General features: G+C 43.4%; 2 protein-coding genes across 4 annotated transcripts; both read right to left on the reverse strand.

The window, feature by feature from the left end:
* Positions 1-1624: 1624 nt before the first annotated feature.
* Positions 1625-115105, reverse strand: CENPI (centromere protein I). 3 transcript variants are annotated; one of them, XM_033945337.1, is made up of 22 exons: positions 114963-115027; positions 112494-112628; positions 111088-111724; positions 91993-92130; positions 80873-80991; positions 77641-77748; positions 69563-69611; positions 66826-66872; positions 61003-61092; positions 58269-58403; positions 55906-56064; positions 54062-54182; positions 33918-34006; positions 33294-33408; positions 32598-32662; positions 30617-30711; positions 28026-28158; positions 18438-18562; positions 18213-18261; positions 17327-17560; positions 6111-6152; positions 1626-5414 (listed from the first exon to the last, which is right to left on the reverse strand). In XM_033945337.1, exons 3-22 carry the CDS (start codon positions 111320-111322, stop codon positions 5262-5264), a joined length of 2301 nt encoding a protein of 766 aa, XP_033801228.1. In that variant the 5' UTR covers positions 111323-111724; positions 112494-112628; positions 114963-115027; the 3' UTR covers positions 1626-5261. The 3 variants fall into 3 exon arrangements, with proteins under 3 accessions (XP_033801229.1, XP_033801228.1, XP_033801227.1); XM_033945336.1 differs by lacking the exon at positions 112494-112628 and having other exon boundaries at positions 114963-115105; XM_033945338.1 differs by lacking the exons at positions 91993-92130; positions 112494-112628 and having other exon boundaries at positions 1625-5414; positions 114963-115105.
* Positions 115106-128802: 13697 nt separating this feature from the next.
* On the reverse strand, positions 128803-137041 carry TMEM35A (transmembrane protein 35A). The gene is made up of 2 exons (XM_033946599.1): positions 136812-137041; positions 128803-130489 (listed from the first exon to the last, which is right to left on the reverse strand). The coding sequence occupies exons 1-2, from the start codon at positions 136929-136931 to the stop codon at positions 130109-130111; spliced, it is 501 nt and encodes a 166-aa protein (XP_033802490.1). The 5' UTR covers positions 136932-137041; the 3' UTR covers positions 128803-130108.
* Between the last annotated feature and the right edge of the window lie 2874 nt (positions 137042-139915).

Raw genomic sequence — 139915 nt, forward strand, 5'->3', positions numbered from 1 at the left:
CCTGTTGTATTGCAATAAGTCTCTCCATTTTATAAATATGACATAAAGAGTTCCACCAAAAATTATAATTTAATCTATTCCAATTTTTCCAATTATATGTAATTTGTTACAAAAAGAATATGTCTCAGTTCTCCTGTAACATTAGAGAAGGCATACACAAGTGTGACTTACATGTAATGACTGCCTGTGTGGTAGTAGTGATGCTGTGTAGCGATGTGGCAATAGACAATAGCTGTTGATGTCTCCCATACTGGGGTTGTGAAGTGACCATATATGTGAAATATGTTGTATGCGTGGGTTTTTTTTTTTTTTTGGTTCTATTTAGAACCCTCTAATCCACCCATTTATTTGAAACATTAGCTGTTTGCATGTGCCCTTCTAGGAACTACTTTTACTGCAGTGACCTCTGTACATCCATTGTATTTTGGTTCAAATTAAACCTTTGGCTGCAAACTTTACCTGTTGGAATACCCTTTATACTACAGTATAGTACATACCCTTTTTCCCAAAAAATAAGATCTATCCCCAAAATAAACCCTAGCATGATTTTTAAAGATGCTCCTAATATAAGCCCTACCCCCAAAATAAGCCCTAGTTAAGATCGACCCCCAAAGTCCCCGACTCCATCCTTGACACTAGTGCTGCCTGATTTGCTGGGAAAAAAAAAAATCAGACTCGTCAATTCAGCAACCCCCACCCCTATTGCTTTAGGAGGCCTCGGAGCGGAGGTATGTCAGTCTCACGCTGGGAGGGTTGGTGGGGTTCTGTTGCACAAGGGGATGGGTGAGAGGGGAGGAATGATGCTGCACATGGGGTGGGGTGGGGGAGAAAGTAAAGAGGAAGAATTAGGGTAGAGGAGAGGAAGGGAGAGATGATTGTTGTACATGAAAAAAATAAGACATTCACAAAAATAAGCCCTAGTACATTTTTTGGACCCAAAATTAATATAAGATACTGCCTTATTTTTGGGGAAAAACGGTAGTAGATGAAGGCAGGATCAAATCCTTCTGCCCAGAAGGGAAAGACTCATAAAGATATGATGTGCTAGAACATATTCATTTCGGAACTTGAATTGTTTTTTGGAAGTCTTCTCAGGACTGGCGTTTCTTACCAGATATAAGCAGGGCACAAACCGTAGAAGGTTGTTAGGTTCTATCTTTGTTTCTAAATTGTGTTACTAGCTAAACACCCTTAAGGTGGGTTGGTTCATGTGGTTCCCCTACAGCAGAGGTGTCAAAGTCCCTCCTCGAGGGCCGCAATCCAGTTGGGTTTTCAGGATTTCCCCAATGAATATGTATGAGGTCTATTTGCATGCACTGCTTTTCATTGTATGCTAATAGATCTCATGCATATTCATTGGGGAAATCCTGAAAACTCGACTGGATTGCGGCCCTCGAAGAGGGACTTTGACATCCCTGAGCCTGTTGGTATGATGCTATCTCAGTAGCCCTTATTAGGCTGTGTCAGTAGTAGAGAATGACGCGGGGAAAAATTTGCCCCTGTCCCCACAAGCTTGGCCCATTCCCATCAGCTCAGTCCCCATCCCCACCCCATCCCCACAAACCACCTGATCCCATCCGCACAAGTCTCGAATAGTTATGATTTTATACTGAACTTATTTTATTGAAGAATAAAAAGAAACCATATTCTATACAATTGTCATTTTATAAACACAAGTAATACAGAGCAAGGATCAACAAAACACCCCACAAAACCAGAAGTTACATCGGAAAGAGGGACTCAGCAAGAAGAAGGTTCAGTGAACTTCAGCGCTGCGTGCGATAACGTTACCTCTTCGTCCTAAGAACGCTTCTCAGAAGCTGGTAGGCTCGCCCTGGAAGGAACAAAGGGGCCAACGGGGGAGTCTCAGGTTTGATTGTTTTTTTGCTGGTAGCCGAGATCACAACAGGGGGGGAGGGTATTGGACCCACATCAGGGAGGGAGAGGGGATGCTGACTGGGAGGGGTGAGAAGGGAGGTGACTCGCGGCAGATCCTTTATTGCGGGGACAAGGCCATTCACTGCTCGATGGGGCAGTGAAAAGCCTTGTCCCCATACCCGCAGCAACCAGTTCATTTTTTTCCCCCCATTCCTGCAGGTTACCCATGGGAAACGGTCACTGTTGTCTTTCTCTAGTCAGTAGGTACTGGTGCATGGTTCTAGCAGTGTCATCTAAATGATTTTTCTTTTACTTCATTTTGATGAATGGAGAAAACATCTCATGCAATGGTTTGCTGGTTGGTTTGTTTTTTGGGGAGGGGGGTAAGAGAATAACAGGTTAGGAGGATGGGAGGTTTTATGGCATTTATATAAAGCCAGAGGCTGGCCAGTGGAGGGAGAGAATTGTGACTCGTAAGAGCCTTCCCAGATATCTGTTGATGGCTTAATTCTTCTGCCCTCAGAGATAATATCCTGGTTAATACTCTAGGTTTGTGTTTCACCTTGTGCACATACTTGAGATGAAAAAAGGGGTTTTCCTGTAGGATAGGAAAAGCTATATTGTGTTTAGAATAACACTTAACTGCAGAATTGAACTAATTCAGTATCAGCCTCTTCATAATTTGCCCTTGTTTAAAAATGTACTTGAGAGGGCTTTGAACTCCCTGCTGAACAAAACTAATTTGTAACAGTCATAGCAGTGAAATTTCTAAAAACATGGGAAAAAATGAAACACAGAAAAACGGAGGTATATAAAGACCATATGGTCCATTCAGTCTGTACTATCAGCAAATATATACCTATAGATAAAAACTATAATCTTATATACACACAAATTATATTTCTGGCCATCTAAAAGACAGTATGATGCTATGTTTGAACTAAGATTCATAAACATTGAACAAATATGCAGATTAAAAATTGTAGAATGCACAGGTTTAGAGGATTCTTATCCCACTAGTTCTGTTCCCCTCTTGAGGGCTGAGCAGAATGAAATAATTATGCACATGATATTGAGATGTATCACAGGTAGTAATTAAGTTTATTATGTCCCCTCTGGTACACTGAACCACACTGGAGGAATGACAGCCCGTCTGTATGCTGATAATATAAATTTGGCGGCATATACCCATGCTGACATTTTAGTTCCTATGGTTGAAACCCGTGAATGGTTTGCATATATCCTGACGTGACGAACTGTGAAATGAAGTTCTCTTACAGGAACTCTGCTGGCCACCCTATGGAAGATCACAAACATTACAATTTCCTTTCATATTTACTATACCAGGGAATGCGCTTTCTCCATACCAAAGTAATTTATTCCTTGGTCATCCCTAGCATACATACCTTTCATCTCATCTTCCTTATTACTTTTTTATAGCTTTAGTTCCAGCCCTTTTATGTTCTCAGCTACTAATTCTTTGATTTCACCCCTCTTCCTCTTCCCTTTCCACCCTCAAACTTACTGTAACATTTCACCTCCCCAAGTCTCCTCTTCATGGTTCCTCATAGCCCTCCTTACCTTGAAAATGGTGCTCCTCTCTCCTAATAACTTATCTGGCTCCATCCCCCCATCATCTCCACAATGTCTCACATACATAACCAACCATCATACCAGCACTGTATGATGCTCTCTTAACCAACATCCCCACCTCCTCCCCGCCGCCCTTCCAGTTTCTTGATAGGTACCCTGGAAACCTGACCTATTGGCACCATTAGGAAACTGAGCATGAAGACCAAGGCTGTAGTGTGCAGGACAGTGATTTTTAGTATAGTAAATTGTATCATTTTTGCCATGATCTGAAGTTTCTCTTAAAAAATCCAGACAATGAGATACTTGGGGAAGACAGGAAAATTTTTAACAATACATACTTCACTTGACTGAAGTTTTATTAGGATGGTAAAAGATGGATACTATCTCACCTCGATATAGATGTTGAGCTATTAATGTCAAACACTTTTTGGCATTTTCAGAGAACACAACTTTTGTCCTCTCTTCCACACATCAGCTACTGGAAAGTGGAGAAAGAATTAACTTTCCCCAGCATATCAATCCTCCTTCCTTTTCAACAAGGAATCTGAGAAACCTGAGCTGAACAGCAGACATGTCTTAATGTCTTATAATTTTCAGTCAATGACTTAGAAATTTAAGGTCACGAGTTCAACATTTCTAAGAACTGACCGAAATCATTAAATTAGAGTGCTCCAAGTGAAGCAGATTTTTTTTTTTTTTTTTACATAAAGTACATATATACAAAGTATACAGATCTGTACATACAAGTAAAATATAAAAATAATTCAGAAGCCAAGGAGAGAGAGAGCAAGCTGCTAACATTGCCTCTAAAACATTTAAACCCGATGGTGCTCATGAATAAAGTCAAAAGCTTGTACTCAGTTCAACATTTCTAAGAACTGACTGAACATTAATAGAGTGATCTGAAGTTACTTACAAAACAATCTGTACTGCTATAAGAAATGACAGTGGAACAGTTAAATTTCAATGTGGTTTAACGTACTCTGAATGCTACCTCAGTTTATACAACATCAGAGTAGTCAGTTAAGTTGAGCACAGCCCATGCACTTTGTGTTCTTCTCAGGACCCTTTCGACCAATATATATTACATCATGGGGCTGCTCATTGCCCTGTCACATTTATACAGCAGCCTGCTGCTTACTCCTCCAACGCATTGCCCTTGCAGCTCACTGCCCCCCTAACCAATCTTTACAGCACCGACCACTCACTTTTGCACTCTCCATCTTCTCCACCAGTCTACCCTATATCATTGTGAGGCTCTGGTTGACCTTTATTTTGGTCATACAACATCCAATTGTGTTTTTTAGTACCTTTTGCACCACTCTATCCAGCATTAGTGCTGGACAATGCATATTCTATAAGCATTAGTCTACCATATTACTCCATGCTATCCCACTTTGCCTCTCATCATTAATTGGCTCTGTAATGTATTATATCATATACACATCACAGTATAACCTATCAAAGTCAGTCTTCTCATAGCAACAGACGTGTAGTAATAAAATCAAGAAAAAAGTCTCAACTGGCAGTGCTCATGTGCTAACATGAAGGGATATGCAATATATTTCTAGTTTACTGCAGCGAATTGAAGAGAAATGATCTTGGCATTATTGGGAATCACATATTCTGCATATCATTAATGTGTTGAATAGCTGGTACTGTCTCTCCATGGTAGGGTGCAGAAGTGTAATTTATACTTGAGATGATTCACCTTACTTTGATCAAACTTTTTAAATCACATCCTGGAGGTTCACCTTCTACAGAGTTCCTTGGAATAATCCATTTGTGTTTTATTTCTGAGCAACTGAGGGACAAGATTCTGATAGGCTACTGTGGCTCTGGGCAGAAGAAGAAATCCGACGGATGCTGCTTTCAATGAAGACCTTCAAGCCATGCATCCCTCTCTTGTAGAGGTATTCTACATACCAGTTCCACAACTTGCCCTGGAAAGCAAAGAAAATATTAATTAACAGAAAAGACCAAAAACACTGCGTATTACTCACAAATTGCATAGATTAGAGACATTCAGGACACAGTTCAGAGTAAAGTAAAGTTTGTTCAGTTAGAAAGGATTCTGATTTATGGATTGGATTTATTGCATTTGATATATAATTTGTACACGAGTACGTGAGTCCCGCGAGAATTGAAGGCAGCCATTCAGGGAGCAGCATGGGGCCAGGCTGGAGCGCGAAAAGCTCACTCCTGCCTTGTGCGCTGCTAGCCACAAGATATGAGGCAGCCATCCAGCGAGGGAAGGGCAGGAACGTGGAAAGCTCGCTCCTGCCAATACACCACTGGACCACCAGAATTTAAAAAGGTACCGGGGGTGGGTGTGTTTAAAAAATTGTTATATTCGCTCTAACACACACACAGACATTTCCACCCACTTGGGGGGGTGAGTGCATCTTATGGAGCAAAAAATATGGTAAATGTCAAAATAAGACCAAATGTAATACAACTGAGCAGAGCAGGATGTTTTGCATGTCTCATGGGTACTCCTGGATTATTCTATGACTTTTCCCTCAGAGCACCATAAACCTAACTTAGCCACCTGTGTCTTCCCAAAGACTACTGACAAACTGGGCTCTTTCCAAACATCCATTCCCATAATTTAAATTGAGATAAAGAAAACATATTACCTTAATTAAGCCAAGGTTCAGGGTCTTTTCTTCCCCAAATCCCTTCAAAGACAAAGGAAATAAAGTGAGATGAGTTCTAAACCCTAGACTTCAGACAGCAAACTTCTCTTTGAAGCACTGAGCTAGGAAAAGGGTCAAAAACATGAAATACCAGCAAACTAAAACAAAGTCAAACTCTAAAATGGACTGATGTGCTGAAATCACTAGAGCAGGCCTCCTCCAGGTCACCACGATGCCTCAAAATTGCACCCTGGTGCCCAAGATTTTATGTCTCTAAATGTGTCTGTTGTGGTATTGCCAAAAAAACTGTGCACTTCCTACCTCCCCATCACAAATTGACTCTCTATAAGCTTCCTTGAACTAGATCATCGGCTTTCATTTTCAATATAATTACCAATGCGTCAATTAAATTTCATAGACTTCTGGTGAAAGGGGACATAAATCTGCATCTTTAAAATACCAATAATAAGGAGGTTTCTGACTTCCTTTCTTTCCTTCAATCACTGGGTTTTTCTTTACCATCTATTTCCCCTCCCATGAAAAAGGTCATACATTATATCTTGTTGCTTTTTTAGAACATACTATTCAACAAACCTCTAATGATACTGTTCGCTGGCAACAAGTCCCCTGGCTGATCATTTTCTTGGTGAATTTTCACTTCCCATTTATATATGTCTCATATTCCGATACAATCTTCGCAGAAAAAAAACCTGTCACATTTAGGAAGAAAATCTGTCCTGAACATTTTTGGTCTTATGTTTTAGATTCTTTCCCTAGCTCTCCCAGGGAGCATACCATTGATGATAGCTGGCATAACTGGAGCTCCATTACAGAATATGCCTATCAATCTTTGGCACCAGTTATCACCAAAACAATCTCCTATGCCCGGAATGCACCGTAGTTTCTACCCATTCATAGAGCCCTAAAACAGAATTGTAGGAAGCTAGAAAAGAAATGGAAAAAATCTCAGATATAGATAAAATAAATTGAAGATCTGCAATTAGAAAATATAATTTTGAACTTAGGAAAGCGAGTAAAACCTATTATGGAGGCAAAATAGCTAAGTCTAATAATCAGAGCAGTACTCTTTTTAAACTCTGGCGTACTCTGACTAATTCTGACTCAAAGTCTGAGCAATCTTTATCGCCTTCTGTGGATAATAATAATAACAGTTTATATACCGCAGGACCTTGAAGTTCTTTGCGGTTTACAATGATTAAAAATGTTACAGATTGAGTAGTACTAACAGAGTTGAAGTTTAGCAATCAGTTGTGGGGAAGGATTGTGCAGTGCAGCTGCCTACATACTTGTGTCTTGGCGGAACCGCTAACCGCACTCTTCAATCTCTCCCTTAGTAAGGGTAACGTCCCGTTGGACTGGAAGACGGCTAACGTCATTCCACTCCATAAGAAAGGCTCCAAGATGGAGACAGCAAACTACAGACCGGTGAGTCTCACATCAATAGTGTGCAAACTAATGGAAACTCTAATCAAACGCCAATTGGATACGATCCTGAACGAGGAGAATCTACAGGATCCCCGTCAACATGGATTTACTAAGGGGAGATCCTGCCAATCCAACCTGATCAGCTTCTTTGACTGGGTGACGAGGAAGCTGGATGTTGGGGAGTCCCTGGACATCGTGTACCTGGACTTCAGTAAAACATTCGATAGCGTACCACACCGAAGGTTGCTGAGCAAGATGAGTTCTATAGGATTGGGAGACACATTAGAAACATAGAAAGATGACGGCAGAAAAGGGCTATAGCCCATCAAGTCTGCCCACTCTACTGTCCCACCCGATAAGTCTAGATGCTAGTGATTCGTCCTACGTAGGGATCCCACGTACATGTCCCATTTACTTTTAAAGTCAAGCACGCCGGTGGCCTCGACCACCTGCACCGGAAGCTTATTCCAGTGATCTACCACCCTTTCTGTGAAAAAATACTTCCTGGTATCACTACTAAATTTCCCTCCTCTGAGCTTAAGCAGATGCCCTCTTGTGGTCGAGGGTCCTTTGGGGAAGAGGATGTCATCTTCCACCTCGACACGTCCTGTGATGTATTTAAATGTCTCAATCATGTCCCCTCTCTCCCTGCGTTCCTCTAGAGTGTAGAGCCGCAGTCTGCTCAGTCTCTCTTCGTATGAGAGACCCTTGAACCCCAAGATCATCCTAGTGGCCATCCGCTGAACCGACTCGATTCTAATCACATCTTTACGGTAATGTGGCCTCCAGAACTGCAAATGGGTTGGGAACTGGCTTGGAGGTAAGCTTCAGAGGGTAGTGGTGAACGGCACCCCCTCCGAAATGATGGAGGTAATCAGTGGAGTGCCGCAGGGCTCGGTCCTGGGCCCTTATCCTATTCAACATCTTTATAAGAGACTTGGCAGAAGGGCTGCGAGGTAAAATAACATTATTCGCCGATGACGCCAAACTAAGCAATGTAGTGGGCAAAAGCACAACAGACATAAATTCAATGTCCGACAACATGATGCACGACCTACTCCTACTGGAGCGCTGGTCTAGGTCCTGGCAACTCAGTTTCAATGCCAAAAAATGCAAAGTCTTGCACCTGGGCAGCCAAAATCCATGCAAGACTTACATCCTTAATGGCGAGATCCTAACAAGAACTGAAGCAGAACGAGACTTAGGGGTGATCGTCAGTGAGAACATGAAGACTGCCAATCAAGTGGAGCAAGCTTCATCCAAGGCAAGGCAAATCATAGGTTGCATACGCAGGAGTTTCGTCAGCTGTAAGCCTGAAGTCATTATGTCATTGTATAGATCCATGGTGAGGCCCCACCTGGAATACTGTGTGCAATTCGGGAGGCCACATTACCTTAAGGATGTGCTGAGACTGGAGTCGGTCCAGAGAATGGCCACCCGGAGTCCACCTTGGGACTCAAGGATCTCCCGTACGAGGAATGGCTGGATAAGTTGCAGCTGTACTCACTCAAGGAACGCAGAGAGAGGGGCGACATGATCGAGAAATTCAAGTATCTCACGGGCCGAATCGAGGTGGAAGAAGATATCTTCTTTTTCAAGGGTCCCACGGCAACAAGGGGGCATCCATGAAAAATCAGGGGCGGGAAACTGCACGGGGACACCAGGAAATTCTTTTTCACTGAAAGGGTGGTTGATCGCTGGAATAGTCTTCCACTTCAGGTTATTGAGGCCAGCAGCGTGTCTGATTTTAAGGCCAAATGGGATAGACACGTGGGATCTATTCACAGAGAAAGGTAGGGGAGGGTCATTGGGGTGGGCAGACTAGATGGGCCGTGTCCCTTATCTGCTGTCTATTTCTATGTTTCTATGTACTTTAGGAACAGAGATGTTTTTAGGTGTTTCCTAAATTCCCCATAGGTATTCGCAAGCATGAGTAATTGTTTCAGATCTTTACCCCATAATGCTGCCTGATATGAGAAGAGATGTTAATTATGTCTTTTAAATTTACATCCTCTTAGATGTCTTAGCTTGTTTTTTTCAAGACAAAATTTCTCTCATTAGGCAATCTTTTCCTGCAGGAAATATTGGACATCTCTTCTCTCATTCAAATAATTCTATACTGGAGATACCAGTTGATCGTTACTGGTGTTCTATTGACCCAGTTTCTGAACACCAAGTATCCAAATTATGTGAAAAGTTGAGAAAGAGTAAATGTTCATTAGATCCTTTTCCGTCATATCTTTTTTTCAATATTCCTTCTCAGGTCATAACTTGGTTGACCATTTTATTAAATTATTCACTGGAAAATGGATACTTTACGCAATCTATGGGGCAAATAACTCTCCTTCCCCCTTCTGGAAAAAAAAAAATCAGATCTAGACCCCATTATCCCCTCACATTATCGACTAATTGCTAATATACCATTGTTGACAAAGTTGTTAGAATCAATTGTAGCGGGTCAACTTAATTATCTGGAGAAATTTTCATTACTTCAACCTTTTCAATATGGGTTTCGTTCTAATTTTAGTACCAAAACTTTATTGATATCTCTTCTTTCTAAAATCCAACAACTACGATTTCAAAATAAATGTTCAATTTTGCTTCAGTTTGATTTGTCCACGGCGTTTGATGTAGTACATCATGACATTTTGCTCCAATTACTTTCAGATATCGTTCTTAATCAGGTTGTTCTTGTTTGGTTTTCTAAATTTTTATTGTCCCGATCTTATTCAGTTAATATTGATGGTAATATTTCTAATTCCTGGCAACCTCCTTGCAGAGTTCCCCAGGGCTCTCCGTTTTCCCAAATTTTGTTCAATCTTTATATGACAACTGTCAGCTTGGGAAACGCTTTTTACTTATGCAGATGACATTTTTATACCGATTGAGATTGACCCAAATATTACCAATTTACCTTTTAAAATAAATCACTGTATCTCAAAACTTCAAACTTGGCCTATGTCTGTCTAGATGAAGCTAAATGCAGCTAAAACTAAACTTCTGTGGTTAGGCCCAAAATTGGATCATCTTCCTTCCACTGAGAAACAGGCTGAGAAACAAGCAAGCCATTGACGTTCCTGAAGGTTTTGGGCAAGTTACTTAATCTTTCATTATTATGGTGCAAACAAACTGGAGCCTCCCTACAAATTGAGTTCTCCTCTAAGATTTTGGGAATACTTTTTGATTCTTCTCTTACTTTTAAGGATCAAATAAACTCTGGTTAAGAAATGTTTTTTCAGCTTACGAATGTTGAGGAAGGTCAGATCTCTTTTCCATCAATGTCATTTTTCTGTTTTCGTCTAATCTATTATATTATCCTGGTTAGATTATTGTAACGCCATTTATCTTGGCATCACTAAGAACTGCCTTCAAAGACTACAATTGATTCAGAATACCACCGCGAAGTTGAGCTATGGAAAGAGCAAATCGACCATGTGACTCTTTTGCTTTTCTCTCTCCATTGGCTCCCAGTTTATTTTAGAATTCAGTTTAAGTGTTTATGTATCGTTTTTAAGATTTTACATGATATCTTTGCTCCTCTTGTTCCTCTGCTATGGAATGTTTATAGATTTTCATATGCGAGAGGCATTCATCGATTTAAACTTTCTCTTCCTTCTAGGAAAGGAATTTAAGGACTTAAGAATTTTAGCAGCTTTCTGGCATTTAAATTTCCCCATCTAAGGAATGAACTTCCCCTAATTTTGAAGTGTCCCAGTTCCTTCCAACTCTTCCATAAACTTCTAAAAAACTTTTTTATTCACTAAACATTTTGAAAACTAACTCTTGTATTTTTATTTTTTTTTAAATTTATTGTTAACCGTGTCGAGCTTCCTTTGGTTGAAGACCCAGTATATAAGGTTAAGTTTTAGTTTAGTGTAATCAGAGTTTTAAATAAGAGTTCCTGAAAGCAAAATCACAGTGAGGAGCAAAGAAAACGGCTCCTTCAACAGCTGCAGACAGCACAGGCAGCAAAATAGGGTGGCCCATAGGGACTATGGCTTTGCCAAATTTTTGCATCATGCAACACACATTAGCAGCAAATGGAGAGTGGGAATGAACAGTGACAGAGGCTGATTTGGCCCTCCCCACAATCCAAACAATGTTCTGCCGCAGACAGTAAGGTGAGGGAATTAGATGGCAGGCTCCCAAGTTCATTAGTTGCCTGAAGTGAGAGATAGAGAGCTTACGCTGAAGAGGAACTGGGGGAGGAATCATAAGAGAGACTGAGTGAATGTTTGGGAGGGGGAAATATAAGAGAAAGTGACCAATAGGAACTTAGGTCATGGTGATATGTGAAGCAAGGAAAAATTGATAATTTTCTTTCTTTTAATCACAGCAGACGAATCCAGAGATGAATGGGTCATGTCCACCCACCAGCAGACAGAGACAAACACCACCAAACTGAGCTCCGTTATATGCAGGATGGTACACTTCTGGTTTGCCAGTATTATTCTTAACAAAGCAGAAAGACAATATAAACTCCCTCCTCACATCTCCTCATAAGAAACTGACAAGGAATTCAAATTAAGGTAGCCAGGGGACTGACACCCTACAGTAAAAAGGAGAACAAAGCAAGCAATCAAATAAGCAAGAAAGCAAATGAAGAGCAGGACGCTAGAGTCATCTGCTGTGACTAAAGGAAAGAAAATTATCAGGCAGGGCATAATTTTCCCTTCCTTATCAACAGCAGATGAATCCAGAGATGCGTGGGATGTAACAAAGCTGTCCTAAAAAGGGTGGGATAGAGAACTGAATGCGGAGAAGATGTAAGCACCAAGCAAAGTGGTCTGCAACTCCTTCAATAACTGAATGATCGGCTACGGTGCATCTGTCCACCACAAGAAATAAAGGTCTGCCCAAGGGTCACCTTGGGTGGAAACATCTGTCTTACCAAAGGAAAAGTGCAGGAGTCTCACGGCAGACAACCAAAGATCAAGATCCGGACCACCCAACACCAGGAACAAAAGTAACAGGAAAATGCTCACTCAGGAGCAAAACTAGGAACCGAACCTGAACCGCCAGAAGACCTGGAGAACGAAGAACGCTCCATGAACCAAGGTACTTACAGCAGTCATGTCTTGGCTGACAAGGCATTGCGCCTTACATGTAGAAATGAGCCGGTGTCTCAATGGAAAATGATGCAGCGCTGGACAACTAAGGATGGAGGAGCACTTGCTGCTCAACCACTCTGGCAGATGCTGCGCTTGGCAGCCAGCACCGAACAGCTAGACAAAAGCAGCACCGAGATACGAGATGCGCTGCCTATACATAGGAGGAGCCAGGCCATACAGAGCAAAAGACCAGCTGCCCAAAGAGAAAGAAGGCTCTAGGTGAGATGAGAGACCCTACAAGCAACAAGGTGGGAGAGCATCAGCCAACTTGACATGGCCCATAGAAAAAATAAGGACGGAGGAGCCCCTCCAAAAGAGGGGGGAGATGGCTGTAGAGTATCAGAAGTATGCTCTTTAAAGGAGGAGAAGTGCCCTATAGCATAACTGTGAGCTAAGACTCTCCACAAAATCATGGAGCCTCACCAGAGGAAGTTGTCAACCACAGAGATGGAGCTTCATACCCCACACAAGGGAACAGAGCTTCACCACCTGGAACAATCAAACCAGAACTGAGTCACCTGAAAAAAAAAAAAATCAGGTGTTAAATCAGGATCTGAGACCAGAGAATGGGGGTCATGAAACCTCTGAAAACATGCCTCCAAGACCCAGGAACACCGCCTGAGCAATCCCTGAGACAGGAGAGTGCCATCAGATCAGTAGCTGAGACTGAGGCAACACTGGCAGAGACCCCTAAGATTTGAGAGGTCTGAGAGAAAGATCTGAGAGAACCACCTGAGCAGCCACAAAGAAGAAAGGGCCATGAGAGAGACAGAAAAGCGCTGCCGGAGCAGCCTCTGAGACCGCACAACGCCACTGAGGCAGTCTCAGAGATTGAGAAAGGACACACACACCAGAGCAACTGTGGGTCACTAGAGGACAACATGTAAGACTAGAGCAGTCCGATACAAAAGGTGGGTAAGCCAGGGGTGGTTGTAGCACTGCACGGAACACACGCAGCAGCCAAGAGCATAAACAAGGCCCAAGAGTAGAGCCCTAAAAGAAGCTGATCCCTAAGAGCAGCACAGAAGTAGATCCTGAATCAGAACAGTGCACTCAAGCAGTTCAAGTACAGAAGAAAGCTGTCTGATCAGCACCAGAGCAGTCTCATCAGCACTAGCGCAGCAGTATAGGCAGCATAAGGCTGCCTAACCTAAAGGAGATACTGGGAGGACTGCCGGAGCAGTACTGAACGGCATGGAAGAATGAAGTGAACTGTTTGAGCTGTCTTTGTAGTCTGTAAGATCTTAATAAGCAGCTGAGCATCCCAGTTGGCTTGAGATCATCTCAACAGCCTGTGAAACCCTAAGGTTAACAGACTGAGAAAAAGATGTATAACCTAGAGGGCCTTGAAGCCCCCTATGCCTGGTTTTTAGGGTTTTTTAAAAATTATTTTTTAAAATTCCCCTTATATAGGTAAGCAGCACCCTGCAGTGCCACAAGCAACTGAGCACCACCACGGAAATTGAGATCTGCAGTGACTGTTGGTCAGTCACAGCAGCCCGCACCCTTGCATCTGTCTTGAAACTGGAGCCTTCCCGACCAAATAGATTGATGAGGGAAGAGCCCTGAAGGAGGGCAGAGAAAATGGATCTGTGGTCTGCTGTGATCCAGAAGGACAATTACATGTGGACTACTAACTTGGTTTTATTCTTTGTATTTTTATGATTTTATTGTGAAGAGTGAAAAAGAAATCATCTTTCAGAACATCCACATCCAGTTTCTTGTTCTCATTGTTTGGATTGCTTTCACTGTGGAATATTGGGTCTTCTTTTTATTTTTGACCTGCTGTGGTCAGCAGCCCCTCCTGATTGCTGACAATTAGAAACAAGGTCCAGCTAGACCTATCTGCAAGAATGGTAGAGTGCTCTACCTGACAACTGCCCCAATTCCAGCCTGAGGAGCTGGAGAGAGTAGGTGGTAACAGACCCTCTCTAGCAACGTACTTCCCTTTTAATCTTTTGTAAACCGTGTCGAGCTCTGTATTCATAGAGAAGATGCAATATATAAGCTTAAAGTTGGGTTAAGTTAGTTTAGAGACCAGGGAGAAGGAGCCAACAGAGTAAAATCAACAGTTTTGAATCTGTCACTTCCCAGAAAATGGAACTACACAATCCTATGTCATCCATGCATATGGCCTTGAAGCTTAAATTGGCCACGACCCAACATCTGCCTGTCACAATGCAGCCCACTGATGCAGGGAGAGGAGCTGGCCAGTAAAGTGGGCCTGCTGACTCCAATCCAGGGAACTCTCCAAAATATGGGCAGTGCTGCCCAGTGGAATACTGGCTCCAGAGCTGAACTCACAGCCCCAACCTTTAAAGTGGCAAGATGACCACTGGAGCCAGAAAGGTAGGTGTGTGCAGGAACTCCAGAGACTCCATCACGTCAAACCAAGCACACCAAGGGTACATCCAAGCACATCAAGGCAAACTAAGCTAATCAGGGCACATCCAAGCACATCCACCATCTCCTGCACTGCCCCCACAGCCAGAAACCTTGATACAGCCGTCATGCCCAAGCACAAAGCAAGGACTCCGGAGCACTTTTTTTTTTTTTTTTTTTTAAAGGTATTCACGGCTTACAGAGAAGAAATGCAGCACCGCAAATCCAGCCCCAATGCCTGAGCAGGAAGGACCCTTCCCCTGCTAGAGCCAGCTCACTCTGAATTTTTTTTGTGTGTGAGGAGGGAGCGCAGAGGAGGCAGACCCAGAGGGAGTAAGGGGGCAATTACAGGAGAGGGGGTAGTAACCTGGCCCTACCAGTTATATCCCCCACTAGGGACCTAGCTAGTCTAATCCCCCTCGTTCAACTGAGTTGGAGAACCAAAAAAGAGCTTAGCAGAGAAATCCAGGAGTGAGGAAAGATCCATCTATTCACCTGCTGGAGACAGAGAATACTGGCCTACCAGGAGCATACCATCCTATATATGACAAGAGCTCAGTTTGGTGTCTCTGTCTGTGCGTTGATGGACATAACCCACTCGTCTTTGGATTCATCTATTGATGATGACAAGGAAAAAGGAAATTACTTATTTGTGTCACCTATCAAGGGGAAGCTATCACACAGTTGACAGCATGCTTTAGGAACGGAGGCAGCTAATTTCTGTCAGAGATCTGTAGTAGCAACTTAAGGGACAAATGTCTCATTTTGTGTCAACGGGCAAAGATAGATCAGCAAAAAATAGCTTTAGTAAATCAGTTTCTAAAAGAGATGTTGATAGAGGGGATTCCCTCTTCCCCTAAACTTCACTAGTGATGGTGAGTGAGTAGGGGAGAAGAGAGATTTCAGTTGCCTAGTCCGAAACTACTGCCAATAGAACCAACTCAGACTCCCAATCATTTAGTGTTTGCAAGACTTTGGTGCAATAGAAATAGAAAAGGTTTATTGAATAGTAAACAAGTTCTGGGAAGAATGACATACTTGCTGCCAGGCATTCCTTAGAATGTCTAGAGCAAGGGTGGGCAACTCCGGTCCTCAAGGGCAGGAATCCAGTTGGGTTTTCAGGATTTTCCCATTGAATATGCATTGAAAGCAGTGCATGCAAATAGATTTCATGCATATTCATTAGGGAAATCCTGAAAACCCAAAATGGATTCCAGCCCTCGAGGACCAGAGTTGCCCACCCCTGGTCTAGAGGATCCTAAATAATTTGAGGAGACCTCCTTAGCCTGCTGGGGCCTATATTGTTACCCCAAATCCTTATTTTGAGGGCCAACTGCCTCAATTAGAGACTCTATGCCTAAGGCTGTTTCAGAGGAGTGAAGCAACAAGGCTGCTTTTCCTACAGCTTCTACTGGGAACTGCAAGGCTGCAAGGCATTTGGGCTCTTTGCAGGTCTACCCCCATGATCTAGAAGAGGGCCTGCCATTACAGGAAGCACACACACTTGCAGCAATGAACTGGCTACTACAAAAAGAGCAACACTTGGCTCATTCTGTTGTGGATTCTCTTACTCATGGAAGTCCCGTGTTTCTTCAGATGTGCCTACTGCAATCAAAATCTAATCCTGTGTTGCGGCCTACTGCTGTCCTTCAATTAGAAAGATGGCTGTCTTTTACCTTTCTTTTAAGCTTAGCTTGCTCCAGTAAATTTGTATTATAGTTCAATTAAATTTCACATACTGCCATCAAGTCCATCTGAGCAGTTTATACAATAACCAAAAATCAGAGTGACAAATTACATTATCCAAATAGTATGAGAAAAGAGACGATCAAAAAGCATTCTCTGCAAATTGCCCCATAGCCAGCCACCTGTCTGCCCCAATCCTCACTGTACACAAAAGGTTGCTGAAATAGAAACGGCTTCAGCCCAATTTTGTGTTCCATAAAGGATGGTTCTAATCTTAAGTAACCCGTTAAGAATTGCAGACGTTGGTGCCATTACATTAAAAATAGTATCTCTTATATAGTGTAATACCAAATCATTTGAAAAGGAAATCATCATTACATCGCAACCATATTAAATGTTAGGGCTGTAATGAAGTTGAAGTTTCCCTGACAGGACAGTTGCTGTGGAAGAAGAATGAATATCAAGTGAAGCTGCTGATGACATTTACTGAGAAAATTCATTATTAGTCTCATCCAATGTAAACAAACTGTCCAGACTGGTGAGGGAAATGAAAACCTCAGGCTAGCACAATGCTGCTTCCCCCTATCTTACCTGTTGCAAGAAGAGAACTGCATGGCCCATCAGTGCTGGATGATGGACAATATTGAAGCTGTTCCTGTAGTTTTCTACTCCAGTTCTCATCAGCACCTTGGCATCCATAAAGATGCCTTGAGGATGACTATCCTTTTGGAAAGCCTGAGAGGTCCAAAGGCATCCAACCATGGCCAAGACATATTGGTTATACTCTTGGAATGTCTTGCTGCTGATGTTTAACCGCAACTTGCACTGAAAGACATTCAAATAATTCAGTGTTTCACATTTCCAGATTTTCTTCTGTTTCATGCCATCACTTAATTTCACTGTATAGAGATCAGTGCACAGACTTGCAAAAGTCCAAGTTCAAATCCTATTTTCATCATTTACTCAATTGAGTAAGTCGGCACACATTTCAGTGTTTATCTGTGTATTCCTGATCTTTAATACTTGTTCCTCACTGTACATATTTGAGAAAGGCTGCATTTAGTCCCCTTCTAAATTTGTTTCCTCCTCTCTCAAATCCTAAATGCAGCTATTGCAGTTTATTTTTCCCTTTCTAGCACTGTCATAGCAAGCCTCTCTTCCCTCCCTAATCCTAACACAACCAGGGATATCCCTAGTTCTGTCCTCATCCAGTGTGAAGAAAATAGCTTCCCTCCTCCCCACGGGTCCCTGGTACAACCTGGGTACCTCCCACTTTTTCTTCCCAGGACCAGTATGGCAAGATGTTATTTTGTGTTTCTTTCTTACATTCTCTGTGTAGAACTATAAATACAACCTTTGGTTACTACTAGACAGAAAAAGCCCAAACATTGTCTAAGTAACCATTGCGACTTAGAAATGTTATATCTAAAAAGCTAAAATTAAAAATGGTATGCAATATAGTTTAAGTGTCCAGTACCTTTTTAGTCCATTCATTTTCTTTTGCTGCCACAAGATTTTTCCTATACCTGAAATGAATGATTAAAATGAAAAATAATGTAATGCAAAAGCACATAAGGACCACTAAATGCATTAACAAAGGACCTGTACCTTCCTCTAGACAGAAGTGGTACAGACCAGAATAGTATTCTCAGTGATTTACAATATACAATTTATTGTATATACTACCAGGTTTCATATATACCTGTACATGATATAACAGAGATGATTGAGATTGACCGATTCCATACTAAGCAAAGCTGGATAGAAAACTCCTGCAGGAGGGAGAACCACCAGGGGCATAGCATACTTAACATACATATCGCATACCTGGTAAGGAAGAAAAGGGCATATCAGTCAAATGACATGAAATTGGCAGGATACAAATATATATTAAATATGAAGAACACAATTGTAAAAGAGATGTTGCCTAAGTGTAGGATACAAGAGAAAGGGCATACATCATGTTATTGGGGGAAAAAAGGCAGGCAAGCAACATATCATACACTAAATATAAAAATCTCTCTTTCACTAAGAGTACAGGATGGAAGAAATGCCTTAGTAATCGGACGGATCACTGGTACCAGAAAAAACAAACATACCATACACAATGAACAAAAACAAACAAACAAAAAAACAAACAAACCCCACACCAAAATGTTTTTGTCATATCTTCCACAGAACTTGGCTATTTCTTATGAAATATAGTGCATCATGTCCTGAATGAAGTTGATGTAAAGTGTTATAAATATTTCCCACCACACCACAACACTATCTTGTGAAAATGAATTGTGAACTGAATAAAAACACATCAAAAATTTTATTGTGCATCTTGCAGAACAATGTAAAGTCAAAAAGTAATTTTTCAATTAAGCAGATGTCCGAAGTGTACTATCTTTGCATGAAGGCACACACTCGGCCTTGGCCACCACTGATCTATGGACTTTCCAACGACACACTGCTTCAGCTCAGTCCAAACGGAGCTGAAGCACTGTTAACGGTCATCGATGTCTGATAGCACTGTCTGGTAGATGTGATACTGTATTAGCCCCCAGATCCCGTAATCAACTGGGTTTAGGTCTGGTAAATTTGCAGAACAACAAAGAAAAATGGGGAGACCCAATGATCCACAGTGAAAACAATCCACCGATGAAAACAAAAACAAAAAACTGTGGCTACAGATGTTCTGGAGATAATTTATTATACACTGACATATAAAAACATGAAAATTCAATGAAAAAAGTACAAAGATAAAAAATACAGTGGTAAAAATCCAACCGGACCCTGGTAAATTTGCAGGCCAGAAGCCCAGACCAATGAAGTCTGGGATCTCTTGATGTAGCAGTTCTACAGTGTCATTTGCCCGATGAGCTGTGGCATTGTCCCATTGGAAGATAAAATATCTCCTGACGTGATGGATCACTGGCAGCAGCTTCTGTGTCAAGAAGATGTCCTAGTAGTATGCGCCATTGATCTAAACCCCAGGATTGATGAACAGATCTGCAAAACTGAGTTTCAAGATTGCAATCGAGACCATGACTGATTGGCTGAAGGTTGAGCAGGTCCATAGTAGACGTTTGGCATTAACCTCATGTTTCAGTGTTGTTGACGACATGTACAGACGATCATTCTGTGTGTTAATCGGTGGAGTTACTGTAAATATCTTTCCATCCATAAACCAGATAAAGCCAACGCTGTGCTTTGGATACTTGGTCAAAAGCTGCTTGCACCATTTCAGGTGTGTAGCTTTGTTATGTAAAGTTAACTCTTGGGCACAATGCTTTTTAAGACACAAAATTTCAGATTGCCATGAATTATCTTAACTACAGTTGTCTGGCTTATTCCCGATTCTCTTACTATTTGGTGAGTTGCTTGGTGTGTTTGCAGTGCTTCTTCCTGGCTCAGAACAAGATCGCATACAACGTCAATGTGCTGTTTTGTGCGAATCGAGTGCAGTTGTCCACTGCTTGGCTTAAGATCCACAGTGCTCGTTGCTTGGATCTTGCATAGCAGCACATCAAGGCCATTTTTGTTCCAACCTTTCTGAGGGAACTCTCAACAACTGTCGACTGGTGTAACCTTTTTAGCAAGTTCTTTACCAGAATTTGGTCTTCTGCAGTGAAAACCATTTTGATACAAATACTGTTTACAAATTATTGTCTGCTTCTGCGCATATCCCATAGCAACAATTCATTTTCACAAGGTAATGTTGAAGGGAAATATTTACAAAACATGGGTGGGATGGAAGTGCGCCAGTGGCCTCGGAGGTGGGGTGGGGGTCAGTGTTCCCTCTAAGCTGCGCTGGCGTGCGCTGGCGCACAAAATATTGCATCGCAGCGCACAAGTTTACGTCACAGCGCACGGAGATGGCAGGGCGGCGAGAGGAGAATCGGGCGAGTTGGCGCTGGCGCCCGATATTTGTAGCGCACAGCGAAAAAAATTTTGCCCACAACACCCGCCCGCTTAGAGGGAGCACTGGTGGGGGTTCTTTTTGGGATGTGGAACGAATCATGCGAGTTTCCCTTACTTCCTATGGGGAAACTCACTTTGATATATGAGCACGCTTCTGGAACAAATTATGCTCGAAAACCAAGGTTCCACTGTATGTACATACATACATACATACATATATCTCCCTCCATATTTGCAACTTTAGCACTCGCGATTTAGGTTATTCGAGGTTTTTGTCTTGATGGCTCTGCCCCCCAAATGACATCATCTTGGAGTGCTGAGAAACTCCAGCATGTTTTTTTTCCAGCATGGTTGGGTAAATGGCAGTATCAGAGAAAAAAGTGTGCAGAGAAAATTTTAGCACTTGCTTCAGCGTGGTGTGGCAAACGGCAGTGTTGGAGAAAAGTGTGCAGAGAGAAAATTTTAGCCCTTGCTTCGCAATAACGATAAGTTTTATTCGTGATTTCACATTATTCACGGAAGCTATACCAAAAACCCATGAATATGATAGGAAAAAGTTATTTATGTTTTTTGGTATTCGCGGGCTGTCTTTGAACATATCCCCCACGAATATGGAGCGAGAAGAGTGTGAGTGAGTGTGTGTGTGTTGGTGGCTTAATCCTTGGGCTCCTGCCTATAACCCGTTTAAAAAAAAAAAGTGGCAAAGTTTATTAAAACAAAATTGTTGCATACAAAATAGACCACTTTTTACAAAATATGGGACCCAACATGGTCCGTGTTTCGATCAACACATCTGGTATCAAAGGACACACAATAAATATGCCTGATCTGCATGCTGTGTTCTCTGGCAAACAACATATGTTGCTGAGAAAACCTTTGTTCTTAACTTAATGATCGGGATGGTGCACATTCATGAGAGAAAGGGGGACGGTTCTTGATACAGCCTACCTGTGAAACATATCCAGGACCCTTCCCGATATGAACAACGAAGAAGAAGATAAGTTTGTAGCTTATTGAGCTTAAAAAATTGCTCAACATTTTGACTACAGCACTTTAATTAAATAAGCACTTTGTGGCATAAAGCACTTTACAGAAAAGCACTTTAAAAATTACCAAAAGTTTACAACAGGTATAATGAGGAGGCCAGTGCCGAAAGTACCATAGCCATTGAAAACACTTCCGAGATCCTTGCTATACTTAAAGAATATGATACTATGTTGATTTGAACTGCTGAGAAAACCTAAGCAGCATACAGATTAGGCATATTTGTTGTGTGGCCTTTGACAACTACTTTATGGGATCCCTGAAGATGTATTGAGCAAAACATGGACCATTTTGGGTCCCATATTCTGTAAAAAGTAGTCTATTTTGTGCACAACAATTGTTTGTTTTAATAAACTTTGCCTGCATCTTGTACATCTGTCTACAGTCTTTTTTTTTTTGTCTTTGTTCCACTGTATCATCACTGCAGATTTGTTGGATTTGTTTTTCTGTCTGACAAAAAAGTGAGCATCTCACTTCATCCACGTTTTATCAGCTACCTGCAACTTTTAATCCAGTGTTACTAACCTGAATCATGTCTCAAAAGCTAAAGTCAGGAGCTATTAAGTAATCTCTCCACTAATCTTGACAGACTTCGAGGAGGGAGGTGGGGTTTCATAATTTGGTTAGAATAGATTCTTTGGTTTTTCTTGCTATAGTACAGTGGTTCCCAAACCTGTCCTGGAGGACCCCTAGGCCAGTCGGGTTTTCAAGATAGCCCTAATGAATATGCATGACAGAGATTTGCATATAATGGAGATGCCAGGAATGCAGATCTGCTCCATGCATATTCATTAGGGCTATCTTGAAAACCCGACTGGCCTGCGGGTCCTCCAGGACAGGTTTGGGAACCACTGCTATAGTACAAATTTACTTTCTTAGAGGAAGAGCTATTGAATATTATATTTATTTGTTGGACATTGCCTCAAGTCACTTGAATCTTTATACCTTTTTCCTGTGTAGTGACTTTAGATGTTGAAGTTATTACATTAAATGTTAATGAGCTTAACTCACTAGGTAAATATTGTTTATTACTTCAGGAACTGATTTGCCAGAATGTACAAATTGTCTGTGTGCAGGAAATCCATCTTTGTAAAACTTGTGAATATAATGTTAAGCCATAGAGTATATCCTCATATTTTGCTTGCTTCAGAACAGCAGAATATTAGAATGGGGTGTGGTACTCCTGTTTCACAAGGGTATTTGTTTGCAAATACAGAAAGTGAATTGTGACTGATGGGAGATACATATTTGCAAAGATTATCCTTGACCAAGTAGAATTACCCATTGCTAGCCTATATGCCCCAGATGCAGGTCAGGAATAATTTTTTTTAACAAGGTTAAATTGCAAATAAGGGAATTTCTTAAGAATGTTTTAACCCTTTCAGGACCATAAGGATCGTAGGCCAATTTTTGTGGTTTTGACGACATTTTTATGGTAAAAAGGGCTTGCAGATGGCAAAAAAGTGATTTTTTTTTGTGAAATATCATTATTTTTATTTAAAAAATCACACTTCTGGCTTATGGACAGTGTGGCAAGTGAATCTTCTCGTCAATCTGGCAACGACGCTAATGAATGAATGTCGGAACCAGTTTGTTTACATAAAGGCAGTATCATATGGAATCCGTACATATCAAATTTAGAACTGTAGACTATCCCAATCAAAATTTATAGGATTTTAAAGTTATGGGACAAATATGTCCCTTGGTCCTGAAAGGGTTAATTGTTGAGAGGAGACCAATACATACTTAAGCCTAAAATTAGATACCACAAGTGCTCATGCTAGAAGAGACATAAAAGCAAGTGCAGCACTGAAATCCTCATTGAGTGATCTTAGTTTATTTGATGTATGGACAGAAAGTGTAACGGACAACAAAGGGGAATACTTTTTTTTTCTTCCATTCAACTTATACATGTGTATTGATTATTTTCTTAGATGTTTCTCTTAGAGGCTATACCGTAAAGGCTACTATTGGGAATCAAATTCTCTCGGTTCATGCTGATTGCTAAGTGGATTTGAACATTATATTAGATGATTCTCCTGAGAGATTTTGGATACTCAATACAAGCTTGCTTAAAGATGAAAAGAATACAGACAAACCCTCAAAGAATATTTAGGGGTTAGTTTAAATTTTGGCCTACCTCCCCATACAGTTTGGGATTCTTTAAAGGCAGTCACAAAAAGTTCTTTATAAAATACGGTACCAGGGAAGAGAAAGAGAATAATACGTGTCCCAAATAGCTCAACTTAAAACAGCATAAACTGACTGGATCTAAACAATGAGTACCGTATATTTTGCTCCATAAGACGCACTTTTTCATCCCAATAAAGAGGGTGGAAATAAGGGTGCGTATTATGGAGCGAATACCACCACCCCGTACCTTTTAAAAAAATACGGCTGTCCGGCGCAGTATGGCAGGAGCTTTCAGCGCTCCTGCCCTTCCCTCAACAGATTCCAAAATTCTCACGGCAGCGTCAGAGCGGAGTACGAGGCAGGCACGAGCTTTTCGTGTTCCTGCCTGGTCCCGCTCCGCTCCATGAATGGCTGCCGCCAGTTCTCGCGGGACTGACGGCAGCCATTTACAGAGTGGAGCGGGACCAGGCAGGAACGCGAAAAGCTCACGCCTGCCTCGTGCTCCGCTCTGATGCTGCCGCGAGAGTTTTGGAATCAGCTGAGGGAAGGGCAGGAGCACGGAAAGCTCCTGCCGTACTGTACTAGATGAAAGGATTTTTAAAAAGTGCTCCCCTCTGATGCTGCCACGAGAGTTCGGGAATCAGCTTGGAGGGAAGGGCAGGAGCGCTGAAAGCTCCTGCCATACAGCGCTGGATGGCAGAATTTTTAAAAAGGTACTGTGGCCTGTCTGCTTGCCTGCTTTGGGGTGGGGGGCTTTGTCTGCCAGCTACTAACCCTGCTTGCCTGCCAGCCACCCTCAGGGTGGGGGGCCCTATCTGCCAGCCACTAGCCCTGCTTGCCGCTGCCTGAAGCCACTGGGCCCTTTCCTGGCCTACCACTAGACCATCAGAGGGAGGGACAGGGTTCAGAGCTTGGCAAAGAGTGTGGGGTTGGGTACACACCCTAGCAGGGAGAATTTGGTTCAAAATGGGTTTTTTTTCCTCCTCTAAATTTAGGGTGTGTATTATGGTCAGATACGTCTTATGGAGCGAAAAATACGGTACCTCGAGGGCAACATGTTTTTGCTGGAGGACCTATACCAAGATGACTTGCAGCTTTCCTTATATAAACTCATACAAAAGTGCTAGGAATACAGTAGGAAAGCAAGCTTCATAAAGCTTGTATTGAGCATTTAGTGGAAAAGATCAAAGACCATATTGGTCGGCTATTTATAAATCAGCTAAGATTAAAGTGTATTTTTAGATGAATTGTATTCTAAAGATGCCACCATTCAGACCTCCAAAATCCAAATTTATATACAATAGAGTTACCTGCTCTCTCCCCTGCTCAAATGGATAGTTATAATGAAATGGTGACACCTAAGGAGACTCAGGAGTCCATTAGAGCCCCAGTGACGGGCTTGTCTCTGGGTTTGATGGTTTCCCAGATAAATTTTATTTAAAATAAAAAATGCACCTGAATTGTGCTCCCTAATTGCACAGTTTATGAATGAAGTGAGAAATGGAGGCTTTGTACCATCTACAATGTTAGATGCCTGGACTTCTATCATATTAAATGAAAGGAAAAAGAACTGATTGCAAATTTTATCGTCCAATCTCAGTTCTTAATGCAGATGTAAAGATCTTTGCAAAAGTTCTGGCTGGAAAGGTTTTGTCCACTCTTGTTCATCTTGATCAGGTGAGCTTTGTTCCAAAGAGACAAGCATCAGGTAACATCACAAAAATAATCAATTTCAGTTATATCCTCTAAAAGTGTCAAACAGGCCTTTTGATTAAGGGTTGATGCAGAAAAGGCCTTCAATAGGGTCCACTGGAAATTCTTAGATCATACAATATTTAAAATTTGCCTTGAAGATATCTTTCATGTTTGGGTAAAAGGACTATACTCAACACCCTGTGCTAGAGCTAATGGGGATAATTCTTCTATGTTTTTTCTTACTTGGTGTACTAGACAAAGTTGTCCATTATCCCCCTTACTTTTTGCATTAGTAATGGATCTCTTAGCCTCAGCCATATGCAAGAATCCTTCTATTAAAAGGTGTAAAAGTGGGTGAGGAGGAATACAAGATCAATTTATTTGCAGATGACATTTTCTTGTCTTATCACTTTCTTCCTAATGTATTAAAAGAACTGCAGGCTTATTCCCACGTTTCTGGCTTCAAAGTTAATAAAGGAAAACCGAGGCACTTAATCTTACATTAGACAGTTGTACCCTACAATCTTCAGAGGCTTCCTTCTCTTTTCAATGCATTAAAAAGGGTTTGAGATCAGTTATTTGGGAGTTTGACTGTAACTGAGATATGGACAACTTTACAAGACCAACTATCCCAAACTGTTTTCAACTCTTAGAGCAGACTTTGAATGTTGGAAAAGGTCTCTCACTTACGTGGTGTAGTAGGATTTCTACAATCAAAATGGAAAAGATATAACAGTCTGGGAAAATGTTCAAATCTTACCAGTAGCTGTATCTAAAAAAGAGATATCAGATCTAGATAAGCCTACATTATCTGGTTTATTTGGGGATGTCAGGTTTACTAGGGCAGTACTGTACTGAGATACTAAAAAAAAAAAAAAAAAAGGGGGAGGGTCTGGGAGTTCCTAATCTCTGGCTCTGTTACTGGGCTGCCCAGATGAGATCAGCAGTGGAATGTACAAAAATCACTTTTACAAGCTCTGGGTATACATTAATACCACTGAGTGGGAAAGGTTCACTTGAGTTGTCTTTTAAGGCTAGCTAAATGTATCAACACATGCACCAAGAAGTCTTACTAATGATTTTCATACCTTTAAAATGATTTCAACCTCCTCATTATACCCCTATCTGCTGTAATCCTTTGCTTCCCCCAGGGATGCTTCAGTCTGTTTACAGAACCCAGTAGTTTAACTTGATGGGAGCAACTATATAATGAAGACACCATTGTGCCCTTTAGGGGGCTGATTTTATTTATTCTTCCCAATGTGCATCACTTTGCATTTGTCCACATTAAATTTAATCTGCCATTTGGATGCCCAGTTTTTCAATTCCCTAAGACCTGCCTGCAATTTCTCACACCCTTCTGCAAGTGGTTCATGAGCATGGATTGGTCACCTAATGTACAGACTCATGTGTATATTAACACAAACAAGATTATCCAGGTAAGAACCTAATATTTCAGTGCACACCAAATGCTTAGTGCCAAAATGAAAATCATCTCATACCACCCTAGATGTCAATGATCCCTGCAAGATAATTAACTGGTTCTTCAGATCAACTTTCAAAGCCCCCTCCAAAACTCTCTAACTGCATGGCTATAGCTCTCTTCCATAACTGGAGCTTTGTTGCCACTCTGTCAGAAGCTGTTCCAGCAGCTGCTGCAGCAGAAAGCACACACCACTTACTGTGAGCATGCTCCCTCCCCTCAAGCAACTGCTGCTCCTGGCGTTGTTCTCCACCTGCTCTTCAGTGCATGGATACTTTTTCCTGCAATCACTGCTCTGACATTTCCAGTGGCACTTTAGCCCCAAGCTTCTTGCTGATGTCTCCTAGGCAAGTCCTGGTTCCACAGCTGCATTACATACTAGCAGCAGTAACTCAGAACAGTGCTCCCAAATGAGCTAGCAACTTCCTTCCTTCCCCTCTTCTCTTCCTCTACTCTATTACTATCTTTTTTGTTTAAATTAACCTTGGGGAAGCAAAAGGGGAGCTGGGAGAGGAATCTGAATGCCTCCTGATTTTTCCCCTGGGTGTGGAGACAGACCCAAGAGCCAGGCTCCTCTGTTTCCCCCCCCCCCAGTCTGAACTCAACTGGTTACATAGTTCTCCAATCAGGACCAGAAGTATACTCTATATTGGTCAAGCACTGCATGAAATGCCAGTCTATAACCTGCAGGAGACAGAGAAAAACAAGGAGAATCTGGTTGTAAAGTGCACTATATGGTACAGTATTTAAATGTATTTATTCTGATAGAGGAGTATAATCAATTTGTCTGGTTTGGTGGATAAGGAAAATGAGATGTTAAATCTTGAGAAAGATCTGAGTCCCAAATGTTTGCATCTTTTAAGTATTTAAGGATGTCATTTACACCAAACTACTATTTTTTTCATTCAAATAATCTGAAATCTCTTATCCTAATACAATTTACTGTAGCTTCTTTCAGGCTACAGATCTAATTCTGTCTTCCTCAATTTATATTCTCCAATGGAAGTAAAGAAGAAAGATACTTACAATTTCATAAAAGTCTAGAATAAAATGTAGCAGTAAACTACTACTTGTGATATGTAAAGCAATTGTAGAAATCCGTCCAACAAAATTAATTAGATCCGATACAGTGTTCACCAATCCAGACAAGGTAGTGTTCCTTTAACAGCACAGATACAGAAAAAAAAAATCATCAATAGCAGAGATCAGAGGCAGCATCTATATAAGCTATGGAAAGATAAACTGGAGTATTAGATTACATGACACATATCCCACACGCAAGTATCAAGTTCAGTGTGGCTCACAATTTAAGAAGTCTGGGCATCCTCAGAATAAAATACAATGCAAGTATAATACTCCCAAGAAATAAAATCTAATCGATAAAAAACTAATTAGAAAACATAGAGCTACTATATATACTATACAAAATAACATTCCCCAAAGAAAAAACAGATTAAGATTACAACTGGCTAGTCAAATTTTTTTAAACAAGTCTTCAATAATTTTCATTATTCAGCTGAACTTCGAACACTACATGGTTAACTCATTCCAATATGTAGCAGCTTAATATGCAATGTGCTGCAAACTATTTTTTCTTATACAAAACTTTTCTAGAGTTAGGATGGTGAAGCAGGCTTCTACTCTTAGTGTCTGTGTCCTTCCGCAGCCAGAGGTGTACCGAAACTGGGAGCCTCCGTAGCACTAAAAAGCCTCGAAATCAAATAAAACCTGAAATTAAAGAAAAATAAACAAGAGCAGAAGAGACAGGGGCCTACCATCTTGCCCAGAGTGAAAAGAGGCAGAGCAGAAAAATGTAAATGAGGCTCTCTACAGGATCTCATGACCAGGGATTGACTACTCAAGTGTTCAAGAATAATATGCCTATTGTACTAGAAGTTAACCTTCTTGGGGGCACTTTGAGCATAGGGGGCCTGGGCCCACCTTTTTGTGGAAAGTGAAAATATTCAAATTGCTCTAACTTTTGAGTTGGTGGTCCAATTTGAACATATTTGGTGTCATTAGCTGCAAGTCGTTTAGACCAAAACCTTTAAAATGCCAATTAACATTGCACCAACTTGAAATGAATACTTGTGTAGGCTCTAGGTTAAGCTATGCTTTTTTTAGGCTGCAATGGCTCCGAAGCATCTGTATTATGCCAAAAATAAGTATATGCTGCTTTTCACAACCATTAAGACCTCTTCGACATCTGTTAACATAATTTACTATACAATGAGAAGGATGTTTAGGCTCTAGGCCAAGGGTGTCCAACCTTTTGGCTTCCCTTGGCCGCATTGGCTGAAAAAAATGTTTCTGGGGCTGCACAAATGCTGCAGCAAGACAGAGGAGGGAGCCGGCAAGACGGTAAACACCCTGGGGCAGCAGAGGAAAACACTGCATCACCCTCGACCGGGGCCACACAAAATACTTCATGGGGCCGCATACAGCCCTTGAACCGCAGGTTGGATACTCCTGCTCTAAGCATTGTAGGCACCAATTATGAATACCTGTGATGGATAGGTTCTGTTACATTGAGTACACTTCTTAAAGCTGCTAGGGGTATTTTTCTGGGACATATGCATCCAGAAAGATAGTTGCAGCAAAATCAAATGATACAGTCTTAGACTAAGATGTCCCTAACAGGAACCTGATATCCTCAACTAAAGCCTTCAACCAGGTTAAACGCAAAGGAAAAACCATTTTGAAAACCTGGAAAAATGCATCCTTGTTATCTTTCCAATTTTGGTGGAATTCAGTGTGTTTAGTTGGGAAATATGAGACAGTCATAATGGAGAAGAGAGGTAAAGGGGCCAAATTTAGATTATTATGGGTGTCCATACAAGAGTTTACAGATAATAGTTGAATTATAGTGAAAGAATGGAGATGTATGCATGTAGATATGGATGTATGTTGGTTTTTCACCCTCTGCAAATGGGATGGGTGGGGGGGGAGGGAGTTTCATTTCAAGGATTTCATCTTGTAAGATCCTAAGCTTTGTATTAATAGTGTTATGAGCAATTTGTTTAATATGTTTCTCCTGCTTTATTGTATGTTACTATATAAAATTTCAATAAAATTTTGGAACTGAAAAAAACTCAAAGGAAAAACAGTCAAAAAACCTAATTGGAAAATAATTTGGCAGCAGCAGGACGAGAGAAAAAAAATAATAAAATAAACTTACAAAGCAAGAGAAAAAAAAATTACAAAACAAAATTCTTAAAATGAAAACATTGCCTTGAGGCAAGCTTTGGTGACCCACATTTGATTAGCCCTGCAAAAATATAAAGGTTGAGATGGCCCTTGAGACAGAGGCAGGTGAAGTGGTGGGCAAGGATGGTAAAGTGACTCAAAAGCTTCTAGTACTTTTTTTTATTATTATTAATCTTTATTCATTTTTAAAACTTAGAATAAGTGTTTCAGCAAATAAAATTTTTTTAACTTAGATACAACATTTAATATTCTAGTACTTTATTAAGATGAAGCAGCTTTCCTGTGTGGACACAGTCAATGGCATCATCCTTGTCGTAAAGGCTTGCTATCCTGCTTTTCCTTTGAGAAAATATTGCATAATACTTTTAATTCGCTGTGCAGCCATGTTTAGATTCCAGAAATGAACTTACATAGGGCTATCCTGTATGCTGACTTGGTCAGCATAAAAAGCATGCCATGATAACCAATTCTGTAGCATCTTTTTCAGGCTTTCTATAACACTGCACTGTGAAAACAAAAAAAGCACAACACAAGTTGCTCACATTCATTCTTATGACACAGGAAACGGAACACACTATAAAACAAATTTATGTACGTGTAGCAGGTGTTCTCCAAGGACAAGAGAACTTAAATCATCACATATGAGTAATATCATTGAGAGCCAAGCACAGGAACTTTTTCTAGACATCTTTTGGCAGCATACATGTACACCTTTTCTTATCTACTGCTGTTGCGTTAGACCTTATCTACTGCTGTTGTGTTGGACCTTATCTACTGCTGTTGTGTTGGACCTTCTCAGTCTATTACAAACTAGAGATTACAAACTAGAGGAATACAATTCCTTGGGGAGGTAAAAGGGTTGTGAGGATTTAAGTCCTGCTGCCCGGGGCCCTAGGATCCACAATGGCCACTCCACTTGACACACTGCAGGGCTCTTACATTTTTTCCTAAATTTTTCTCTATTATGGAGAAGTGCCATGTGAAAACATTTGCTCGACACTTTCAGCGTAAAGTTCCACCAGTGCAGTGCCTATTTTCCTGCTCAAGCAGAGTTTCTGCTTTGGGATCCATAGGTCCACTGGAGTACTGATAATGCTTTTCTATACAAATCTACTAATTTGATAGGCAACAATATTGCATAAATAAAAAATGTAGAATCCTGTTGCCCTCAGAGAAAATGTACTACCAGTAATCATTTTCTCTGAGAAAAAGAATAGAAACATAGAAAAGTAAAGGCAGATAAAGACCATAAGGCCCATCTCTGACATCTTGAGTTGTGACATGACCCTCTAGATTCAGCACAGCCTAAGCATACGTGAAGGAAATGCACTCTGTTACCTACTGGAAGTGTGCATTTGCTAATGGTGGTCCCCTTCCTTTTGTATCAAAAAAAATTTAAAAAGCTGGTTGGGCTTGGACTAGTCTGCTCCAGATAGAGGGCCAAAGCTCTCTAGGAAAAAGGTTGGAAGGACTACTGACTGATTAAGTACAAGGTGGATCAGTCATTAGGGCCTGGAGCTTGCTCATTCTGTCACCAAAAATAAGACCTTCTAAGTTAGGTTGTTCAAACATCAGATTTCTAGTAGCTCAAGAAAAGTTTATCAGTTGTATAACCAAACTGTTGAGGTCCTAATGACACTATAGGAGGCTTGATAGGAGGCCTCATAAGACGCAAACCTTGCATAAAGTGAACTAAAAGCTGTACAGAGATGGGTTTACCTTCTACCCAATGATAAACATAACATAAATTTTTATTTTTATACCGCAATACACCATGTGGTTTGATGCAGTTAACAAAATCAACTAAAGATAATTCATGAGCGGTGAGGGTACAAATACAAACAGCCTAGAAGCAAGACAAGATCAGCGTTAAATTAGGAATTAGATGTAACTGTGTATGGAGCATTTACAGTCATTTGGAGGAAAGAGCGTGAGTGACACTTGGAGAGAGCATAGGGTTTAATGCTTAGCTTAGAAACTTATTCAATTGTTATGTTATTATGGCCACCCTTCTGCCTGTAGAGTCTACATGAGATTCCTTGCCATATGCTCACACTGAGCTCTGGAAACCCAGCAATGATCATAGTTTGAAACCTCAGAGATTACATGTCAAGTAGGAAAACACATTCCAGCAGCCCAGGGTATAGATGTATGCACTCATATTAAGCCACTATGTTTGGGCTGCCTACATGGTAATGCTTACTCATCCAACCACCTTACATTTCCTCAGCATACATCATGATCCTTTTCCTCTCCCCCTCCCTTTCTTTTTTTTCCCCCAACTGTCTTTAAGCTGCATCTTTAAACTTGCAGTATATTGAGAATATATAAAAAATAAATGAGAATAATCCAATATAAAACTGCATTACTTCTCACCAAACCAAATCTCACCTTGAAATATAAGGAAGATGTGAAGAATATCTGCCCCAGGGGCTCATAAAGAAGTTGCTCCATTTCTGAAAAAAAATAAAGAGTTGATTACGTTATTTTTAATACAGAAGACAAGCAGGAGAAACTGCCTTCACAACAGTGAGGGGCACGAAAACAGCAATGAAGGAGACCAGATGGTGCTCAATCCTTTTATTTTAAATCAGACTTGACACGATCGTGTTTCGGCTCAAGAAGGCCTGCCTCAGGAGTCTTGTTAAATGATAAAACCCCTAGATGTATTAATCTATATGACCAAGTATTGCAATAAATTCTCTTTAAAAACACCAAAGTAATGGCTGACAACAGGTGCAGCAAAACCGCATAGGACTGAAAATGAAATTATGCGGTTTCTCTGCACACGTTGCCAGCCATTACTTAGGTTCTTTTAAAGAGAATTTATTGCAATACTTGGACATATGGATTAATACATCTAGGGTTTTATCATTTAACAAGCCTCCTGAGGCAGGCCTTCTTGGGCCAAAACACGATCGTGTCGAGTCTGTTTTAAAATAAAAGGATTGAGCACCATCTGGTCTCCTTCGTTGTTGTTTTCTTGCCTGTTATTTTTAATACATCATTAAGCTGCTGATAGTTTGAAGCTGTCAGCCAGCAGAATACTGGGCTACTCAGATTCAATGGAATAAACAAGCCAAATACCTGAGAAGGCAGTGAGAGGAATCCAACTTAAAAGCTGCAATATCTGTGAACGATAGCAGCCATTCCAGTGAGGAATAGACTTGTAAAGGAACTCTTCACAGTTTGAGAATCCTTCCTATGAGACAGTGACGAAGAATGGTAAAACAATAGGAAACACACAATATGGACCACACAACAGATCTTTCAAAGGTTTGTCCTATTCAGTAAGCTGTGTGGTATTTTTGTTTGTTTTTTAATTATTCAAAGTTTTTACAGGAATTACAAAGAAAATTACAAAGAAATAAGAAATACAGTTATAATTTGTAATGAAATGTTATACTTAAAGTGTTATATGAGAGTTAATCAAGTGTGTATTTATAAGTTCATATGAGTTTATCTACTACACTTGTTGTAATATGCAAAAATGAATAAAGAATTTAAAAACAAAAAAAAAGTTTATTTCTTATGTGTCTGCATGCATGTACAAATGCATGCATGCACAAATTAAGGCTCATGTCCATTTACCCTAATATAGATTGGCTCCAATTAAGTAGGAAGCCCAAAGAAGCAGGAAAAAAATGCCAAGCCAAAACAAATTAAAACAAAGTTTTTAAAAAAAGCTCACCATGCTCAAATGAGCCTCACCTGTAGAAACTGCTGCGCATTGGCGATGGTGTCTAAGAAGGCCCTGACTTCCATTTCATTATGTTGGTTTCCAGTGTACCAGGCACACTCTGAAGAATGTAAATCATGAAAATGTCATAAAACCAAGTCTGCCAAATGACTCGGATCTAGTGAAAAAACTTGACATTTATGCATCAATCAGAATGAAAGTGTTATTGTAAATTAAAAAATAAAACCAAGTTTGGACATCTACATTACTCACAAAATGAAGAAATAGCAACTGCTTCACAAAGATACACATGGCCTATGCCAAATTCAGAAAAGTATTTTAAGAAGAATTATAATGAATTATTATAATTTGAAACTATGGTGAATGTGTTCTTATATATTAATTTCCTTGAGTCCTGCTGGACCACTCCATAGGGTTATGGCTTCTTACTAGAAGATGGAGGCAGAAATATTCCATTGACTAGGAGGACACTCGAAGTTACAGGGAAATACTTTTAAAACCAATAGGAGAATTTTTTTTTTTCACTCAGAGAATAGTTAAGCTCTTGAATGCATTGCCAGAGGTTGTGGTAAGAGCAGATTGCAGAGCTGCTTTTAAGAAAGGTTTGAACAATTTCCTGGAAGAAAGTCCATAGTTTGTTATTGAGAAAGACATGGGGGAAGCCACTGCTTGCCCTGTATTGGTGAAAACCTCCCAAACCCCAAGAGAGGAAAATGACTCGGGGAAAGAGACAAAGACCAACTGAACGCTCAATCAACTGATGTTAGAAATTAATGACTGCTTAAGCGGTATACAGTTTAACCATGCTTTTCAAGATCTTCGCTGGTTCATTATGGAACAAGTGTTTGAAGATCACCAGGGGGACAAACTAACTTGGCTGCAACGTAGAGAACAATACTGGATCTTTGAACTGCAAACTTTGTCTCCATGTGGACTCAATGATTACATTGAATGGCAATATACTTACTAGCACCAGTTCATAAAGGCCTTAATTTTGGTCCGCACATTCTGTCAGATGCCAGTTAGTATGATTACCATTTTTTAGCTCAGTGTATTTTCTTACTCATTCAACAGTCACGGATTCGATATGTCAGCTGTTTAGTCAGCTGACTTCTCTAATCAATTACATTTGTGTCTGCAGTTTAAATTGGAGGCGTCCTCTCCAGTTGAGTGCCATTTTCTACCTCGCTTTCCAAGCTGTGTCGGAGAAACCGAGAGACCCAGTGCAGTCGAGTTCCTGAAGAAGGGGGTGTGCACCCCCGAAACGGAGTCCCGTAGGACAAAGCCATCCTTGCTGACTGCCTACACACGGAGAAGCTAAGTTCTTCTAGTTTGTGTTCAGCTTGGTTAGATTTGGACACTCATTTCCTTTTTGGCCCCATGATTGGGGGACAGAGACAAATTTCAACTTAACTTAACGGTGTGTTTTTTATTTAATTACTTTTTCACACATATCGCACTTTATTGTTGCACTTTGTTTATTCACTTATTATGCGGAGAGAGCCCGGGGATGTTTCGCAGTTAACACTCCTCTGGGTGTAATTCGCGTCAGCTTTTCCCTGGGGTTTCCCAGTGGTGGCTGTGTGACTGAGGGCTCTCCCGCTTAAGCAGTCATTAATTTCTAACATCAGTTGATTGAGCGTTCAGTTGGTCTTTGTCTCTTTCCCCGAGTCATTTTCTTCTCTTGGGGTTTGGGAGGTTTTTTCTAGTTCAGTGATTTTTCCACCTCCACTTCAACAGGGTTCATTTTTCGTTGCCCTGTATTGGTAGCATAGAATATTGCTACTCCTTGGGTTTTGGCTAGGTACTAGTGACCTGGATTGGCCACCGTGAGAACAGGCTACTGGGCTTGATGGACCATTGGTCTGACCCAATAAGGCTATTTTTATGTTCTTATAACATTATCAATATAAACTGCAGCTTGGTTGATCGGAGCAGTGAGAGCAGCTTTGACAGAAGGGAGGAGCTATGCTTGGAAATTGCTCTGCTGAGCGAGCACCAAGCACAGTTTCTCCTGCTCTTTGCCATACATAATACAAGTGAATGCAGGACTACTACTACATCTAGTGTTATTTTACACACCTAGTTGCTCATTGAGATCTTTAAGGGCTCCTTTTACGAAGGTGTGCTAGGGTTTTTAGCGCACGCACAAAATTACCGAAAATCTACCGCCTCCTAAAAAGGAGGCGGTAGTGGCTAGCGCGCTCGGGAATTTAACGCACACTATTGCACGCGTTAAGGCCCTAGCACACCTTTGTAAAAGGAGCCCTAAATGACAATAGAGTAGCTATATAGCAATGTTACTTACCGTAACAGTTGTTATCCAGGGACAGCAGGCAGCTATTCTCACTAGTGGGTGATGTCATCCGACAGAGCCCCGATACGGACGTCTCACAAGCAGATTTTGCTTGAAGAAACTCAGAAGTTTTGAGATGCCCGCACCGCGCATGCGCCAGTGCCTTCCCGCCCGATGGTCCGGGCGTGTCTCCTCAGTTCAGGTAGCTAGCAGAGAAGCCAACCCAGGGGAGGTGGGTGGGACGTGAGAATAGCTGCCTGCTGTCCCTGGATAACAACTGTTACGGTAAGTAACATTGCTTTATCCCAGGGCAAGCAGGCAGGTATTCTCACTAGTGGGTGACCTCCAAGCTAACCTCAATGGGATGGTGGGAGAGTTGGCAACTTAGGAGAATAAATTTTGTAACACAGTTTGGCCAAACTGTCCATCCCTTCTGGAGAAAGTATCCAGATAATAATGAGAGGTGAATGTATGAACCGAGGACCAAGTGGCAGCCTTACAAATCTCCTCAATCGGTGCCGATCTGAGGAAGGCTACAGAGGCCGCCATTGCTCTGACCTTATGGGCTGACCTTACAGGGAAGGGGGTAATCCAGCCTGGGCATAGCAGAAAGCGATACAAGCCGCCATCCAGTTGGAGATGGTGCGCTTCGATACAGGTCGTCCCAACTTGTTCGGATCAAAGGAGACGAAAAGTTGAGGAGCAGTTCTGTGTGGCTTGGTGCGATCCAGGTAGAAAGCCAAAGCACGTTTACAGTCCAGAGTATGAAGAGCTGATTCTCCAGGATGAGAATGAGGCTTTGGAAAAAACACTGGAAGAACAATGGATTGGTTGAGATGAAATTCAGAGACCACTTTAGGCAGGAATTTCGGATGAGTGCGGAGGACAACCTTGTCATGATGGAATACTGTGAAAGGTGGATCCGCCACCAAGGCCTGAAGCTCACTGACCCTGCGAGCAGACGTGAGGGCCACTAGAAAAACCACTTTCCAAGTGAGAAACTTTAGTGGAGCCTTGTTGAGAGGCTCAAAAGGAGGTTTCATAAGCTGAGAAAGGACAACATTGAGATCCCAAACCACTGGAGGAGGTTTGAGAGGAGGATTGACATGGAAAAGTCCTTTCATAAATCTGGAAACCACAGGATGAGCAGAGAGAGGTTTCCCTTGCAGAGGCTGATGGAAAGCCGCAATAGCACTCAGGTGGACTCGTATAGATGTCGACTTGAGCCCAGACTGAGCCAGGAGTAGAAGATAGTCCAATACAGAGGATAGGGAGGCTCGCTGAGGCTCCTTAGAATTGGAAACACACCAGGAAGAAAATCTAGTCCATTTTTGGGAGTAGCATTGACGAGTAGCAGGCTTCCTGGAAGCCTCCAAGACATCCCTTACCGCCTGGGAAAACTGGTGAGGAGTTACGTTGAGAGGAACCAAGCTGTCAGGTGGAGAGACTGGAGGTTGGGATAAAGAAGAGATCCCTGATGCTGAGTAAGCAGTGAAGGAAACACTGGTAGAGGGAATGGCTCCCTGCTGCTGAGTTGTAGTAGAAGGGAGTACCAAGGTTGTCTGGGCCACTGAGGAGCTATTAGAATTATGGTGGCATGGTCGGACTTCAGCTTGACCAGAGTCTTTTGAATGAGAGGAAATGGAGGAAACGCATACAGAAAACAATTCCCCCAATCCAGCAGAAAGGCATCTGCCTCGAAGCGATGAGGAGTGTAAATCCTGGAGCAAAACTGAGGCAGTTTGAAGTTGTGGGGAGCAGCAAAGAGGTCTATCTGAGGCGTCCCCCACTGTGCAAAGATCTGATGAAGGGGTGTGGAATGGAGTGTCCATTCGTGAGGCTGGAGTAGACGACTTAAGTTGTCTGCCAAGACATTGTCCTTCCCCTGAATGTAGACAGCTTTGAGGAAGGCGTTGTGGCGAACCGCCCAATCCCAGACTCTGAGAGCTTCCTGGCAGAGGGAGGCCAAGCCCGTGCCCCCCTGCTTGTTGACATAATACATGGCGACCTGATTGTCTGTGCGAATGAGGACCACCATATCGTGAAGCAGATGTTGAAAAGCTTGAAGAGCATAGAAGATGGCTCTGAGCTCCAGAAGATTGATTTGATGGAGCCGGTCCGCACTGGTCCAGAATCCCTGAGTGCGAAGACCATCCAGATGAGCTCCCCAGGCATAGGTCGAGGAATCGGTTGCGAGAACCTTCTGGTGGGGAGGAGTGTGAAAAAGCAAACCTCTGGATAGATTCGAAGAGGTCATCCACCAAAGTAGAGACTGCTGAAGAGCAGGAGTGACTATGACGTGTCGCGTCAACGGGTCTGACACCTGAGTCCATTGAGAAGCCAGGGTCCACTGAGGAATTCTGAGATGGAGTCTGGCAAAAGGCGTCACATGAACTGTAGAGGCCATGTGGCCCAGGAGGACCATCATGTGTCTCGCTGAGATGGACTGGCGAGAAGACACAGACTGGCAGAGATGAAGAAGAGCATCCAGGCGCTGAGGAGGAAGGAATGCTCTGAGTCGAATGGTATCCAGGACTGCCCCGATGAAGGGGAGAGACTGGGTAGGCTGTAGATGAGATTTGGGAAAGTTGATCTCGAAGCCCAAACTCTGCAGGAAGCAAATCATCGCCAGGGTCGCCACAACGACCTCTGGAGCTGAGGGGGCCTTGATGAGCCAGTCGTCGAGGTAGGGAAATACCTGAAGACCCCTGTTTCGGAGTGCCGCGGCCACTACCACCAGACACTTCGTGAAGACTCTGGGAGACGAGGATAGGCCGAATGGAAGCACTCTATACTGCAGATGTAGATGTCCCACCCGAAATCTGAGGAATTTGCGAGAGGCCGGATGAATGGGAATGTGAGTGTAGGCTTCCTTGAGATCCAGAGAGCATAACCAGTCGTTCTGCTCGAGGAGGGGGTAGAGAGAAGCAAGTCAGCATGCAAAATCTCTCCTTGACCAAGAACTTGTTGAGGACCCTGAGGTCCAGAATAGGTCGCAGGTCGCCCGTCTTCTTCGGAACGAGGAAGTACCGGGAGTAAAATCCCCGGCTGTGCTTGTCCACAGGGACCGGCTCGACGGCCCGAAGCTGAAGCAAAGCCTGAGCTTCCTGAAGAAGAAGGGCAGTCTGTGTCAAGTTGGAAGGATACTCTCTTAGAGGGTGGTCCGGAGGGACCCGATGGAATTGAAGAGAGTATCCCTCCTTGACGATGGAAAGGACCCAGAGGTCGGTGGTAATAGCCTCCCAGCGATGAAAGAAATGATGAAGGCGACCCCCGATGGGAAAAACAGGAGGATGCAGAACGATGTTGGTTATGCTCCCTGGGAGAGAGTCAAAAAGGCTGAGGAGCCTTGGGGACAGTAGAAGGCTGAGGCTTCTGCTGAGCCTTCTGAGGAGGCCGCCTCTTCGCTGGTTGCCTCTCAGCCGGAGCCTGCCTTGGAGTGTAACGCCTCTGATAGATCAAGGGCGGTCTAGCAGGTCGAGACTGTTGAGGCTTAGGCTTGGGCCGGAGGATGGACTGAAAAGACTTCTCATGGTCAGATAACTTCTTCGTTACAGTCTCGATGGACTCGTCAAATAAATCCGCTCCCGCACAAGGAACATTGGCCAGTCTGTCCTGGAGGTTCGGGTCCATGTCAATGGTCTGAAGCCATGCCAATCGACGCATAGCCACGGAACAGGCGGCTGCCCGTGCCGAAAGCTCAAAGGCATCGTAAGAGGATTGCATCTACTGGAGACGTAGCTGGGATAGCGAGGCCACTACTTCCTCGAACTCGAACCGAGCCTGAGACTCAATGTAAGGTGTGAACTTCCGAAGCACCGGCAGGAAGAACTCCAAATAAGAAGCAAAGTGAAAAGTATAATTGAGAACTCGGGAAGCCATCATCGAGTTCTGGTATATCCTCCTCCCAAATTTATCCATGGTCCTGCCCTCGCGACCCGGGGGTACGGAGGCGTACACCTGGGATGGATGAGAATGCTTGAGGGAGGATTCAACCAGCAGGGACTGGTGAGAGAGTTGAGAGCCCTCGAACCCCTTATGATGAACTGTGCGGTATCGTGCATCCAACTTGCCCGGGACCGCAGGGATGGAGTACGGTGTCTCAAAACATCTCATAAACGTCTGATCGAGCAGTTTATGCAGAGGCAGTCGAAGAGACTCCGCAGGAGGATTAGGTAAATGCATGGTATCGAGGTACTCCTTGGAGTACCGAGAGCCGGTGTCCAAGGTAATGTCCAAGTCATCCGCCATCTGTCTGAGGAAAGAAGAAAAGGACAATTGATCCGCCAGCACAGGTCTCCTAGAAGGGCTGGACGAAGTCGAGGCCTCGGGGTCCAGAGAGACCTGGGATCGACAGGGAGAATAAGAAGTCGACAGTTCCTCGTACTCCGGCTCCTGCGAAGGGGACATGTCTGATGAAGAGTACCCCAGGCGTGGCAGCTTCTTCTGCGGGGAAACCTCAGAGTGGCGCGAGGAGTGCCGTGAAGAATGCCTGGACCGATGCCCCTCTCGGTGTCGGGAGGGGGATCTAGAATGACAATGCTGAGCATGGTCACCCGACGCCTCTAGTGAGCAGATGGGACTTGATGCCGTGGAGCGAAAAGGCGGAAGATTCGACGCCTCACGCGATGCAGTCCAGGCCTGGTAGGGAGTGCGGAAGAACTCCTCCTGCTTGCGATGCCCAGGGTTACAATTACCCGAAGAGGGATTCCAGCCCTCTTCGTGTGGAGGCGTGATGGGCTCCAAAGGTGGCATATCACTAAAGGAGGCCCGCCTCGAGGGACCGGCCGCCACATGCCGCTCCTCCTCGCCAAGCAGCGAGACCGACCGGCGAGAAGGAGGGGGCGGTCCACCTCCCGGAATCGGAACTGGGAGGTCACCCTGGATGGAGGCAATTAACTTGGGTCCCATGGTGTGCATGAGCTCGACAAACTGAGCTTCCAAAAGGGACCGCAACTAAGCCGATATGGAGGGATCCGCACCGAAAGGGGGTCCTCCAGCACGGTCTTCGCGCTCCTTCGTGGCCGAGTGCTTTTGCTTGGAAGCTTTCGGCACTTTAATGACCACGGGTGGAATGGTAGAAGGCGGTACCTGAGCCGAGGAGATGGAGGAAGGCACCGGCGCCGAAGTCGAAACTGGGACAAACGAAGCCGGCTTCAGAAGACCCGGAGCAGTAGGAGTGGTGGCGGGCTTCGCATGGGCAGGCGAAGCGGCAGCCGAAGTCGAAGCTGAAGGTTCTTGAGCAGCTTCCATCTTGAACATCGACTCCCACAAAAACCAGCGACGCTTGAACGCACGCGCTGTGAGAGTGGAACAAGGCCGGCACGATTTCGGGAAATGTTCTGGACCAAGACACTGTAGGCAGCGTCGATGTGGGTCCATCAGCGAAATCGCGCGCTGGCACTTGCTACACTTTTTAAAACCGGTAATTGGCCGGGACATAGGCCGAAAAAGCTCCACCACGAGATCGAAGGAGTGGGGACTGAGCCACGCGGCCGACCCGGCCGAATCGCCGGAAGAAATTTTTTTTTTTTTTTTTTTTAAAGAATAAAACAAATAAAACACACAATAAGAATAAAAAACTCAAAACCGCGGCAAGTAGAAGGCAAAAAAACGGGATTTCAGTCAGCGCAGAATCGAAGTAAAACTTCTCAGCTCCGCGGAAAGAAAAGAACTGAGGAGACACGCCCGGACCATCGGGCGGGAAGGCACTGGCGCATGCGCGGTGCGGGCATCTCGAAACTTCTGAGTTTCTTCAAGCAAAATATGCTTGTGAGACGTCCGTATCGGGGCTCTGTCGGATGACATCACCCACTAGTGAGAATACCTGCCTGCTTGTCCTGGAATAACCGATATTTCAAAGTCTCACCTTGCCTCAACCAGAAATGGTGCATTTTTCTACTTGGTTCCAATATTGTGGAACAATTTACCAGTAGAGTTAAGGAAGGAAGAATTATTTCAAAATTTTAAGAGACATCTAAAAGCACATTTTTTTCAAATGGCTCTCTCGAATTGAATAATGGAATGGGGGCTGCAATCTGCCTTAATTTGTATTGATTTGTGTTGATCATCCATTTTATCCGTTCTGGATTATTGTAATATAATATGTGGGATCTCATAAAAAGCTTCATAAGAGACTGAGACTTACACAGAACACGGCGGTTCACCTGATTTTTGGGCTGAAAAAAATATGACCATGTTACTCCATTTTATCGACAGTTGCATTGGCCATTCGAGGCAAGGATACTGTTCAAGTTCGGTTGTATCTGTTTTAAAGTGTTTTTTGTATGGAGCCTTTTTATTTGTCTTCATGCTTTGAATGATATAAACCTAATAGGATTACCCCAGGGCAATATTTATTTGTCCTTCCGACTATTAAGCTGTGTCGTTACAAGAGATTTTTCAATACATTGCTCGGGTTTCAGGCAGGTAAAATGAATATATGGTTAAGTACTATTATTTTTCAGGCACACTCATATATGTCTTTTAGGAAACTACTAAAAACTGATTTATTTGACAAATTTATAAACTGTTTCAGAATTGATAGGTAAATGTACATTGATTTTATAGCCAGTACATTTTATTGGATCTTAATGTATTTTAGCAAATTGTATTTTATTCACTGATTATATAATTTTTAATGTATGTGAACCGCCTAGAACTATGTGGTAGGGAGGTATATAAAAATAAAATTTATTATTATTATTATTAATTTGGATTTATTTATTTCATATAACAGTTTTTCTGGATATGTTTTAGAAATGTTAATTTCTTTGATGCTCTCAAGCTCTGCCAGTTACGGATCTGTGAAGTGTGCTGTGCTGGAAGTTGTATTAAGACCTGCACTAAAATATGACTGTTTGCTATGACTTTTCTCTCTCTTAAATTTGTTTTATTTTTAATTTTTTATCTTCATTATTTCTATTTCTTTGATTTTTGATCTTGGAAATATATATGTTGTTATTACTTATTTTTAATTTATCAGATACTTTAGCCAGATTGTGAGCCTTCGGGACAGATAGGGTAGTTTTTTCTCAAGTACCTAATTTCATTTTAGTTTGATACAATGTAAACTGCTTAGGTCAGTAAAATGCAGGAGCGGTATATCAAATCTTAAATAAACATAGGGCTCCTTTTACGAAGGTGCGCTAGCGTTTTTAGCGCACGCACCGGATTAAACCAAAAATCTACCGCCTGCTCAAAAGGAGGCGCTAGCACGTGCTATTCCGCGCATTAAGGTCCTAGCGCACCTTCGTAAAAGGAGCCCATAAACATACATAATTCATTTCTACAGTGACACATAGGCAGTGCTGCTCACATTATATGCAGGTACTTTTCCCCACTCTAGTGAAAAGCTTGAGTATTCTGTCCAAAAATACTAGGATTAGGGGGCATGCAATGAAGCTGCTTAGTAGATTTAAAACAAACCGAAGGAAATATTTCTTTACTAAATGTATAAATAAATGCCGGAAACTGTTGCCAGAGAATGTGGTGAAAGCAGGTAGCTTAGAAAAGTGTAAAAAAAGGATAATTTCTTAAAAGAGAAGTCCATAAACCACTAAGATGGACTTGGGAAAATTCACTGCTTATTTCTAGGATAAACAGCATAAAATCTGTTTTACTCTTTGGGATCCAAAGGTCAGCTCCACCATCACTGAGAGAATCACAAGAATTGCCAACAGATGGTCTACTATGAGGAAAAGTAAGTTCTCTCAACAAAACAAGTGCACTCCCAGGGATAGACTCCTCATCAAGAGACACTTCTTCAGGCTCCAAAAAGGAATATTCATCCACTCCCCAAACATCCTTCCTGGAGGATGGGAGAACCTAAGACAGGGCAGAAACTCCTTCCATGGCTGCTTTGTCTAGAGACACGAAGACTGATCGACTCCCAGGACAGCTACCCATGCAATGCCCTTGAAGCTCTGGAGTGCTGACCTAAGACACTGAGAAGGGCCAAAGCCTGGGGTCCTAATGCCCCCTCCCCGTCCAACAGAAAAGAGTTTCCTCAAACTCCCTCCACATAATCTCTCATGCCAGGGAAACCTATTCTTCACTTCAGGCTGTATATACTCGTATGCAAAATGTAGTCCAGGAACAAAATGAACAGTCTCTGCCCAAATGAAATTCAGATGTGTATGCTCCTGCACCCAGGGAGAATTCTACGAACCCCTCATAACAGTAATTTTTAATCAAGTATTCAGGGACCATCTGGCCAAGTCGGGTTTACATTGTGGATATCCCAAAGAAACTGGGTTGAAAACAATTGCCTTACAACATCCTTGTCACATACGCTACAAAACAAAAGGGCCAATATGGTTGTGCATTTCCAGGCCTTTGCACAGGCCACTAGCTAATACCAGCTTGCTGGCATTACAACAGCTCCAGTGTGTGCCACACCTGCCCAACTGCAGAAGCAAAGCCCTTCCCCAGCCTCTGAAAAAAACAGAATCAACTGCCCTGGGTCTCTGCCACCTGCCTGAGCAAGGCTGGATAAGACTGCTGTACCTCAGCATGCTAGTCTGCTCCTGTTGTCAATGCTCCACTGGGAACCTGGGCTTACAGATTTCCAGGGAGCAATCTACTCAAATTGCTGCATCAAGCCACATGTCCACACCATCTGCTGGAGTCAGAGAAATAGTAAGGAGCTAAAGGCAGCATCATAAGGAGAGTAAAGTCAGCTCTGAGATGTTTTTCTTCATCATATGGCAAATATACTCAAATATAGGATGAGATTTTTGGGCCCAAAAATGGGGGTCATGTCTTATATTCAGGTAAATCACCCAGTGACCACCCGACACCCTCCGGATTTTCTGCAGGCATGCCATTAATAATAATAATAATAACGGTTTATATACCGCAGGACCGTGAAGTTCTATGCGGTTTACAATGATTATAGAGAATGTTACAAATTGAATAGAATTGACATAGTTAGTGTCTATTGTTTAGCAGATCTGGAGGTCTGGTATTGAGAGAGATATTCTGCGAATCAGTTATCTATGTACTTTAAGAACAAGTATGTTTTCATTTGTCTCCTAAAATCCCTATATGTATTGGCAAGCGTAAGTAGTTGTTTCAGATCGTTGCCCCATAATGCTGCTTGATAAGAGAGAAGGTATTGGTGATGAATTTTGAATTTGCATCCTCTAACTGGGGGGGAAACGAAGTGCAGGTTGGAGCTTCTTTTATGTCTTATGTTAGGCTAAGACAGGATGGATTCCTCCCGTCTCTCGTACGATACTAACAATTACACACACACACCCCCGGCGTTTACCTTTTCCCTGGTGGTTCAGCGGTGTATCCCGTCTAGAGAGCTGCACGGGAATGGGGATGACGGGAATCCCGCGGGACCCGCGGGGATCCCGCGGGTTCCCCCTTTGGGTCACGGGGATCCCGTGGGGACGCCCCCTAGGGTCGCGGGGATCCCGTGGGGACGCCCCCTAGGGTCGCGGGGATCCCGTGGGGACGCCTCCGAGGGTAGCGGGGTTCCTGCGGGGTTGGATCGCAGCGGGGTTGGTCGAGCCGCGAGGGTAGTCTCCTTCTCCTTACCTGCCCTGTCGCAGCACACATCCGAACGGAAATCTTCCCGATGTCAGCGCTGACGTCGGAGGGAGGGCTTAAGCAAAGCCCTCCCTTCCTCCGACGTCAGCGCTGACATCAGGAAGACTTCCGGTCGGCTGTGTGCGGCTGCGGCAGGGCAGGTAGGAAGAAGGCAATGGCGAACGAAAGAGGGGGGAGGGGGCGGTCCGCCCCGAAGAATGTGCACAGCCGGTCAGGTCCCCCGATCGACCGACAACAGGCCCGGCCGACAAACCTCCCTGCCCTGTAGCCGCGAATCTAAATTACCTCTTACAGCAGCTTCACTACTCCAGCTGCTGTAAGAAGGTAATTTAGATCGCGGCTACAGGACAGGGAGATTTGTCCGACCGGGCCTGTTCTGTTGTCAGTCGGGTGCAAAAGCGCCACAAAGGTGGAGGCAGGGAGGGAGGAAAGGTGGAGTGGAAAAGAAAAGACGCTTAAGGGGGGAGAAGGCCGCTGAAAGTACTGGGGAAGACAAAGGGGTGGAAAAGAACGCTGAAAGGACATGGGGTAAACGGGAGAAAGGGGGGGGGAAGGACCCTGAAAGCACTGGGGAAGACAAAGGGGTGGAGAATGCCACTGAAAGGACATGGGGAAGACAGAGGGGGGAGAAGGCCGCTGAAAGGACATGGGGAAGGCAGAGAGGGGAGAAGGATGCTGCCTGACAGGACATGGGAAAGATGGTGGGGGAGAAGGACACTGAAAGGAAATGGGGAAGAGGGAATGGGAAGAAGACGCTGGCAGGGAAGAAGACAGAGGTGCCAGACTATGGGGGGAGTGGAGGGAAAAAGATGGGTGCCAGACCAATTTGGGAGGGGGGAGAAAGGGAGAGGCACAGTAACAGAGCAAATGGAAGACGCAGAAGGAAGAGAGACAGTGGATGGAAGGAACTGAATGAGAACATGAGGAAAGCAGAAACCAGGCAATAAAGGTAGGAAAAAATTTTTTTATTTTTTTTTTTTTTGCTTAAGGATAAAGTAGTATATTAGTTGTGTTGATAAAAATTTATAAACATTAGAGGCTCTGGTAGAAACCCGTTTACAAAGTATGTATTCTTCCCAATTAATATTTCCAAATTAATAAAGTCTTTTTGCTTATTTTTAAATGGGTTTCTACCAGAGCCTTTAATTCAGTAGCATAATTAAATGAAATAACTATTTCTGTAGTTTATAGGGACAGGCGGGGACGTAGGGGATTCCTCGCGGGGACGGGCGGGGACGGAGGGGATTCCTCGCGGGGACGGGTGGGGACGGAGGGGATTCCTCGCGGGGACGGGTGGGGACGGAGGGATTCCTCGCGGGGACGGGTGGGGACGGAGGGATTCCTCACGGGGACGGGTGGGGACGGGTGGGACTTTGGCGGGGACGGGTGGGGACGGGTGGGATTTCTGTCCCCGCGCAACTCTCTAATCCCGTCCTGAACTCCTCCTGCTGATCTCACAGCCAGTGGGGCATCCGGGCCAGCATGCAGGAGCGAGCTTTTCGAGCTCCCGCCCAGCCCTGCACTGCTCCCTGAAAGGCACAGAACTCGTGGCTCTTACGGCAGCCATTCAGGGAGTGGCGTAGGGCCAAGCAGGAGCTTAATGCCAGCATGGGTGTGCCACTGGTTGCTGGCTGCAAGATCGGCAGGAGGGGTTCAGCGTGGGATACACCACTGGACCACCAGGGAAAAGGTACGCGATGGAGGGAGGGAGAGGGGGTAATTGTTAGTATTGGCCGAGATGGGAGGGATCCCTCCTGTCCCAGCCTACAATAGGTGGTTTCAATAAAAAAAAATAAACAATTTAACCATCTGCTGTTCTCTGGAACTATGGTCTTAATGTATGTACATTTACTAAAGTCCAGGCACATGCTTTGGCAGCTATTGCTCCCCTCTGAAACAACTTTATAATCTGTGTGTGCTCATCTACTCTTGAAATGTCTCTGCAGAAGAGGCCAGCCTCAGATCTGGTGCAAAGGAATTACCCAGTAAGTACAAGATGTCATGGATACAGTTAAGGGGAACTTTTAATCTGCTGGCTAGGTTGGAGGGCAGAGGGGAGTACAGGACAATCAAGCCATTGTGACATCACTGATGAGGTTGGCTGTTATTGGTGGGAAGAGAGTACAGGGAAGGAAGGTGGGACAGGGTGCAGAGCCTGGCAGGGAGTGAGGGGGGCTGAGTTCAGAGCCTGGTAGGGAAGGGGGCTGGGCGCAGAATCTGGCAGGGAAAGGCGTGAGGGTGCAAAGCCTGGCAGGGCATGCCACTTGAATATTAAGCCCCCATCTTATATTTGAGTCAACCATTTTTCATTTGTATTGTGCCGACATCAAGTATCATTTCTATTATATGAACGTTCTACTACACTGTTTTAATGTGTATGATAGAGATAATGTATCAAATTATTGCTATTACTTTAATTTACTTTTTCCATTTCCCAGTTTACCTGTTATCCTATATAATAAAACCCTAGAGCGCGCATGCGCTTTTGAAAAATTGTGATCCCTGGCGCCGTGTTTTCTGATCCGTTGCCGCATTCCATTTTAGAACGCGGCCAGGGATCACTCTGGCCACTCCCCTCCTCACTCACCAATCCGAAGCAAGCTCCTCACCAACCGGAAGCTAGCACCTCACCTCCCGCCCTCGCTCACTGCTGCTGCTGCTGCTGATCCTTCTCTTTGGGGCAGCCTGCGATCGTGGCTGGCTTTGGCGGGCCTCGCGGGCTGCTTTCCGGCCTCGGTGGCACGTTCCCTATGATGCACGGGATCGCGTCGGGAGGGAGCGTGCTTCCAGGTTGGGGTGCGGCCTGTGAGGTTCTTTGAGGCCGGCCATAACGATCGCGGCCTGGAGCAGGCCAGAAGACGCCGGGATGCAGGGAGGATTAGCAGGGGAATCAATACAGGGGGCCAGAGGGAGAGGGAAAGGGGACTGCTTTGGGGGGAGGGGTGTTCTGAGGGGAGACAGAAGGGGCCATGGAGAGACAGGGAGAGGGAAAGGGGGCTGCTTTGGGAGAGGGGTGTGATGGAGGGAGACAGAAGGGGCCATGGAGGGAGAGGGAAAGGGGGCTGCTTTGGGGGGGGAGGTGTGCTGGGGACAGACAGTTTTGCACTGGGGGAAGACAGAAGGGGCCATGGAGAGACAGTTAGGGAGAGGGAAAGGGGGCTGCTTTGGGGGGTAGGGGTGTGCTTAGGGTAAACAGCTTTGCTCTGGGGGGGAAAACAGAAGAGGGCCATGGAGAGACAGTTAGGGAGAGGGAAAGGGGGCTGCTTTGGGGGGAGGGGTGTGCTGGAGGCAGACAGCTTTGCTCGGGGGGGGGGGGGAGACAGAAGGACACAGACAGCGGCCAAGGAGAGAGAGATAAAGAAACACAGACAGATAGACACACATATATTCTAGCACCCGTTAATGTAACGGGCTTAACGACTAGTAATTGTATAATATGCTAACATTTGTAATTTTACTACAGTTATACTGTTACTACAATAAAAGTTACATAATAACATAGAAAATAACAGATAATAACAGATGTACAATCCATCCAGTCTGCCCAACAAGATAAACTCATTGCATATACATATTTGACCTTGATTTGTCCTTGCAATTTTCAGGGCACAGACCATAGAAGCCTGCCTGGCCCTAGCCTTGCTTTCCAATAACTAAAGCTGTCATTGAAGCCCCACTCCAGCCACGATACTGAACATTTTGCTATATACATATTTGGTGGTTAATAAATCTTAATACAAGGTATAATCATATACATAAAGAATGCCATTGGAACACTGTATCCTGACAGGGGATGAAGATTTATACCCTATTAACATTATTCGGGGTGTCTAGAATAGGTCTACTTTTATCTCTGGAAGTTTCAGAATATTATTGTATCACATGAGGTTGAGTGTACCATTTTGGGGTAGCCAGTGAAAAAAAGGACAATATAAGAATAGCCATACTGGGTCAGACCAATGGACCATCTAGCCCAGTATCTTGTTTCCACAGTGGCCAATCCAGGTCACAAGTACCTGGTAAAAACCCAAATAGAAATATTCTATGTTACTGATCCCAGGGCAAGCATTGGCTTCCCCCATTTCCATCTCAATAGCAGACTATGGACCTTTCCTCCAGGGCTGTGGAGTCGGAGTCGGAGGAAATTTCGGGTACCTGAAGTCGGAGTCAGAAGTACAAAAAACTGAGGAGTCTGAGTCGGAACATTTATCTACCGACTCCATTTTTGAACTTGGAATACCAATCACGAGCGATTCTTTCAGCTATAGCACCCACTATATACACAGCACAAATGTTGCGAGCAGCTTCTGCGGCCTTAGAACCTTGATTAAAAGCAAAAAGAAGGTGGTGTCGAAAATGCTCATTTCTCTCAACTTGACATTCCATTTTAACGATCTGAAAATTAACCAGTGCTGTGGAGTCGGAGTCGGAGTAAATTTTGGGTACCTGGAGTCGGAGTCGGAGTCAGAAGTACAAAAAACTGAGGAGTCGGAGTCGGAACATTTATCTACAGACTCCACAGCCCTGCTTTCCTCCAGGAATTTGTCCAAGCCTTTATTTAAACTCATCTACATTAACCACTGTTACTACATCGGGTTGCCAGAGCAAAGGAGAAGAAGGCAGCGTGCTCTGGTAGCCGGACTGAGAGAGGGAGAGTCGGAGACACAGAGTTCTGCGCAGGGGAAGGAGGCAGGAAGAAGCACAGGACTCGGGGAAGCGGCGAGAGTACGCTCCGCCCACCCCCACCGCGTCAGAGGCAGCGTCGGACTCCCCCTTGAAAGAGGGCGGAGCCAACGCGGCGAGCGCTGAATCGGGTTGCCAGAGCAAAGGAGAAGAAGGCAGCGTGCTCTGGTAGCCGGACTGAGAGAGGGAGAGTCGGAGACACAGAGTTCTGCGCAGGGGAAGGAGGCAGGAAGAAGCACAGGACTCGGGGAAGCGGCGAGAGTACGCTCCGCCCACCCCCACCGTGTCAGAGGCAGCGTCGGACTCCCCCTTGAAAGGGGGCGGAGCCAACGGCACGCAGCCATTCGGCGCGCAGCGAAGGCAAGCGGCAAAGGCGCTCGCCTTAGCGAGAGCGCCTTTGCGAAGGGCCTTTGAGAAGGGACAAGGCAACGGAGTAAGACAGAAGGTAAAGAAGCGACAAGTACAGAAGGAAAGCACAGAAGGTAAGAAAGAGACAGACACAAAGGGCCAAGCCGTTCACACAAGTATAACAAGCAGGCAGAGGGAGAGAGTGAGAGAGAGGACACCAGCGGCTGGTAGAGAGAGAGAGGACCCCAGCAGCAGGTAGAGAGAGAGAGAGAGAGACACCAGCACAGAGCACCAACACAGAGAGAGAAGAGACAGAGAGGACACCACCAACAGGCAGTGAGCGAGAGGACACCAGAGACAGTTAGTGAAAGAAAGAGAGGGCACCAGCACAAAGAGAGAGTCAGGGAGGACACCAACAGCAGATAGGGAGAGAGAAAGGACACAAAGCGGGCACAAGTCACAAGTAATCTCAACTGATATCTTAAAGAAGGAACAACAATGGAAGCAGAAGGAAGCCAGAAGATGAGCTTTCCAGTGTTCTGCACAGACTGTCATATGTACGACTATCTCCCCTCGGGGAGACAGTCGTATGTATGCAGTCGGTGTCAGGAACTGAAAAGCTTGAAGAAGGAGGTCAAGCGACTAGAGGACAAGATTCAGGAGCTAGAAGGATTTCACGCCACGGAGAGACACATTGAGGAGGAAGTCAGGGAACTCGAGAGATTCATTGAAGAGGCATACAGGACGAAGGTGGAAGAGAACGAACTTCAGATGAAAGAAGAAGCTACACGGATACCAACATGCAAGGGAGAGCAAGAAGAAGATTTCAAACGAAAACACGTCCAACATACCGGAACCTGAGCAATTCTTCAACGGAAGTCAGGCAGAAAAATTAACATCCATAGAAGTGAGCCTTGAGGACATTCGTAGGCAGATAGAAAAACTAAAAACTGACAAATCCCCGGGTCCGGACGGCATACATCCAAGGGTTCTGAAGGAATTAAAGGAGGAGATAGCGGAACTACTGCAGCAAATTTGCAACTTATCCCTGAAAACAGGCGAGATCCCGGAAGATTGGAAGATAGCCAACGTTACGCCCATCTTTAAAAAGGGATCAAGAGGTGACCCGGGAAACTACAGGCCGGTGAGCCTGACTTCGGTTCCGGGGAAAATGGCAGAAGCACTGATAAAAGAAAACATCGATCAACATTTTGAAAAAAATGAACTTCTGATAACCAGCCAGCATGGTTTCTGCAAGGGAAGATCGTGCCTAACGAACTTATTGCACTTCTTCGAAGGGATCAACAAACGGATGGACAAAGGAGACCCCATAGACATCATATATCTAGATTTCCAAAAAGCCTTTGACAAGGTGCCCCATGAACGTCTACTCCGGAAACTGAAGAACCATGGGGTGGAAGGAGACGTACATAGATGGATCAGAAACTGGTTGGAGGGTAGAAAACAAAGGGTAGGAGTGAAGGGTCACTACTCCGACTGGAGGAGGGTCACGAGTGGTGTCCCGCAGGGCTCGGTGCTCGGGCCGCTGCTATTTAATATCTTCATAAATGATCTAGAAACAGGAACGAAGTGCGAGATAATAAAATTTGCGGACGACACCAAACTATTTAATGGAGCTCGGACTACAGAGGACTGCGAAAAGTTGCAAAGGGACTTGAACAAATTAGAAGAATGGGCGGCGAAATGGCAGATGAAGTTCAACACTGAAAAATGTAAAGTATTACATGTGGGGAGCAGAAACTCGAGGTACTACTATACAATGGGAGGGATGTTATTGAATAAGAGTACCCAGGAAAGGGACTTGGGGGTAATGGTGGACATGACAATGAAGCCGTCGGCACAGTGTGCAGCGGCCGCTAAGAGAGCGAATAGAATGTTTGGTATAATCAAAAAGGGTATTACAGCCAGAACGAAAGAAGTTATCCTGCCGTTGTATCAGGCGATGGTGCGCCCGCATTTGGAGTACTGCGTCCAATATTGGTCGCCGTATCTTAGGAAGGATATGGCGTTAGTCGAGAGGGTTCAAAGGAGAGCAACACGTCTGATAATAGGTATGGAAAACCTGTCATATTCTGAGAGATTGGAGAAGCTGGGTCTCTTTTCCCTGGAGAAGAGGAGACTTAGAGGGGATATGATAGAGACTTATAAGATCATGAAGGGCATAGAGAGAGTAGAGAGGGACAGATTCTTCGAACTTTCGAAAAATAAGAGAACAAGAGGGCATTCGGAAAAGTTGAAAGGGGACAGATTCAAAACAAATGCTAGGAAGTTCTTCTTTACCCAACGTGTGGTGGACACCTGGAATGCGCTTCCAGAGGACGTTATAAGGCAGAGTACGGTACTGGGGTTCAAGAAAGGATTGGACAAATTCCTACTGGAAATGGGGATAGAAGGGTATAGATAGAAGATTACTGCACAGGTCCTGGACCTGTTGGGCCGCCGCGTGAGCGGACTGCTGGGCACGATGGACCTCGGGTCTGACCCAGCAGAGGCATTTCTTATGTTCTTATGTTCTTATGTACATCCTCTGACAACGCATTCCAGAGCTTAACTATGCTCTAAGTGAAAAAATATTTCCTCCTATTGGTTTTTATATTATTTCTCTGTAAGTTCAGATATCAAAGAAAAAGAGCTTCATTTTGAAAACAGGTTGATATTTGTTCTCTTAAGGACATCACTAGATATGAGCACTATATAATAATGAAAGGCCAGCCTGGTGGTTAATGGCAGTACCATACACTGAAGTGTCCTAGGTTCACTTCCCGCCTCTGATCTTCCATTCCTCAGAACAATGATGCCTAATGGCAGAATTTAAAGGCCCTAGTTCAGGACTGTCACTGCAAGGACTGACCCCACTTCAACCTGATGTACTTCCAAAACACTTCCAGATAAACCTGACTAAACTTAACATGCCAATGTAATTTTTGAAAGTTCTCTGTAATGTCGCAGTCTGTATACAGTCTCTTCCTTTGTAAACCGCTCAGAACTATTTGTGGTATGGCGGTATATAAAAATAAAGTTATTATTATTATTATGCTAAAATAAGTTGAGAGGGTGGTGCAAATTAATGCTGATGGCGTCAGATCACAGCCTCAATTCTGACCAAATGAAAAGTCCAAAGGAGTAGAAGAAAATTATCAAGTCAAAAACTAAGAATGAAATAGCACTATGAATACAAAGAAGGGCACATGTAATCATGAAATAACTGCCCCGCCCTCCAAAGTTGTCACAAGAACAGTTTCTCACCTTCATGCAGCACTTGGGCCATCCAGTAGTTGAGCCTCAGAAAGACTGAATCATCTTTGATACAGTTTATATAGTGCAGCAGCAAGGGACTCTGCAACACTGAGCCCATTTGTGCAGGAAACTGCAAGACAAAATGGTCCTTATAGTTCTTATCTGTTGTCACATTTTTATAACAGTGCTACATCAGAACAGGGCATATGCTCTCTTGGGCCTGGAAAATGGTAAATGGTGCTGCAACTCATAGGAGTTGTTAAATCCTTAAAGGGCTAAATGCACTAAAAATATCGACTCGATCATTGTTGGCCGATACTCTGGCTGATTCTCCAGCAGTGATCGATGCACTATCAAGTTTGCATGCAACCGATCAATTGGTCAGTGAGTGATTGACACATGCGCAGAGCCCCAACAGCATTGACAGGGGAAGTAGGCTCCTGTCACTGCTGTTAGGGCACTGCGACGCCCCCACGGCAGCAAAAATGGCATGAGGGATGCCTACTCCCTCCTGCCAATGCGACTTCCCCCAAGCGATGCTGCAGGAGGGATGCCCACACTCTCCTGCCAATGCGACTCCCCACCCCCACTGCAGCAATATGGCAGGGGGGATACCCACTCCTTCCTACCACCGAAGGTCCACTCCCGTGCCATGCCCCCAAAAACATCCTCTACCCTCCCCCTTCCCATCCCCAACCCCCCAAAAAAGGGAGGCGGGGAAGGGTATGGCAAGCAGCCACTCCAAGAGCCATGGACTTGGCTGAAGCCCACAGTAGATCAAACATGGCATCTGAAAAAATAAGCACCCAGCTCAATCTTAGCAACTTCCTGATCCATCAAGGACCAGTCATATGACTCTCGGTCAGGAACACGCTCGGACCACTGGAAACAAGCCTGGGCCACCAGACCACCACACATCGCAGCCTGGACCACAAGGGGGGTGGGGGTGGGGACCAGCATCACCAGATGTTTAACCCCCTGGGCAGAATGAAAGGCTAAACCTGACTTAATCCAAGGACAAGACTAGGTATCAAACACAAATATTTTTTACTTTTTAAGTTGATCAGAGGGAAGCTCAAAATAAAATTTCCCCATTTCAAGTCCTCCTGATCTGGCCTAGTGAGCCAATCACACAAGATGGTTCATCTACCATACGCCAAAGACTGAGAAATACTAACTAGTGAAGGACTGCACAAATTACTTAAACAATTATGTCACTAATGAATGGTTCTCTGTCTCCATCTACTGGTAGGAGAAGGCAAACAGATGTATCTGGACTAGCTTGGAAAAACACTAAAGAAGTTTTGTTGTAAATTGTGGAAACAGCTTTGATGGCCTTTTGAAGCCAGTAGGTAGTATATACAGTAAGTATTATGAATGAATGGCTATGTAGAGAATATATTTGTATATTTCTTGTCATCTCAAGTGAATGCAGAGTTCTTTATCTCATATTACCTTCTTAAAGAAAACCTCTGAGGAAAGTTGGCTCCATAGTTTAGATTCAGATCCTATATGCAGCTAAATCAATTAGGCCTATGCATTCCACAAAAATACTATACTCAGACCTGAAGAAAATTAAAAAAAAAAAGAAATTGCTTCTACTATGGCCATCCTTGTTTACCAATAAGCCACACAAAAGGTGTGTCTCAGAGGCATTGCCTCTGTGGCTAAGTGGGTTCACTACACTGCTGTGACCTAGGGAGAGCAGCAAAATGGAGCTACTGAAGGAGAGAAAATAGTACAAATATAAGTCAAAAAGGGAAGACAGATAAAATTTTAAAATATAGAAGTAAATATAAGGGTTGTAAGAACAAGCATAAATACCAGCAATGCTCAACCCTTCCATCCCTCACCTCTAAGCGATGTATGTTCTGCACAAGCTGGGTAAAGGTTTGTAGCTGTTCCACTGGGAAGGCTTCATCTTGATGGAGGTAGAGAGAGGAGACAACCTTCTGGCTTACAATGGAAACTGTGCTACTGCTTATTGGCAGGTTCATAAGACTATTCCACTTCTGAAGAAAAAAAAAAGAAAGACAAGTGAACACTTATCTTACCAAAAGGCAGTTATTAAAATTTACTTTTGAGGGGGGGTGTTTAATCCTTCGAATATTTCATTAAATATTTCCAAAACTCAAGGTACAATTTCTTTGTCTTCACAAACCCATACCTCCCCTATCCTCATCTAGTTCTACCCTCTCCCCCATGCATCCTGCTCCTCTCCTTCCCAAACTGTCCATAGTTACATCCTTCCTTTTTACCCCATGCCATACCCACAGCCAGACTGTCTCTTTCCTTTTCTAAATTACGTATAACTATGCCCATAGCTCTTCCTCAGTGCCCTACACCCCTACCAGTTCCACTCAGTTTAACCCTTCTCAGCATTTTGCTTCACTTATCTCTAGCTTCCCCCAGATATATGGCCAGAGCTGCGCAGAACTTTCCTTCTCCCTATATGAGGGTACAAATCTAAGCTTCTCCTGACCCTTCATATATTTTCTTCTACCCTCTTCTGAAATCGCTTCCCCTAGATCTTTTTCCGAGGCTTTCATAAACTGGTATGCACCACATAACTTCATTCTGGACATCCATGGCATCTCGTATCTCATGGATCTGGTGTCTTATGCATTGTGAACTTAATCATGGCTTCCAAACGCACCCAATCTACTGCTGGTAGCAGCAAGAAGCAAAAGGAAAAGTACTGATTTAAAAGTGAAACAAAAAATGATTAGACTACGAGAAAATGGTAAAGCGGTGACCACCATCACATGTGAATTCAGCAAGTCTCATTCACAATCACGACCATATTGAAAAATAAGGATAAAATCCTGCAAGCTGTGAAAGGATCTGCTCCACTGAAAGCTTCTAGACTAAGAAGTAAGAGGGGCCTATATCAAACATGGAAAAATACTGTTGATATGGATAGAGGATCAAACTTGGAAGCAAATTCCTATCAGAACAATGACAATAACGGCAAAGGCACAAAGCTTTACGAGATGCTGAAAGAAAAAGCAGGACCAGACTATGAAATAGAGTTCAGTGCCAGCTCCAGGTGGTTCAAATGGTTCAAGAATTGTTATTCTTTGCATAATGTGAAAGTAGTGGCGAGTCTGTGAGTGCTGATGAGAAGGCAGCAGAATAATTTGTTGAAACACCAGATAAACTGATAAGAGAAAGGTTATTCGCCCCAGGAAACTGTAAACACGGACAAAGCCTCCTTGTTCTGAAAGAGAATGCCTGAAAGTACACCTTTACCTATAAGGAGGCTAAGTCAATGCCATTCATTTTTTATATATACACACAATATAATCTTATTAGCAACACATAATGGTTAATTACAAAATTAAAACTACAAAAATCGCACTGTATGCTTCTTAACATTCATTCCTACCAGAACACAGATAACCTCTATGCAAATACGGGACCAAAACTAAAACGAAACCCTATGATTCAAGACTCTGTATGTAGTACCATCCCAGAGAAAAAGAAACAAATGCAGTTCTTCCTGAACAGTGCAAAATATAGACATCAGATGAAAATTCTCAAAATGGACACAATTCAATCACTAATTTTGGCCACTAGTGTACATACAGGATTAGCTTGATTATGAAAAAAGATCAAAAACTGTATTTACTGACTACTGTCTACTTTAAGTTATTATGGATCATTTATCACATATTACTCCAAAGTACATGAATGTTATCCAGACTCTCAGCAGTTTCCTGAAACTTCCATATTGCGTTTTGACAGATACACCAACAAAATGTATTTTTTTAATTGGCTAAAAGTTTCTCTGGTTTTAAATAAATGGCTTATCTTTCAGAAAATCAATTGATGTTTTCTCATTATCTCCCTACCAAACTCCCCTCTGATAATATTTATTGATTCCCAGTTCTGAATAACTCACATTAGGTATCCCATGCTTTGGCTATCAACTTCCTCACAAAACTATTAAACTTGCCTACCCATAGGAAGATATGAGATCTTTAAAGATTCTGACATACTTTTCAGTGCTACCTCCCTTCACTTTTCTGCCAGAGGTTTTAGGAAAGAGTCTCTACAATGCAATAACATGCTTTAGGTCTTTTCTTCATAAGAAAAAATATGCTTGAGGACGATAAATACGAGGAGGAATTTCCCTAGGATATAGTTTCACAGGAAAGATAAATCTCTACGTTATTGTACGTAGCTCATTAGAAAATTAACCTTAGTCACTTACCCTTTTCTTGGATTGTAAAGGAACCTGCTTTATACCAAAGTCCACTTGCAGCCCTACTGAAGGGGAACCCAAGTTTTTTCTTCTCACTGTCATCATCTGTGCTTTCCATAGACTCTCTGAATTCTTAAAGAATGTCTAAACAGAGGATAAAACTTATATTACTTCTTCACCTATGAGCAAGTTCCAGAAAACACTGTCAGGTAATAACACATTAACATAACCATAGTTTTGCTTTAAATCTGAAAAATCTCTGCTGCTGCTTTATTTGCATAAGATGATTCTATCTGGAGAGAACTCTTTACATTTTTCAAAATCTCATGTATGTAGCAGAAGGATACTAAAGACATTGGTTTAAGTGTCTCTAATCACTACCACTATTATTAACAGTTCTATACACAGTGCTGTACAGACACATAAGACAATCTCTTACCCATTAAGCTTATAATCTAGTTGAGAGAAACAGACAATTTCCTAGCAACTGAGACAATCAAGGTCAGGAAAAGTACAATTTTTTTGTATTTTAAAGCAATCTGAGAAGAAGTGAATTGTAAATATGATTGGCCAGATGGAGCATAAGAACATAAAAATAGCCATACTGGGTCAAACCAGTGGTCCATCCAGCCCAGTAGCTCATCCCCACAGTGGCCAATCTAGGTCCCAGCACCTGGCAAAAACCCAAACAGTAGCAACATTCCATGCTACTGATCAGGGCAAGCAGTGGCTTCCCCCATATCTGTCTCAATAACAGACTATGGACTTTTCCTCCAGGATATTGTCCAAACTTCTCTTAAAACCAGCCACCACTCTTACCACAACTTCTGACAACATATTCCAGAATGGAAAAACTCAATAAGGCCATTCTAGGAAAATTGCGTCCTAAATACAGGAGTAGCAATAGAGGAGAAGAATACAGAGTAGCTTGCCCAAGAAATGTAGATCGTAAAAAGTAATATAGAGGCAACTGGAAGGTTAAAAGGAGAGAAGACACAAAACAAATGCATGTGTGACCCAGGTGTCACTAAGACCCTTGTAGCAGAAGATATATTCTTCCCAAAATGCCCTTTCAGGGGATGACTCTGCCCTGAAAGCAGCATAAAGAATTATACCCCTGGAAATTTCTAACCGAGCTCCTAGAAAAGGGAAGAGCTAATAGTTCAATGTTAGAAAAAGCACTGTTTTGGAGCAAAAGAGAAATTTATTCTTCCCTGATAATTTCCTTCTCTTGAATTCTACTAGACCAGTCCAGGCTAATGAGTTTTGCTATCCAGCCAGCAGATTGGTGGAAACATTTTCCAGGGATGCAAGGCCACATTCTGGAACTTGTCCTATATGAAAGACGAAACTAAAAACACACACACACACACAAAAAAAAAAACACAACTATCCTTAAAGGTGAAAGGTGCAGGGCACCTTAAAAGTCACATTATATTTCCTTGCCAAACCATCAATAAAGATAACAAGCAACCCCACAGAGAGCTTCCAGCACCCATGAGGAACCTGTTCCTTGCAGTCAAGGTATGCCAGGATGGGAACTAAATACTCTAGCACAAGATTTTCAAGATCACCAAATAACCTCTTGTTAAGAAGGGAGCTTACTGGGCTTAGACTTAGAATGAACCCACAACCAGCACCTTGCCTGTACTACTGAAGCCACTGACCTGGAGAATACCTTCTACAGATAGTACAGCACATCAGCAGTAACAGCAGCAACCAACTCTAAATGGATAGTCTCTGGAATTATTATGAACAGTTGCAAAACAGTCCCACAAATGGGCACCTCCATGCGCAAAATGCAGAGATTTGCTTCAGATGGACTTAATTTCCCCCATATATGTCACTCTCAGTGGTTTCTAATCTTTAAACAAAAGGCACCTACCTTGTTAATCTTTCTAGGAGATAGGAATGTCAATCTTGAGCCAATGGGGTGTGTGTAGAAAGCCTCATTTACTTTTTTCCATTCCGCCTCACTTCTCACTGGGCTGTCCTGTACTCCTCGGTTCGTTTCAAAGTAAGTGGCCAGCCCTGGAGAATAAACATAAGTGGGAGGAGTACAGGGACTCTCCCCGAGAAGCAAGTCTCTTCTGCTTATAACACAACAAATAACAGTAGCATTAACAATGAAGAACATTGTAAAACCCATAACGAGGCGAATATAGGCCACCTGAGTGCTGCCTGCATTAACAGTCACAAGGTTCTATAGGATACCCCCTGGTTTCCTGAAATAGGGGAGCTTCTTTTTTCTCAGCTATTGCTAAAGGCCAAGGGAATCAGCAAATTGTCCAATGCTACAGAGAAGTCCAAGACAGATAGCAGGCTAAGAATCATGGCAAGCTTTGAGATTGACATTCCTATCTTCTAGAAAGAAAACTTAACAATGTAGGTACATAATCTTCCCTTCTAGTTCAATTAGGACTGGCCATGTAGGGCAATTTCAAATAAAGTCATTTTTCATTAGCAGGTGTAGCATGTATTTGATGTTATTACATCATAGCTTAAACACAAATCGCCAAGTAAAAACTTGTCACTTGAAATTTTTTTTCATAGCACATATAGTATGACTTCATTATAAGAGCAAAAGTGAGAAAAAGTCTGTATGGTTTGTAGCAACAAATGTATATTATACAAAATCACAAATGAGCCCCTTTTGATTTTACAATGCTCTGTACCTCAACCACTTTCCAAAAGATAGATGACTTCTGACAAAGCCTTCCCCTCCCCCTCCCAACTCACTCACCTTCACCCTTGTAGGCAATGCTAGAGAAACTAGTTCAGGACAGTAGACTTTATAAAGTAACAAGAGGCCCTGAAGGTGAGGCTGCTTCCCCTACAATGAAATAAGAGAAAAAGGTTAGCATTAGAGTCTGCAGATTGTGACTTTAGTTTTGCAGTGTGAATAATACTGTACATTAAAAAATAAGCTAAGTATGGATAAAGTCATATCAAGTGTAAAAAATCCCTAGAAAGTGGGACCAGCTTAGAAGACAATGCTGATGATCTGTATATGGAAACCAAAATGCTGTAGTAAAAATAAAATTTAAAAAAACTAGGTGAAAATTTACTAAACAGGTACAATTAACAAAGCCAGGGATAATAAAGGATGTTACTACTGGAAACTGTAGATCACAAACACTACTGGAAACTGTCACATTTCTGGCAAAAATATAAATGAAACAAAAGAAAATGTCACAACAATTCTAGAACTTGATGAAAATATCATAAGAAAATTGGTTAAGACTCAATATGAACCAGACAGAAATGTGCCCAAAAGCACCACACAGTTAACATGCAATTCCAGACACAATATGATTTTCCCATGCTTGACCTGTCACTTGCCTTTTTTTTAAGCATTCTTGTATGGCTCTCCATTGCTAGAAATGTACTTTTCCCTCAGAATCATCTCTGTACTTTTCTTTACAATTCTACAGAGCATTCCATAAAATTGACCGTGCAGGGGCTGATTTTATGAAGTGCATTGCCCGTTGAGATGATTTTTTTTTTTTTTAATAATTCTTTATTCGTTTTCAAATTAAACAAGTGCACAAAAGAATATATTACAACAAATTATTCCACAATAGCACTTTGATATCTACCATATAAAACCACCCACCCTTCATCATATTTTCAATAAAAATATACACATATTATATATCATAGTATAACATATTATGTAAAATTATTTCCAACTCCCTCCCCCCTTTAGTGTGCTAAATAAGAAAAGAAGAAGAGAAGAAGTGATGACTATTCACTACAATATTTTGCCAATGGCCCCCATATTTTTATAAAGTTAGTATATGTCCCTCTTTGTACTGCTATTGCTCGTTCCATTTTAAATATATGGCATAATGTATTCCACCAAAATGTATAACTAAGGTTTCTGTGATTTTCCCAATTGTGTTGGATGTGTTCCCAATATGTGTTGGATGGCAACCCCTGTCATAACTAATAAAAGCTTATTGTTCTCTGATATTTGACTCTTTTTCCTCATCATCATGCCAAATAGCATTGTATCGTGCCACATGATTTTCCAATAATGCATTTACTTGAGACCATATTGAATTCCAAAATATCTTAATATAGGGACAATAATAAAGTAGATGACCTAATGTCCCAGGTTCCAGATTACAGTGCCAGCATCTATTGGACTTAGAACTATCTAATTTTTGTAAAAGAACAGAGGTCCAAAATACTCTATGTAACAAAAATAACCAAGTTTGTCTCATAGATGCTGACACTGTACATCTCATTCTCCAAGACCAAATTCATGGCCATTGAGATGCAGAAATTTGGTGCTTGATTTCAATGCTCCAAATGTCTCTCAGACCATTCTTTGGTTTTTTATTCAAGTATCCAGATAATAATTTATACCACAGTGCGGCTTGATGTCCTAGGAAGTCTGCTTGGAAGCATAGGAACTCCAGACTATACTGATTGTTCAAAGTCTTCCATTCAGGGAACCCTACCTGAATGGCCTGCTTCAACTGCAACCATTTAAAGCTTTGTGTTTTATTAAGACCAAATCTATGTTGCAGTTGTGAAAATTCAAGCAGTTTACCATCTGAAATAACATCCTTTAGAGTTCGAATGCCTGCAATAATCCAGTTCTTCCAAAGGACTTGGACTCCGCCTATTTTAATCTTGGAGTTTATCCATAAAGATTGATTAGTTGACTTATTAATTGGGAAAGGTGTTAATTTGCTGATATATCTCAACGTTTTCCAAGAATCCCTTAACATTTTATTTTCCCTATATCTCCTAGGCATGTTAATGCTTGGAACATGAACTAAATTCAAAGAAAACAAAAGGCGACATTCCAAGTATAACCAATCTAGTACATTATCTATGAGTTCTGGGAGGATCCAATACATATCCTGACGTAAAATATAAGCTTGATGGTATCTATAAAAATTTGGAAAATTTACCCCTCCCTCCTCAATTGATTTTTGCAAGGATACTAAAGCAATTCTAGGCATTTTACCAAGCCAAAGAAATTTCATTAGAATACCATTAAGCCTTTTATAAAAGGACCCCTGAAAATAAATCAGTATCATACTCATTTGGTAACAAACCATAGGCAAAATCATCATTTTAATGGTGTGAACTCTCCCCCACCAAGAAAGATGTAAAGGGTTCCATTGCTCACATAACTCCGTAACTCTTTTTAAAACAAATTTTTCATTTTTCTTTACTGTATCATCAATTGTACTTTTAATTTGAATACCAAGATACTTAAATCCATCCTCTTTCCATATGAATGGAAAAGAATCAAATAATCCTTCTAGACAATAAACATTTAAAGGTAAAATTCTGATTTACTCCAGTTGATTTTATAACCCGAAAATTTACCAAATATATCAATTAATTCTAACAAACAAGGTAAGGTAGACTCTGGATTTCTCAAATAAAGCAGAATATCATCTGCATATGCCGAGATCTTATATTCCATATCAGAAAAAGGAATACTCTATATCCCCTTTGTTTGTTGCATAGCTAACAATAAGGGTTCTAATACTATATCAAATAACAAAGGAGATAAAGGACAACCTGGTCTAACTCCCCTCTGCAACTGAAAACCCTCAGACAACGTATTATTAATATTTAATCTTGCAACAGGGAAGCTATACAATTTTTTTATCATTTGTATAAATCCAGAACCTATGCCAAACCAATCTAAAGCTTGATACATGAAATTCCATTCTACCCTATCAAATGCTTTTTCTGCATCTAAAGAAACAGCAAAAGCCGGCTCTTCCAAATTTTTGGATAAATTTAACATATGAAATGCTAATCTAGAGTTATTAGAAGAATGTCTTTTAGCAACAAACCCAAATTTTCGCCAAAAGTTTATTATCCACATTTATTAAAGATATAGGCCTGTAGTTTGAAACCAAAGTAGGATCTTTGTTTGGCTTAGGCAAAACAATTACTACTGATTCAGCCATAGTACTCTTAATATAACCTTTTATAAGTTGTGGCTGATATAAATTTAATAAATAAGGGGAAAGGACATTTTGAAATGTTTTATAAAATTCTACCATATATCCATCACCACCTGGAGCGGATCCAACTCTAAGAGACTTCAACGCTGATTCTAATTCTTTTAGAGATATAGGTTCTTCTAAACTTCTTTTTATATGTTCAGGAACCTTAGGTCCAATAATTAAATCTAAAAAATTTAAACCATCCTTTTGCCTCTCCATATAAGGCTCAGAAGAATACAGGTCTTTATAAAATTTCAGAAACTATTTTAATATTTGATCAGTTTGATTATTTATAATACCTTTATCATCTTTTATTGCATTAATGTTAGTTCTTTTTTTCTTTGCTTTAAGATAATTTGCCAATAATCTTCCCGCCTTATTAGAATTTCCATAATACATTGTTTGGAAAACAAATCTCTTCTTATCATTTTTGAAGCTAATTGGTGGTATAAATGAATAAAGTTATTCTTATATGCATATGAGTTAACACCTTTCTGCATCTTCTCCTTAGGAAGATGCAACAGTATGGTGAGGAGACAATAAATGTAGTCACTTCATTGGTTGGCTCTTCTGCAACTCAAACCAGCAGCTGTTTCTGGATGATCTCAGTTAAATAAACATACAGCTTAGTCTCTCATGTTTAAGCATAACAGGCCAGAAGGAAATATTCCACCTTCAGACATGTGCCATACATAGATACATTTGTTAGGATTCTCCTTAAGAAGATACAGCAAACTGCTATCAAGTTGCCTTTCTGTGTTATTACAGGCATTAATGCAAATGCTCGCTATACTTCTGGAGTGTTCTGCGTTACTTCATCTAAACCAAGCTACATTAATCCTCACTTTAACCTCTATCACACAAACAAGAAATCCCTTAGAATTCAACTGTTCGCCTTCCCTTCGCTAAAACTCTGTCATTTTAAAAGATTCATAGACAAAACCTTCGCCTACCAAGCAGCCAAGCTCAACCCATGGCTGGCCCAAATGATACTCGAGGCCCCCTCTTACCTCGACTTCAGAAAATCACTCAAAACTTACCTATTCAGCAAACAAGACCCCTAACGGCCCCACCCGCTCACATTAACACCTCGCCCCCCCCCTTCCCCCCTGCTCTTCTCCCCCCTCATAATAGCTTCTTTCCTCCCTCTTCCACAAGTTCCCGCCATCCTCCGTCATTTATGGTTATATTTGTTACATATTTGATAAATTGTTGTAAATCTGCTTGTAAATGTAGATCCTAATCTAACTGATGTAAACCGCCTAGAACTCGCTGGGTATGGCGGTATATAAGAATAAAATTATTATTATTATTATTATTATATTTACTTTTTGCTTTTAAAAGAGCTTGCAATACATCATGGTCCCATTTGCTTATCAATTTAGATTCTAATAATTTAATTTCTTTTTCTAAACCCAAAAACTGCATTTTAATCTGTTTTCTAATATAAGCAGAATAGGAAATATAACCTCTCATAGTCACCTTAAAGGCATCCCATAGATTTTCAATAGATGTATCCTCTAATAAATTAAATTGAAAGAATTCCCTAATTTGTACTTTAAAATTTGCCAAAAATTTGTCATCCACAAGCAATGCATTATCAAATCTCCTTAGAGGTCTTCTATTCTTTAATTGATCTAATTGTAATTCTAACCATATTCCAGCATGATCCGAAATAATTGGATCAATGGAAGCTTTAATCACATGTTGAACTGTATGAGATGAAACAAATATATAATCGATTCTCTAAAAAGACTTATGAACCTGTGAACAGAATGAAAATTCCTGATCATTAAAATGAAGAATACGCCATATATCTTTTAAATCACATGATTGAACCAAATTATCCAAACCTAAAGATTTTATATTTTTACTTGGTTTTTTATCCATTAATGGATCCATTACAGCATTGAAATCTCCAGCTACTACTAAATTAGAAGTAGCCAGTGGTAATAACAAGCTCTGCAAAGTTTTAAAGAAGTCTTGTTGGTTCGAATTAGGGGCATATATATTAAACAACGTCAGGGTATTATTTCCCAAACTCATATCTACGTGTAACCACCTCCCATGTGGATCTGAGTTTACTAATTTAAAAGTGGCCGTACATTTTTTATTTATGAGAATTGCTACCCCTGCTTTTTTACCTGAAGCCGGAGCAAAAAAACATTTTTTTCACCCACCCACCCACCCTCTAGTTTCTGTGATTCCATCATATTAAGGCGAAGTCTCCTGCAAATAATAAACATCCACATTCTGCTTTTTTAAAAATGTATATGCTGTTTGAATTTGTTAGTCAGTTTTATTATTTATGTTTTGTTGTGACCTGTGCAGAATTGTTGGCTGCATTGTTGTTTGTAGTTGGTCAATATGGGGGGTTTTGTTAGCAGATAAACGTATAATAAAGTTTGAAGCAAATAAAATATTAAAGAATGAAAAAATTTCTTAAAATGTTTCCTTAAAATCAATGGTCATTTGATGGAATGAAAAAAGCTTATTCCTACTAGAACTCCCACTTTTCGGTACTTACTAAGTCTATATTCTTTTAGCAATTACTTTGATTTTGATTTTAAGACACTCACCACTCTGATCTGCAGGTCCAACAGCTTTCTGACACGAAAAGGTTTCACTGGAAAACAAAAAGGAAGGAAATCTCAGGTTTGGTGTGAGGCTCTTTTTGAAACTGCTCTTTTGGTACTCCGAGAATCATATTAGAATCTCGGAGAGAGCAGGAGTCAGAAGGCCTTGAACATGTGCAGATGCTCAAGGCTCAGCAGAAATTACCAGCAGGCTCTTTTGGCACCAGCATGTCCTGTGGGTTGGTGCTGTGTGCCAGTGCCCGATTGCAGTAAGGGTTTGGGCAGGCGGACGGGCGGGAGTGCACTAGTGGCCTCAGGGGTTGTGGGGGAGGTCTTTTTGGGATGTGGAATGAATTGCCCACGTTTCCATTAACTCCTATGGGGAAAGTTGCTTTGATATATGAGCACTTTGGTTTACGAGCATGCTTCTGGAACGAATTATGCTCGCAAACCAAGGTTCCACTGTATGTGGAAACGAATGCCATGACCTTTTCATGTGCAGGAGTAAAAACTGTGGATTAGCCTTGTTGGGCAAATTCAGAAATGTGGGGATAGGAGTTCATTCAGGAAATTGCTGAAAATGCAATTATTTGTTGATGCATTTCTTTGAGCATTTGACCTATTGTAAGCATTGAATCTTTCTGCTTTTGCTTTTATCTGTTCTGACATGTTTCAATATTTTATGTATGTAACTTTATTGTAAACCGTTTTGGAATAAAATGGTATAGAAATTTTTAAAATAAATAAAATGGACCAGCCCTCTCCATGCCAACCTCAGCCAGCTTCCCTTTGCACCCAGGAGACCTGAAATAAAATTAACCTGCCCTGCTTCACCTTAAGGCACTACTCCCCTCTTTCCTTCAGTTACCAAGCTTTCACTGAGTACCTAAAAGAGGAAAGGAGGGGAGGCAGGAACAGAAAGATTCATTCAACCCCAGCAAGCCACAGGAAATGAAACACTTTAGGCTAAGGCTTAGATGCTACAGAGGACATAGATACCTTCAGGATCCACCAAAGTGAAGGCCTGTAGATTGATTCAACTACAGCAGTCAGCATAAAAAACAACCCTGAACCCCCTACTAAATATTGACCCAACTATTTTCAGTTTGTTAGCAAAAATGACTTTATGGAGATCAGTGTCATATATATAAAATGGAAAGAACATTAGCTGTTCAAAAAGGATATTTTAATAAATTTAAGGATGTGTGGGGACCATTAATAAATTATTGTAATGAATAGATATCATTTTTCCCTGATTAACATAAATGAAAGAATGGGGAAGGGGGGTTGGATTTCATTATTTGTTATGAAGGGAAGGAAGAATCTATAATAATAAAATGCTAAGCGCGCATGCAAACTCTTACTCCGTGTTCCCTGTGTTCTGACCTGTCGGGCTGTGGCCACAAGAGTGCGCATGCGCGCTTGCAGGTAATACGCTGCGACTCTCCTCCCACCTCCCCTGCGCCAACCCTACCCAGCACACCCGAAACCCCCGTTGACCCTCCCAGCCACACATCCCACCGCGAGACGAACACAAACCTCCCGGCTCCAGCAGCATCCAGGCACAGTAAACACGCTGCTTCGCGTCCTTCTACTGGCCTGATTTCCTCTGCTGCATCCCTGATGACATCATCAGAGACGCGGCAGAGGAAATTAGGGCAGTAGATGGCCCGAAGCAGCATGTTTACTGTGCCTCGGATGCTGCTGGAGCCGGGAGGTTTGTCGGCCGTCTAGCGGTGGGAGAGTCAACGGGGGTTTCGGGGGGGGGGGGGCATGAAATGAAAACATGGAAAGGAGGCAGGCAGGCTGGCTTTGGGGGGGGGGGAGGTTTAAATTTAAACATGCTGCTCTGATGGGAAGGAGGCAGGCAGGCTGGCTTCGGGGGGGGGGGTTTAAATGGAAATATGCTGCTCAGAGGGATGGGAAAGAGGCAGGCAGGTTGGCTTTAGGGGGGTGGTTTTTTTTTAAATGGAAATATGCTCCTCAGGGGGATGGGAGGCAGGCAGACAGACTGGTATGGGGGGGGGAACAAAGTCTGGAAGATAGTGATGGGGACACGGGAAGGAGGCACTAGGGGCACTAATGATATAGAAAGGAGGTACTGGTGGCACTAAGGACACAGTACGCAGGCACTGGGGGCACTAAGGTCATGGGAAGGAGGCACTGTGGGCATTATGGACACAGGAAGGAGGTACTGGGGGCACTAAGGACGTAGGAAGGGGTACTAAGGACATGGGAAGGAGACACTAGGGGCACTAAGGACATAGGGAGAGACACAGACAGGCAGCGTCCAAGGAGAGAGAGAGAGACAAAGAAAAAATAAACCAGACAGACATCTACTCTAGCACCCGTCAATGTAACGGGCTTAAAGACTAGTTTATTATATTATATGTATTATTTAATATTAGTATGGTGGGAGGGAAGGGGATAAATTTTATTTAATGAAAAGTTTGTGGAATTTCAAGTGATGTATTAGTTAAATTGTTGTTACTTTCTGTGCACTTGATGTAAAACATAAAATGAATAAAGAATTAAAAAAGAAAAGAAAAGAAAAAATGACTTTACTTCTGATAAATATGGCTTTGAAAAGTCTTTTTCATTATATATCTTTGAAATGGTGTTCCTTTCTACTGTGAAAAGAACAGACACATGGCCTCAAATTGGTTTCTGTGCTGGAATTATATCACTGCCCAAGGCATTCTTCCATAATCAAAGCAAAAAGCAGACAATAAGGACTCACCACTCTCTTTCTTGGTTAGAAGGTATAAAAAATGGCAAATATATGGGCACTGCAAGAAAAACAAGGAGAAAAACTGTGCCTGAGAATTTGTGTTTACTAGAATTTATCAAAGTCATGAAAATTAGAATATATTGAAAAAAGCACATTATTTATATAGGAACTATGCAGCAATGTACATATTAATAGAGAAAATGGAGAGGGACAGATTTTTCAAACTTTCAGAAACTACAAGAACGAGAGGGTATTCAGAAAAGTTGAAAGGGGACAGATTCAAAACCAATGCTAGGAAATTTTTCTTCACCCAACAGGAGGTGGACACCTGGAATGCGCTTTCAGAGGGCGTAATAGGACAGAGTACGGTATCGGGGTTCAAGAAGGGATTGGACAATTTTCTGAAGGAAAATGGGATAGAGGGGTATAGATAGAGGATTACTACACAGGTCCTGGAACTGTTGGGCCACCGCATAAGCGGACTGCTGGGCACGATGGACCTCTGGTCTGACCCAGCAGAGGCACTGCTTATGTTCTTATGTTTTAAATATTGTGTACATTTTATGTAGCTAAAATATATTGCGAAAGAAAATTTGGGGTATACAGAAAGGTATTTGATAACAAAAAGCTTTTTGGCCCAACAACTTCCCTCTGATCCTTTGGCTTACAGTTAAACTGGCATCTGACCTAACTGAGTTAAGGAGAAATTAGGACCCTCTGAAGGGACACCACCTTGTAGTAGTGGAGGGGCTTGTGTGTTTCAGCGACTTGGGGGCTATGCTTTTTGCCCTCCCTCATCAGACAGGCCTCTGAGGAGAAACCATACAAAGTGTGTCCCAAACCTGTGGGAGTCGAGATGGTCTGATTGAAGCAGAATTGCTGCGAGACAGCTCTTGTGTTGGCATCTGCTTTAAGCCATTTTCTCATCTGTGCTGGTTACAATGGGGAAGAAGAAAAGACAGATATGTGCCTACCCATGGGTGCAAGTTTCTGTTCTTGCGCTAATTCGGACTACCCTTGAGGCTGTGGCACTATGACCTATGGATCCACTATATTGCCTTTGGAGGGCCCAACATTTAATGAGTTGGGCCTTTGTGCAGAGTGGGCTTCTTTGAGCCCTGAAGACAGGCTAGCTCCACTTAGGAAACAGTTTGTCAGTTTCCACACTGTCTGCAAAGGGGTAGGAGCAGTCGTTGGCCTCATCAAGCAGGGTGCCAGTGCATGGAATGCCCCATTGTCACCCAAGTTGGCTGGGGGAGGGGATATTTGACACTGCAACAACTTTTGGAGCTGTTGAGTTGGTTCAGCATGGCACCACTCTCGGTGGACTTTAGAAACCAGCGGCAACCAATTGACACCATATGGGAAGCCATTAAAATGTTGAACTGAACTTGTCCCTATATTAAACTGTGAAGGTATTTCTGGAGAAGTCTGGTGTTATACAGGCTAAGGCGGAACTGGACTGAAATTTGAAGTTCTATAATTCTTCAGATATATGCATGAACAATTTCTGGATTCTAATGTTTGTATTTTTTTCCTGATTATTTTTTTTGATGACCCCAAGGTGCTGTAAGGATTTTTGGAGGAATTCCGTACAAGGGTTTTGGCAATGAGGCCATCTTACTTGTTAAAATGTTCTATATGTCATGTAAAATTTATTGGTGGCGATTTATTTCTCGAACCCAAGCAATTGTTGAAATTTTTGGTGCCTTCGGAGGGAGGTCAGACTGTGATTGTAGTTCCCTTTGGTTAGCACGTAAATCTGGCTGTTACCATATAGGATTCATCTGCTTTGTAGTTAGGGTCTTTTTTCTATATGTATGTTTCCTGCTCAACTCTAGCAACATTGTGGACTAATGAATTATATTTATTTTCCTGTATTAAGGAAGTTTCCCTGTTTGTCTTGTTCTGATTTCTTTTTCAAGTATATGTTTGAATATTATGTTGAATTCTACAATAAAATAAGAGGAGAAATTAGGACTTGCTTGATCATTTTCTTTCCTTTAGTCCTTCAGACTGTTCCAGAAGTTGCACAATCAGCACAACTGTGTATTCAATGCAGCTTCAACAATTCAGCATTTAGCTGAGCAGCGGAATGATAAAATATACAAAACATAACTGCCATCCTCTTTCAAAATTCAAAAATAAAGAAATGAAAGTAGAACTATAGTAAAATTAGAACAAATAGTATCGTCTGCAAAAGGAGAACATGAGCCCTTAAGAAAAAAGGCAACAGTAAGATAGATGTATACAAGGCCACTGTCATGACTGAGCAAAGGATAGGATTCTGGAATAGTCTGGAGGACTAAAGAAAGAAAATCAGGTAAATCCTATTTTCCCCTTCCTTAGCATCCTCCAGACTATTCAAGAAATTATTGGACATCAAAAAACAGTTCCTAAGATGGGTGGGTTGCAACTGCTTCTGCTCCAGTCATAGATGCTCCACTGTCCACCCTGTAATGCCTAGCAAATGTGTGAAGAGAAATAAAGTTGTCACATTGCAAACATTGATTGATAAAACTGACTTCTGCCCACACAGCTGCAATACATCTCTTGTGGAATGAGCTCTCAAAACCACAAGCAGCTGTTTTCTCATTAGTAGGTAAGTCGAAAAACAAACAAACCTTCTTTTAATCAGCAAGCAATCATGGTCTAGAAGCATAGTAATATAGTAGATGACGGCAGATAAAAACCCGAATGGTCGATCCAGTCTGCCCAACCTGATTCAATTTAAATTTTTTACATTTTTTCTTCTTAGCTATTTCTGGACAAGAATCCAAAGCTCTACCCGGTACTGTGCTTGGGTTCCAACTGCCGAAATCTCCATCAAAACCTACTCCAGCCCATCTACACCCTCCCAGCCATTGAAGCCCTCCCCAGCCCATCCTCCCCCAAACAGCCATATACAGACACAGACCGTGCAAGTCTGCCCAGTACTGGCCTTAGTTCAATATTTAATATTATTTTCTGATTCTAGATCCTCCATGTTCATCCCACGCTTCTTTGAACTCTGTCACCGTTTTCCTCTCCACCACCTCTCTCGGGAGTGCATTCCAGGCATCCACCATCCTCTCCGTAAAGTAGAATTTCCTAACATTGTTCTTGAATCTACCACCCCTCAACCTCTGGTTTTACCATTTTCCTTTCTCTAGGAAAGATTTTGTTCTACGTTAATACCCTTCAAGTATTTGAACGTCTGAATCATATCTCCCCTGTCCCTCCTTTCCTCTAGGGTATACATAGTCAGGGCTTCCAGTCTCTCATATGTCTTCTGGCGCAAGCCTCCTATCATTTGTCACTCTCCTCTTCAAAGTTTCCCAAACCGAACAGCCTACCTGACCCATGAAGTCCATTTGTCACCTGTCGTCCTTCCTCCCATTATTCCACTCTTTTGGAATTCCTCAAACCCACACTCCACCAGACCCTCCCAAAAACTGAAACTATCTTTCCCCTCTATAAAAGGTATATCCCGCACAGGAAAACTCAGAACATCCCTCCCCTTTAGAACCACAGAACTCTGGAACAACCTCTCATCCCCGCTCAGAAATTCAAGCTCCTTCCAATCCTTCCGCAAACACATGAAAACTTGGCTCTTTTCAAAAATCTAATCACCTCCCATTCTCCAGTATCCTGTTCCCTCTCTATCTCCTTAATCCCTCTCCTATATCCCCTCATTCAGTTCCTTTCCTCTTAACTCTGTAAACTGTACCGAGCTCTACGCCTACGGAGATGGCGCAGTATACAAACCTAAAGTTTAGTTTAGTTTAGAAAAGCATTCTTAATATCTAGAAAACACAGAGCTGCAAAAACGATTGCCCCATTATATAGAAAGGAGAGATAATCTTGGGGAGAAAGGAGGGCACTGTTTGAAGGGATTCTGACAAACTAAACTAAAAACTTAGTTTTATAGACCGAGTCATCAACCAAGAGCAGCTCGACTCGGTTAACAACAATGTAATACATAAACTTGACAAGGAAAAATAGACTGAAATAGTTAATTTTCAAAATGTTTAGCAAACAAAAAAATTTTCAGAACTTTCCAGAATAAAGCAAAAGAACCTAAACTTCTTAATGTAAGTACTCCAGAATTCGGTTAATTTAAAGGCAAAAGAATGACTAAATCTCTTAAAGGTTCTGTTTTTACCACTGAGAGAGGGAAATGGAAATTTTAATTTTTGAGAACTTCTTTTTTACGCAGAGGGTGGTGGACACATGGAACGCGCTTCCGGAGGAAGTGATAGGCCAGAACTCTGTACAGGGGTTCAAGAAGGGTTTGGATGGGTTCCTGGAGGATAAAGGGATAGAGGGGTACAGATAGAACTTGAGGTAGGTTATAAAAGTGGTCAGAAACCACTTCCCAGGTCGCAGACCTGATGGGCCGCCGCGGGAGCGGACCGCTGGGCGAGATGGACCTCGGTCTGACCCAGTGGAGGCAACTTCTTATGTTCTTAAGATGAGATCTATGAACATTCCAGTCTAAAGGAATCAAAGTAGCAAAAATGCCAAATAGGATCTTAAATGCAATACAAATGCACTTAAATTGAATTCTGAGATACACTGGAAGCCAATGTAATTCCTTGAGCAGAGGGATCAGAAGCTCAGAAATTCTCCTGACCAAAACAATAGCAACCAGAAAAACACATTTTTAGAGTAAGATCTTGTACAGTAGATTTTTTAAGCAGCTCAAAAAGAGCTTTCTGAAGAGCCTTGAGAACCAAATTAAAATTCTAGTCAGGACAAATAGAATGAAGGGAAGGATGAAGATGACTCACTCCCTTCAAGAAACTTGAAGAGCCACTAGGGATACATTTTGTAATCAGCCTCTGAAGCATGCCAACACTGCAGCTTGAACTATGAGAAGCAAGGGCTAAGCTCTTCTGACGCTCAGACTGTAAAAAGGTCAAATTTTGGGAAATAGATGAGGAAAATGGAGATGGCTCTTGAAGCACCAACCTTCAAATTTCCTCACACTGACATACACAGTGAAGGTTCAATGCTTCCTTGCTTGGAGTGAAGTTTTAAAAACATCTTCTGAATATCCCTGGCCTTTCCAGTATCCAGCTGGAGAATCAAGAAAAAAATCTGCTGGAGGATAATAACTCTCTATCCTGTGATCCTCTCAGATGATGTCTAACATCTATTGTTCTGAGGAAATCTGTTCCCACTCCCTCCCCCCCCCAATGTGCGGAGGCACAGCAGCCAACTTGGCGTCATTGGGACTTTTTGAAGGTTGGGTTGACACAAGACCCTGAGGGTTGCTGATGTCTGGAATTGCCAAATCGCTGTCTCTAACTCTGGAAAGATCTTCGAGTGGAGGAACTCGCATTATACTGGCAAGAAAGGCAAAAGGAACAAAATTTACCTCTACTCCCTCCAGGGAGTGGCATGTTCTGCTCTCTGCCAGAGACTTAGGGTGGAGATCTGCCACGCTGGCCATAAGGTCATCTAGGCCTTTACCAAAAAGATCCTTTAAGCAGATTTGCCCCTTGAAGGGCAGTCTGCTTAAAGTTGCTTTGGAGGCAGAATTGCTCACCTACTGCCTGATCCCAGAGCATTCTGCAGGCAGAGACCACATATGCCGACAACTTACTCATGACCCTGATAATGTCATATAGGGCGTCCATCACATAATTCACCCCTTCCAGCAGCAGCTGAGGGCAGATGTCCTCCTCCTCAGAGGGGTTCCGTCTCAATATGATGTGACGAGCTCATTCTGCAAAGGATGCTGTCATTGCTGGTTTGATTCCCAAATCCAGCACTTCAAACTCTCTCTTTATGACCATGTCTACCTTGCGATCTTGAGGATCCTTTAACAACACTCCACCTTCACTTGGGAGAACTGTGAGGTTGGTGACCTGAGTCACGGCAGATGAATCCACCTTTGGCTGATTAAGCAGCTGCTGGAATCTCAGGTAGAGCCTGGACATAGCCTTTCCCACCCTTAGGGTTCTTGGGACATGGGTTGGCCACTGTTGGAAAAAGGATACTGGGCTTGCTGAACCTTCATTCTGTCCCAGTATGGCAATTCTTATGTTTTTATGTAACCAAGGCTGTGATGTCCAGATGTGCGAGAAAAAAGGAGGTCTGAGCATTGGAGCTGCTCATGACAGGACTTTCTTCCCCATATCCCAGAAGCACAGTGGTTCTACCATCCTGAAGGACATGGATCAGGTTAAGCTCGAGGCTCCTGCCCCTCTCTCACATGCATCACGGCACATGATATATGGCCACTCCTCTGCTAGCCATCTGGTGCAAACTTGACATGAAATGGTGACAAAACACCCTGAAGAGTCCATCCCTGTTGATTTTAGTAGAAATCAAGGGGTTTTGAGGCAAATAGAGGCTTCAGAAAAAATGATAGTTGAAAATACAATATGGCTGCCTTCAGGAAAAAAAAAAAAAAAAAAATCGCACCAAAAACAGCTAGTGGGAACTCTTTAGAAAAATAAAGAACATTGAAATAGGGGTTTTGGAGGTGGGAAAACTGAACGCTGACACCAGAAACCATCAAAAATGAAATTTTTGACATCTCCCCCCCCCCCCCCCCCCCCACACACACAATTTTCTCATAGGAAAATAATGGTATAATGCTGGAGGACCTTTCCGGACTAGCACAAAACAGATTTCTTTTTAGATCCGCAATTCATCAAGTCGCGAGGACTCGAGCACGAGTCGATGGCACCTAACAACAACTTACAGATCTGTAAAGGTACCTGCCTGACAGTTTTCCTCACAGCCAGAGAGAATGAAAATGACTTTCTGCCTCAGAATCTTTAATGAAATGGCTCCAGGCCAGGAAATCTTCAGGCTGCTAGTCAGACCGACTCTGACTGCCACCCCCGTGGAACTTCAAAGCATGATGCGTGTGTGTGTGGGGGGGGGGAGGAGGGTTGTAACATACCTCAAGGGTTGTAACATAGGGAGCCCACAGCTGGTGCTCAAGCCTCTGAAAAATAATCAGAAGGCAAGCTGGCTCCCAGGGGAACTGACCCTGAACCCCAAAGTGGCACACAGCAGACTGGCTCCACAGGTCTGCTCGCGAATTTGCCCTGTGAGCTGCAATCCGGCTCCACAGAACCTGCATCCTTTCCCAGGCAGAGATCCCCCAAATATGGGGTCTCAGGGCACAGAAGCCTCAAAAAAAAACAAAAAAAAACACACCACCTTACAATTGAAAATAATAAAAATTAAACAGGATGTCAGAAACTTCTGCACAGTTTACTTGCAGAAGGGAAAACTGAAGGGGGCACTCCACTCCACTGGGAGCAAGAGAAGTACTGAAAGCTGCGAATGGTACGCTTCTGCAAAGTTGACTCGTGGCTCAGGATTGATCGCCTAACGTACGAACTCCTATGTAGATGTAACAGAATGAAGTTCAAGTACTCACTACAGTATTTAAGATGCTGCCTTTTCCTAGGTACACTTGTTGCGCGAGTTGTGGATTATTACTAAAAATTGTGCTTTTCAAATAGGACGGGGGTGTTAAAAATGATTGGTCCCAGGTGCCACATATGCTAAATACGCCACTGTGGGGGTCAAAAATGTTTGTTTGAGGTGTGGTTGGTTAAGTATATTGGGGAAAAATAGGCAGTTAAAGTGTCATAAAAAGATAAGTTGGTTGGGGACAGTGTGAAGGCAGCATTCACAGCTCCAGAGGAATGGGAGTCAATCATTAAGGGGAAACTAAAGTCAATATTCAAAATGTTTGTACAGCTAACTTTGGGAGTTGCCCAGAGAAATCTTCATGGTAAAATTCTCTCTGTCCCTCACCATCTGTGAAAGAATAGATTAATAAAAAAATTTAAAAAAAAGATGGAATAAGCGAACAGATGTAAAGAAAACAAGAATGATACTGCAGTACAGCGAGTGAGCTAGAATGATCTCAGAAATTTAAAATGTATTATGTGCATTAGGAAGCATAGCTAGTTTATATACAAAATGTTTAGAATGTCTTTGCAATGGACCCTGAGATTCTGGAGGAATAGATTGTTCCCCTCAAGCCCTCCAGCTGATTAAAGTTTGCCATCTCAGAGATGCAGAACACATTTATTAAACTGCCCATTCTAAAGAGAAATCAGTCTCCATACCAGCCTTTCATCTTGTAGAAAGCAGAAGAAGCAACCATAGAGTGCATGAAGCTTTTCCTTACGATCGATCAGGTCAAACATTGTTATTAGCCATCGAATAAACAGCACCTGCAAAAAGTATATGTATCAGAATCACACCAAGAGAAACTGCAAAGAATATTAAGCTACCAGCTAGAAAGTGTAAGAATAAGTAGTCAAGTGCAACTCCTAATAGCATACAGTATTCTGCAGCTGCAGAGGTTTATTAAATTTTACATCAGTATAAATGGCTCAGCTCACTGACATTTTTGGATCAGAGGTTTTTTAACTATATGTTCTATTGCATTTAATGCCAGATTAAAAGCACTAGAATACAAGGTTCTTCACTGATATGCCACACTAACAGAGCAATGAAATTTTCCTAGACTACCCTGCATATATAGTTCACCACTTGTCTAGAGAGACTATCTTCCAGGGTGAGAGGTATAGCCTTTCTCCTTATCTGTTAACACTGCCACCAGCTGTCTCACTATGTGCCACCAGGGCCAAGTAGTTTTTGTAATCCAAATATCTGTCTGCTAACAGAGAACTGAGACAATCATTTCAAGAGATCACCAAATTGCATTCAATTGTAATAAATTTTGGACTAAAAATAATTTGCAAAACGTTTAAGATTTTTAAAGACTGCCTTTTCCAAATTACAAAATAGTGCACATAATTTATTTTTAATATTAAGTCTGTGCCCTGAAGAACTCACAATTTTAAATGGGCACCTAAAACAATAGGAGATACTGAGCTGTCCAAAGTCAAGGAAGGTATGAAGTGGAATTTGAATTCTGGTCTCTCTAATTTGCATCCCTTTGCTCTAAACCCAAGGTTTCACAAATTTGCCCTGGGGATTCCTACTACCAGTCATGTATCTCATGCATATTCATTGCATGTATCTTAAAACATTTGCAAATGCTGGATCTCAAGCGTATACAAAGTTATTCTATGCATATTCTTTGTAAATATCCTGAAAATTTGGATTGGCTGGAGGTGTCTCCAGGACTGACTTGGGAAACTCTTAACTACTAAGCTATTTAAAATGAAGCAAGAAATACACAAACTGATTTGTAAAGTCTCCCATCTTATTGTCTAAATACAAATCAAAATGCATATGCTTAAGTGGTTTATCAAATATTAATAAAAACAAAAAATTAAAACAAGTTTCATTCATCAACAATACATATTACATTTTCAGCATGAAAGAATGCTTTGTACATATTTTGTCTTTTTGACCAACAGAAAAAGTCTTTGAATTAGAAATGTTCCAAAAGAACAAAAACAAACAAAAAATAAATTCCATTCGTCTTCACATCCCTTAATTCAATCTTGTGGAAGTTTTTTGCAGCAACATTTACAAGTCGTTTAGGATAAATTTCTATCAATTTCAACTGCTGTAGATTTTGCCTATTCTTCTTGATAGAATAGCTGGAGATAGTTTGTCAACTGCAGTCTTCAAAAGTCTTACAGTAGAGTGAAATTTAAACTTATCTGTTAAATTTTCTTTCCTTAAGTGCTGCTAGATCAGTCCAGACAAGTGGGTTATGTTCCCCTGTCAGCTGGTGCTGCCTTCTGCTTTTCAGTATACCTATTTCAAAGCTAAAAGGCCAAGGCTGACGAGGCCAATCTGCAGCCACCAGTATTACCAGACTCTGGCGGTTTGTGATTCTATGGATGATCTAGCCCACCATGGCACACGGTGGAAACACTGAGGAAATGCTCTGTTGGCTAGGGCTGAACCAGGACATCCAGCTCTGCACTTCCTGGTTTGACTCTTCGACTGTAGAAGTCGCCTTTATAGTCATGGCTGAGACCATGAGATCCATTTCTAGTTTCCCCTAGAACTGCACAATGAAGTTGAACGCTCTTTGGGACAAGGACCACTCCTCTGGATTCAGAGATTGCCAGCCGAGAAGGTCAGCCTGGACGTTCTCTATTTTTGCCATGTGGGCCATGGAAAGCTCATGTTAAGTGAGCTTCTACCCATATGAACATCTGTGCCTCCAGATGCAATATGGCATGTCTGGTGCCTCCCTGTCTGTTCACATAAGCTACCATGGTGGCATTGTCAGAGAATACTCTGACTGCCTTTCCTATGAGGAAGTCTCCAATGTTTTCAACGCAAAATGAATGGCTCTCAATTCCAGACAATTTATGAACCACATGCTCTCCGATGACAAACACTGGCCCAAGAGCAGACAACCACAGCAATGGGCCCTCCCAGTCACTCAGGTTGGCATCAGACGTGAGTATCACCCATGAGGTGATCTGGAGGGGCAAGCCCTTCGAAAAGAAATTCCCCTGGAGCCACCAACATAAACTGCTCCTTGCCTCCCATGACCAGGGAAGCTGCATCTGAAGAAAATGTCGTTGCAGGGACCACCTGGAAAGGAGGGAATCCTGGAGTGGGTACATATGCACACTCGCCCAGGAGACGACTTCCAATGAGGCCGCCATCTAACCCAGTACCTGAATCTCTATAACCTGCATCCTGAGCTTCTGCTGTGTGACTCAGGAAGGACACGGCCTCTCAACATGTTGAAAGGAACTCCCAGATACTGGAAACTCCAGCACTGAGTCAGCTTCTTCCTGAAGTTGACTATCCAACCAAGGCCCTGGAGCAGATCCGTATGAAGGGGCTGTTTAACCAATCGATTAGGTATGAGTAAACCTATATGCCCATCCTGCGTAAATGTACAAGGCACTAGTTTTGTAAGCAGTGGAGCTTCAGAGTAAATTGCCAGTGATATTGACCTTCTGTTGCTGTTAGTAGTTGTAGTAGCACAAACATTAGCAGCTGGTGGTCTATGTGGCCAGCAGCTTAAAGATCCTGTTGGGCTCTGTGGCTTTCAAGATGTACTGTAACTCACCCCCCAAAAACATCCATGTTACCTACATAAAAGCAAAAAGTGCCTAGCAAGCTCTTGAGCATAAAAAAAATGAAGACAAGAATAAAGTGAACTTCTTCTGTGAACATTAGAAATTTGTATGAAAAGTGAGAGAAAGAAAACCACACACACAAAATAATATGTATATATTATGCGGAGAATTAAAAATAGGAAGGCAACCAAAAGAACTACATGTATCAGGGGGTTTGCAGCTTTTTCTTAGATCTTGGCTTTTATGAACCACCTGCAGCAATTTTAACTGCAGGAACATAAAAACCTGTTTTAGAAAAAAAAGGGGGTTAAGACAGGTATGGATTTACCTGAGTGCTGGCAGTGCACTGGCCAACACAGAACCAAGACACAGCTTTGACCACAGTATCTTCCAATACCACAGAAGATGGAATCAGGCACTTCAGCAGCCTGCTATTCACAGTGTCAACTAAAAAAAAAAAAAAAGGATCAAATTAAAAAAACTACAGTTAAACTTTTAGCTTTTTGTAACACCAACAAATCAAAAATGTCAGAATCCAAAGGACATAGTACAATGTAGTGTTAAGAGTTCAAGACCAGCAGTCTCATCTGGAGACTGCAGAACTTTAAAAACATTCAATATGTTGTCAGTTGGATTTTATTTAATAAGCAAACCTACCACTAAACATATTCAAAAGTAAATATAGATAAAGTTTACCTGCTACTAATTTTAAAAACAGGAAAAAAGAACTCAGAACTTTATGGAAAGGCTCCACACCAAAACGCTTAGCATACAATACTAACTTCATACCCTTCCTCTTTTATACAAATCCTACTGGTGATGTTACCACAGTGTTTTGACCACATTTGATGTTATAGGTAAAAAAGAAATTAAAATTTTGAAAAGATTTTAATATATAACCAATACATCTCTCCCTCCATAGGGGATTAACAGAACCGCAAATACAGAAAAACCGCAAATAACTTTTTCATATGTTAGTCGCTGTTTTCTATTGAAAACCATCATGAATATGGTGAAACCACAAATAACATGGTGGGAGACCTGGCCTTTTTCTGAAGGAGAGGCAAAACATGGTGAAGAAAGTGCTGGGAATCAGCAATATCTCTATGAAAGCTGATGTAATTTGGTGGGAGGAGCCAGCAAGCTAAAACCCGTAAATAATCGAAACTGCGAATGCTGAAACTGTAAATACGGAGGGAAAAATGTATATCAAACCCCTAAAAACAAACGCTACCTCTGCTGCAGCATTTCATGCCGTCTCGAGGGCTTTCTAGCTTTTATCTTTAACAAATTTATGAACAAAAATAGTATTTCATTATTAAGCACTTATCAAACCTAGTACATTTTATGAAATAATCTCAGTATCTCAACACGTAAGGCTCCTAAGAACCTATAATGGCTACATTTAAACCCCAAACCTGTTATCACATATCTTATCAAAATTATACACATGCTAACTCAAACCAAATCAAAAATTATACCAATTGCACCCAACACTTACTATAAAATTCTTCAACAAACTCCTCAAAGCACCTGATAAAGACAGAAGCACTCACTTTTCACGTGACATTTCTATGCACCAAACCTTCCTATCCATACTCGCAAACAAATTAAAAGTAGTCCAGATTGAACTAAAAACAAAGCAATAAAAACACAACTAATGAGTAAGATCTAAAATTATGTTTCCAATTTTGCCCAATTCTTTTAAATAGAAACTCAACTGCAGCAGAATTGATTGAGGCCCAGCTTTGTACTGGATTGAAGGGTGTTTATCCAATGTTGTTCAAGCCACAATTGTAGTGCTCTATTGCTGCCTCTACACTTCCCCCTCCCCATTCGTGGTTTCCCTACTCGCGATTTCACATAATCGTGATTTTTTTTTTGGGGGGGGGGGAGGAGGGGGGGAAAAAAACCCTATTTTTGTCTTCCCCCCGGCATCCTGGCCTTACCTGGTGGTCTAGCTGGTTTTCGGGGCAGGAGCGATCTTCCTACGCTCCTGTCCCGTGCAGATAGCCATTAGGAAATGGCTGTGGGGAGTTCCCCTAGTCTCTCGAGAGAGATTAAATGAGCTTCTGAAATTATATAGGAATCTTATCGTATAATAACTGTCCACAGCAGTAATTTCTGCAGGGCTTTGACCATTTATTGTTTTTTAAATTCTGATCCTGAAGTAGTAGGTAGTGAAGACGGGCTCAAAAATGCCTTAAGATTATGATTATGGTACACAGAATAAGCAAATAGAGTTTCCCAACTCTTAAACAAGCATAGATCATATATATGTTCTGATGTTTCATTAAACTTTGTTTCAATTTTACCTGATAAAGGAGAAAACCTCTCTATATAAAATAACATTCTGATTTGTCATTAAAAAAAAACCTCTACTAGGCTTATGTTCTAACAGGTATCGGTTACTACAGTAGATAGAACTATTACAGCTTTGTTAAATAATCACAATGAGATATCCTCTAGAACAGTGGTTCCCAACCCTGTTCTGGAGGACCCCCAGGCCAATCGGGTTTTCAGGCTAGCCCTAATGAATATGCATGAGAGAGATTTGCATATAATAGAAGTGACAGGCATGCATATCTGCTTCATGCATATTCATTAGGGCTAGCCTGAAAACCCGATTGGCCTGGGGGTCCTCCAGAACAGGGTTGGGAACCACTGCTCTAGAAGACAATTATTTGGACAGTTGCTTATACTGAAACTTAAAAACCCTTGAATGATGTACAATTATATCTGTAGCTCAAAAACTGTGAATAAAAGGTAAACTCTTCAAGAATTAGAGAAGAATGATATTGGAATGTAGTATAGCATTACTGCCTGTGTGATATACTGAAGTTATAAATCGTATCATCAATCAAAGCTCAATAGCAAAAAATAAAATTACACGGTAAACTGAATTTTGTCATGACAGCTTTTGAGCCACAAACAATCCAAGTCTGAGTCATAACCCTGTCATAACATGAATATATTACTGATGTACCTGTTCCAGGCAAGAATTTTTTTTTTTAACACAAGCATCAAAAATTCAAAGTGTTACCTTACAATTCTTTCCTTTAGTCCTACCAGACCAGTCTAAAACAAATGAGTTGTCCCTCCACCAATGGAAGGAGACAGAGAAACAAAATAATCCCAAGTGAAATCACCCCTTAAAGGAATAGTGCAGCCCTAGAACATTCAGTATGTCAAATAGCAAAGAAGGGAAAATGATAAAACCAGAGGACACGAATCAAGGTTGTAGAGTAGTAGACTTAGGAGTACACTTCTCCCTCCGTATTCACTGTGATAGGGGATTAACAAAACAGCAAATACAGAAAAACCGTGAATAACTTTTTCATGTTATTCGCTGTTTTCTATCAAAAACCATCATGAATATGGTGAAACGTGTTGCCAGAGGTTATGGTAAAAGTGGATAGTGTAGCTGGTTTTAAGAAAGGTTTGGATGGGGGGCGTGGCCGTGCAGAGCGCAGGGAAGACGTGTTTCCCCTGAGCTCCGCTGTTCTCCCTCTGCACCGGCCCTTTTGAACGAAATTCTTTACTCGAAAATACCCCAAAATACTTCATAACCAGCCAGCAATTATATGGACAAATTTGTCCATAAAGGAACCCCGGAGATGGCAACTAGAGGCGGCAGAAAGGAGCGCGAAAAACCGAAGTCGGGAGTGGGGGCCGAAGGCAAAATGGCGGGCGCTCCGGAGACCGCGGAAGCCACGTGCGAGGATATGGTCGCACGAATCACGGAGGCGGTGGTTCTGGCACTGGGGACTAGGCTGGACCAGGTTACTGAATCCCTGGCAACACTCTCAGCCTCTGTGACTACCTTTAATAACCGGGTGACTGAGGTGGAGCAACGAGTAAGCACTACTGAAGATTCCCTTACTACGGTGCAGGAAGAACTGCGCCAGCTCAAATGCACAGTCCAGAGCACATCAGACAAGTTGGAAGACCTGGAGAATCGCTCCAGGCGAAATAACTTACGTTTGGTAGGCATCCCAGAGACTGTGCTGGACTCTGACCTACATGCAGTGCTGGAGAAATGGCTAGCGGAGGAGCTGCTTCTATCCTCTACCTTCGGCCCGCTCAGGATTGAGAGGGCTCACAGACTGGGCAGAAAGCAGGAGGGGTCACCTAAACCCAGAATAGTGATCATACGCATTCTGAATTTTGCTCTTAAGGATTTGCTGTTGAAGAACTTTAGACAACGGAAAGAACTCTTATTCCAGAACCATAGGATTCTGCTGTTTCAGGACTATTCGGCGCAGGTGGCAGCCCTGCGGAGAGGTTATTCACCCGTCTGCAAAATCTTGGTGGAGAAACAGTTGCGGTTTACCCTACAATTTCCAGCCAAACTTCGGGTTCTTTACAATGGACAACCTGTAGTGTTTGACACGAGTGCGGCGGCCCGCACGCAGCTGAATGCCTGGTTTCCTGACTTGGCAGCTCGCACCTGAAGGGGCGCGCTGGCTCCTGGCGTCCAGTGACTGGCGGCCTAAGGCTGCTGAAGAACGGGTGAGCCCCTTTCCAGGGCTTTCAGTGGGACTTCCTTGATGTATGCTGTTTCTCTGGCTCTAGGGTCTGTGAGACTATGCTCATATGCTAAGTGCTGGCTTATCAGTACTCACTAGATGGGTTTTTTCTAAGGGGTTCAAGGGCTGAACTCAGTGGGGGTACCTGGGTTTGTTAACTTAGCTGGGATGGGGTATAGACACATTTATGTGTTTAAATTCTGGTTTACTATGTTGTGCTTTAGAGCTGTGATTTTCTGGGGCACTATTTTTCATGGGTCGGGGGAGGGGGACTGGGCCTCTGTAAGCCCCCCTGTTGATGTGGTGGTATTTGGCGGGGGGAGGTAGGGTGGGGATGGGGTGTGAGGGTTCTGGGAGGGGAGGGAAGGGAGGGGATGTGTGTGGTGCTGACGTGGACATGGATGAAAGGGGATTGGATGGTTGGTTGCTAGGGGGAGGGCTGGGACTCCTGGCAACGGTTTCCTTTACATGTGGTTTGAAAGTGGACATGAATTTTGTGTGGGATGTCCCCTAAGAGAGGAGTTCGCTGTGTGACGTGGAATGTCTCGGGAATCAATTCTCCTATTAAGAGGACTAAGATTTTACAACATTTAGCAAGACACCAGGCAGATATTGTGGGGTTGCAGGAGACTAAACTTAGTGAAGCGGAACATGGTAAATTGAAAAGGTCGTGGGTAGGACAATGCTTTTCAGCCTCTTCCCCTAAGGCAAAGGCCGGGGTGGCCTTGCTAATACATAAAGCGATACCCTTTGAACATTCTCGAATTATTTCGGATCCAGAGGGTCACTACGTGATAGTTCAGGGCAAGCTCTCCCATAGGCCGGTGCTTTTGGTATCAGTGTATGCTCCCAATAGTGCCCAACGAGCCTTTTACAAGAAACTTTTGGGGATTCTGATGTCCATCTCTCAGACGCCGGAGGTCCCTATGATATTTTTGGGGGACTTTAATTCTGTCTTAGATCCCGTATTGGATTCTGTCAGGGGAGACCTCCGGCCGTTGGGTAGATCTGACAATGGGCTACTGGCGTGGATGGATGCTTTGAATTTGGTGGATGTTTGGAGAACTTTGCACCCTGATGAAAAAGACTACACACATTCTTCTAGAGCGCATGATTCTTCATCTAGAATTGATTTTGTCTTCCTGTCTCGCTCTTTCTTTTCAGCAGTATATACCTCAGAAATAGGTGCGCTGGTCATTTCTGACCACACTCCGGTGTGGATGGATGTGAACCTGACAGGGGGCCAACAGGGTGGAGGGGGTAAATGGAGATTTCCTGTAGCATTGTACTCAGACCCTGAATTTAAAACTTTCCTTGAACAACAGTGGCGAGATTATGCAGAATTCAATGGGGAACATATTGGGGATGGATGTCTCTTTTGGGAAACAGCTAAGGCGGTGCTTAGGGGTGCGGTGCTGGCATACTGTGCTCGTAAAAAGAAGATGTTGGCGGCCAGGATTCTGGCCCTTGAGCGCAAGGTTAGGGAGAGCAGGCTTTTGGCCCTGCGGTCCCCTACGGGATCTCATAAACGGGAATTTCAAATGGCGCAGTCGGCGCTCCATGCCCTTTTACATGAACGTGCCCAAAAGACCCTCTTTTACTATAAGTATAGGTTACATCGCTTTGGCAACAAGCCGGGTAAAATGCTGGCTCAGTTAACTAGGGCGCGGAGGGGATCCTCCTCCATTACCTCTCTCAGGGAGGCCGGGGGACGACTAGTGACAGCACAATCCCACTTAGAACGGCTTTTTGTTACATTTTATAGCACCCTTTACTCGGCGGAGGTGGTGGATAAGGATGTTCCGATTCAAGACTACTTAGACTCTCTACCCCTGCCGAGCCTTTCAGAGGAGGATAGAGACAGTTTGGCCACCACAATTACTCGGGAGGAGGTATTGGGGGTACTAAAGACTCTCCCTCTCTGTAAGTCCCCGGGCCCGGACGGCTATAGTGGGGAGTTCTATAGGATGCTCCAAGGCTATGTGGCGGACCCGCTGCGAAACTATTTTCAACAGTCAGTGGACGGGGGACAGTTTCCGATGGGATCCAATCGGGCGTTGATAACAGTTCTACCTAAACCTGGCAAGGACCCGCTTCTGGTGGAGTCTTACCGCCCTATTTCGCTCATCAACGTTGACTTAAAAATTTTGGCCCGAATAATGGCTAATAGACTGGCCCCTATGATTCCCTCATTGGTAGGGGTGGAACAGGCGGGTTTTGTGAAGGGGAGACAGGCAGGTCATAATGTCCGTAAGCTCTTGATTGCACTAGCCCATTGCGCTTCCCAGGAACAGCGAACTTTAGCCATTAGTTTTGACTCCGAAAAGGCCTTTGATCGGGTGGAGTGGGCCTTTCTGTTCCCATTGTTACACCGATATGGGATTGGGGTTTTTTTTATGGGGGCTCTACAAGCACTGTATTCCAATCCGGAAGCTGCGGTACTGGTTAATGGGCAACCATCCTCGGTTTTCTCCCTACGGCGAGGCACTAGGCAGGGCTGCCCTTTGTCCCCCCTACTCTACATCTTATTTCTAGAACCTCTATTATTGGGTATCCGCACCCATCCTTCGATTGTGGGAGTGGAGATGAGGGGCTCATCCTTGAGATGCATGGCCTTCGCGGATGATATCATGGTCCTCCTCACCGATCCGGTTGCTCATCTTTCCCCTTTATTGGACCTGTTTGATACGTTTGGAGCTCTATCGGGTCTGAAGCTTAATGTATCTAAATCTGAGGCTTTACCTATCCATCTAAATATCGCGCATAATTGGTCAGATTTCCCCATGAAGGAGGCCTCTCTACAGGTAAAATATCTGGGAGTTTTCATCCCAGCATCGTTATCTCGCCTATATGAGATAAATGTCCGACCCCTACTTCGGCGGTCTATTGAGAGCCTCCGCCTATGGGGAGCTCTGCCGGTCTCCCTGGCAGGACGAATTTTTTTATATAACATGATGATAGTGCCGTGCTGGCTGTACCTGCTACAGACTTTGCCACTTTGGTTGCGCCGGGCGGATCTAGATGAGTTGTATGGAGTCCTGCGGATATTTTTGTGGAGGGGGCGGCGGCCCCGATTGCCCCTGAGTGTATTGATGCTACCGGAGGCGCAGGGCGGGTTCGGCCTTTTGGACTTACGAGTTTACAATCTAGCATGTGGTATGAGACTGGTCCGAGATTGGTGTTTAGAGAGCTCCTTCTTCCTGACTTTTTCAGTTGAACGAGACTTTTTATATCCGGTCTCCGGGCTGTTCTTGCTGCATGCCCCATCGGCCCAGTTGGACCTATTACAACGGGGACACGTGGTATGGGCATATATGAGACTCATCTGGAAATTGCTTTGTAAGCGTCTGAGTGTACCTTATGATGCCTCTCCACTATTACCACTTATGGGGAACCCCCTGTTCAGCCCGGGTAGTGACAATCGGGTCTTTCGATTTTGGCATTCGCGGGGAATTCGCAGAGTGGGGGATGTTCTTGATGACCATGGTGTTATTATATCCGCCGAGGGACTGGCGTCCTTATATGGGTTAGACCGAGTAGATACGTTTAGTTATGGACAGCTTCGTCACTATATTGCTGGGCTTAAGGGGGCTGACCGATGCGCTGCGGCGGCAAAAAGGCTGGGTCGCTGCCTGGCATTGGGAGAGGATTCTGCTCCGCGCCTGCGTTTTTATGTTATTGAACTGGGGCTATTCTTGTTATCGGAGAGGGCTATCTTCTTGGCTAGGGCATGGAGTGCTGACCTGAACTGCACTATTACACCCAATATACTTTCCCATTGTTTTGGTTTCCTGCGCTCCCTTTCCTGCAATATGATACACAGAGAACAGGAGTATAAATTCTTTCAGCGAATGTACATCTCTCCTCGGAGAGCCTACAGAGCTGGCTTTGCGGAGCATGAGCGCTGTCCCAAATGCTCAATGACTCCCGCTACCCTGGGACATATGTTCTGGGGATGTTCTCTCATACAGGTTTTTTGGAAGCGAGTGTGGGTTTTCTTGTCCTCCATCTCTCTCATGCTCCCAGCATGTACCCCGGAAGTAGCGCTGTTCTACGATGGAGCGGCTCTCTCAAATTGCTCTGGGGGACAAAAATTGTTGGTGTTTAAGGCTTTACTCCTGGCCAAGAGGACCATCTTAATATTTTGGCGGGCTTCCTCTATCCCATCCTTTCCCCAATGGCAGGGGTCCCTATTTGAACTGGCGCTGGTTGAGCGTAGGATGGCGGGGTCCCTTGATGAGGGCAGATGGGCTAAATTTCAGGATGTGTGGGAGGGGTACTGGATGTCCCTCTCTCATAGGGAACGAAGTATACTATTGAATAACTGACAGATGGGACAATGAGGTGGGAGTGGGGGTCCGTGAGCTCTGTCCTTCACAGTGTATGAGCTGGGACGTTGGTCCTGATTTCCTTTCGCATTCTCTTTCTTATTCCCTTTCTTTCTACACTTCATTTGGTATATCCTCATGCCGAGTGTTATGCACCACACGGGTCTGGGTTTGGGTTGGGGTTGGGTTTAGGGGGTTGTTGGGGGGGGGTGTGGGGGTGAAGGAATAGACGGGAGGTTCACATGGGGGGCGGATTGGGGTTAATAATAAAATGCTGTATTGGGCTGTTTTGATGATATGTATACCTGTATCGGCGGTGCTTCTCTGGTTTAGTTTCTGTCTTGGTGTTGCTGCCATATACAAGTTTGATGTTGTACTGTCTGATGTTTTTTATGCCCAATAAATAAATATTATATGAAAAAAAAAAAAAAAAAGAAAGGTTTGGATAAATTCCTGGAGGAAAAGTCCATAGTCTGTTATTAAGACATGAGTGAAGCCTCAGCTTGCACTGGATCAGTAGCATGGAATGTTGCTACTCTTTGGGTTTGGGCCAGGTACTAGTGATCTGGATTGGCCACCATGAGAAATGGCTACTGGCTTGATGGATCATTGGTTTGACCCAGTAAGGCTATTCTTATGTTCTTAAATTGGTTACAGATAAAAGCTAGAAATTCTCTAAAGCAGCATAACGTGAATCAGTCAGTGTCAGGCTACTGCAGCAGAAGATTTTGAGCACAGTTAAGCATGTTAAGTAGACTACACTGTTTGGTTTTATCTATATATAAAAGGGTTGTATCAAATATTTATACCTGATTTCGCCCAAAATACAATATTTGTATTCGCCTGACTAGCACATTTAAATTTGAATACGAATAATCTGGGGCTCTACTGTGCTAAAGCCTACTAAAATAAACACTTGATCGCTGATTTCACATTGCTTTTATTATAATTATTTGTTAAAGTTCAATGCCCATTACTTTGCTAAACAGTAAAATATGCTCTTCGGAACAGCTCTAACATTTTTTTTTTCAAAGTTTAAGAAAGTTTTCTAACCTGTAAGATCAAATTTGGTCAAAGCTTTCTACCGGCAGCTACACTGGCTGCCGATGAAGGCACGCGTAAAGTTCAAATTTGCCTGTTTCTGCTTTAAAGCATTACCGGTACACGGACTTGCCCCCAAATACATTACTGACCTTTTCTCCTTCTCAACCAACAGACACAAGAGAAGTTCACATTCCAACTTTGAGAGGTTGCAAACTGAAAAAACACCATGAATTCCTTCTCTCACACCAAGCAGCATCATGGGGTAAAGACCTAGAACAATTACTTTCGCCCTCTACCTATGAGGAATTTAGGAAACGTCTAAAAACACACCTGTTCCTAAAACATCTTGACAACTGATCCACTTATCTCTTTCCTCTCAATAGCGACCTACTGTCCTTTTGATCACTTTTCTCCTCAACAATGAATTTCCTGTCTAATTACTTCTCTTTCTTCTTCCTCTCTTGAAGTCAGTCAATTGTACCTTTGCTTAATCTTTTGTAAACCGCATAGAACTTCACGGTATTGCAGTATATAAGCTGTTGTTATTATTATTATGAAATTCTGAGGTCTTTTATAATATCAGTACAGTAAGTTTCACCTATTTTCACTCAAAAACAAAATCCACCACTAAATTTATTCAAGTGCGGTTGGTTTAACTCTGAGAAACTCAGTAATTAGTCTCTCTCACAGCAGTGGCCTCAAAAGTTGTTACTTTTTGTTTGCAGTTCTACAACCATTTCATTCTTAAATTTGACAACATAATATTAAATGCATTACATTTGAATAGCTAACTTTTACCCATTTTACACCACCTGAGGAATTTGTATAACTCAATCATATCCCCTTCAACGGTCTCTTTTCCAATCTGAAGTACTCCAACCTCTTTAGCCTTTCTTCATATGAGAGGAGTTCCATCCCCTTTATTACGTTGGTCACTCTTTTTTTTGAACCTTTTCTAAATTCCGCTATATCTTTTTTTGAGATACAGCATATTCCTAGCATCCCATTTACTTTTTTTTCCGCCATAGTCACACACTGGCAGAAGTTACAGAACCCCCCCCCCCCAGCCCCACCCCACCCAGATGCAGTATGCAACACGATTCATGTTCATTTTCTTTATGCTTTTTTCATGCACCCTACATACTTCCATCACTCCATATACAGTATATCCCATGACCTAAGGAGAAGCCATCTAATGAACTAAAACCAAGTCAACACAGCAATGTGCAGACTAGAGAATGACACGGTGACAAAATTCATCACCGTTCCCGTCCCCGTGGATAACCGTGGGAAATAATCCCATTTTATTTTTTAGTGTCTCTTTCAGCCTCAGTCCTTCTACACCAGCATTCTTCAAAGCAAAGATTGAGGGTCAGTGGTTGTGGCCATTCATATTCTGATTCTTCCCTCTCTCCTTAAAGAAAGACATGAAGATGGTTTACCGTGGTTATCCGTGGGGACGGGAACGGTGATGAATTTTGTCACCGTGTCATTCTCTAGTGCAGACCTACCACTGATCTATTTGGCCCTCTACTCATCTTTCTTACCAAACTTGCCACTGAGTGCCAAAGACAGTAGAATATCAATTCCTTCTGGGGGTAATCCTCTCTGTGTGCCAACACGTTCAACAGTGTTTAGGTGCTTCAGCAGAGTATCGTTTCCTTTCAGTTGCACGTGGCCTTCCACTGGAAAGAAAGAAAAGACTCAATCCGGAACAGAAAAATGCAAGAACAATGATGCAAACTAGTAACAACAAAAACCTCTGGACACTTATCACAGAGGTCATGAGCAGATTTCATCTTGAGAAAAGTTATACAATACAAAATGGGAAAGTTTTTCCAACCTGGTACTTTACCCATCCTTTTATTTCCTTGGAAAAGTTCACTTCAAAGAACAGTTGTAATATTCAGAAGTATTTATTGGAATTTATTAACCACCTTTATGAAGAGATTCACCCAAGGCAGTGTACAACAGATATAGTTTAATATAAAGCTAACAATTTTTGTTAAATAGCATAATAATAGTAAAATGACCAAATAGAAGAATAAATACTGTACAATTGAGGCAGACTTGGAAACGGCAGATTATAATCTATTAATTGGACTACATGAAACAGTATCAAATATATGCATTTAATAGTACTGGAGAAGAATCATACAATGTTGGTACAGTACAAAATTATACTATAATAGCATGGAAGACATTCAAACAACACATATGATGCTAATGCTGTTCTTACAATATAATGTACTATGTAGCTAAGGGGCCCAAGTGCAATTGAGATGTATAGAGGGAACAAAATTAATTCAGAATCAACTCGGATAAGTCAATGGTTAACTGAAAGCAAATTATACGTACAGTTGAATAAGATGAGGATCTAGTCTAAGGGTTCCTTTTACTAAGGTGCGCTAGCCTTTTTAGCGCGTGATGCATTGCCAGGCACGCTAACCCCGCACTACACGCCAAGAACTAACACCAGCTCAATGCTGGCATTAGCGTCTAACGCACGCAGCAATGCGGCACGTGCTAAAAATGCTAGCGCAGCTTAGTAAAAGGAGCCCTAAGATACAGACTGTACAGAAAGTTAATCCAAGTACAGAGTAAGAGGATAATCAGTCGCCACATGTATTAAAAGGATTGGGAGAACAGCCAGGCTTTCACCTGCGTCCAGAGGTAGAGGTAATCTTGAGCTAGACATAGCCCCTCTGAAAGACAGTTCCAGATGTAAAACCCCCTAGTGGTGATATGATGCAATTACATAACAATTTAACTACTATATTATAATTAAATGTACGAGATGTTATAATCAGAGTCAGATGTTTACGTTTCTTCTTCAATTCACACCAACACAGCGGTTAAACGTTTAAATATCTGTTTTTGTTGCAACTAAAATTTAAAAAAAAAAAAAAACCATTGAGGGTCAAAGAAAACTAATGGCTAGATTTTCAAAAAAAGCAGTTAAAAACAGCGAGTCATTCTCCAAAAATCGCTCATGCAAATGAGGTTGGCAGAGAGTAGTGAAGACTCGTTAAATTTGTTTGTGCCCATCACTGGTTATAGTGATGGTGGAAGACATTGGGCATCTCTCCTGCTGGCAGGGAGATGTGTCGGTCTCTCGGTAGAGGTGGTGGAGAAAGAGACTGTGTCTGATTTCAAGAAAGCCTGGGATAGTCACATGGGATCTCTTAGAGAGAGGAAGAGATAATGGTTACTGCGGATGGGCAGACTGGATGGGCCAGCTGACCTTTATCTGCCACCATGTTTCTAACAGCCATATTGGGTCAGACCTGTAGTCCATCTAACCCAGTTTTCTGTTTCCAACAGTGGTCAATCCAAGTCACAGGAGCTGGCATAAACCCAAATAGTAGCAACATTCCATAGTAGTGATCCCAGAGCAGGCAGTGGATTCTCCCACGTCTGTCTCAACAACAGACTATGGACTTTCCTCCAGGAGCTTCTCCAAACCTGTCTTAAACCTAGCTATGCTAACCGCTGTAACTAGATCCTCTGACAATACGTTCCAGAGCTTAACTATTCTTTGAGTAAAAAATTTATTTCCTATTTGTTTTAAAAGTATGCCTCCTCTGAATCTATTACATCTAACCTAAAACTTTTCTCTTCCATGATGCATGCTCCTAAAACTCCCCCCCCCCCCCCTTGGATATTCCAACCTGTCAAAATTTTATGAGATGAAACCAAGGTTTGACACAGCAGTAACCCCTTCTGTACTACCCTCCCCACTTTCCTATACTTATTGTAGTTCTACCTCCTTCTTTCCCCTAAAATCATATGTTTGTATTAACCCTTTTCCTTTATAAGTTTACTTAAAATTAAGATTGTAAGCGGCCTAGAATGATCCCCCAATAGGTGGGATAGCAAATATAACACTTGAAATATGGTGGCAAGCCTGAAAGTGTTTATCATCAATACTCAGCACTGATAACATTGAACATCTGGTTATAGAGAATAGCATATGTGATGAGCTGTATTTGTAGGATCCTCACCCATAAGGCGAGTCAGTCAAGTCTTAGCATCTAAAAGAAGTAACACGTATTTGGTGCTAGAGAGGAAAGAAGTTTGTATATAGTTAGCCATGTGTTTCAAGTATGTGTGTGCGTTACCATCAAGTAAAGGAACAGTAAAAGCAGACAATAGTTGTGCCAAAACAGATCTTATTAGTCTTGTCATCTGTGCATCACATCCAGATACTGCTGCAGTTTCAAATACACAGTCCGTGGGGCACATGCGGCCCCTCAGGGACTATTTTGCGGCCCGCAATCTGTCCTCGCCTAAAGCAGGGGTCCCCAATCTGCTTCCCTTCCCACTGCCCTCCCCCAAGCCATTGCATTCGGGGAACAGGCCAGCGCACAAGGTCTTAGCTCTCCCTGCATATCTTCCCCAGCTCGGAGCCGACTAATTCTCGCCACCCGATGTCAATTCTAACGTCGGGGAGTAAGTTCCGGGCCAGCCAATCGCTGCCTGGTTGGCCTGGAAGTTCCTCCTCGACGTTAGAATTGACATTGGGTGGCGTGAATTGGTCGGCCCCGCGCTGGGGAAGATAAGCAGGGAGAGTTAAGACCTCGGCACTGGCCTGTTCCCCGATTGTGGCAGCGGCAGCCTGTTCCCCGATTGCGGCGGTGGTGGCCTGTTACCTGATTGCGGCGGTGGCGTCCTGTTCCCCAGTGGTGGTGGCTTGGGGGAGGGCAGGGAGAAGTAAAGAAAGAAAGGGGGGACAGAGAGACAGAAAGAAAGAAGGGAAATGGGACACAGACAGAAAGGGGCATGGAGAGAGAAAGACAGAAAGAAAGGGCGGGCATGGAGAAAGAAAAAAAGAAAGAAAGGGGACACGGAGAGAGAGAGAGAAAGATAGACATAGAAAGAATGGGGGCATGGATAGAGATAGAAAGAAAGAAGAGGGCAGGGTGAAAGAAATAAAAAGTTGGGGGAGGGAAGGAGACAGATGCCAGACCAGGGGAAAGGAAGGAAGGAGGGAGGGAGAGAAAGGAAAGAAAGAGATGTCAGACCATGAAAATAGGGACAGAAGAAGAGAGAGATAGAAGGGAAGGTAAGACATGGAAACGTAGATTTTGAAAAGAAAGCAGAAAAATTGAATATTAAGTTAATGCCAAAGATGGATGCAAGGCAGAAAGTGAAGACAGAGAGAAAACCAGTCAAAGGACAAGAAGACCCTGGAAACATAGTTAAAAGCAGGGCTGTGGAGTCGGTAGATAAATGATCCGACTCCTCGGTTTTTTGTACTTCTGACTCCGACTCCGACTCCCCGATTCCTCTGTATTAATATGCGAAAGCACAGTTACTTGCCGTAACAGGTGTTATCCAGGGACAGCAGGCAGATATTCTCACATGTGGGTGACGTCATCCACGGAGCCCCAGCGCGGACAGCTTTTCAAGCAAACTTGATTGAAGTTTCAAGTTTGCACACTGCACCACGCATGTGTGTGCCTTCCTGATCCACTAGAGGGCGCATACCCTCCTCATGGTCCTCAGTTCAGATAGCTAGCAAAGAAGCCAACCTCGGGGAGGCGGGCGGGTTGTGAGAATATCTGCCTGCTGTCCCTGGATAACACCTGTTACGGCAAGTAACTGTGCTTTATCCCAGGACAAGCAGGCAGCATATTCTCACATGTGGGTGACCTCCAAGCTAACCAAAAAGGGACGGAGGGAAGTTGGCAATACAAGAAAACAGATTACGCAAAACCGACTGGCCAAACCGGCCGTCGCTCCTGGACAGAGTATCCAGGCAGTAGTGGGAGGTGAAAGTATGAACCGAAGACCAAGTGGCAGCCTTGCAAATCTCCTCGATAGGCGTCGACCTGAGGAAAGCTACAGAAGCCGCCATCGCTCGGACTTTATGTCCCGTGACTCGACATTGCAGCGCGAGACCAGCCTGAGCGTAGCAAAAGGAAAAACAAGCAGCCAACCAGTTGGACAAGGTGCGCTTGGAAACTGGGCGTCCCAACCAATTAGGGTCGAAGGACAAAAAGAATTGAGGAACCGTCCAAGGAGACTGAGTGCGTTGAAGACAAAAAGCCAACGCCCTCTGACAGTCAATTGTGTGAAGCGCCACCTCGCTAGGAGGCGAGTGGGGCTTCGGAAAAAAGACTGGAAGAACAATGGAAAGATCGAAAGGAAAGTCCGAAACCACCCTGGACAAGAACTGGGGTTGAGTACGCAGGACCACCGTGTCATGATGAAATACAGGAAAAGACGGGTCCGCAACCAGAGCTTGCAGCTCACTGACTCTGCGAGCAGACGTGAGAGCAACCAGGAAACCCACCTGCCAGGTGAAGTAATTCAAAAGAGCTTCATCAATGGAATCAAATGGAGGTATCACCAATTGAGCCAGGAACACACAAAGATCCCAAACCACCGGAGGGATGTACAATGAAGAAATCCCTCATAAAACGGGAAACCATCTGGTGGACGGAGAGCAGCGTCCCATTTAGCGGCCGAAGAAAGGCAGCAAAAGCACAGAGGTGGACTCGAATAGATGTAGATTTGAGACCAGACCGAGACAAGTGCAACAGAAAATCCAGCACTGAAGGCAAGGAGGCAGAGAGCGAATCCATGCGGTGCTCAGCACACCACTCAGCAAATCAGGACCATATCTGGGAAAAGCATTGCCGAGTGGAGATCTTTCGAGAGGCCTCGAGAACACCCCCACCGACTGAGAGAAACAGAAGGAGGGAGGCAAGTTGCGAGGAACCAAGCTGATAAGTGTAGAGACTGCAGATTGGAATGCAACAGAAACCGCAACACTGAGACAGCGGAGACGGGAACATAGGTAGAAGCTGAGTCTCCCTGACACGCTGGAGGAGCAGGGAGAACCATGGCCGCCAGGGCCACAGCGGAGCCATCAAGATCCTGGTGGCGCAGACCGACAGGAGGTGTATCAAAGACCCGAGAATCAGAGTAAAGGGAGGGAACGCATAGAGGAACCTGCCCATTCCATCGAGAAGGCAAGCATCCTCCTCGATGCGAACCCAGGAGAACATCCTCGAGCAATATCGAGGCAACCAGTGAGTGAGGGGCGAAGCGAACAGAACTACCTGTTGGGTTCCCCACCGAACAACCACATGCCGCAGAGTCCGAGAATGGAGCAACCATTCATGCGGTCGAAAAGGGCGACTCAACGTGTCCAACAGACAATGCTGCACGCCCTGGAAAAACACCGCCCGAAGAAAGAAGCAGTGGTGTAACGTCCCCTGCCAATGACGAAGGGCTTCCCTGCAAAGTAACAGGGAACCTGTACACCCTGGCTTGGTCACAGAAATAACGCCACCGAGATGTCGGGACGCACCAGGACCCCGCAATCTTGCAACCCATAACGAAAATCCACCACGGCATTGTAAATGGCCCGGAGCTCCATCAGATTGATGCGGCTGCGACAGTCTGCACCCGACCAAGGACCCTGAGTCCGAAGGCCGTCGAGGTGCACCCCTAAGCCCATGCCGAGGAGTCCATCGGCAGAACCTTCTGATGCGGGGATACGAAGTGGTGGCCCACCAACGAAACGAGCGTGTCCAGGAGGGAGGCACCACAATGTGCTGGGAAGCGGGATCCCGATCCTGCCATCACTGAGATGCTCGGGTCCAGCGGGGAACACGAAGATGAAACCAGACGAACAGCGGGACATCACCGTGGAGACCCCTGATCCAAAAAGGATCAGCAACAGCTCAGCCGAGGCCGAAGACCGCTGAGACACCAGCTGACTCAAGCGCCGACAGGCAGCCTGCCGAGGCAGAGGCAGAAAAGACCGGAGGCGGACCGAGGACAGAGGGGCCACCTTCCGGTATAAACAAACAAGGGCCTCCCCCTGAGGCCGAGACAAGAAGGAGCGCAGACAAACTGGGTCCAGGTCCGCCCCGACGGACTCCCGAGACCGGGGTGGGCAGAGTCTGACCCACTCCCGTACTAGAAACTAGTGCAGGTCAAGAAGGGCCAGGACTAGACGCAGAAGGGAGGATGGGAATGCCCAACCGACAGAAGAGAGGCAATACTCCCGGTGCGTAGACACAGAGACACCCCTCCCGAAGGGAGGGGAGGAATCCCCAGAAGGGGAGCAACCCAGAGGCTATGCGAGAATAGTCAAAAGGACGGCCAGGAGTCGCCGAAGCCGGCGGCTGAACCCTAACCCGGCGCTGCTGCAGCTATCGCGGCTGCTGCGAAGGAGGCCGAGATAACACAAGAAAGGTATCCAGAGGGCCCCTCCGGAGAAGGAGACCAACCCACCAAGGCAGACGGGATTTAGCTGGAGGCGTCCCGAGGGGCGAAGGACCGGTCGCGGTCTGAGAGGCGGTTAGTGGCCACCGCAAGAGAGGCCTGAAGAAGCGCAGAACTCACGCAAGTAAAAGCGGCGAGACGACCCTGGAGGTTCGGATCCTCAGCCACACTCTGCGCCAAGCGAGATGACGCATGGCGGGAGCAATAGAGCCGGAGCAGGGAGAGAGTCTCCTCCAGGAAACCAAACTCCGCACTACAAGATTCCGTCACGGCTGCCCGGAATGAACCGAAGAGAAAGCGGGGAAGCCTCTCAAACCGGAGCTGGAGACGCCGAGGCGCAAACCCGCAGTCGACGCCGAGGCCCAATACCTCAGCCGCTGCCGAGGTAAAACGGCCCAAGTGACGTCAAGGCACAAAGCTTCCGTCGACGGCACGAAGCCTCGGCAACGACGAGGCACCGAGCTCCAGCCGACGATGAGGCCCTCAGCCTCAGTCGACGTCGAGGCACAAGCCTCAGGCGACGTCAAAGCACCAGCGTCAAATGACGCGGAGCACACGGCCGCAGCCGACGTTGAAGGTACAAAGACACACAGCCTCAGTCGACATCGAGACCCCAAGCCCCAGTCGACAGTGAGTCAGAAAATCAAAGCACAAAGCCTTAGACGACGTCGAGGCACCCAGCCGCATACTACGTCGAGGCACAAGGCCTCAGGCGGTGGTGAGGCACCAAGCCGCAGTCGACGTCGAGGCACAAAGCCTCAGTCGAGGCACCAGGCCCCAGTCGACGTCGAGGCACCAAGCCCCCAGTCGACGTCGAGGCACGAAACCTTCGTCGACGTCGAGGTACGAAGCCTCCGTTGAGGCACGAAGCCTCAGTCGACGTCGAGGCACGAAACCTCCGTCGACGTCGAGGCACGAAACCTCCGTCGACGTCGAGGCACGAAACCTCCGTCGACGTCGAGGCACGAAACCTCCGTCGACGTACGAAGCCTCCGTCGAGGCACGCAGCCTCCGTCGAGGCACGAAGCCTCCGTCGAGGCACGAAGCCTCCGTCGAGGCACGAAACCTTCGTCGACGTCGAGGTACGAAGCCTCCGTTGAGGCACGAAGCCTCCGTCGACGTCGAGGCACGAAGCCTCCGTCGACGTCGAGGCACGAAGCCTCCGTCGACGTCGAGGCACGAAGCCTCCGTCGACGTCGAGGCACGAAGCCTCCGTCGACGTCGAGGCACGAAGCCTCCGTCGACGTCGAGGCACGAAGCCTCCGTCGACGTCGAGGCACGAAGCCTCCGTCGACGTCGAGGCACGAAGCCTCCGTCGACGTCGAGGCACGAAGCCTCCGTCGACGTCGAGGCACGAAGCCTCCGTCGACGTCGAGGCACGAAGCCTCCGTCGACGTCGAGGCACGAAGCCTCCGTCGAGGCACGAAGCCTCCGTCGAGGCACGAAGCCTCCGTCGGGGCACCAAGCCTCCGTCGGGGCACCAAGCCTCCGTCGGGGCACCAAGCCTCCGTCGGGGCACCAAGCCTCCGTCGGGGCACCAAGCCTCCGTCGGGGCACCAAGCCTCCGTCGGGGCACCAAGCCTCCGTCGAGGCACCAAGCCTCCGTCGAGGCACCAAGCCTCCGTCGAGGCACGCAGCCTCAGTCGACGCACGAAGCCTCAGTCGACGTCGAGGCACGAAACCCCCGTCGACGTCGAGGCACACAGCCTCCGTCGAGGCACGAAGCCTCCGTCGAGGCACCAAACCTCCGTCGAGGCACCAAGCCTCCGTCGAGGCACCAAGCCTCAGTCGACGTCGAGGCACACAGCCTCCGTCGAGGCACGAAGCCTCCGTCGAGGCACCAAACCTCCGTCGAGGCACCAAGCCTCAGTCGACGGCGAGGCACGAAGCCTCCGTCGAGGCACGAAGCCTCCGTCGAGGCACGAAGCCCCCGTCGAGGCACGAAGCCTCCGTCGAGGCACCAAACCTCCGTCGAGGCACCAAGCCTCCGTCGAGGCACTGAAGGTACCTTTTAGGATAAGGACCTCCGTTAGTAGTGCAGAGACTTGAGCCAGAGACTGAAGAGATTTAAAAAGGCTTTTATTAAACAAGCATATGCTGGACTTCTGAGCAGAACTGGCTGCATAAACAGAAGACCCTGAGAATTTCAAACACAAAGATTATATAGGATCCTAACCAGTCCGAACCAGTTTGACCAGTTCTGACCAAAAGGTAGGAGCAAAGAGAAAAACAAAACCATAAATCCATCCTATAATCTACACATCTTAGGCTAACTAGCATCTACATTCCTCTGCCTCCTGGCTGTACCAGGCACTAAGACAGATACATAGTACAGGCCTGCATGCATACGTGATTTCTCAGAGCAGTAAAATGGAGTCACAAGTTGTTCTTTATACTGATTATGACCCACTGATCTAAAATAAAGCTTTCTTCATCTACACCGTGACCCAGCCATGTCAGCTAGCTAGGGATCCTTCATTCCCAACTTTTCTTCTGTAGGCTAGCTGACTAACTGGGTTACGGGAGGTCAGGGCCATCTGTATCAGAGGTGGGGACTGGGTGATAGGAGGAAAGGGCCAGGACTAGGGCGGTGGTACTTTTGTCAATCGTAGTCCTAATAGTACGGTTAAGGGTTTTCAATAAACATGGTAACAGGCAAGGAAGAACACAAAATATGACAGAGAATACCAGGAAAATTATGGTGAGGGCTTTAAAGAGTCCCGGTTTGGAGGCCCAATCAGTCAGTGAGTTAAGTCCAAATATATCAGCAGAAAAACCCTTCCAAGTCTGGACAGGAACGTGAGCTAATCTGGTAATTTTATCTATGACCTCTTCAACCACAAATCCTTCATCATCCAGTTGTAGACAGCAGTTGGAAAGATTGAATTTGCCACATACCCCTCCTTCAGCGGCCAATAGATAGTCTAAGGCCAGTCGGTTCTGATAGATGGCGGTACGCATCATAGTGTTCGCTTTGGCCAGGGCTCCCAGGGCCCTAGCTGTTTCATTGGTGATAACTTCTAAAACCGCCTGCAGTCGTATGAGGCGGTTAAGCATGTAGATTGGGGTCCGGTACCCAAACATACCATCATCAGCCCAAGTAGCAGGACCGTAGACAGCAATGATGCGCTCCGGGGGCCAAGTGTCATCCCATTTACCGATTTCCAAACTTCTTTCAGGACGGGCCCGTTGATCGAATACTGGGACAGCCAGATGTTCTCCTTCGGATAACGGGAGGAGGAAGAAGGCTGGTTTGATAGTGCCCAGAACACAAGTGCCAGTCCAATTTGAGGGTAGAGTGGGGTATGCCGTTTTCCCACAGATCCAGTAGTATCCTTCCGGTGCAGCCCAAGGGGCAGAAGCAGGCAGGTTGAGGTAGACATTTAATGTGGTAGCGTTGCCAGTAGTATTCCATCGTCTGGGTATTTTTAACTTAGGATCTCCGGTCCAATAAGTCCAACCGGGCTGAGAGGTGCTGTTTTTAGTCCATAAGGATTGGCACTGCAGGTGTCCAACACGAGTGGTAAAGGATGGTCCGAGACGCTGTATGCAGTGTTTTGCCAGAATGGAGTTTTTCAGGGGCCAGCTGGGTGCCCGCTGTAAGTTGGGGGTGTAGTTGAAAGACGGGAGGCTGGCCAGCCGGAGCATGGAAACCTGTTTAGCCTCCCATGGCCATTTCTCTCCCATATTTGTGCCCCCGCAGACATAACAGTTTGTCAGATTTAAGGTGGCTCCTATGGCTTCAGCGAACTGTATGAAAAGGTTGCGGGTGGTGGCAGAGGGCACAAAGTCTTGTTGGTCAAGTTTCATATGTTCATAAAAGTCGGGAAACACAATGCTGTGTTGTTCAGGGATCCGGTGTCTCTCAACGAGTTTGATGTGTAAGACAGTACCAGGGTCCGTGCCCTTACCGTATATCTGTAGGCCCACAAGATAGCGAGCTTTCCGGAGACTATCATCGAGGTTCCATTTAAACGGCTGTAGGATAGTGAAGTTAAGTGGATTACAGTTCTGGAGGCCACAGTCAGAGGTAGTCACCCCTTTGGATAATATGGCTCGGGTGGTAGGCAGTCGGGTCATACCCCAAGTAGCCCAGGATACACATCTCCAGTGGTTACAGTAGTAGTGTTCGGAAGACCCTTCACAGTGGGACGGCTTCTGTCCCGCCAGGCACATGTATTTATCATTGTGCATATATTCCCTCCTCCATGCCAGGGCACCACAACGTCCAAGGAAGGTGGGGTTTTGGTCCATGGCATGGCAAGCATCAAAGAGGACTGAGGCCGGGACATAGGGATTAGTGACCAGGGTTTGTTGAATCAGGGGGCCCTGATCCCAGACTGACCTGACCTCTATCCAAGTATCCCTATTAGTTGCTTTGGGGTCGAAACAGATCTGTGAGTCTCCATTATTACATATAGAATATTCAACCTTGTTATATATACATACAGGGGTCACTAGTTGACCCTTACACTCATAATTAGTTTGAAATCTAATAACATTTTCCGTTTTGCCCCCATTGTCCACTAGTGCCACACAAGGGGCACACCCAGGCGTGGGAGGGGTAGGGGACATGGACAATGTTGGCAAGACGCAAATCACAAGCAGTATATACACAACAGAGTTCATATTAAATATCTTGACAGATCTCTGGATCAGACGTGCGTGATTACTCTTCCAGAGTGTGGGGCAGCCGCGTGATTTTCAGTTGAAGGTCAGTAGGCCCTTTTTCACAAATATACTCAGCAGCGGGCTTCACACGGCTGTAGTGAATCCAAGACTCGTGGCGGGACAATTTGACAGCTGTGGGAGAAGCAAGTAAGACAGTGAAAGGCCCTGTCCAAAGGGGTTTCAGCGGTTCAAATGGGGACAACTGATTGCGTTTACCTGGGGTACAGCGGATGCAAAATAGAACAGAAGGGATCAGTTTGGGCCATGGCAGGCGGCTTTCTTCTGCCGCTTTGCCGAGGAGGGTTTTAATAGTTCTATTGATGCGTTCAACTTGGCCAGAGCTCTGGGGGTGATAGGCCGTATGTAATTTCCAGGTGATTTGCAGAGCCCGAGAGACAGCTTGTGTGACTTGTGATATGTAGGCGGGGCCATTATCGCTGCCAATCACTAGGGGCAGGCCATAGCGAGGGATGATGTCATGGAGTAAAACCTTTACTATTTCCCTACTTTTCTCTGTGCACACTGGGTAGGCCTCTGGCCACCCAGTGTGGGAATCAATGAAAACCAGGAGGTAACGGAACCCATGGGAGGGGGGCAAGTGGGTAAAATCTGTAGAGAGGACTTGCATGGGGTGTGAACCGATAGGCTGGTGACCAAGAACGGAGGGTCTGACAGAAGAGGGGTTGTGTCGGAGGCAAATGACACAGCGGAGCAGAACATGGGAGATGAGTTGAGAGAGATTCGGGATATAGAAATTCTGTCGGAGAAGAGTGCGGAGGGCTGGGTTACCGGCATGAGAAAAATCGTGTGCACGTTGGACAACAGTGAGGGCCAGGAGTTGTGGAACATACAGGAGGGTATAGTAATCCATCCGGATGGGAGGGTGCAATGGCCAGGTTGCTGCGTGGCCCACTTGCGCTCGGGGTCAGTGTACTGGGGGGAAAGGGAATGAAGGAAAGGTTGAGGGGAGGAAAGGGATAACAGAAGAGGGGGTGTGGGCGGACCTTGGAGGGCCGCCTGGCGAGCCGAGCGGTCAGCCAAGGCATTACCGCGGCTGATGAAGTCACGGAGGCGACGGTGGGCCCGGCAGTGCATGATAGAAACTTTGGAGGGTAGCAAGATAGCATCCAAAAGGTCCAGGATGAGTTGGTGGTGTTGGATAGGGGATCCAGAGGAGGTGAGGAAGGAACGCTGGCGCCAGAGGACAGCGTGGGCGTGAACAGCTAGAAAGGCAATTTAGATAGGAAAAAAAACAAAAATGCAAAAAGGGAGAGAAAAATCTCCAAAAATGGCCAATGGTATAGTTGGTTTCCCCGGGGTACCCCACAAACCAAACAGATAGACAACACAAAGATTACAGGGCATAAACAAACATAGAAAACAGAAAAGGCGTGAAACTTTTCTTCCAGCTGGCAAGGATTCAGAGCTGAACTTAGATCTGCAGAGAAATGCACAGTTATACAAAAACAAACGTCCATCATAGCACGAATCATAATTGTGTGCACACAGTGGCAAAGTAAAGTGCGATATAACACATGGCATAATAATCACATAATCATAAAAGGCATCTATTAATGGTTATTGGAACATCCGAAAGAGAAAACGTAAGAATGTGATCACTCTGGCTTGGTGCCCTGCCAATTACATTCATAAGGCAGACAGGGACGCAACTGCTAGGGTGTGCTTCAATCTTGAAAAATAAGCAAAACTTACTAGGTAAAGTAAGATACAGTGTACAATGTTAAATATAGAGGTATTCTGAAGTATGGCAATGTCAATTCAAAGGGGAAAAAAAGAAACATGTTAAATGTTAAGTGCAAGGTCATTTCAAGGTTACTGAAAGCAGAACATTGTCCTCCTTCTCTGGGTAGAAAAAGGCTCATTGTAACAGGTCCAGAACAGCTCTGTATGTATGACTGCGAAGACAAAGAAGAGACATTTTAACGTGACACCACCCCTGAGGTCACTTAGCCATGTTCCCTGCAGGCAGACCTGGAACCCTTGTCTGCCACCTGGGTCCCGCTACACTCTGAGGAGTGGGCACTGCTGCAGACTAGATGTAGCTACTTTACTCTGCACTGTCCTTACATAATAACTACCCCCTTCCTCTGGAGTTTGAGCTACCAAGTTTATTTTAAAGGTATTTCTGTTTCCAATTGTATTTAGAATCAGATTGATAATAACACTTTATACAAACATGCATGGGAAGAAAGAATTCATAAAGAACACCAGGATAAAGACACAATACGGGAAAGCAAGGGAGACTGTTAGCACAAAAGAAGTAATCTCAATCCATCCGTTATCAATAAAACACATTCATAAATCCAAGAAAGAATCCAATTCAAATTCTACTGCATATTATTTAAAACCCTACACGGAGACAGCCCATCATACTTGAACAATCGCCTCATCCAAGCACCTAGTACCAGACACAGAAAAACGCACTCCCCATTCATACCCCCCCCCAATCAAGGAAGTCAAAAGAACAAAACTACACGACGGCCTCCTAGCCACTCGAGCCGCAAGACTGGACAACCAGATCTCCAACCTTCTGATGACCACCCCAGACTATAGGACGTTCAGAAAGGAAATAAAAACCATACTTTTCAAGAAATTCCTGAAGCAGCAATAACATCACGACCTCTTAGCAACTCTAAAACTGACATTAGACCTACCCATTACCGCACTAATAATAACAAAAGAACCTCCACTACGACCACCTTTTAATTCTTTTACAAACCACCTCACCCACAACAACACGTTAAATGTTTATAAGATCTACAACTTACCTCTCTAGCTAATCATTGTAACTCTACTTTTTTTTTAATTAACCTTTTGTAATCCGCCTTGAACCGCAAGGTAATGGCGGAATAGAAATCCCTAATGTAATGTAATGTAATGTAATAAAGGGAAAAAAAAATAAAAAAATAAAAAAGTTGACCACATTACACCGCTATTGATTAAGTCCCATTGGCTACCTATTAGCCACCGAATTACTTTTAAGATATTATTCTTGGTTTTTAAAGTTCTAGCTTTCAATGAGCCTCAATTCATGTCTAGAATGATCATTCCTTATTATGCCCCTCGTTCTCTACGATCATCATCACAAGACTTATTAACTGTCCCTTCCTTAAAAATTATGGGTACAAGAAGAAATGACATGTTTTCTGTTACAGCGCCACAAACGTGGAATGCACTGCCACTTTACATCAGAAAAGAAAAAGATCTTATCTCTTTTATAAAACTCTTAAAAACTTTGTTATTTAACTTTGTACTTGTGTCTTAAAATTGTTTGTCCTCTAAAATGTGTTTTTTTTTTTTTAATTGTTCAGCGCTTAGAATGTTTGTATAGGCGATTCATCAAATAATAATAAAACTTGAAACTTGAACTTGAATTATCAAGCCCATGTTTAGCAAATATTTCAATTTTCAGAAAAATATGGATACTTAACCTCTATCATTGTTAGTCTTGTACTTTAAATCCCCCAACACTGGGATACAAAGGCAGGGATGTGCCAAACACAAATCCCACATGTCTGACAAACGGTTGCTTTTTTTTTTTCTTTTTTTATTACCAGCAGACACCACTTTGACAACTGCGAGAACACGTAAACTATCTGGCTCAACTTTCTTTAAATTACTCACTGTCTGTAACAAATCCACTGCACGCAACATATATCTAAAATCACAGTCCTTATTCTCGTTCATCAGTGCGAACTCACATTCTTAATTCTGTCTTGATCCACATGCATTTTACCCTGTTAAGCAACTTACACTATCCTGTCTGCAACTTTCGGCAAAACAATCATGCTGGCTTGCTTTACCAACTTTTCCCAGGTTTCCAACCTAAATGCTATTTCCATCTCCCCGGGTAATTTCTCAACATCACCAATTTCTCGTTCTCTGTGTCTTGTCAGGTGTCCCCAGAGCTTTTGTTTTTTTTTTTTTTTTTAATTTGACAAGTATGACAAAAAGTTGATTATATTCCAAATACTAAGCCTTTGACAACAATAAAAATAAGGATGAAGAAAACAATAAAAAATCTTAGGGTCGCCATAATCGCCAGAAAAGGCAGTTGTAAAATATTTAAGCATGATCTGAAGGGGCTCGATGGTGTTCTGACCCATATTATACAATCTATATATGCACCCAACAAAAGTTCCAATTTCCAGAAACCAGAATCCTATATACCTCTCTGTGCTTCACAACTGATTAAGAAGTTACTAGACAGAAGAGATAGAGACAGGATAGAGAAGGAATCAACTTCTCACTTACCAAGACAGGTCCGGTACCGGCACAACAAAACCAGGAGCCAGAAATCTCCACCGATTCGTTCCTTCTCGAGGTGCAATCCGTTGTCTTCGACGAGAAAACCGTTCCTGGTCAACCACCAGGTTAATGCCGGCTATTACGGGTCTCGTAGGAGGCAAGGTTTGAAATCCTCCGAGGGAGACGATCGTGCCAAACAGGCTCAAGTCTGTAGATCAAGTCCCTGTTCGGCTGCGCCAAATGAAGGTACCTTTTAGGATAAGGACCTCCGTTAGTAGTGCAGAGACTTGAGCCAGAGACTGAAGAGATTTAAAAAGGCTTTTATTAAACAAGCATATGCTGGACTTCTGAGCAGAACTGGCTGCATAAACAGAAGACCCTGAGAATTTCAAACACAAAGATTATATAGGATCCTAACCAGTCCGAACCAGTTTGACCAGTTCTGACCAAAAGGTAGGAGCAAAGAGAAAAACAAAACCATAAATCCATCCTATAATCTACACATCTTAGGCTAACTAGCATCTACATTCCTCTGCCTCCTGGCTGTACCAGGCACTAAGACAGATACATAGTACAGGCCTGCATGCATACGTGATTTCTCAGAGCAGTAAAATGGAGTCACAAGTTGTTCTTTATACTGATTATGACCCACTGATCTAAAATAAAGCTTTCTTCATCTACACCGTGACCCAGCCATGTCAGCTAGCTAGGGATCCTTCAGCACCAAGCCTCAGTCGACGTCGAGGCACGAAGCCTCCGTCGAGGCACGAAGCCTCAGTCGATGTCGAGGGACGAAGCTCCAGTCGACGTCGAGGCACGAAGCTCCAGTCGACGTCGAGGCACATCGAGTTTCAGAAGTCGGCACCGTACCAATGAAACTGGTAATAAAGGTGCAGCAGTGCACTCCATAAGGGCAACCTCGATATGAGTATTCCCATGAAAGGAGGCACGCTTTGAAGGTCTCGTAGAGGCGGGCACGATCGCACTCGATGCCTGGAATGCCTGAGACTCAGCCGGTGGCGTTACCGAGGTAACGCACCTAGAAGAAAGAAAGAAAGAAAAACTTACCGGGGATCGAAGCTGCACAGTCCGATTCCAACGAAGGAAAGAGGGTCCCGGCCATTCTGCTCACACGAGGTGAGCCCAGAGAGAGGCCAGGGAAGAAGAAAATACAGCTGCAGGCAAATGAGGCCTAGCCGCATGGCTGAGGCCCAAGAAGGGCCTGCCCGAGGAAAAACACAATAAAAAGTCCTCTTTTTTTTTTTTTTTTTTTTTTGAAACAAAGAAATACACGATCAATTAACAAACGCACAGCGACTCCCTAACAAAATAAAGAAGCCGCGGTGCCAGAAAGGCACTTAGAAGAACGCAGAGAAGAGAGACAAGGTCTTTCTGGCTCAGCGGAAAACTAAGAACTGAGGACCATGAGGAGGGTATGCGCCCTCTAGTGGATCAGGAAGGCACACACATGCGTGGTGCAGTGTGCAAACTTGAAACTTCAATCAAGTTTGCTTGAAAAGCTGTCCGCGCTGGGGCTCCGTGGATGACGTCACCCACATGTGAGAATATGCTGCCTGCTTGTCCTGGGATAATGTATTTTATACATTCCTTGAAGGAAAGAAAGGCAACATACATGTCATTACCACAGAAACTACTGGCTGGGAAGCCAACAGTCTACTGTTTGAATTTTTCTGGTGTCATCCTTATGGTAACTTTGTCAGATATAAAGAATTTTCTTATTTGCGATTGTTCTCCAGTAGATTTCTAAACGTTTTTTGTCACAGAAGTAGATGCAATGTTTTCATTGCTATCTTTCTCATTCAAGGCTTCTAACACTTTGGGATGAAAACGCTGTAAGTGTCTTTTTAAATTTGATGCTCTTGTAGGTGCATTTTTATCAGGCCCACCGAAACTGCTAATTTTTGCATCACATTGTTTTTCACCATCAAAATCTTTTCTAATACATTGGCACACGTAATGTTTTCCATCACTTGATAATGCAAAGTGCTCATACAGTAGACTTTGTCGTGTTTGTTGTTCGCAGTCTTTTTGCCTTTGTTTAGGATGCTTTTTTTCCCTAAAATATAAAAATACATTGTAACATTCTGCATGTCATTAAATGTTTTGGGCACAATGTTTTAAGTCATTCCAAAGAGAATATTTTGTTCTACCGGAATCTATGTTTTGTTTTTTTTAGATAAATTTATGTTAATTTTCAGATCGTTAAAATGGAATGTCAAGTTGAGAGAAATGAGCATTTTCGACACCACCTTCTTTTTGCTTTTAATCAAGGTTCTAAGGCCACAGAAGTTGCTCGCAACATTTGTGCTGTGTATAGTGGGTGCTATAGCTGAAAGAATCGCTTGTGATTGGTATGACAAGTTCAAAAATGGAAATTTTGACCTCAAAGAAGCACCTTGTTCTGGCCGTCCAGTTGAGTTTGATGAAGAGTGATTAAACCAACTTTTGCATGAAAATCCGCGTCAAACGACAAGGGAACTGGCAGAGAAAATGGAAAGCTCTCACACTGCTATAGAGAAGAATCTTCACTCAATGGGAAAGGTTCAGAACTGTGGAGCATGAGTTCCGCATGCTTTAAGTGACGACAACAAAAATCAACGAGCCACAATCTCCGCTGGTTTGCTTGCTCATCAACTCATGGACACAAGGAATGATTTCTTTACCGAATCATTACTGGCGACGAAAAATGGTGCCTGTACATCAATATGAAGCAGCGTAAGGAATGGCTTAGCCCCGGTAAACAAACGACCCCGCGCGTGAAACAAGATCTTCATCCGCGTAAAAAGATGTTGTGCGTATGGTGGGAGAGCTTGGTTGGATGAATTTTTCGAGTCTACACCAGGTGATTTCTACCAACGAGGTATTGAAAACCTTGTTGAACGTTGGAAATAAGTTGTAAACAACAACAAGGGAGAATACATTTATAAGTATTGGTGCTCCGAATTGTGCGTTGCGTGCCATATAGTGAAGCACGTGTTCGTTTTGCCGTTACGTGAGGCACTACATGCATTGGTCTTTATTCTTACAGTAGAGAAATCATTAATTATAACTTTTTGTGAATTGGGACATTTTAAACTTGCTTTTTTTTTAAATTCCAATCTAAATTTAGTCGGAGTCGGTGCATTGTTTGGCAACTCTGACTCCGACTCCAGGTACCCGAAATTTCCTCCGACTTCTCTCTCTCCTGCTTCCTCCTCCGATCAGAAATGACTAACCCCCTCCCAGAACACAGTGAAAAGAATCCCAAGCCTACCATGCTTCCCCGGTGGTCTGATTTGGGAAGATAAATGCATTAAAAAAAAAAAAAAAAATCAAATATTCCTCGATAATAAAATATTTGATATAAATTCCAAGTTTTTGGCTTTCCACAATTTAATTTTTATTTATGTTATCAATACAAAGAAAATATATATATATAGCAGATTCAGGCCCCTTACCTTTCCCAAAGTACTGCAGAGCTTGCTCCAGGAGGTCATGCTCACTAGCCTCTGCCTGATCATCTGCAGAATGACACTTGTCCTGGTGAGTTTTCTGTGTGGTTATCTTCTCTGTGATGTCTCCTCTTTCTTTCCCATTTCTAAGCCTTGCAGAGAGATCCCCTTTACCATAACTAGGCTGTTGCTCTGGCTTGATAAGCCTCTGGGAGCTCCTGCGAAGTTTCTGCTTTCCCATCCTCTTCAGGATGGGTTAGTGATATATCTTCTTCAGCCCCAGTTTATCATTGGTCAGGCTGGGAAAAAAGACCTTTTCTCTTGAATACTTGTGGCATCTGGATCTTTTATTATAATCACATTAACATCCACTTAGGAACTTTAGACAGTTTAATTAGAATTGACTTCAGAGAAATTTGCTCAATATTAAAAAAAAAAAAAAAATTGAAACAAGTTTCTTCCTATCTTCAGCAGACAAATGTAGTCTTAGTGCTTCTCACAGCTCTGGAGGTTTCATTTTCACTGTATAGTCCTTGAGATGGACCTACAAATCCATGGTACCTTTCTTTCTCTTATTGCCACTCATCTCTACTCCATTTCTCTTTTACGCACGCAGTGCAATCCAACAACTAATCAAAATGACCTAAAACAGCAAAAATGATCAAAACAAAAACATACAAATTAGCTGCATAGTAAGCAAAGATTAGGCCTAGGAATCTCCCACTTTTTCACTCTAATTCATTCACATTGTAAACTGTTCTGACCTGCATGTCAGTAAAGGGTGGTATATTAAGTTTACTAATAAACAAGCATGACTTCAGTATACCCTGTAAAGCAGTGGTCTCAAACAAACGCTTTGCAGGGCCACATTTTGGATTTGTAGGTACTTGGAGGGCCTCAGAAAAAGAGTTAATGTCTTATTAAACAAATGATAATTTTTCATGAGATAAAACTTTATAGTTTATAAACCTTTCCTTTTGGCTAAGTCTTAATAACAATATTGTCATTTATAGCTAAAGAGTCATATGATCAAGAAACTGTTTTATTTTACTTTTGTGATTATGATAAACATACCGAAGGCCTCAAAATAGTATCTGGTGGGCCCCATGAGTTTGAGACCACTGCTGCAAACTATCCCATACAGTTTACTGAGCTTTAACAAAAGTTATATAATAATTCCCCAAAATAGTGTAAGTTCAAAAGAAGGACTTGACACAGTCACAATCTAGATCCCATGCATGCTGATTTGTGACAGACCAAGTTGGTGCACAGTATGTTTAAAGTTATCAGAAAGACTTCAGGGCCATCTTCAGCCTCTGTGGGTTCTTGCAAAAAGAATGGTGAGACTGGTAAGATTGGTTAAGATTGTGAATCTTGCTGCAGCTCAAGTTTGCCCTTCTTTTCTTCCTCACCGGGTCCACATGTTGGCTCGGTTATGGGAGCTCAAAAGGGTAAAATCAATGGGTTGTGCATGTCTATCAGCAGGTGGAGACTGAGAATTCTGATTCTTGAGTGAGCCATGTCTTTGCTGGAGATCAATATAAATCCTTCATAAGCAAGAGAAAAAAGGAAATAAGTCTGCATCTGCGTCAGAGGCCTCCCCAGCACAGCCACCAAGAAGTATACAGAAGAACTAGCTTTTTGACTGTTGTAACAATTAGTAAATTCATGTAGGTATTTTTTTTATGTTTAAAAATAAACAAAGCCAGCCTCTCCCTACAGAACAGTCTGAGAGAAAAGTAATAGTCCACTCACTACCTAACCAAGCAAAAACCAATCACAAAATCAGAACAAAAAACCCCAGGTGGGATCTGGGCCAGTCCAGAGGGATTAAAGAAAAGCGATTTAGCAGGTAAGATCTGGCCTGCAGAATGGAAAACATTGGTGATAACTAAGAGCATTGCCTTTGAGTTATTTCCTTTAGTGGTATAGGGTGTGCGGTTAAGGAATAAGCACATAGTTTGATTGCTTCCTTCACCTCTAGGCTTGTCATAATTGCCAACCAACCAATGTCCTTATGTATTAAATTTACTTTGGGTACTTATGCTACATTGTATACATTTGAACATCACAGCACCAGCAAGGCATATCCCTGGTGCAAATAATTGTCAATGCTTTATCTGGTTCAAAGTGGTAAAAATTTCAAACCTTGGCACTGGGAGTAGTGAAACAGAAAGTTCCAGTCCCTGAGCACCTGTGGAAGTTAGGGGCACTGAGGCACGGCATTTCTTGCAACAGTCTGTAGCACCTGGGACATGGGTGTCTTACAGAAGAAACTGGCATATTGTGGGCTCCTTCTTGACTCAGAGGGGCTGGGGAAGGGGTAGGTACATGATACGTTACTGGAGTTTATTACTGAGGTTAAGAGGAACAGCAGATCTCACACAGAAGTAGTTGCCGACATTATCAGTTTTTCTTTTTTCCAAAATGTTCAGGGTTGGGGTTATCCTGCGGACAATTCTGTCATTAAGTAGGTGTTAGCAGGTTGGGCAAGGGAGTATGGTTCATCTGTGGCAGAAAGCCTGAGCAAGTGGGGCGGAGATAAGCTATTAACCATAGTTTGCAGTTGTTGGGGCTGCAAGGGTGCAGCACCAGTGGACAGCCTAGAGAAGAGGTGATCAGTTATCCCAGAATTCCTCTTGGATGGTGGAGGGATTTGGTAAGTAGAGGTGAAGACTTGGTTGGGAAAAATACAGGCCATTGCCAAGAGGGGACAATTGATTGTGCTAAGTCTGACAAGCCCATTTGCCTGGATCATGGAGGGAATGAATTGCCTTGGGGGGAGGGGAAGCTGCAGATTCAAACAAATAAAACTGCAGCCTACCGGTAATTTAATTGATTGCCTCTGTCTATAGTGTATTCACTGTGTAATTTGGGTAAGTTGAATGGTGAATTGTATCATTGGTGGTGAAGAGCAGACATGGAACTTTCCCGAATGCCTCTCAATTTTGGATCAATATATATCTGCTTAATAGTAACTATCAATAACTAACTATATACAGTAGACTTTCAGTTAACCAGCACCATAGGGATTGGAGTTTCTGGTTGCTTGAGAATCACTATTAAAAATAGGCCTAACTAATACTATAACATACCATAAACTGTTCCAGACAAAGTACCAGACATGTGACAGGCAAAATGTGGGCGTACTCTGGTGTGGCGTGCCAAGTTTACACTTAAATTTCCATCAGAAATTGATTTTATTTAAAGTATTACAGTATTTATTTTAATTTTTTTGCTGGTTGCTTCAGAGTTCTGGCTGCTTGTGGTCCGGTTAACAGAGAGACTACTGTATATAGTTGCTTAATAGTAACTATCAATAAGAAATAATACAAAAAGCTGCCCTTGTGCGCCAATTATTTATATTACTAAAGCATTGTAGATCCATACCAACTGTATAAAAAGAATCAGGTAGTTCTAACCACAAGTATCTGTTACTGGGGATTTAAATAATCCTCAAAAATGAAAAGTATCTTAAAAAATTGATTAAGCGCTACTATAGCCAAGACATTTACTGGGAAGAATAAATTTTTAAAAATCATCAAATGAAAGTCCATTTACTAACTAGTCTATCTTAGAAATAATTAATAGTAGTACCGTAGTAGTATCCTGACCGTATACTGTCCCACAAAAGAGACGGAGTGAATTGGAAAGTAAGGAACAAACGATAATTTTATATTGCCAAAGATTTGCACCACAAAGTTTAAACGTCATAGTTTCACTTAAATTTCTACACTATTCCAAACCTTAAAACCAAAAAAGCATATTTTTTTTAGCAAAGTGAATGCTATTATTCCCATCGACGTTCATATATATATATACAGGAAACTTCTGTTGATAAAAAAAACACCTAGCCTTGTATCAGAAAAAAGTACTCTTACCTCTGTGAATGCTTTCTCTGTGAAACGATCCGAAAGAGCTAGTCCGAAAAGCCAAGCGAGCTTGGTATATTCACTAAATAGGAAGTACCCGCCTCATTTGAAAAAGAGTATTTTTTGAGCCTCATTTGAAAAAGAGTGCAAGCCTCGTTTTGGATGTAATTAGCCTCAGTAGAAACATGGTATGCAAGCCTCATTGTGAACCAGAATACAAGCCTCGTTTCAGATGTAATAGACCTGCTTGCCTCATTACAAATGGTGTATCCATGCCTCATTGTGAAACAATACAAGCCTCGATTTGGATACATTTGTTTGCAGGAAAATTTCCAAGTCAAGAGTAAGCCTCCTTTTGGGGACCATAATGCTTGCCTAAAATGGGCATCAATTAATCAAACCCCAGCAATGTGAAATTAAGATAAAAAAATATCTGTAAGGAAATGTTCTCAATATATATATGGACTATTTTGAACAGAATATTTAAATGTGTGAAATGTAATAAATATACAAACAGGGAAGCACACACAAATGTACACTTAAATGCAAAATGTGAGTTATGAAAAAAGGCTGGCCAAAAGTAATGGTATAAGGAGCATGAAATAAGGTTACCAGATTTGTTCAAGAAAAGTAAAAGACCACAATGCGATCAGATTCACATTAGAAAGGGGGACACCCACAGTAAGGAGGACCGCAACAACTGCGCTCAACTTCAGGAAAGGGAACTATGCTGCTATGAGGGAAATGGTGGGAAGAAAGCTCAGAAACATCCTTAGGATGGAGACTGTAGGAAGCACCTGGACCCTATTCAGGGACACCCTGCAGGAAGCACAAAGAATGTACGTCCCCAGTTTCAGGAAAGGCGGCAAGAACAAGCGATCAAAGGACCCGGTTTGGATCTCAACTGAAGCAAAGAGAGCAATAAATGACAAAAAAGTATCCTTCCGGAGATGGAAGAATGACCCAACGGAGGAAAATCACCAGGCGCACAGGAAATGCCAAAAGGAATGCCACCGGGAGGTTAGAAAAGCAAAAGGGAACTACGAAGAGGGGCTGGCCAGGGAGGCGAAGAACTTCAAGGCATTCTTCAGTTACATAAAGGGGAAGCGACCAGCGAGAGAGGAGGTGGGGCCGTTGGACGATGGGGATAGAAAGGGAGTGATTAAGGAGGATAAAGAGGTAGCTGAGAGGTTGAACACGTTCTTCTCGTCAGTTTTCACGAGAGAAGACACATCTAACATACCGGATTCAGAGGAGCTCATAAGTGGGGAACAGGCTGAAAAATTGGAACACATAGAGGTAAGTAAGGAGGATGTCCTCAAACAGATAGACAGGTTAAAATGCGGCAAATCGCCGGGCCCAGACGGGATCCACCCAAGGGTTCTGAAGGAACTAAGACAAGAAATAGCGGGCACAATCCAGCATGTTTGCAACCTATCCTTGAAAACTGGAGAGGTACCAGAGGACTGGAAACTGGCGAATGTCACACCTATCTTCAAGAAGGGATCGAGGGGTGACCCCGGGAACTACAGGCCGGTGAGCCTGACTTCAATTATAGGGAAGATGGTGGAAGCTATGATCAAGGATGGTATTTGCGAGCACATCGAGAGAAATGGCCTACTGAGAACAAGCCAGCACGGATTGTGTAAGGGAAGGTCATGCTTAATGAACCTTTTGTACTTCTTTGAGGGAATAAGCAGTCGGGTGGACAATGGGGAACCCATAGACATCATTTACCTCGATTTTCAAAAGGCTTTCGACAAGGTGCCACATGAAAGGCTGCTTAGGAAGCTGTGGAACCACGGGGTGGGAGGGGATGTGCACAGATGGATCAAGCACTGGTTGTCGGGTAGACTGCAGAGGGTCGGAGTAAAGGGACAATATTCTGACTGGCGGGGAGTCACGAGCGGTGTGCCACAGGGATCGGTGCTGGGGCCGTTACTCTTCAACATATTTATCAATGACCTGGAAAAGGAGGCAAAGTGCGAGGTTATAAAATTTGCAGATGATATCAAACTGTGCGGCAGAGTTAGATCCATGGAGGAGTGTGAGGACCTGCAAAGGGACCTGGACAAGCTGGAAGACTGGGCAAACAAATGGCAAATGCGCTTTAACGTGGAAAAATGCAAGGTCATGCATATAGGGAAAAGGAACCCGTTGTTCAACTACACATTGGGGGGGGCATTGCTGGGAGACAGCAGTCTAGAGAGAGACTTGGGTGTGCTGGTAGATGCATCACTGAAGCCATCTGCGCAGTGCGCAGCAGCCTCGAAAAAAGCCAACAGGATGCTGGGCATCATAAAGAGGGGCATAACAACCAGGACGCGGGAAGTCATCATGCCATTGTATCGAGCGATGGTGCGTCCACATCTGGAATACTGCGTTCAATATTGGTCGCCGTACCTCAAGAAGGACATGGCAGTACTTGAGAGAGTCCAAAGGAGAGCAACGAAACTGGTAAGAGGGCTGGAACACTGCCCATACGCCGAGAGGTTGGAAAGGCTGGGGCTCTTCTCTCTGGAAAAAAGGAGGCTCAGGGGAGATATGATAGAGACCTTCAAGATCATGAGGGGCATAGAGAGGGTGGATAGGGACAGATTCTTCAGGCTGAAGGGGACAACAGGTACGAGGGGGCATTTGGAGAAACTGAAGGGAGATAGGTTCAAAACAAATGCAAGGAAGTTTTTTTTCACCCAAAGGGTCGTGGACACTTGGAATGCGCTACCAGAGGAAGTGATCAGGCAGAGTACGGTACAGGGATTCAAACAGGGATTGGACGGATTCCTGAGGGATAAAGGGATCGTGGGATACTGAGAGAGGTGCTGGGATGTAACACAGGTATAGAAAGCAAACCAGGTAATAAGTATAGAAACCCAACCAGGTAGTGCATGTGCAAGACCAGAGGGTTAGGACTTCGATGGGAAGATAGGACTCAATGGGAAACCAAGGTGGCAAGGGGGCCCCTTCTGGTGATTCAGACAGGTCGTGACCTTTTTGGGCTGCCGCGGGAGCGGACTGCTGGGCAGGATGGACCTATGGTCTGACCCTGCGGAGGCACTGCTTATGTTCTTATGTTCTTATATGTCCCCGCCCTGTTCCGCCCCCAGCCCCACCCCCACATGAACCTGTATTTTCTCCTTCCCTAAGTCTGGGCCACTGAGCATGATGCATGGATGTGACACAATTACATAACATGCATCACATCCACACATGCTTGGAGGCCTTCCAGACACAGCCCTGAGCTCGGGGTCTTCCAAAACCTGGGCAAACTGCCAGGCTTTGAAAACCCATCCGGTCACCTGAAGAGTTCTCTAAAAAGAGAATATGTCCGGGTTTTCCTGGACGTCTGATAACCCTAGCATTAAAGATCCTGAAAAAAATGTGAAAAGCCATGGACTGATGGAAAACTTAGGGTTGCTAGATTTTGTGTTTAAAACAAAGAGAACACCTGGTCCCACTCCATTCTGCCTGATGATATCACGTGAATGTGTATGACATCATCGCGTTGACATCTACGCATGTGCAGACACCCTCCAGACGTGGCCTTGAGGTTGGGGGACTTCCAAGACCTGGACAAACTGCCAGGTTTTGAAAATCCCTCCAGGCACCTGGACAGTCCTCTAAAATGAGGACATGGGATTTTCCCGGATATCTGGTAACCCTAACTTGGGAGGGGGGAATGTTACAATTCAAAGAGTGCTTCAGTCTGTATGTTTGTTAGTTTCTGAATGTCTAAATGTGAACAGATACTGCATGAAACGCACCTGCTATGTCCTAAAAAATTGTTTTCTATAGCTAGGGTTACCATATTTGTGAAGACAAAAAAGAAGACACATGACCCCACCACACTCCACCCAATGCCTTTCACCCATTTCCTTGGTCCCCCTTCCCATCTTTACCCATTTACTGCTTCTCTCTCTCTCTCCCTTTCTCCAACCCTCCTTCCCCATGTGTGCTTCTCTCTCTCTCTCTCCTTCCAACCCCCCTCTCCTGTTGGTGCTTCTTTCTCTCTCTCTCTCCTTCCACTCCCACTCTCACCCCCACCCCCGTGGGTGCTATTCTCTCTCTTTCCACCCTCCTCTCCTGCTGTTTCTGTCTCAATCTCTCCACTCCCATGCTCTTTTCACTGCGGTTGGCTGATCCAGAAGACTTCCCTCTGACACATTTGACACAGAGGGTTAAGTCTGGTTCAGTCACTAGCAGCATGTAGGACCTGCTGCCGGTGGCCTGAAGAGGAAGAGAGAGGCTGCACAGGCCTGGTGGTAAGGGAGAGAAAGAGAGAGGCCGGGGGTGGCAAGGGAGGGAAAGAGAGAGGTTGAACGGATTTTGGGGTAGCAAGGAAGGGAAAGAGAGAGGCACAGCCAGGGAAGTCTAAGAAATCTAAAGATGGAATGCTGAAAATTAGAATGAGAACAAAGGAAATCAAGAGACCTGCAACTCAGAGACAAATGGAGGAAATCATTCTCACATTACAACAGTCAAGTTAAACAACATAAACACAGATATTTTTCATATATGAGCAGAATGGATGAAATTAATTTAAAAACTACAGTTGATATAGAGCACAGCAGTAAGGCTCATTTTTTTTATAAATCCAGATTTGACCATATTACACCATTGCTGATAGACCTATAGTGGCTACCGATAGAAAAAAGGATTAAATTCAAACTAGGCTGCTTAACATTCAGGATCCTATATGGAGATGCCCGAGACACCTTCTCAAGATTTACTGAAATACTCAGCAGATCTGCTACATTGAAACACCAACTGCCTCATTTTATCCTTCCCATCACTGAGAGAGTAAGTGTCCATTCCAACAGTGGCATACCAAGGGGGTGGGGGGGGGGCAGGAGGGGCGGTCCGTAGGGATGCAGACCATAAGAAGGTGCTCTCGGGGTTGGTATCATGATCTGGGAACTTCACTGTTCTGCCGGAATCAGGCCTTCCTCTCTGCTGGGTCCTGCCTTCACGGAAGCAAGAAGAAGGCCCAACACTGGCAGATCAGCAAGTTAAGGCTGCTGACAATGAGAGAACGCTCTAAACAGGCTTCTTAAAGCCCACCAGGGCCTTCCCTCTGTCGTGTCACTAATGACATGGCGGAGAGAAGCCCTAGTAGAGCAGGCCACAAAAAAATCTCATGGTGAGGGTCGGTCAGGTTTGGAGGTGCTGTATAGGGGGTTGGGAGAGAAGGATGGAAAACTGCTACACAGGGGGATAGGAGGAAGGGATGGAAAGCTGCTGCACAGGGGGAAGAGAGGAAGAATTGTTAGACATGGAGTGGCGGAGAGGAAGGGAGAGTTGCAACAAAGAGATATAAAGGGTGAGAGGGAGAAATCTTGCATATGGTGGATGGGAGGGAGACATGCATGGAGAAGAGAGGAGACATGTTGGACATATGGTGGAAGGCAGGGAGAGGTGGTGCATAGCGAGAGAGAAAGAAATGTTGCACATGATAATTTTTTTTAAATTCAGTTATCTATATCATTTTCTCAGAGGAGCTCAGAACGGTTTTCATTAATTTATTCAGGTACTCAAGCATTTTCCCTGTTTGTCCTGATGGGCTCACAATGTATCCAAACTATTTATATAATGGAGGGATGAAGGGAGAGATGCTGCATGGAGAGGAATAGAGAGTTTTGACCCAGGACTCAAGGCAGGGAGAGAGAGAGAGATGGTAGACAGTGGGAAAGAAACAGAAATGTTGTGTTAGTGCAGTGGATGAGAAGGTACAGAGATGGAAGATGGATGGTGAGCACGGAGAAAGAAGAAAATGTCAAATGGACAGGAGATCCTGGCAAGTGAGTAAACAGGAGACAAACAGAAACCAGAGCCTGGGACCAACATGATTTGAATAATAAAATGATCAGACAGCAAAAGGTAGAAAAAATAATTTTATTTTCTATTTTGTGATTACAATATGTCAGATTTGAAATGTGTATCCTGCCAGAGCAGGTGTTAGACAGCAAGCATGAGCTAGGACCTAAAAGAGAGAGGAAAAGTCTTTTTGTTTATTTTGTTTACACCACAGCACCGGCGTAGGGTTGGAAAGGTTGTAACCCTATGTAATGTTATATTATAACACTGTGAATATTAAAATGTAACCTGTTCAGAGCTCTCTGGAGAGAATGGATATAAAAATGAATAAATAAAATAATTTTTAAATATGGGGTGGTGTTAAAAAATGATTGGCCCCGGGTGTCACGTACCCTAGATCCAACAAAAGGAAAGTGGGAAAAGGAGTGTACACATCAACCCTGGGATATGATAAAATTTATTAGATAAAGTCAGTTATTACAATATAAAATAACCAAACTCTATTGTGGTTTCTTCAAGACCCGACAGGGTCCATATTTCGGCTCCAGAGAGGAACCCTGTCTCAGGGATATGGATGGTCATCTAAAATAACATACTGTATATACATGTATCACATATAAAACAAAAGACCCTCAATAAAAATATGTAATGAAATTGATTTAACAAATCATGAAAATAAAATATATAAATGAATAAAAACACTTAGGGCTCCTTTTACAAAGGTGCACTAGCTTTTTTAGTGCACACACCGGATTAGCATGCGCTACCCAAAAAACTACCACCTGCTCAAGAGGAGACGGTAGCGGCTAGTGCATGTGGCATTTTAGCGCACGCTATTCCACACGTTAAGGCCCTAATGTACCTTTGTAAAAGGAGCCCTTAATTATAAATGGAACATGAACAGCATAAAATATTAACCTATTGAATAAAAAAGTATTCACATTTTTAAAATGTTTATGTGTTAATTTTATATTCATGACCTATAAAACCATATGCTGTTATTTTACTTTTTTTATTGCTTTTTTTTTTCAATAGGTTAATCTTTTTATGCTGTTCATGTTGTTCATTAATAATTTTATTGAGGGTTTTTCATTTTATATGTAATACATACATATACAGTATGTTATTTTAAATGACCATCCATACCCCTGAGGCAGACTTCCTCTCTGGAGCCGAAACATGGACCATGTCAGGTCTTGAAGAAACCACAAGGGAGTTTAGTTATTTTATATTGTAACTAGTCTTTAAGCCGGTTACATTAACGGATGCTAGAATATTATGTCTGTCTGTCTGTCTTTCTTTCTTTCTTTCTTTCTGTCTCTCTCCCTACCCCTGTCCTTTTCTTTTTGTCTCTCTCCCTCCCGCTGTCTTTCTTTCTGTCTCTCTCCCTGGTCCCCTTTGTCTGTCTGTCTTTCTGTCTCTCTCCCTGCCCCTGTCTATCTTTCTTTCTTTCTCCCTCCCACTGTCTGTCTGTCTTTCTTTATATCTGTCTCTCTCCCTACCCCTGTCCTTTTCTTTTTCTCTCTCTCCCTCCCGCTGTCTTTCTTTCTGTCTGTCTCTCTCCCTGGTCCCCTTTGTCTCTCTGTCTTTCTGTCTCTCTCCCTGCCCCTGTCTATCTTTCTTTCTTTCTCCCTCCCACTGTCTGTCTGTCTTTCTTTATATCTGTCTCTCTCCCTGCCCCTATGCAGCAGCAGCAGCATTTCCCTCCCCCCAATTCCCTGTGCAGCAGCCGCAGCAGCATTCCCTCCCCCTCCATTTCTCTGTGCAGCAGCATTTCCCTTCCCCTACCCCACTTCCCTGTGCAGCAGCCACAGCATTTCCCTCCCCCCCCACTTCCCTGTGCAGCAGCAGCAGCATCCCTCCCCCTCCATTTCCCTGTGCAGCAGCATTTCCCTCCCCCTACCCCACTTCCCTATACAGCAGCAGCATTTCCCTCCCCCTATTTCCCTGTGCAGAAGCCAAAGCAGCATTCCCTCCCTCTCCATTTCCCTGTGCAGCAGCATTTCCCTCCCCCCCACCCCACTTCACTGTGCAGCAGCAGCAGTGGTATGCCCTCCCCCTCCATGTCCCTGTGCAGCAGCAGCAGCATTTCCCCCTCCCCCTTTCCCTTCCCATGGTTTGGCCGGCTCCCTTAGTCCCTTGCTGGAGTTATTTTTAAGTTTAAAGGTGCTGCCGCGGCTCCTCTCATGTTCTCCTCCTGCGTCGGAAGCCTTCTCTGACGCAGGTGCGGCTCGTGAGAGGAGCCGCCACCACAGCTTTTAACTAAAAAATAAACTTCAGCCATGGACTAAGGGAGGCGGCCAGACTGCAGAACATTACCTGAGGACTGCCGCTTCGATGGCTGGAGGAGCTGGAGAGCAGGGAGGCCTGCGCTATACAATTTCTCTGCCGGGCACTGGCACAGCTAAGCGTGCATGCGCACTCCTGCCGGCCACGGACCTATGGATCATGGATCACGGAACACGCAGGTAGGAGTACACATGCGCGCTTAGCATTTTATTATTATAGATAATTGCCTGTATCTAATAAACTTTATCATATCCCAGGGTTGATGTGTACATTCCCTTTTGCTGTATATTGATCGTGGGTTGATTTGCCTTGTTCTGTGCACTACACATACCCTAGGTCCACCACTGCATTTCAAATCATTCAGCTATCAAACTGTAAAACTATGGAATTTACTCCCCCCTGACACGCGTATCACTAACACATGCCTCAAATTTCAGAAAAAAATTGAAACCATGGCTCTTTCAGAAATCACTGACAAGGACTCAGTCTTAGCTCATACTGTAGATTTATTATACATGAATTCCGTATATTACAGTTAGGTGTATAACTGTCAATATTCTAAAACCCTGCAGGCATAACTACTAGGCATGCCTCCGACACAATGGCCCTCCCAGGTCTGCTAATTAAGGCCAATTTGCACAAATTATAGCCAATAATTGGTCATTAATGCCAATTAGCAATCATTAATCACTTAACATGCACATAACTGCCATTGTTCTATTTTAGATGGAGCCTGAGTCCAAAGTGGTGGGGGGGGGGGGGGCGGTGCCCAGGATCCCCTTAACTACACCACTGATATTTGTAATATAGACAATAATAGGAGAAATCAGGAGAGGGGAAAATCTTTTCACATCACTGTTGCTGCTGTTTGGTTCATTTAGGAGAGTACAAACCAGATAGCTATCCAGTCAATGCACAGATAACTCCAGTCAGCCAACCCTGTCTCAGATATTTCATGCCAGTGCCCAGATAGGGGCCAACTTTGAATATCCAAATCGAATTCAGTCACCAGTGATCAGTGTTTAAAATACACTGGATTTCGTTCCACCAGTTGAATGGTGACCAGTACATTTTAAAATCTTTATTTCCTATTGGTTATTTTGTCTGTAGTGTTACTCGCTCTGTTGTTTGCCATGTTTGCCAGGGGCGGGAAACTGCACGGGGACACCAGGAAATTCTTTTTCACTGAAAGGGTGGTTGATCGCTGGAATAGTCTTCCACTTCAGGTTATTGAGACCAGCAGCATGCCTGATTTTAAGGCCAAATGGGATAGACACGTGGGATCTATTCACAGAGAAAGGTAGGGGAGGTCATTGGGGTGGGCAGGCTAGATGGGCCGTGGCCCTTATCTGCCATCTATTTCTATGTTTCTATTTATAAGAAAATAACAAACAGTATATTGGTTTACTTGGGGTACAGTCTCCAAATGTTTTGTGCACCTATGCCAGGTGTGAATCCTCACTCATAGGTTACAGTGTGTTGGATATGGTGACATGTATACCTACTATTAATTTCCTTTCCTTGAATCCTGTCAAATATCAAATGAGTGTTCAGGGCAGTTGGCCCGAGGATTTATCTGATAAAGAGGAGAGGGGTTGGTAGAAAGACTGGGGGAGGGGAGAGGGAGCTCTGACCAGACTTAACTCTATTCCTGCCTCAGGTGGCTAGTTCTCAGGGGGCTGAAAGGTGATCCAGAAGCAGGTGACCATGCCTGGTTTATTGATTTAAAAAAAAAAGGCTGGGAGGAGGATACTGTTTCTGATTATAGAGTTTTTGTTCTCTGTTAACCTAGTCATTTAACTTTGCCAATAGAAAACAGGTTATCCACTTCAAACTGAGGATTGACACTGGGATAGAAGTTCTCTGCTTCCATCTGCTGGTAGTGAGGCATATGGACTGTTCTGGCAGGATCCATAGAAATGTACAGTATATATTGTATTGGCGCCAGTGCAGTGCCCGGACTTTACATTACATTAGTATTTATGGATTAATAATATGCCCCAGAAGGAGTTCAGCGTGATTTATAATTTAGAAGAACCTGGGATTACATTATTTCATTTAGAAGAGCCAGGGATTATATTATTTATAATTTAGAAGAGCCAGGGATTACATTATTTCATTAGGGTTCATGATACAGATAATTTGGTTTGTGTTTATGTAGGTATATGATTATGGCATATGGTTTGGAGAGAAGACTGGCTATTTCTGGTGTAGGCTTGATATTGTGGGTTCTGGTATGGGCGTCTCTTTTCCAGTTTATAGGGTGCTTGGTCATCTATTGAGATAGGAGAGGTGGTTTGTTTCTTGTGTGGTTTCTGATGTCCCAGCTAATTGGGTTTTCAGGATCTCTACAATGAACAAGCAAGATAAATTTTCATTCACTAGACACTCATCATGCCTGCTTCGATACCTCAGCCTATGGTAAGAATATACCATAGTGTCTGTGATGACAGTGCTTTTTATTGTTATAGGCTTTTTGGTCTGCCATGTCAGCACTAATTATGACTGAACCAACTAGACAGATATTTCAATACATTTTAAAACATTTTATTTTCAAATTATACTCAACTGTAATGAAGACAACAAAATCTTTAGAAAAAAAAGAAAACAAAATAGGTATACAGCAAGTTCCATGAAGCACAGCCATGTCTCACAAACTGTTCCCTTTAAGCTGAGTGGAAATCCTCCAACTGTGTTGCTGCCAGTGGAGGGTGGTGCTTTAATATTGAATTTTCAATCTCTAGAAAGAATATGAAGAGAAACTTGTAAAAGAGGCAAAAACTCTTAGCAATTTTTTTAGGTACACCAGAAGCAGAAATGAGGGAATCTGTGGGACCATTGGATTATCAAGGAGCAAAAGGGGCGCTCAGAGAGGATAAGGTCATAGCAGAAAGACTGGATGAATTCTTTGTTTCAGTCTTTACAGAAGAAGATGTAAGAAATCTGCCTGAACCAGAATTGGTTTTCAAGGGTGATGATGCAGAGGAATTGAAAGAAATCTCAGTGAATCTGGAAGATGTATTAAGCCAAATCGACATGTTAAAAAGTGATAAATCGCCAGGACCAGATGGTATACATCCAGGGTACTAAAAGAACTCAAACATGAAATTGCTGACCTGCTGTTAGTGATCTGTAACTTGTCGCTATAATCGTCTGTAGTACCTGAAGATTGGAGGGTTACACCAATGTTACACCAATTTTTAAAAAGGGCTCCAGGGGAGATCCAGGAAATTACAGACCGGTAAAGCCTCACTTTAGTGCCGGGAAAAATGGTAGAAACAATTCTAAAAAATAAAATTGTGGAACATGTAGACAAACATGATTTAATGAGACGGAGTCAGCATGGGTTCAGCCGATGGAGATCTTGCCTCACCAATTTGCTTGACTTCTTTGAAGGTGTGAATAAACATGTGGATAAAGGTGAGACAACTGATGTAGTGTATCTAGATTTTCAGAAAGCTTTTGATAATGTTCCTCACGAGAGGCTCCTGAGAAAATTAAAGTGTCATGGGATAGGTGGCAAAATTCAGTTGTGGATTAGGAATTGGTTATCAGATAGAAAATAGAGGGTAGGGTTAAATGGTAATTTTTCTCAATGGAGGAGAATACACAGTGGAGTGCTGCAGGGGTCTGTACTAGGACCAGTGATATTTAACTTATTTATAAATTATCTGGAAATTGGAACGACTAGTGAGGTGATTAAATTTGCAGATGACACTAAACTGTTCAAAGTTGTTAAAACGCATGCGGATTGTGAAAAATTGCAGGCGGACCTTAGGAAATTGGAAGACTGAGCGTCTAAATGGCAGATGAAATTTACTCCCTCTTCTATGAAAATGCGCTGTTTCTAGCATGGGGAGCCATGCTGAATGGCTCCCACTGCTCCCGACGCTTATAGGAACTCTATGAGCATCGGGAACAGTGCGAGCTATTCAGCGCGGCTTCCCGTGCTAAACTGCTAGCGCAGTTTCGTAGAAGAGGGAATTAATGTGGATAAATGCAAAGTGATGCACATTGGGAAGAATAACCTGAATCACAGTTACCAGGTGCTAGGGTCTACCGTGGGGATTAGCGCTCAAGAAAAGGATCTGGGTATCATCGTAGACAATATGATGAAACCTTCCGCCCAATGTGTGGTGCTGGCCAAAAAAGCAAACAGGATGCTAGGAATTATTAAAAAAGGGATGGTTAACAAGACTAAGAATATTATAATGCCTCTGTATCACTCCATGGTGCGACCTCATCTGGAGTATTGTGTTCAATTCTGGTCTCCTTATCTCAAGAAAGATATAGTGGCATTAGAAAAGGTTCAAAGAAGAGTGACCAAAATGGTAAAGGGGATAGAACTCCTCTCATATGAGGAAAGACTAAAATGGTTAGGGCTCTTCAGCTTGGAAAGGAGATGGCTGAGGGGAGATATGATTGAAGTCTACAAAATCCTGAGTGGAGCAGAACGGGTACAAGTGGATCGATTTTTCACTCTGTCAAAAATTACAACGACTAGGGGGACACTCGATGAAGTTACAATAGTAGGAAATTTTTTTTCACTCAGAGAATAGTTAAGCTCTGGAATGTGTTGCCAGAAGGTGTGGTAAAAATTATTTGCAAAAAAGAAAAAAAAAAAAAAAGAGCGGATAGTGTAGCTGGTTTTAAGAAACGTTTGGACAAGTTCCTGGAGAAAAAGTCCATAGTCTATTATTGAGAAAAACATGGGGGAAGCCACTGCTTGCCCTGTATCGGTAGCATGGAATGTTGCTACTCCTTGGGTTTTGGCCAGGTACAAGTGACCTGGATTGGCCACTGTGAGAATGGGCTACTGGGCTTGATGGACCATTGGTCTGACCCAGTAAGGCTATTCTTATGTTCTTATATTCTTATGTTAGAGCAGTGTCTCTCAAACCTTTTTAGCTCTGGCACACTAAACAGAGCAAATGTTTTTCATGGGACACTAAATGAAGCAAATGTTTTTCGCAGCACATTATAATTTAAATCAGTAGTTCCCAAGCCTGTCCTGGAGGACCACCAGCCAGTCATGTTTTCAGGATAGCCCTAATGAATATGCATGGAGCAGATTTGCATGCCATTCACCTCCATTATAAGCAAATCTCTCTCATGCATATTCCCTAGGGCTATCCTGAAAACTCGACTGGCTGGTAGTCCTCCAGGACAGGATTGGGAACTACCAATTTAAATCATAAAATTTAAAAACCAAAAAAAAATTTAAATTTGAGTTATATTTATTTAAAGTTCTCTAAGCTATGTATGGGTAATTGTAACAACGGTGAAACTAGAGTTTATACAATAGAATTGCTATTCAATGGTCTCATTTTACAAAGGTGTGCTAGCGTTTTTAGCGCACGCACTGGATTAGCATGCGCTACCTGAAAAACTACCACCTGCTAAAGAGGAGGCGGTAGTGGCTAGCACGCGCAACATTTTAGCGCATGCTATTCTGCACATTAAGGCCCTAACGCACCTTTGTAAAAGGAGCCCAATGTGATGGATGGGCTTGTTTATGAGTGCAAATTAACTCAAAATATTGCTCGATAGTCGACAAACAAATACTCATTTCATCATCCACCATCTGCAGTCGTTCTCTTTTTTTTAATTTAATTTCTGTCAGAGCTGAAAATCCAAGTTTGCAAAGATAAGAAGATCTAAACAGTAACAAAGCCTTGATTGCTTTGTTGCTCAAGTTAGAATCGCTACTGCATACAAAATAAAAATAAAATTACTTGTCGTTAGTTTTCAAGGACCAATCACATCAAAGAATGATGCCTGTCTGGGTGGTTGTATCCTTACGCTCATAACATTGACAGACTCTTGTGTTCGCAATGTACATGTCATCTATCGTAATGCATACCTATGATGGGAATTTTTTTAAATAAAGTAAAATTCTGGAATCTCTTATGGCACACCCAGAATGTCTTCAGTGTACACAGTTTGAGAGACACTGCTCTAGAGATAGGAAGCTTTTCCAGAGTTCTGCAGAGCTTGCCAGTCTCTCGCTATAGAAAATGTGATAGTGAAACAGCACCACCCACTGGCAGGACTGAGGGTGGATGACTCTCACTCAGTTTAGAAGAGGGAACAGTGAACCTGCTTTTAAAATCTCCAGCTCTGGCCCTTCGTGAAAACTCTTGCTCAAGTTTTACAAGGTGAGGGAAAAGATTGGAGGGAAACACATAACTTGGAAAACTAGAGCTTCCCAAGCCCCCATACAAAAAGTATCTAATACTGACATGTGTAAATAACAAGTAAGCAGATGGGTGTCTGTTCATTCTCCACTGCTTAGTGAACACTACCTCCTTTCTGCTTGTAGCAAAGAAGCAAGGTGGATGAAACATTAAAATTCCTTTGCATTTGTCTAAATTTACTCTAGGCAGCAATCTTTCTTCTTTACCTGTCTCCTCCTCCCCCATAAACAGAAAATAGCCAATATTCCTTTTAAATCATTACTTTGGTGAAAACATCTCAGACTGATCACTGATTTCAAGAAAATGTTGCTTCAGCTCATCACATGTATTCATTGCAAGAACTTGCTCAATAATGGAGTTTTTCTTAGTATGTTTGCTGCTCGTATGGGCCAGGTCTATCCTATCTAATAATGGAGTTCCTTTATTCTTTTCTTTTTAATGTATTTATTTTAGTTTACTTTTATTGTATTCTGTAAACCGCTTGGACCAGTAAAATGAATGAGCGGTATAACAAGATTAATAAACCATAAACCTTGTGTACAGTGGGTATAGGGCAGTTACACCTCTCTCCTGACCAGTCCAGAGCAGCCAGTAAATTGCCAGAAGAGAAGGTTAGGATTATTTCCATTCCAAATCCTTTTTTTTGGGGGGGGGGGGGGGAGGGGGGACTCAACAGCATTCAGCTATCTTGTCTGCATTACTCGGTAATGATGTTAGGGCTTTAAAGATTTGGAGTTGCACAAGGTATGTCTGATGCATCCCCAAACCTCCAAATACAAAGAACAACAACAAAAAAAAAACTGGACATTTTGGAGACAGCTGCCTAGAATATCATCTATTCTTGAATGTGAAGAGCTAAGAAACTTTCATCTTGTTCTTCTCAGAGGCACTGTTCCGATGAGACTGACGGTCTCCATCAGACGAGAGTGCTCGCTTTTCAAACTGCTCTTCAGGCTGGCGAGCAATCAGTAGCCGACAGGTGAGTAGGATCCCAAAAACCAGGGCATGAGCATAGCGTTTGAGAGGGTCCCCCACCAACTGATGGAAGAACAGAACCACTAGTACAATCAGGAGGAGGATGAAATTAGCAACATCCTTGGGACGACCAGGTACTAGAGTCATGACAATGCCGCATGCCAACTCCAGAGAGCCAATGATCTTCCGGAGAAGAATGGAGCTGATTCCCATCTTCTTTAGCATTGGAAGGGCCTTGATGTAGCTTTTATAGGCTCGTTTCTGAAATCAAACAGCAATAGAGAAAGCAATCTGTTAATAAAGGCAGTAAGAGGAAAGGGTTTACTCTTGAACCTAACCAGGAAGAGATTCTAGAAAGTGGATTAGAGAGAGAGAAAGGTGAAAAAGGACCAGGTTTTAAGAAAGGTTTGGATAAATTCCCGGAGGAAAAGTCCATAGTCAGTTATTAATGTAATGTAATGTAATGTAATTTATTTCTTATATACCGCTACATCCTTTGGGTTTTGGCCAGGTACTAGTAACCTGGATTGGCCACCGTGAGAACGGGCTACTGGGCTTGATGGGCCATTGGTCTGACCCAGTAAGACTATTCTTATGTTCTAGGATGTGCAGAACTTCATGTGAAAAAGTTGCTAGTATCTTTTAGATTTCCTGGGATTGCTACTGTATCCTGAGTAAAATTAATTGTTATTTAACTTTTATTCTGCTCTGGTGACGGCTCTGTTGGCATAAGATCTTTAAAATAAAATTTTTACCTGTCGGTCACTTTCATTTATTTATTCATTTACTTCATATTTAGCTCACACTGTTCCAGCAGTAACTCCAGGTGAGTTACATTGAAGTATACTAGATATTTAAAATTATAAACTAGGTATATAAAATATTCCTGAAATCCACTCAATCTCTCAAGAAATAGGAAACACTACCTTCACAACCGTGAAAGCAGAGAACAAACAACAAAGGTGACTAGTCGGTGTTCAATTTCCTTTATTGTTAAATATGACTCGGCAGGATCGTGTTTCGGCCTAGGAGGGTCTGCCTCAGGAGTCTGACTAGTGTTTATGAATCATAAAACTTCAGAATCTTCTCCGTAAAATCTTTATGGGGAAGATTCTGAAGCCATATGTTTTATGATTCATCAACACTAGTCAGACTCCTGAGGCAGGCCCTCCTAGGCCGAAACACAATTGTGTCAAGTCATATTTAACAATAAAGGAAATTGAACACTGACTAGTCACTTTCATTGTTTGTTCTCTGAAATCCACTCAAAACAGATCTGACTTTTTAAGACAATGCCCATTCTGCTTACAATGTTTATGATAGTGTGGCACCTGGATCTGTGGGGCAAATACAAAAGAACCAATTTCCATTTCTTGGACATAAGAAAGAATTCCTTTGCCATGTTCCTTTTTTGGTATTGTTCAGTACCCACCTAATTTACCACCACCCTCCCAGTTGTTGCCCCTACATAATTCTTTCAAAGTCTGTAGCTTTTTCTGAACTTATGGAAACAAAGATACAGTATAGCAAACTTCAATAAGTGGCTCAATGCCTAAAGTAATCAGGAAGGTTTTAGATATGAGGATCAGGCAATATATGGAACAACAAAAATCTATACTGTAAAGATAAGCCACATTTTTCTATGGCAGGAAAAAGGATCCTTGGGAGAAATTCAGACAGTATGGATCATAACAGCCTCAACTTAGGCCCAGGTAGGTACCCTACCAGCGCCTAAGTGCAAAACGCATTTAAAATAAATTTCAAAGCGCGTAAAAAAAAATGGCACCAGAATCGCGTCTGCAGAAGTGCTTTATGGTGCCTATCGCCACTGTAGGTGTGGCTAACACCAGAAGTGGCATTGGGTGCTGTAAAGTGCCTCCATAGGCACGATTCAATCAAAGGTAGGGGCTGGAAATGTCCTCCCCCCCCCCTACACACACACCTGCTGCATCTGTTGCTATGTTTGTTTTGTTTTATCCTGAAGATTGAGGTGAGAGTTTTGTTTTAAGTTTGCTTGCATTTGTTACAAATCAATTTTTGGTTTGTCACCTGGATACCTTGTCTCTTTGAACCACCCAAATAAGGTCACACACAGAGTTTGTCTGTCTGCATTTCCTTCCACTAAATTATGTTGTTACAGAAGATTTCTGGAGAGAACTCTCTCTTTTCAAGCTGCCAAATTGAATGATTGGTTTGGTAAAATTATGCTAGGATCCTTTTATCTTGATTTTAGAAAACTATTGAAGACCCAACTGTTTGAAAAATTTGTATCCTAATTGGTTGTTTCCTTTAATAATTCCATGCTTCCGTCATGCAATGTATCTTCTTTTAAATTGTATTGCCATTCAGCAAATTACATATAATTGGAAGGATTGGAAGAGACTAAATTACAGTTTTTGGTGGAACTCTTTGTGCCATATTTATAAAATGGAAAGATTTATTGCAGTACAAAGAGGGTATTTCAAGAAATTTCAGGATGTGTGGAAACCATTAGCAGAATTTTGTAAGGATTAGTTGAAAATGTTTCCCTTTAATGTATCAATTCATTTGGGTAGGGTGAGGGATATTTTATTAATATGTTTTTTATATGATTATGGAATATATGGTAGGGAGGGGTGGGAAGGGGGAGGGATAAAAATTTATGTACTGTACAAATGATAGAATGTAAAATGATATATTTATTGTTAATGTGATTGAATATATATATATATACATTTAATGTAATTTTGAAAATGAATAAAGAATTTATTTAAAAAAAAAAAATTCCATGCTTCCGTCATGCAATGTATCTTCTTTTAAATTGTATTTTTCTTTTAAATCATATTTTCTACTGTAGGACCAATTCTTATTTATTGCATTTTGTTTTGAATTGTTTTTTCCTTTTAAATTGTACTCTCCACTTGACTTGAGCTTTTTGTTGTAAACCGCCTAGTACCATTTTTGGTTAAACTAAAACTAAACTAAACCTTAGGTTTGTATACCGCGCCATCTCCACAAGCGTAGAGCTCGGCACGGTTTACAGGGTTAGGTTGAAATGGAGCTACAATGAAGGGTTATAGGAAAGGAGCTAGGAAGATAAAGAGGGACAGGGAACCAAAGAGCGGGAGGTGTTAGATTTTTGAAAAGAGCCAAGTTTTCAGGTTAGGTTAAGTTACGGGGTATATAAAAATAAAATTATTATTATTATTTTTCTATTACTATTAATTATTTCAAGAGTGCTACCAGATGTACACAGCACTGTACAGGGTCATGAAGGAGACATTCCCTGCTCGAACAAGCTCACAATCTAATCATTCAAGGCAGGCAAACAAGTTGCCAAGGTTGGGGATAGTTAGCATGGGATGGTTAAACTGCTGAGCAGAGGGGAGAGGATTATGAGTTGAAGGAAAACGGCTTCATCATTTCCTAAGGATTGCATTTCTTGACTACTGTATACTGCTTACCATCCAGACTTTTTTTTTTTTTTTTTTTGGGGTGAGGGACCAGTAATTAAATGCATAAAATGGGATCACCTATGTTGGTTCCTAATCTTTTGGCACAAGTACATTTTAATATGTGTTTTTAGGTATCAGGAAAGTTGCAGATTTTGAAAATGAATCACAGATTTTAGAGAGAGTCAGAGAAGATAACAGCACATCAGCACAGACTGTCTAGTTTGCCCGTTTCTGCTGGAATAGCGCCAATACCTGCACAATGCCAGGCATGACGGGGCTCATTTTCAAAACAGAAAGACAATGTAAGACATCCTGCTAGGCTTTTTGTCTGCAGTGCATCCAAAGTTCAAGGGGGCATGTTGGAGGCAGGTTATGGATGGAATTTGGGCAAGCTTAGGCTTGGATATCTTGCAGTGATAATTATATTTCCTAAGATGTCCAGAACACCATTTAGATATCTCGAACCAGACCTGTTTTATGAGGGGCCGCTGAAAAGTTGGGGCAGTGTCCATCAAGGACCATACTTTTAGTCCAGTGATTTTCCACTTTTTTCATTCCATCGGCAAACTACGGAATGAAAAAAAGTGGAAAATTGCTGGACTAAGTGTATAGCCCTCAAAGGAGACTGCCCCAACTTTGCTGGTTGGGCTGAGACCTTTTCAGCGTTCCTTTGTAAAAGCATCTAAGTGCCACAAAAGTGCCCGAACTGACCAGATGATAACAGGAGGGATTAGGTCATACCCCTACATACACACACACTCCCCAGTGATCGATGACTCCCTCCCACCCCCCAAAGATGTGAAAGAAACAGTACATACCTGTCTCTATAACAGCAGCACCTGGTATAGGAAATCCTAGTACAGCAGCAAGCAGGTGTCTGGAGTAACCTGGTGGGCAGTGTAATGAACCATAGCGAGAAGGAACCAGGCCCATATCCCACCCTACCTACTACATTTATGGTGGAAAGTGTGAGCCCACCAAAACCTACTATACTGACATATGACACCTGAAGCAATAAGGGCTATTAAGGTGGTAGACAGGTGGGCATAGTATAATAATAATAACTTTATTCTTCTATACCGCCATAATTGTGAGACTTCTAGGCGGTTTACATTGAAGAGAGCTGGACAGTCAGCGAGTTACAATATGCACCAAGGGCCAAATTCTATTTAGGTCACCTAATAAAATTGGTGCGGACTAGTGTGGCAATAGGCACAATTCTAGAAAAGTTAGGCCCACAGTGTAGAATCATGCGTAGCGCTGCCTAAGCGGCATTAGGCATCACTAAGTATCCTAACTTTTAGGCACACTGTATTTATGGGTGATGGGACAGGTTTTGGGGGGAGTTCTGGAGAGCTCACCAAACACTATAAGGGGTTACTGTGAGATGAACATCTGTCATTCTTTATGTGAAGTTCACAGCAATGTCCTCAATGGTGCCTTACTGCTCACTAATCCCCTCTCAACCCCACAAAAATCTGAATGAAAGAGAACATACCTGTCTCTAGAACAGCCAGCACTTGGTATGGGAAATATATACCACCACACAAGTGTCTTAAGTAACCTGGTGGATGGGCTAGTGAACCACAGAGAGGAGGACCCAGGCCAATAAGCCTCTCTAACCATTACATTTATGGTGGAAAGTGTGAGCCCACTACAACCCACCAAAATCCTACGCTACTTCCATATAGGTGTCACATGTAGCCATGAGACAGATGGGTATAGAGGGTTTTGTGGGAGTATTGGAGAGATCACAATGCACTATAAGGGGGTTCTGGTGAGATGTACCCTGGCACCCCCTAAGGTGCCCCACTGCTCTGCTGGAATGTGTGTGGCTAGTGTAGTATAAATGGTAGCCTCACCTATGTCCAAATGGCTTTGTTTTGGATGTTTTAAATTTGGACATTTTTCTTTACAAAAAATAGCTGAAAAAGTTGTACATCCTAAGGGCCACAATGTCTAGATAGGCGATGGCGATTAAAAAAAAAACAACAAAAACATCTACGGGTTTTGAAAATGGACTTTTTTCCCTCCCGATTTTTGGGCGCATCGGATAGATTCACTATCAAAAATAGCCCTCCGTGCTCATAGCCCCACTACGGATCCTCTTGCCTTATCCCATGGTTTCTTGCATTCTTGCAACTGTTTTGGCTCCCACCACTACAACAGCATCATGAAAGAGAAGGTGGAATGGTAAAAATTTGTTTGCAGGAGAACCCCCACCCCCCTCAGATCCTCTACAGTGTTCATTGTCATTGATAGCTTCACGTTTAGTATTCTATGATCTCGGTGAAATCGAACTGTAGTGATAGTTATCACTGTGATTATATCTGCAAAACAAATACCCTACTCCATTATACCACTGCAAGTCTGTCTAGGAGGTGGAAAGAAATAACAAGACTAACTTCCTCAAGATCTAGAATTTTAATTCTGGCCACTGGGATCTTGTTCAAGAATGCCGCTGTCCCCATTCTGAGCCTAAGGAGAAACAATCTTTAATGAGGAAAAAAATAACTCTAAAATCTTTTGCATTTTTGCTTTCAACCCTACGCCCCCTCCATATACTGATAAGCATGGCGTTTATATTCAGATTTATCTCCTGAGGATAGATGGTGCAGGAGACTAAATGGGACTGTAGGAAAAGGATGCAGAGAAAATGCTAGAAAGTAGCGCCATTGTCTGCCTTCAGTCTGTGCCCAGTAATCTCTGCAAACATTTCTTTTTAGTGTGCCTATTTTGCTTCCTTTCAGCATCTAATATGTAGTTACTCCCTTCTGGGAAAGTCCTACCGGTCATCGGTCAAATATAGAAGCCATGAGCCAAAGAGGCGTTTTCCTTCATTCATTGTATACTATCATCAGCACCAGGCTACAGAAGAAAAAACAAAAAAAAAAAAAAAAACGCACCAGCAGGAAACATCCTGCTCCACTTCACATCCCTCACTACTAAAATGCAGCATCTGATTTTGTTCACCCCCTCCTCCTGAACTCTGCTGGCATACTTCGTGTCTGAAAATGATTAACTCACCAGAAGAACTCCCTCCGATTCCCTTCCTTTAATTTAAACGTAACTCCCCCCCCCCCCCAGCAAATTCAGTCACATTCATTAACAACAGATATCAGCTTTCCCAGTCTATCTGCTGCACTTACCATCTCGTTGAAAGCGTCCCGGCTGAGCCTGGGGGTCAGTTTAATGGTGCCCATGAACACAAAGAACAGCCCGAGGGCCACTGAAAGAGCCACAATTGTTACAGTCCTAGGAGAGGCCATTGGGGAGCGTGAGGGCAACTCGGTGCAGGTGTTTGTTAGGACAGGGTCTCCTGTTCCCTTTCTTTATCCAGACAGAATGCAGTCAGCCTCACCATTGAAGAGCAGAGACAGCCTTCAAGCTACAACAGACTGCTTGTAATCCTCTGCTTGATTATGTCATCTAATCTCTGGGTCCTAGCGCCCTATCCACAACGGTAGATGATTCTGTCCTTTTATTGTAAAACAGCTAAATAAATAAAAAAAAGGGGGGGGGAATGTTTGCAACTACATCTTTTAGCTGGCATTCACATCTTTAAATTTAATACCTGCCACATATACAAAGAATGTACTTGAAGGAACACACTGCCTCAGCAAAGGACCTTTCTAACAATCATCATTGATTTTAATTTTGACAGCATAGCACAGTATTCCTTCTCTTCAAGTATTTGACAGATAGTAAGTTGGTCACAACTGGAATCTTCCTTGTATTTTGATTACCACATTGCCTCCTGAATTTCTATTAAAGGTTACATCTACCAAGTGCTTGCACCATTTAAGATAGAGCCCGAGAACTTGTGGCTGTAACAATGAGCTGGAAGGCCTGAGTTGGTTACCCATCGAGACCTTCTAAAAAGGTTGGGGGGGGGGAGAGGGGAGCTGGTAGTCTAGGGCAATGGTCAGAGTAAGAGGTAAAGGGGAGGGTAGTGCAGGCAGGTAGCAGGGCAGGAGCAAAGGAGCAGGGGGGGGTCATAGGATAAAGTTTGGGACCACAGAGAAGGACCTTTCCCTGTTCTTCCGAGGTGGTTTTGGTGGCTTTAGTTCCTGAGGCTTACTGGCAGCAGGGCATGGCATCAGGCAAGTCCCCCATCAGAGCATCAGCAGATGAGGCCTTCAAGGAGATGTCCCTTCTGGCGGGTGATTCATTTGATAACAAGCCTGGTTCTGACCAGGTGAGTTTGGGATTGTCTGGCTAACAGCCTGTTCAGCTGCTGCCACTGAGAAAATTGAAGGCAGCTGTGCTGTCAGCCCTGGCAATTGAAAGGTCTGACTTTGGGGAGAGGAGGGGACAGAAGGGAATCTCAGCGCAAGGTCAAAACCCTGGTAGCGCATTCTGCAGAACAAGTCTTGGCTTTGAATAGGCCTGACAGAGCAGAGCTCAGGAAAGCTGGGGGAGGGATGGTGCAGGCTGGGCCTGCAGTGAATACAGCCTCCAGTCTGAGGGCAGGCGGAAGTCCCTGCAGAGTAGACCCCATGGAGATGGTGAGCAGGGCTTAATTCAGAGAAGGCCTTGGAAGGAATCCCTGGTATTTGCTGTCTGAGGCACAGAGTTTCCAGGCCCCTGCAGTTCCAGCACAGCCAGCAGCACAGCATAACTACGGCAATTATTGGCAGCACAGGCAGGTTGGGGACCAATGTTTTGGCCTCCCCCTCCCTTATAGTTCCCCTTTTCAACATGGGGATGCCGCCTCACCAGGGTGTGGGACTGGTGACAGGTGGGGCAGTTGTGTGTGAGTGAGGCTTTCCAACTGGGCTGCTGCCTTAGAGTGCTGTCCCAATTGCTGCTCCCTTTTCTGCTATTTATTTGCAGGAGTATAGAGATGAGACCGCGGAGGGACGGCGAGCAGCGGTTGGAGAGATTGCTGCAGGAACTTCTCAGCAGCCCTCAGGCACTCCAGGGGTGGTGGGTGCAAGTGGAGCAGCAAGCAGAGGCGAGATGTGGACACAATGGCAGCTAGCGATGGTGCCACTTGGTTGGCAGACAGCAGAGTGGCAGAACCATGTGGTTCTGCAGTTTTGGGTAACATGTCCAAGGGTGATTCTTCTGGGGCTACAGGGGCCAGGAAAAAGGGAAAGCTGGTGAATGCTTCATCTTCTTCCTCCTCCAGCTCTTCTTCCTCTACTACTTCTTCTTCTTCCTCAGCATCTTCGGTGGAGGGGCCTTCTTCTCTAAGGATAGCTTGCTGGAGTCTGGGGTAAGTCTAGAGGTGCTCTGGCCTTGGTGGCATTAATGGAACTTTGGTAAAAGGTGCCTAGGGCATTGAGAAGGAAGATCAAGAAGAGGGTTTTCATAGACATATTTAGATTGATGGAGAGCAGGGTTAGCAGAAGTAAGAAGGCAGCGAAGAAAGAGGGTAATCATGCAAAGCTGTCACTGGTGTCTAGAAACATAATTGGACGCAATCATTTTTTAGGCTAGCTTGCATCTGGGGAGTGGCATATCCAAAGCACTACAGGTTACTTCTAGCATATGCAGATATGATCCTGGATGCATATATGCATTTTGGTGGTTGGGCATGGCTCAACTATGGTGAGGTGTTCAGAGACAAGATGGAAGAGAACTTACGTATATCATGGGTTGACTCAGGATAACAATCTCTGGCTCATGCATATGGCTTCCAAAGCTGGAGGTGGCACCATAGGAGCAAACGGTAACTAGGGAGTTGTGGGATCTGGTGCAAATCGCCCCTTTCATCTTATGGGCTCAGGACATATGTTGGAAATTCAAAAAATCCTCCTGTCCTTTCTCCAACTGTAAGTTTAGACATGTCTGCTTTTACTGCGGAGAAAATCATTTAGCCATTCAGAGAGTGGCATGGGGCTGGGCAGGGAGCACAAAATGCTCGGTCCTGTCGGGTGCGCCGCTGGCCGAGAGATCAGAGGCAGACATTCAGTAAGGGAAAGACTCAGCACGGGACAGCACAGAAAAATCACTCCTGCCTCAAACACTGTTGGACCACCAGGGATTAAAAACGGCAAAAAAAAAGGTATGGGTGGGGAGGGGGGGTGTTAAAAAAATTGCTAATTGGCCGGGACGGGTGACATTCCTCCTGTCCCGGCCTACCAGGTCATACTGCAGGCTGACTGAGGCCTAAACAAGTCCGGGAGGGGGTTGGGTGGTCATTGGGTGATGACCCGAATATAGGATGAGACTCCCATTTTTGGGCCATTTTTTTGGCCCTAAAATCTTGTCCTATATTCAAATATATATGGTACTCATGGGTGAA

Source organism: Geotrypetes seraphini, chromosome 5 (genome assembly GCF_902459505.1).
Source record: "Geotrypetes seraphini chromosome 5, aGeoSer1.1, whole genome shotgun sequence".
NCBI classification, from domain to species: domain Eukaryota; kingdom Metazoa; phylum Chordata; class Amphibia; order Gymnophiona; family Dermophiidae; genus Geotrypetes; species Geotrypetes seraphini.

Excerpts from the sequence above, each read along its gene's own strand:
- CENPI (XM_033945336.1), bottom strand. The coding sequence starts at position 111,322 with ATGGGAAAGCAGAAACTTCGCAGGAGCTCCCAGAGGCTTATCAAGCCA. Across the intron at positions 80,992-91,992 it reads GGCACTCAGTGGCAAGTTTG|TTGACACTGTGAATAGCAGG; the intron begins GTAAGAAAGATG and ends TTTTTTTTTTAG. Across the intron at positions 66,873-69,562 it reads TCTAACCAAGAAAGAGAGTG|TGAAACCTTTTCGTGTCAGA; the intron begins GTGAGTCCTTAT and ends TTTGTTTTCCAG.
- TMEM35A (XM_033946599.1), bottom strand. The coding sequence starts at position 136,931 with ATGGCCTCTCCTAGGACTGTAACAATTGTGGCTCTTTCAGTGGCCCTC. Across the intron at positions 130,490-136,811 it reads GGGACGCTTTCAACGAGATG|AAACGAGCCTATAAAAGCTA; the intron begins GTAAGTGCAGCA and ends GTTTGATTTCAG.